Consider the following 144179-nt stretch of genomic DNA (forward strand, 5'->3'; position numbering starts at 1 on the left):
GATAGTTAACCCAAGAAGAATACCATGTTGTAAGAACATATACATATTTTTAAATTATGAAAAGGTCAAATGATGCATAAAGTAAGTTGACTTCTCTGATCAAACATTTATCCTTCATTTAATTATTTTCCTTGATATCCCAATTGTTATAAAATTACCTTATTTCCTAGCTTGTACGAACAACAACTATATCTACAAAATCTATCAATTGGTGTGAGTGAGGTAGTTGTACAGTTAGAGACTAAATTTGCATTATGGTTTCAAATATATGTAAGTTAGAGAATTTATAATTTTTTTTAGTTCATGTTTATTAAGAAGTGTCCTAATTTATATCACAACTATTTTTATAGGTGAAAGACTGTAGAATATTAAATGTACAAGATGATAGGATAATGAATATTACATTAGGACCCTTTCGTAAAATAAAAGAGTACTTTGGTTACTATGTTAATGGTCTCAAATTCCAAGGTGGCACAATGAGATTCACGGAGATTAACTTATAATTCTGGTGTTTACATCAAAGGATATATGGATAGCGATAATACTAAGTTTGATTACTATGGTAGACTTGACAGAATCACAGAGATTGAATATCCTGCATTACCTATAAAAAGGTGTGTGTTGTTTAAATATTCATGGTATGATTCGACCCCAAGAATAGGTACCAGAATACATCCAAAATATAATTTAGTTGAGGTCAATGCAAGCAAAAAGTTTAATAAGTTTGAACCTTTCATTTCCGGGATACAAGCGGGTTAAGTGTTCTATCTTGAATACCCTACGAAGAGAAGAAGATCTAGCGAATGGTTGTTTGTTTGTCGAATCAAACCTTGCTCAACCATAGAGATACTGAACACAATCATTGCTCAAAACCATTATGCATTTCAAAATGACGAAGTGGAGAGACATTCAGTTGATTTACAACTCCAATCCATTTCTCAATTACTTGTAGATGTTAATGTCACTTACGAGGAGATAGATGATGGAGAGATGTCTAGCAGTGAGGATTTTATTGAACTAATAGAGTCTAGCGATGAAGACTTAGAAACTATTAATGTTGATTAGTCCGATGTTAATGATGATTAAATATTAGCATTATTATTCATCAAGTAAGTTATGCTTCCATATTATTTTGTATTTATATTATCATGTAATAAACTTTATTATGATGTGTTGTAATATAATTTTATATACATTATTCTGCTAGAGTAGGAGGTAGTGGCACCCCATGGCTATAAGGTTGTACGAGTTATTGGGGACTCGTAAGTATTTTTTTATTAGAAATTCAAGTTCATATATCACTTTCTTTATAATATTTCTCATATCTTAATATTTTTTCTTATAGATTTACCCTGATGGTTACCGAATTGCCACATATATATAACTAGCAAATTCAAAGAACGAGTCTATGCTTCTGGTACTACATGGAGGTATATAAACTAAGAGGCGAAGTCATTTTATGATAATGATTTTGTCGTAAGTACATTTAATAGATTTTGTATTATATAATATATTTATCCTTTAATATACTAAAGGTTTGATTCAACTTATAATTGCAGAAAAGATATCCATGGGAGGAAGGTCACAAACAACAATTTAAAGATACTTGGAATAGTTATTGTTCTAAACTTTACATAAACCTTCTTTATTATATGAGAAAGAAGAATATCAAAGTTAGTGTATGTGTTAGCCATGATATGGAGTGCATGGACGACCACCTGGGCTGCAGGAAGCTATCAAGCAAATGCTAAAAAAGCTAGAGCAAATAGAAATACAGTGCCAGGTGACCAAAGCACCAAAACAGCTCGGCATACATCAGGATCTAGATCTATTGTTGAGCATACCATGGATCTGGTAAGTTTAATTTTAAGTTAAATAAGCAAATTTTATATTTATTATTAAATTTATATAATTTTGCCCCAAATTATTTGTGTATGCAGGAACGTGAACTGGCCCGCTAACCTAGCTGTATTGAGGTCTTTCTTAAGACCCACAAGAAGAAGGATGTTACATTTATCGATATTAGATCGAAGGTCATGCACGTAAGATTATTTACTTTATTACATTTAATCGTTTTTATTTTGATTAACTTTAGTAATTATGATCAAATTAAATAATATTCATATTATATTTTTCCACACATAATCAAATGACAGATGGAGTGACTCAGACATCTCAGCCATAACAAAGGGGGGAGTCACAACCTTTATCCACCGAGATATTAAATGAGATTTATTATAATGTTATCGGTGGGAAGACAAAAAACTCCACCCTCTACGACCTTGGCTCCGAGGTCAAAGTCACATTTGATCATTTGAGGACTCCTAGGGGTTGTGATGGTTCCTCTTCCTCTTCTTCTCCTAAGGTACAGTATTTAAGGCGAAAAAAAAATCAAGAACTACACACTCAAATCACCTCAATGGATAAGAAGATGGATCAGTGGATAGCTCCTGAGGAGCAGAGGTGAGAGAGGAGGCTCGGAAGTGAGCCACGGATCTTGATGCTCTCATGGCTCATATGCGAGTGTTCATAGCTACTTTGCCTCCGCCACTAGTTGTATTTCATTTTGATTCACAAGTGACTCAAGATCCATCAGATCCTGTTAATTAGTTTTTTCTGAGGTTTGTTCAACTATAACTCAATTTTTTTTTATTATTATACATAATTTAGCTAATTTATAAATATTATATTACTATATGTTTCAGGAGTCCAGACCTATTGACATTGATGATCATCATTTCCTCATGTCTTTTGTCCAGGTATCAAAATTAGTTATACATATATATAACATTTTTATTTATATATAAATATGATATAAATCTATATAAATCTATCATATTTGACTTTTTATAGAATTTTCTATTATTATTTTATATATGAATATACTATTTGGATTATGGATATGGATGGATAGTGTAGTTTTTTTCTATTAGTTTATTTATATAGATGTTTATGTGTATGAATATTTAGATTTTGTTGGTTTTAGATGATTATTTCTATTATGGATATTTAGATATTTTCTATTTGTTTATTTGTATGGATCTTTGGTTGTATAGATGTTAGTTTATTTGTGTCAGTGATATTATAAATTGTATGAATGTATAAAATGTATTTGTTAAGATATATGAAAATGCATTTGTATGTGTGGATTGTGAAATGTGATCATATGGATGAATATGAAATGTGATTGTGGGGATTATGAAACATTTTAAATCATTTGTATGTATGAAATGTCATCGTTTGTGATAGTTTCTTTTATATATGAAAATTATAAATAAGGTAGGGTCTAAATCTGAACTGGTTGTTATATTTTTTAGATACAGATAGAATACCGACTGAATCACCGATTCCGTCGGTAAATATCATAACGATTTACCAACGGAATATATGATTATATCGGTATTTTTTGCTACGAAAATTCTTGTTTTGTCGTAAAATAATAACTAAGGAAATTAATTGTTTTGGAAATCACTGACGGAAAATAAAATTCCGCCAGTAAACTATTTTTTGACGAATTATCTCCCGACAAATTAATTTCTATCATAATTTCGTCAATAAACGCCTATATCGACAGAATTATCACCAAATTTTCCGTCAGTAAAGCTATTTATTTTTGTAGTGACATATTGATCAATTATAGTTTCCTGATTTATCTCTCTACAAGTGATTATTATTATATAAAAATATTTTATGCAAATAATATGGTAATTATGATAACTAGTATAACCTATAAATAATTAGAGCCATATTTGGTAGAAAAAAACTTTTAAAAGTAAATATAATAGAGTGCTCTTTTAATATTTTATTTCAAATTAGAAATAAAGAACACCTTCAAGTTTTATTCAAATATATTGTAATTAAATATGTTATTCTCTTATTAACATGCCTAGTAAAATACATAAAATTAACGTATATGGCTTTGCCAATTACCTAAATCATATATGTGGCTTTGGAAATTACCAAATCATATATGTGATACCTTTTTTACCCTCTGTATTATCCCGCACGGTCGTCATATGCATCCGAATCGAAAGAAAAATTTGAACCACGTTTAACTTTTCTTTACGAGGTGCGTCTAAATCAATATCGATGTCTAGCAACGGTACACCTTCTTCGTCAAAAAGGTTAACAAGAAAACATAAACCTAAACACCACACCATTTCCAAACAGTCAACAACCTATTTTCAATGGTCTGCAGCACGACACAATAACTCAACGAATACAAACGACTCTCCCCTCCTAACCATCAAAGTCTTAATTGAAGAAACACAACCTTCCACCCGACCAACTCCAACTGTAACGGTTGGGCAAAACTGGATTCTATTTTTTTTTGGGTCAACACTCAAATCTTTTGATAGGGTGAAGTTGTTAGGATGTATACTAAAAGTCTAACTTTTTGTAAACATTTATTTTGGAATAAGAATCACATTGGTCAAATGTCTGCATTTATGTTAAATGTAATTGTCCATTTAATTTATATTGTAGATAACATGTTGTGTAGTGTCACACAGAAGATCATGTTATAAGTTCCTTATAAATTATAAATAGTAGCTCACAACCAAAATGGATTGGGACAAACCATTGGAATGGTTGTAGTGTAATTTGGTATTAGTTTATCTTGACTGTAAAATTACACTAGTACACTATGAGTGTATTGAGCAGGACCATTTGAGGTTGTTTGTTTTATACTGACTGCATAAAAGAACAGGACCTCGATTATTATGGATATGCGTACTCTTAATCCCAATATAATAACAAGCACACATACTTAGTATTTATTTCTTTGACTTATCAAAGGGTGAGATTTAGTTCGTTAAATCAATAGGCCCGATAAGTTGGGAAATGATATTATTTATATGGTGTGTTGTTGATTATAAAAGGAAACTGTGTGCTAGTGATCTAGGTTGATGATGTCCCCAAGAGGAACTCATAAGGATTGTCATGTAAACCATGTAGGTGGACTTTATCCGACATGACAATGAAGTTAAGTGGTACTACTCTTGGAGCTAGATATTAATTAAGTGAGTTATCAGTAACTCATTTAATTAATAAATATTCGATATCTTAAACACAGGGAGATTAACTCACTCATAATAAGAAGGAGCCCATATTGTAATATGTGACTGGTGCGGTAGTGCAATAATAACTCTTTAGTGGTATGAGTTATTATTGATGAACTTGAGTTGGGTGTTCGGGGCGAATATAGGAAGCTCAAGCTCATCAGGAGACAAAAACCAATTCCTCCTCTTGATCCCTATTGTAGCCTCTTATTTATAAAACCTTATATCTACCCAAAGCCCAACCTCTTACACAAGCTTAGGGGCCGACCAAGCCAAGCTTGAAGTCCAAACTTAGTGGCCGACCAAGCCAAGCTTGGAGCCCAAGACTAGGGCCAGCCAAGCCATGCTTGATGACCAAGCATGGGGTCGACCATGATAAGAAGAGAAAAGGAGATTTTATTAAAGATAAAATCTTTCCTTTTATAGCCATTCATGAAGGAATTTAAAAGAGAACTTTTATTTTTAAAATTTCCTTTTATAGACATTCACATGGTTTTAAAAGTGAGTTTTAAATTTTTAAAATCTTTCCTTTTATAGCTTTCTACAAAGGATTAAAGAGAGATTTTAATTTTGTTAAGATCTTTCCTTATTTGTAGTTGTCTATTATGTTTAAAAGAGAGATTTTAATTTTGATAAAACTTTCCTTTTTTTCGTAACCATGATTAAAAAGATAAGTTTTAATTTTAATCTTTATTTTTTTGTAAGTGTCTACATGTTTTAAAAGAGAGAGATTAATTTTAAAAATTTCCTTTATTGCCATGTACAATAGGAAATTTAAAAAGAGAGAGATTTTAATTGTTTTAAATCTTTCCTTTTTTGCTTTTGTGTGACCAGCCATGTATTGTTTAAGAGGAAGTTTTAATTTTTTATTTTAAAACTTTCCATTTTAGTCATTGTCAAGGATTAAAAGGAAGTTTTAATTTTGTTTTAAAACTGTCCTTTTTTGGCTTGAGCAAGGATTATAAAAGAGAGAGAGAGGGAGCCTTCATAAGGAGATAACCTTAGTCTCCTCTCTTGATCCTTATGTGGTCGGACCTTGCTTCTTCCCTTGCTCCTTGTTTCTTTCTCTCAAGGCCAGCGACACATCAAGAAGTTCCTTTTCCTTGGTGGTTGGCTACTTGGAAGAGAAGAAGAAGAGAAAGGAAGTTTCCTATTTTGGCATCCCTTGGTGGCTTGAAAGTCTTGGAGGAGAAGAAAGCTTGGGTGGATTTCATCTTGGTAGATCGTCGCCCACATGACGTCTAAGAGAAGGAGAGGAATACAATAGAAAATCAAGAAGTCTATAAGCTACAAAAAAGGTATAACTAGTTATTTGTTTCTGTATCATAACTAGTTCATCTTCTTTGTATAGATCTTGAAAAATCAAACACAAGAGACTATCGATTTTAGGCTATCATTTTAGTTATCGATTTTGTGTTTTGATTTCATGTTTCGATATTGTGCTTCTATTGAGGTCTCTGTAGTTAAACCTAGTTTACTGCAAGAAGTTAAATATCCATTTTCTTTGAAATGCTTTGTCTAGGAAGTGGTGGATGATCTCATACCTAAGAAGGACTAGTGCCTCGCCATGTTTAACCTAGAAGCTGATCTTTGAAATAGATATTTAATTAACTTATGTAATATGGTTTAACTTATGAAGAACACATCGATTAAACTTGGAGTAAAAATGTTAAGTATCGTTTCCAATCCATGTTTAACTTCTGAAGGACAATTTGGATTAATGTAATCCAAATTTAACTTTAGTAGAGCACATGGGTAGCTAGGATAGTTCTATGCTTGTACAAATTTTTGTACATAGGAACTAGAACGGTATTCCGAGTAGCAACCAACAGAAGCATCCTTAAAACTGAAGTGTTACACTTTGGTTTGGTGTAAATCACTATTTTGGCAACTCTAAAACTCTCAACACAAAAAAACTACTCCAAAATTCCAAGCATTCCAGAAAAACTCCAAAGCACCGACAACATCTAAAATCCTACTGAGGATGAAGTTTTTCACTCTGATTAATCAAGACATGTATGCTTTCTTATATTGATTTTTAGTTGTATTTTTCTCTTTTTATAGAATAACATTATCAATTTGTAAGAAGATTAACATTTTTAATTTTTAGATGTCTTTATTTAACTCTTTAAATCAAAATCATAATTTTCAAAATTCTAATTTTATTTTTATCTAAAAGTTAATTATTTCTAAAAGGATAAATCCTAAACGGTTATAGTAAAATTTTAGAAAGATACATATTTTATTTTATGATTGGCGCTGTGTGTAGGAATCTTCACCTGAATCTGAAACTATGAGATGGAAGAAGCTGGAAAACCTAGCAACATAACCATGATGCAAGAAGATCTAGAGTTGCTCATTAACGCCAGAGTGCAGAAGCTATTGTAGCAACAACATCAAGTCAATACTGGTGGTACACTATCTGTGGCTCCAAATCCAGCAATATCGACAACCGCTTATCAAAGGGAGAGAAGAGGTGAGGAGGAGGATCTTGCTTACTTGCTTCCTACTCTGCTCTCCCCGATCCAACGTTCTCGAGTATTTCTTCGCACGTCTTTTGAGCAAGGAGGACAAAGGGAGGCTCCTTAAGAATCTTCTGGAGAAGCGCCTATGCAGGATAAATGTAAAGGGAAGCTCGTAGCTAGCGATAGTTCTCCTGAGAGAATCGTTACTCCATTCTCTCAATGAGTGCTGGATGATCCTCTACCGAAGCATTATCAAAACTTAAATATCGGAGAGTATTCTGAAACAACTGATCCAGAAGATCATTTTCTTAAATTTGAGAATGTCGCTCTCTTGCAATAATTTACTGATGGTGCTAAATATCAGATGTTCCTCACCACCTTTGGAGGAGAAACTCAAAGATGGTTTATATAATGCCCGAAAATTCTCAAATAAATTTTATAAATATTCTACGATTTTTCTGGAATTTATGGATATTTTTACAGAATTTTTAGAGTAGCGGAAGTAGCAAAAATAAATAGAAACGAAAAATAGCCTAAGCAGGAATTGAACCCGAGACCTACAGGACTCTAAGTCTTATAGATAACTCTAGTAACCAACTGAACCCAGCAGAGCCGTGCTGAAAGAAAAGTGAATCAATTATATTTATATTTAAGTTTGGTGAATTAACCACTTAATATAAATAGGGAGGTTAAGTGAGGAATTGTTTTTAACGCAATTTTTCCTCTCCTCAAACCCTCACCCGCCGACCCCTCTCCCTTCCTCACCTCCCGGCGCCCAAGTCCAAGGAACCTAGGGTTCCGTTCCAAGGGCCATAGGAGCACCTTCTGGTGACGACTTCAGCACGAGAACGTTCCTCTCCGCGAGAAGGGCACGTAGACGCGAGGAGATCAACGAAGGGATCTTCTCCACCGGAAACCTAGCGTTTAGATTTGTAAGAAACTTCGAGCAGGAGGTAAGAAACTCCTCACCTACAGTATAAGTAGCTATTCGTGTGTTTTATACATTAGTTTAGTAGTATGCAGATTTTCAGTTCGTAGGGTGTGTTCTAGTGCACACCAAGTGCTTGATAAAATGTTTAGCTCAGTAAAATGCTACAGTAGGCATTTTAATAGATCAGTAAATGCAGTAGAAGCATTTAGAATAGCATATTTAGTCTTTCTACAGCTTATATGGAACTACGGTCCAATGGGTGGGCTCCCACAGTCGCCTCTAGGTTCAGATAACCTAGCTCTAGGTTCAGATAACCTAGAAATAGCAAGATAAAATAATTCAATTATAAAACAGTATTTTACTTTTAGCAGTGGCACTGTACTGGACTAGATGTCCATTGGGTTGGGCTCTCATAGTCGTCCCTATGTTTAGATAACCTAGTAACCCTACTAGATTCGGAATTTGTAACCCCGGGTTTAGTTAGGGATGCGCGCACAACAAGTACAGTTGCCGGGCCCATCAGCAGCATGATTAGTATTTTCATCTATTTACGATATATAGTCTTTCAAAGCTTCACAAAATAGTTTATGTGAATACAGAGCAGCTTAACATTAGTTAGTAGTGGTGTAGCTCAGCTTTTATTTCAGTTTAGTTTTTATGGATCCACATGATAGTTTTATGCTTAGCTATGATTGCCATGTATCGTATGTGATTATGCCATGTTTTAGAATCCATGTTTAGCAATGTTCAGCATATATTTCAAGTAGCACGTTTTAAAAGCATAAATTGCATCGTATGCATGTTTTGTGAGGTAGATGGTTTCTTACTAAGCGTAAGCTTACAGATACTTCTTTCCCTTATACTGCAGATAAAGGTAAAGGAAAGATGGACTAGAGGAGGCTGGTGGTCAATGCAATGAAGATGTGTGTGGATGGAACCTAGAATGAAGATCTTGGAAGAATTAGAACATTTAAGAACTTAGTGTTTCTTATCATATTACTCTTTGCTTACTTAGTTATTTAAATGCCTTGAATTGTGCAAGTATGTCTAGAATACTAGTTATCATACTTAGAATACTAGTAGTTGATATTAGAATATTGTCCAGCCACCTTAGAACCTATGCATGTGAATTTGGCACGAAACAGTGTTGAAATCAGACTCCTGGTACGAAATCAGAAACCCCAATCGATCAGCCGATCGATTGGAGGCTTCTCGATCGATCAGCTGATTGATCGAGGAGTTTGTACCGCGAATAGTAAGCTCCGGGATCGATCCGCCGATCGATCCGGATGCGTTCTATTGCGAACAGAAAGCCCTAGAATTGATCACTGGATTGGTTGGCTCGGCTGGATCGATCCAGAATATTATCCCCGCGCATAGTAGCACGCTGAATCGATCAATGGATCGATTAGTCAGGCCGGATCGATCAGCCGATTGATCCAGAATTTTGTCCGTGCACAGTAGCACACTGAATCAATCAGCGGATCGATCAGATGACTCCAATCGATCAGCTGATCAATTGGAGTGTCTAATTTCAGCTGGAAGGGTCTCATTTCAGTCTTTTGATCAAATCGAAAGTTCGGTTTCCTTCCCTAGTGTATGCCTGCCAATGGAAAGGTCTTTGAACCTAGTCTTACAGACTGTGATAGTCATTAGCAGGGTAAGATTTTAATTAGCATAGTTTTCCGCACCTTTTAGCTTAGCACTACCCCCGGCCTTACAGTCTAGCCAGTATAGAAGGTGGGGCGTTACAGTTTAAGCGGTTACCAGATAGTTCTATTCATCGCTTCAAGGATTTCCACAAGGTATTTCTTCATCATTTTCTAGCAACCGACGATATCACAAGACCCTATGGAGTCTCTTTTCAATTAAACAGGGGCCGAAGGAATCTATTCGAGCCTATATTAAGAGGTTCAATCAGGTAGCCATAAATGTACCTACGGCTACCACCGAGATCTTGGTAAGCACCTTTTCTCAAGGGCTTAACGATAATGATTTCTTTAAGGATTTGGTCAGAAATCCTCCGACCAATTTCGATTTATTGATTGAGTGAGCGACTGAGTTTATTAATGTGGAAGAGGCCCAAGCCACTCGGAGGAAAGAAGTTGTCACTCCCACTCTCGCTCCAAATGTGGATCGTCCGGTGGTGTCTGCTCAACCACCCAGAGGCCCTCGTGTAGTTCCTCCACAGTGACATCTTGAACCGCGACCTCAAGCTGTGCAACACGTGGGAGTTCCTTAAGAGATCCCATAAAGATAGTGCACATATCATCAAATGAATACTTACAGTACATAAAATTGTTATACTCTGAGGAATCAGCAAGCTCATAATCCTCAATATTAGCGGCATTCTCCAACCCCAAATCGTCGACAGTATCTGAGGAAAAATAGTGTGCTCAAGTTGGAGTATTGGACAGTTAAATTATAGACAGGAGTTCTGCCACTCCCGGCCGGGCAAGCTCAAGCACCTGGTTAGGCGCAATAAGAAACAACATCAGTTCGACAATAAGAAAATCGCAGTAACGCTCCCCGGGGTAATATTAACATGATAGTTGAAAGACCGACAAATGGTGATTCTAACCAGGTGAGGAAATCACATGCCAAGCTACTGGAGATTCATAATGTGGGATGTAGCGCAGAAAAGGCGATCGAGCTAGAAAATATAGCTTTTAGTATATTACCAGTCGAGTGAAGGCCGAATGAGCACCAATGTGCTTATATATGTTTGATTGGACAAAGCCCGACCGAGCGTAAAGATGCTCATCCTTATAAAGCTTAAAGTATATTACCAGCCAAGTGAAGGCCGAGCGAGCACCAGTGTACTTATATGCGCTTGACCGGCAAAGCCTGACCGAGCATAAAGGCTCTTAGCCTTATACAACTTTTAGTATATTACCAACTGAGTGAAGGCCGAGTGAGCACAGTGTTCTTATATGTGCTCGGCCGGACAAAGCCCAACCGAGCATAAAGGCACTTATCCTAATATAGATTTTAGTATATTATAGGCCGAGTGAAGGCCGAGTGAGCACCAGTGTGCTTATATGTGCTCGGCCAGGCAGAGCCCGAATGAGCATAAATATACTTAGCCTTATATAACTTTTAGTATATTACCGACCGAGTGAAGGCCAAGCGAGCACCAGTGTGCTTATATGCGCTCGGCTGAGCAAAGCCCGATTGAACGTAAAGGTACTCAGTCTAATAAAGCTTATAGTATATTCTCGGTCGAACCATGCTTAACATAAGGTATTCTCATTATATACACGACCGGCTTGATTGCCCGACCGAAATATGTTCCACAAAAGGTATTCTCAATATATACATGACCGATTTGAATAACCGATCGAAATATATTCCACATAAGGTATTCTCACTATATACACGATCGACTTGAATGACCGACCGAGACATGTTTAACAGAAGATAGCATACAAGCATGACAACTTGGCAAATTTGGCGGGAAACATTCTTTAGAAGCTTCCTCAGTTACAAGGACATGTTTGTATTCATATTTCATCAGGAATATGAGTCATAAATGATAAAAGAGGTACGTCTGAGGTACAAAAAAGATTCTTAAAGGATTATTGCATGAAGCTTAAAGTGTGACTTCATCTCCTAATGATGTGCGTAGATTTTATATACTTTTATGCATGTTTTGACGCACATTTACATACTTTGAGCATGCTTGATCTATACATTTTTGTACTTCCAGTCTTCCTTTTAGCATATTTACTCTTTTTGTTCGGAGATTTACTTTTGTGCATTTTCTGTACACAGGAGTCGAATTCGGTGAAGATTCTACATTCTTGGATAAAACTTATGAGCTAAGCAAGCGAGAAAACACCTGACCGTGTACGCAAGTGTACGGAAATGTCACAAGTAATACAAAAGATTATCGTATCCACAGGGACTGGAATAAGTACTAGAAATATCTCAAAGCGAATTAGCTAAACAACTAATCAATTGGTTTCAAATGCTAAGGATGAAAAACAAATCTAAAATGAAAGACTAACAAACAAGTATTTGGGGGTTTGAGTTATGATAAAGGGAGGTTCTAGGAGTTTTGGTTTCTTTGTAAGATCTCTTGAATGTATATGGTTTACCAATTCTTATTTCTCAATTGTCTAATAATTGTATAAGGTTGTCGGTTCTCTCTTGCAATAGATCACCGGCTTAGGACTGAAAAATGTACCTAAATGTAATCAATTAAATATGAACCTACGTTGTCCTTACACAGGATTGCACCTATTACTATACTTCCCTCGGATATCAACATAGAAGTTCATAGCTTCTTAACTCATAAAGATACAAGGATTGAATCATAAAATCTATCCTACCCCTCTTGAATATTCTCATTTCCCCTTCAAGATTATCCCCCAAACGTCCTTACACGGGCTTGCACCTGTCACGTGGATCCCTCGGAAAATCGAGTGAGGGTTTATCCCTACAAAGTCTATAAGATATCCAAACGATCAATCAAGAATGAGAATTAAGCCCTAATCATAATTAATCATTCAAGATCCAATCGATACAAACTAGGCAACATCATAGAAAACAAGAAATGACAAATCCACAAGAGTTTACATCAATTTATCTCACAAATACTCCATCCTAGAACAATAAGATCTACTCCATAAAACGAAGGAAGAAGACCAAAGATAAGAAGATTATAAGCATTCTTCAATCCCAATCCAAGAAGAGGAAAGAAAGAAAACTTATCTACAATATAGCTCCATTTTCAGATCCAATCCTCGCTTCCGGAGTCGAATTCGCCAAGATCTCCCTTTAGATTGCCCAAAAATCCTCTTAAGAATGAGAGAAATCCACCAAATCTTGCTTTCTCCCAAAGGGGAGAAGATCTTGTTGTTCTAGGATGGAGGGAGTATTTGTGAGATAAATTGATGTAAACTCTTGTGGATTTGCCATTTCTTGTTTTCTATGATGTTGCCTAGTTTGTATCGATTGGATCTTGAATGATTAATTGTGATTAGGGCTTAATTCTCATTCTTGATTGATTGTTTGGATATCTTATAGACTTTGTAGGGATAAACCCTCACTCGATTTTTCGAGGGATCCACGTGACAGGTGCAAGCCCGTGTAAGGACGTTTGGGGGATAATCTTGAAGGGGAAATGAGAATATTCAAGAGGGGTAGGATAGATTTTATGATTCAATCCTTGTATCTTTATGGGTTAAAAAGCTATGAACTTCTATGTTGATATCCGAGGGAAGCATAGTAATAGGTGCAATCTTGTGTAAGGACAACGTAGGTTTATATCTAATTGATTACATTTAGGTATATTTTTCAGTCCTATGCCGGTGATCTATTGCAAGAGAGAATCGGCAACCTTTTACAATTATTAGACAATTGAGAAATAAGAATTGGTAAACTATATACATTCAAGAGATCTTACAAAGAAACCAAAACTCCTAGAACCTCCCTTTATCATAACTCAAACCCCCAAATTCTTGTTTGTTAGTCTTTCATTTTAGATTTGTTTTTCATACTTAGCATTTGAAACCAATTGATTAGTTGTTTAGCTAATTCGCTTTGAGATATTTCTAGTGCTTATTCCAGTCCCTGTGGATACGATAATTTTTTATATTACTTACGACATTTCTGTACACTTACGGAACGTAACAAGTTTTTGGCGTCGTTGCCGGGGACTGCGCTATAACATTGGAAATTATCAATTGAGTTAGACTAGACATAACTTCTCTTTTCATTTGCATAGTTGAATCTAACTTTTAGAATTTTGTTTTCATAATTTGTTCTTGTATAATTGTTAGAATTTTGTTTTCATAAGTTTTTCCTTTCTTGTATAACATTTTTGTCAATTCCTTTTGTTGTAACTCTAATTCTGCATCTTGATTCTAACATTCTTGTCTAACTTTTCTCTGTTTTCTCTTTTGATCTAGTTTCTTTCTTCTTTTCTTTTGTAAACATATCTTGCAATCTTTAGCATATGAATTATTCTAGACATTTTTCTTGTTCCTTTTGTCTTTTCTTTCTTGTTTTCATTATGCACTTTCTTTCTTGCAATTTAATTTCTGCATTTTCTTTCCTTCTTTTCATATTGCATTTCATTTCTTGTTTTTGATTCTTGAATATCCATGAGCACTAACATGTCAAGCAGACCCATGAGAAATTTTTCTACACCTTTTTCTGTAAAATTTTTGTCTCCCATTGTGCAACTTCAAATTGAAGCAGAAAGTTTCCTACTAGACCCAAAGATAATTTTCATGATACAAGGTCACAAATTTGGAGGAGAAGTATCAGAAAGTCCTTATCTGCATCTTGAACCATTTTTAGAGATTTGTGATTTGGTGAAATGTGAAGGAGTATCAGCAGATGCAGTTCGATTGATGGCATTTCCTTTCAGTATCAAGGATAAAGCAAGAACTTGGCTATATTCTCTCTGTCCTCAAAGCATCACAAGTTGGGAACAATTGGAAAAACAATTTTTGAATCATTTTTTCCCTCCAAATAGAACAGTGTATATGAGGAATTGCATAACAAATTTTGCTCAGATATACGGAGAATCATTATTTGAAGCATGGGATAGATTCAAGAGTCTTCAAAGACAGTGCCCTCATCATGGTTTTGAAAAATGATTGATTTTGCACATATTCTATGGGGGAATTTCTTTCTCAGACAAGAGTCTATTGGATTCATCAGCTGGAGGTTCTTTTATGGACAAAAGTGTAGATGAAGCTTTTTCATTAATTGATCAAGTGACATTGAACCTCTATGAATGGTTGAACAAAAGTTGGATGGAATTTCCCTCAGATATTCAAGAAGTGCAAGCCATAAATGTAAGAGAGCCTGTCAAACAAAATGAAGTTCAACCACCTAAAAATGTTGAAATTCACAAGTCACAGAGTGAGGAGTTCAAACATTTGGGGGCAAAGCTTGATAGTATTGTTTCAAAATGGTTTAAAGAAGATCCCCCTCCTACACAGTCAAGATCTAATGAAAAGTGTGATGATGTTGGGTTGAGAAGTGGCAAAAATCATGAAGAACTTCTGAAGAATGACATGTTTAGAATTGAGGAGAAGAATAATAGAAGATCACAAGAACTCGGTTCCATTTCTCTAGGAAGTTCCCAAAGGCCACAAGTATCTTTCCCTCAACGATTAATCACACCAACACTAGATAAGCAAGTTGGACCTCCTCCAAAAGCTCAAAGGGAATTTGGGAAAAAGGAAGTTCAGTCTTTCCCATGACCTTCACTAAGGGTTCCATAAAGGTTAGTGGGGGTCAATGAAAATAAAGACTTCTGTAAATCCTATGACACTAATATGGTTGAGTGCAGATTTTTGAATGTATATGAAGATGAGGATTTTTCAGATGAGGATTTTATTGATAATGCAGTGGTAAATAAGTTTTCAGATCTACTTCAAAATTTTATAGGGTGTTATAGTGACATTGAATTTTCAGATGATGAATGTGATGTGGTAGATCAACTTAAAACTACAAGTGAAGTTATTGATCCTCTTGTTATTGATTCTCCTATTGAGGGCATAGATGTTAGTTTATTTTTTAATGTATGTGTTGATGATGATGATATGGAAGAATGTGTAGGGAGCTGTGTTGTGGAAGCAGCATCTCAAGGATCACCACCTTTGTCAACACAACCTTTAGAGGTTTTAAGAATTGATCATGTTGTGGAGCAATGTGTAGGGACTTATGCAGAGCTAGTAGAGTCTCAAGAATCACCATCATTGATATCATCAACACCTGAGCTAGAGCCAGAACCATCATTTGATTCAGAGGAAGTCACATCTACATGTTTAGAAATTTCAGGTATTTCTCAGCAAAGTGAGGTTAGTATTTCTTATGATCTTTTGAAAAACTTTATGGAGGTACCTATAATTGACTTTGTTGGATGTGATTCAGTTTTTATTACTTATTCATCTTATCTTGATATGGTTCTAGCTCTATACTATATAACATGCTTGTGGGAGATTTGTTTTTCTTTTGGATGTGCAGATTTCACATGGGCCAATAATTGGAAGCTCAATCTGAACCGTCTTCGATCACCTGAAAAAATTTCCAAGAAGATAAAGATGGAGAGAGTTATACTTAACTTTGTAACTCCTTTGATGAAAGCTCTCTCCATAATAAGAGCCCTTGGTAGGAGGGTTCTAAAATATCTTATCCCTCCAAGTGCGAGATTTAGATGAATCTAATGAGGTGGTTGAGCTAATGACCTTAAACAAGCGCTTCTTGGGAGACAACCCAAGTTCATCCTCCTTATTTTCTTTTATGTCTTTAGTTCTCTCTTTATAATAAACATGTATCCTCTACTTAATTTGTCTTGTGTATCTTATTTTTATAGAATTCAAAGTTGTGGAGGAATGTGAGCATTGGATAGAAGAGTATTTTTAAAACATGAATGTCAACCATTTGGAGTTCATCACTTGGTAACTTCTCTAAATTTCATAAATCTTCTCCACATTGTTTTTAGTTTTCATTGGAATAATGAAAAGTTTAAGTCTGGGAGGATGCATTAGAAGCATTTGATTTAGTTTAGTTTTTGCATAATAATTTTTTTTATTTTTTTGCTAGTTGCATCATTCATCATATCATGATTGTTTGTTCCTTAATGCAAAATACTAGCACGTTCATTATCTAGATTCATGATGTTGTAAATGATGCTAGTAGTAAGCTTTATGTACTTCTTTTCTCTATCTTGGGTAGCATGAAATAAGCTAAGAATCATATGGAGATGAGCTTTAGTCTTGGCTTGACCTTAAGAATCTTATTTTCACTACACTTTGACTTGATGCTTGAATGGTTGATATAATTGAAATAGTCATGATTCATCTTGTTTGCTTAGTACTTGATTTCCATGGTGATTTTTCAAACTTCATTTTGGTTACTAGATGAGGCTCAACTCATGCAAACTCATTTGAAAAAATCAAAATATCCCAACATTTGTGCTAAAAGTACACTTGTGAAATAAGATTTGCATAATGCGAATGTTTATAAAAAAATTGAAAAAAAAGTGAATATGGGATATAAAAAACAGTGTCGTGAGTGGAATCTAGCAAGTCACCCCTTTTAGACCAAGTTAGGTTACTGGGGAAATGACTGCTTAGTTTCTCTTGAGATTGAGCACACCTTTGAGACCTTGGGTTGATTGAGAAATATGAACCAAGTGAGTGGCAAGTAAGTGCCTATCACTGGTTACTTGTCTCTCACCGGAAACATTAGGAATTCAAATTTGATGACGACTTCACTAGGACATCGATTGAAACTTGAAGGGGTTTTGAGTTACTTTTACACTATACACAAGATGCTTAAGCTTGAGCCATACTTGATTTTTCTCCATGATTATGCTTGTTATTGGAACTTTTTGATAGAGTTAGGAAAGTACATTAGGGTTTATTAATGCGTTGTAGAACATATGAATTTAGATTGCAGCATTTTACTTGAGGACAAGCAAAGGTTTAAGTCTGAGGATGTGATGTGCGTAGATTTTATATACTTTTATGCATGTTTTGACGCACATTTACATACTTTGAGCATGCTTGATCTATGCATTTTTGTACTTCCAGTCTTCCTTTTAGCATATTTACTCTTTTTTGTTCGGAGATCTGCTTTTGTGCATTTTCTGTACACAGGAGTCGAATTCGGTGAAGATTCTGCATTCTTGGATAAAACTTATGAGCTAAGCAAGCCAGAAAGCACCTGGTCGTGTACCAGGCACGACCTTGCATTGGTAGGGAGCTCTGGCCGTGTGGAGTTCAGAGGTCGTGTGACATCAACAGCAAAGGAAGAAGTCCAGGTCGTGTGAACCTCACACGGCCGTGTCAAGTTTTGAAGCAAATTAGAGTTCAATCCTTACATGGCCGTGTGGATCTACATGGTCGTGTAAGGTTTCTAGAGACTAAGAAGGCCCTGGCCGTATGCACCACACGACCGTGCAGGGTTCCCAGAGCTTAAAAGTGTTCTGGCCGTGTGCACCACACGATCGTGCCAAGTTTCCAGAAGCCAATCTAGGTCGTGTGGATCTACACGACCGTGCTTGGAGGTCTTGAAGAGAGTTGTCCACAGCCGTGTACCATACACGGCCGTGTATAGATGGCAGAAAGGGGAAAGGCTCTGGCCGTGTGAACCTCACACGGCCATGCCTCAGGCCGTGTGGCGCCCAAAAGCTTCCCTCTATTTAAGGCCTCCTTGGAGATTTGAAAGGGGATCTTCTCCCCTTTGGAAGAAAGCAAGATTTGGTGGATTCCTCTCATTCTTGGGAGGATTTTTGGGCAATCTAAAGGGAGATCTTGGTAAATTCGACTCCAGAAGTGAGGATTGGATCCGAAGATGGAGCTATATTGTAGATAAGTTTTCTTTCTTTCCTCTTCTTGGATTGGGATTGAAGAATGCTTATAATCTTCTTATCTTTGGTCTTCTTCCTTCGTTTTATGGAGTAGATCTTGTTGTTCTAGGATGGAGGGAGTATTTGCGAGATAAATTGATGTAAACTCTTGTGGATTTTCCATTTCTTGTTTTCTATGATGTTGCCTAATTTGTATCGATTGGATCTTGTATGATGAATTGTGATTAGGGCTTAATTCTCATTCTTGATTGATCCTTTGGATATCTTATAGACTTTGTAGCGATAAACCCTCACTCGATTTTCCGAGGGATCCACGTGACAGGTGCAAGCCCGTGTAAGGACGTTTGGGGGATAATCTTGAAGGGGAAATGAGAATATTCAAGAGGGGTAGGATAGATTTTATGATTCAATCCTTGTATCTTTATGGGTTAAGAAGCTATGAACTTCTATGTTGATATCCGAGGGAAGCATAGTAATAGGTGCAATCCTGTGTAAGGACAACGTAGGTTCATATCTAATTGATTATATTTAGGTACATTTTTCAGTCCTAAGTCGGTGATCTATTGCAAGAGAGAACCGGTAACCTTCTACAAATATTAGACAATTGAGAAATAAGAATTGGTAAACCATATACATTCAAGAGATCTTACAAAGAAACCAAAACTCCTAGAACCTCCCTTTATCATAACTCAAACCCCCAAATTCTTGTTTGTTAGTCTTTCATTTTAGATTTGTTTTTCATCCTTAGCATTTGAAACCAATTGATTAGTTGTTTAGCTAATTCGCTTTGAGATATTTCTAGTACTTATTCCAGTCCCTGTGGATACGATAATCTTTTATATTACTTGCGACATTTCCGTACACTTGCTGAACGTAACACCTAACAAACTCTAACAAACCGAGGACCACCTCATGACTACGGAGGTTATATGAGATAGTATAAAAAGGGGGATCCTCTCCGTTGGCAAGGTACGTAATTCTAGCATCCAAAATCTACTTCTGAGTACTTTCATTACTATACTTTGGCTTCTTCTTCTTCCACCTTCAAGAGAGGAACTGACTTGAGTGTCGGAGGGCCTAACCAGGGATCCCCACCTCGGTCTTAGGTCACTAACACTTTGTTTGCTCGTCTCACTGTGTGTAGGACCATTGAGAAGCTTTTCCAAATCCCCAGGAGTGCGTCTTCCTCGAAACCACCGTTCATCGGAGCTAGCGCACCACCTCACAGATTTTAGACATGATCAATGATCTATTGACTTCATTGTATTTTTTAAATATTCACAATTTTAATAGAATTTTGTTCATAATATGGTTAATTTATGATTGTATCAATGCAGGAAAGATTAAATTTCTGATAATGTGCCCACAGTTACGATGCAATCTATAGATTCACAAATAGAGAATTGAAACAAATACATTACTCTAAATATAAATATGAGTAGTAGCAATAAGGCACCTTCAACTTCCTCTAGTGTTGTGGTTAATACTGGAGAGACTATTAATTATAGTTTCAATTTGACTGAACAAGCTCCTAATTTTGAGGATGACCTACTACATATGAGTACAAGATTGGAAGAACTTTTTGAGGATACGTAAACTGGACAAGAATATAACGATAATAGAATGGAAGCGGAAATTGAAATGGATGTATCCAATGATGAATTCTTAGAGAATAATATGTATTATTCATTAGAGTAGCTAGTCAACACTAACAAATATAGTGTAAATAGTAGTTTCCATTAGTTGAAGATGCATATAAAATAAACACAAGTCCATTGCAAATGGAAGAATTAGATGACTCTGTTAAGGGATTTTGTATTTGTCAGGTAACGTATTTTTATAATTTTAATAATGTTAACTCAACTCAATTTCGATAGTCCTAACATAAATATATATCAATTCTTATTATAGATTTATGCAATACAAAAACATTTAAAGATGCATTGCTACATATGCTATGAAAAGACATTTCCCATATAAAATAAACGACACCAGGAAGTCTAGAGTTAAAGCAATCTATTATGAAAAAATCACACATGAACAATAATTGCAAGGAAAGATAGTGAGTTCATGGTTACAAAATATTTAGAGCATCACAAGTGCAGTCTTAGTATAACAACAACTAATCATCCTGTATGCACATCTTCATTTATAACTTCTAAGATTGAAAGTCATTTTGTAGCATTAGGAGATTATAGACCCATAAATATGCAAAATGAGACGAATGTTAGTGCAAGGAGCACCAGACGATCGAACTTGTATTTTGATACGGGCAAAGGGGTTCAAAGTTAAGTTATCTTGTGATCTAACAAGTGTAACTAAGAGTGCAGGAAAGTTCTAAATGATCTTAGGCAAAGGAAAGTCCTAGTTGAGGCTAGGTAGGTGGAAAGTCTTAGCTATAGTTAGGCAACAAAGTCCTAATCTGGGGGACTAGGCAAAGTTTTGGCGGGTCGAGGACATTGGATGAAGTCTTAGAGTCGAGAGCACTAGGTGAAAATCTTGGGGGTCACGGACACCAGGTGGAAAACTGGACAGGTCAGGGATTGAACCTCCAACATGAAGTCCTGATGGCTCAAACGTTGAGCAAAAGTCCAGACGGTCTGGAGGACTAGTTTGGCAAAAGATTAACTCTTTTAAGAGGAGTAGGTAAGGATACATTTTTCGAAGAGGGAACAGTAGACGTCGGTCTGACCTACAGTTTCAGCGAAACTCAAAGTTAGGACCGGATAGTCTAGAGGCGGTCAAAGTTACTTTTTATATATTATTTGTTGTTATTCTAACTCTATTTTGCAGGAAGATTAAAATTTTACAGGTTAGGATTTTACCTTGTTCGGTCGACCAAACATCGACATCAGTCGACCAAACTCCCAAGCAAAGAGATCATATTTTAGCTCACGATGAGGTTTTGATTGAGGGATTGATCGATCGAATAGGGAGGTTCAATTGACCAAATAGTGGACAATCAGCGAGTTGATTGGACAAGATAAACTAGCAAGAATAGCGGGATTAGTCATCCAAATGGTGGGATCGATCGATCAAACGAAGATATCATTCGAAATGGTAGCATCTGAATGGAAAGTCGGGCTGATACAAAAGGATCAGTTGACCGATTAAGGTGGATCGGTCGACCGATAAAAGTCAAGTTACGAACAATGATCCCGAGATCAATAGATCAGATCAGGTTCAACTTGACTATAAAAGGTCTCGACCAGCACTTCAGGACAATGAATTCTCACGATCTCTCTATTATATGCTATTAAAAGACAAGTCAACAAAGTCATAATGCTGCTCCGATGATCGAAAGCTCGAAACTCCAACTCTCCAAGTCGTCGGTATAATTTACATTTATAGCATTTAATCTCTGATTCAATTGTACTTGTCTTTGTAATTCTATAGATTGATAGTGAATTACCCAAAGTAAACACTCACTGAGCCTGAGACTTAGAGTAGAAATCGTCAAAGACTCCGAACTAAGTAAAACCAAAAGTGTTAGCATTGCTTTTATGTTCTTTTATTTATTCTGCTATGTTTTACTCTATACGATTGTTTTACATGAAAGTGTGAAAAAGCCACAAGCGTTATTCACCTCCTCTTAGCGCAACAATTGTACAATTGGTATCAGAGCAAGGTCACTTTGAATTGGTGAAACCACTGTTCGCGCAAATTTTATACATGTTTTTGTTAGTGAATATATTCTTACGCCTTTTTTCAGTTTTTGCATCTTGACATTTTTTTGGAGTCAATCAGAATTAGTGCTATCACCCCTTCCGATAATTTTTCTCAATCGAGTATATTATTCCTAGAAGTTGGTGCAATACCACTTAAATTCTTCAGTTTTCTTTATACCACATTACTAATCTAAGACCAAGTCTTGGAACAAATTTTTCCATTTTTGTTGTGCGAGATTTTTTAATAGATCATCAAGAAGGTTATAGTACCGCATGCCCACACCTCTTCTTCGGCAAGTACTTCGATTACTGGAAAGACCAGATGGAGTACCGATTGAAGACTCAGGTGGAGATGTGGATCATGATCCAGACCAAATTCATACTCCCCACCGAAGATGGTGTGCCCATCACCTGTGACAAGTGGGATGCACAAACAAGGAGAAAAATTAAGGCAGATGAAAAAGCAGCATGTACTCTCCTATGCAGACTAACAAATGAAGAGCTTGATCGAGTTGGAAAGTTCAACAAAGATAAAAGGCTTTGGAAAAAATTGATTGAGCTTCATGAGATTCTGTCATATCTAGAAGACCAAGTCGAACCTAAGTTCGAATTTGAGTATGATTTTCCAACGTCTGAACTAGAGTCAGAAGAATCAGATCAAATCGATTTCATATCACTAATGGCTAAGAAGAAAATAACTGAATATGAGTCCAAATTTGAGATGACAACAGTCAAGTGGGAGAATCCCATTATGGATCTAAAAGGTAAAATGGTAAATTTAAATTTTAAATTTCACATAATTTATTTTAAGTGTAGGGAGAGAGGGCACCATAGAAACTAGTGCTCTACTTATAAGATTCGGACGACACAACCAGAGGAGAAGGAGAAATCGATGCCAGAGTTCGGAAAGGGAAGGAGCACATTGAATGCTTCAAGTATAAACTGATGGGTCACTACAAAAGTCAATGCCTAGAAAAAAGACTCAAGAATCCAGGGGGAGAAATCAAGGTTAGTAAATTTATATTATATGAAAATCTAAGTTTTTCAACATATGTCGGTACCCTAGCCAATCACTGTTGCTCTAGTTTAGATTTCTCTCGAAAATTAAATATGCATACTAATAATGCAATCAATAAAGTTGATTTAAATTTGATTAGGAATAACTTAAAATTATTTAATAAAAATAATAAATTAATTTTTAGAAAATTAGAAAAATAAAATAATATTTTAAACAATAAAATTGATAAATTAGGAAAAAATATTAATAATTTAACCAAATCACAAAATCTAGACTTGGGTTACAAGTTTAAGGTAAAACTTAAACTCTACAAACTAAGCTATCATCAAGTGCCTTTTAATTATGAAACTAATCAATAAACCATAAGTTAAAACTTAAAACTCAAATTAAAATACAACTTAAAACTTAAAATTAACTAATAATTATTTGACTTGGTTGATCTATGCATAATTGCCATGAATATGCTTATGCTTAATTAATTGATAAATGTCATGTCATTCATGATTACAAAGTGGTTTCCTTATTCATACTTAGATTAGGGTAGATAAAGACTTAGACTGATCGACACTTGACTAGTTAGACCTAGGATTTTCGAAAGGAAATTAAATATTTATTTTTTTAAAAAAAACTTTGTCTAGAAGTGGTTGTTACTCCAATACCGAAAAAGATCTAGTACCTCGCTATAGCCTGAAAGTCGACTATCAAAATAATATTTAATTGACTAACTATTAAACCTAAGTCTAATTCAGATGTAAATCTATCCTTAGATTTTAATCTAAATTGAAATAAAATTAACAATCTCATGAAACTCATAAGGTTCCTGCTTGAAAATTTAGAAAATGATGAGATAAATTTAGATTAAAAATGAAAATTAGTCAAACTAAACGTAATAAACCTAAATCAAACTCAAACCTAAATAAAACTTAATAAACCTAATGAAACTCCATCAAAACTTAATTAATTTCAAATTTTAAATTAATTTAAAAACTAAAATAATTTCAAAACCCTAAATTAATTTTAAAAACTTAATTAATTTTAAAAACTTAATTGATTTCAAAACTTAATTTTAAAACTTAATTTTAAAAGTTAATTAATTTCAAAACTTAATTTTAAAAATTTAATTAATTTCAAAACTTTAATTAATTTCAAAATCCTAACTTAAATTCAAATCTTAATCCTAATTAAAATTTTAAATTTAATAGTTTTTGAAACTTAATTAATGTTTTTAATTATTTTCTCAACTTAATTTTTATAAATAACTCAACTTCAAAATTAAGATTAACTCAATCTCACACAAACTCATAAACTTATCATGTTTGATAACTTAAAAAGTGTGAGATGGAAATTAAGGAAAATAGATAATTTTTTAACTTTAATTACTTTTGTTACTCATACTTGGACCCTAGAGTTATACTCATGCTGTTAGTCTTGCTTATTTTTTAAAATTTTTGAGTTTTTTAACTAAGAAGAAAAAGAAAGAGGTTTTTCAAAAGTTAGGTGTTTTTTTAACTAAGATAATTTTTAAAAAACTAATTATTTTTAACTAAGTAGAAAACAAAGTTTTTAAAAGCTAAACAAAACTAAGTTCTACTATAAATTGTTTAAGTATTTAAAAGCAAAATTCTACTTTAAAGCCTTTAAGTATCTTTTCAAAGATACTGAGTATTTTCAAAAGCTAAAGTCTACTTTAAAAAGATATCTTTCAAAAATAAAATATTTTCAAAAGATAATTTATTTGAAATCCAATTAGTTTCCTCGAGTAAGCTTTTTAAAACTAAGTACTATAGTTAAACTTTCTACTTATTTTTTTTAACTCTTCTTTTCACAGTTTTTCAAAGTAAAATTCTACTATCTCAAAACTAGAGTTTGTTTCAAAGTATTTTTCAAAGGATAAGTTTTCTTTCCAAGTTTAAACTTTGTCACAAAAACTAAGTATTTGAAAAACTAAAATATTTCATTTTGAAATTAAGTGCTTTTTTTCTTTTCTCCCTAAATTGTTTTTGATAAATGACAAAAGGGGAGAGAATGGCCAAAAGTTAAGGGAGAGAGAAAGTTAAGGAGGAGTAATAAATTAAGGAGCTAAATTGAAAAGATTGTTTTATTAATCTTCCCTTTAAAAGTTACTTTAACATTCAAACTTATTTTTTAAAATAAATTTGTGTTTAAATTGATTTAAAGTTAAATTACTATTTTTTTACTTAAACTGTTATATGATTTTACTTAACTTTTGAATAATATTGTCATAATTAAAAAGAAGGAGATTGTTAGTGTAGGGAGCACCAGATGATTGAATCTGTGTTTTGATAATAATAGCAGGGTTCAAAGTTAAGCTGTCTTGTGATCTAACAAGTATAACTAAGTGTGTAGGAAAGTCCTTAGTGATCTTAGGCAAAGGAAAGCCCTAGTTGAGGCTAGGCAGGTGGAAAGTCCTAGCTGCAGTTAGGCAACGAAGTCCTGGTCTGGGAGACTAGGCAAAGTCTTGGTTGGTTGAAGACATTAGATGAAATCCTAGAGTGGAGGACGCTAGGTAAAAATCCTGGCGGTTACACATACCAGGTGGAAAATTGGGCGGGTCAAGGATCGAATGTCCAGTATAAAGTCCTGATGGCTCGGACGCTGAGCAAAAGTCCAAACAATCTGGAGGACTGGTCTGCCAAAAGGTAAATTCTCTTGAGAGGAGTAGGTAAGGACGTGCTCCCAAAGAGGGAGCAGTAGGTGTCAGTCCGACCTAGAGTTTCAGCGAAACTCAAAGTTAGGACCCTACAATCCAGAGGCTGTCAATGTTACTTTTTATTTGCTATTATTCCAACTCTATTTTATAGAAATATTAATATTTTACAGGTTAGGATTTTACCTTGTTCAATCGACCGAACGTAGGGATCAGTCGACCAAACCCCCATGCAAAAAGATTAGATTTCAGCTCACGATGAGTTTTTGATCGAGGGATCAGTCGATTGAGCAGGGAGGTTTAGTAGATCGAACGGTGGATAATAAGCAAGTTGATCAGACTAGATAAGCTAGCGAGAATAGAGGAATCAATCAACCAATGACGGGATCAATCGATCGAACAAAGATCTTATATGAAACGACAACATCTGGATGGAAAGCCAAGCCAATACAGAAAGATTAGTTGACTGATTAGGGTGAATCAATCAACTGATAAAAGTTAAGTCACGAACAGTGATCCTGAGATCAATGGATCAGATCAGGTTCAACTTGACTATAAAAGGAGGCCTCGACCAACACTTTAGGACAACAAATTCTCACGATCTCTCTATTGTATCCTACTTAAAAGACAAATCAACAAAACCATAACGTTGCTCCGATGACCGAAAGCTCAAAACTCCAACTCTCCAAGTCGTCGGTATAATTTGCATTTATAGCATTTAATCTCTGATTCAATTGTACTTGTACTTATCTTTGTAATTCAATGGATTGATAGTGAATTACCCAAAGTAAACACTCAACGAGTGTGAGTCTTAGAGTAGGAGTTGTCAAATGCTCCAAACCAAGTAAAACCAAAAGTATCAGTATTTCTTTTATTTATTCCGCTGCATTTTACTCTATACGATTGTTTTATGTGAAAAGTGTGAAAAAGCCACAAATACTATTCACCTCCCCTCTAGTGCAATGATTCTACAATGAAATCATGATTCGAAGTGAATATATCATATCAAAAGATACACTATGTATGTGTGAAAGCTATAAATAAGGCGGTAGCTGATTTCGATAAGGATTATGTTGATATCTCTAGACAATTTTGTGAGCTAAAATATAGAGACCTAGATACATATGTTGCATTAAAAAGAAATGGTGATAAATTTTAACATTGTTTTTGGGCTTTTGGTGCATGTGGAAAAGTTTTTCGAACGTATTTTCATAAATTAATTAGAATTGATACAATACATCTGAGTGATAAGTATCTTAGTGTATTATTGATGGTCACAACAGTAGATGGTAATGGAAACTTTCTTCTAATTTTCTTTGCAATTGTTGAGGTTGAGTGTAACTCTATATGCGAGTGATTTCTAAATCATCTAAAGATATTCCTTGTAGTTGATCCATCAAATATGATAATTATATCTGATAGATATCGTGAAATATTATCTGCAATGAGTAAAGTTTACTCTACTATTCACCATGGATTATCTTGTAATATAGTTACAGATACTCATGATAGACTTGTATTAGGATTATTTTAGACTACAGCTAGAGCAAATACAATTCCTCAAAGATCAAATTATATAGACTATATAGAGATACATGTATATGCTTATAAATGGTTGCAAAATATAAAACCTACAAAATGGGAAAATGCACATTTCTCTTGTAGAAGATACTCAATATTGATCATGAATTGTTCTGAATGCATTGTCCAAGAAGACTCGAGAACTCCCAACTATAGTACTAATAAATGACATAAGGAGGAAGGTTGAATAATCGTTTTATAATCATAGCGAGCAAGTGTCTAATCTTGCAGGAGTATTGACGTCATTAATTATGAAGGATATTGAAACTAGGAGACAAGAAATTGGGTATTATACAGTTTATCCATATAACAGAACAAAATAAAGGTACAAACTTTATTATTATCCTATATAGCTAACATAGAGTATTGTAAATGTGATTGCAGTGAATTTCAGATTTCAAGACTTCCTTGCTCACATTCTATTATAGTGTGTTTATACAAAAACATGGACCCGTATAAGTATTGTGAGTATTATTTCTTGTTTAAAACTTAGAAAAATACTCACATGGATTATATTTATCCATGTAGAAGTAAGCAATATTGATCAATAGGTGGGCATAAATGTATTATTTTAACACCTAGTAGCCTTGTGTAACCTAGAACAAGGAAGAAGGTGAGGATTCCATACAAACACACAAGAAAGGTTAAAAATAAGTGTAGTAGGTGCAAATAATTAGGCCATAATAAAAGATAGTGTAGAATGCCTCCAACAAGTTGATGCATGTATTGGTGTTCTTTTGTAATAGCTCTTAATTTTTGTATGTATTTGGCACACAAGTGTTAGAGCAATCGATGTACCCTTAGGTTCTGATATTTGGATAAAGGGTTTAAGTTAGGGTTTGTATATGTATTTGTGCTTTGTTAAGTGTGCAAGTGCAGGCGTAAGGAAAGATCAAGTGTGATCTTGGCAAAGGTGAAATCCAAGCATGAGAGTCTTGGTAGTGTATTATTGGGATGTATACTATAAGCCTAGCTTTTGAATGAACATCTATTTTAAAATATTTTGAAATGAGAATCACTTTGGTCAAATGTCTGTATTTTATATTTATATATATGTCAATGCAGTTATCCATTTAATTTATATTGTAGATAACATGACGTGTGATGCCACACAGAAGATTATAACGACCCAATTTTCCCTATTTCGAGTTTTAAAAGTCCATAAAAATATTTGGAAATACTTTTAAAATATTCTAGAGATTTTTAGGAATTTTTAGAGTATTTTTACATAATTTTTGGAGGTTGTTTAGTATGTTTACAAAAGGAAAGAAATTTTGACAAAAATCGTTGAAGGTAAGGCTCGAACCCGTGACCTCCGGCCGAACCCGACCTAACTAGACGCGGCCAACCAACTGAGCTGCGCTCGTTTTGTTAACCAAGTACGAAGCGAGATGTATATAAGTTGTAGTTAATAACAGAAGTGCCCTAAGTATTATAAGATGGGTTATTTCCTTCTCCCGAACCCTAACCTCTCGATCCCTCTCCTCCTCTCTCGCGAACGGCGGCGGCGACTTCACAGCTCGGGTGGAAAATAGAGACGAGGGTAGGGCATCATCTCCGGTGGCTGGTGAGGGTGTTCTCCGAGGGATTCTTCACGCTGTGGTGATCCTCTTGTCGAGGAGAGATTGTGGGCACGAGGAAGAGCCGAAATCCAAGCTATCCGAACCCTAGAACCTCCTTCTCGGTTGTAAGTGCAAGAACAAGGGGTAAGTACTACTCACCTGTGGTAGGAGTTGCTCCGAGTTTCGATTTTCTTCCTTGCTTCCGGATTTCACAGTGCCGAGTAGAAATACATGTTAGGGCTTTCTTCCTTGCTTCCGGATTTGGTTGTGCCGAATTTCTTGTGTTAGGGATATGGTTCCTCTTGTTTAGGATCATGTTGTGCAGAATTTTCTTTACCAAGGTTGTTTCGGGTCTATTGTACAATTGGGATCAGAAGCTGTGGGTAACAGCTTTCTATAGTTTTTCCTTGCTTTGTACAGAATTTTGGAACCTGGCATAGTAGATTTACTTCTTGTACATGATTAGCTTGGAATTGATAAGCCGTGTAGCCCTAAAATGTGTGCTCGGTTTGTATTTGGCTCTTTGCTGTGGACTGAACAGTATCAACCCTTCAAATTCCCTTTTTGCTGCCGTGAGTCCTTATAGGAAGTTGAGAAGAAGCTTTAAGTAATTTGAGTAGTTTCCATTAGCAATTAGTTGAGCATGTGTAATTTCCCTTACTGCTATGATACTCAAATTAAATTGTTTAGTTTTCCTTGCCAATTAATGAGCATGAACAGATTCGAATCTGGGTTATCAATGATAATTTTCTTTTGTTGGTTAATTTCTTTTTTTGCTGCCCTAGCTTGGTTAATCTACCTTTGCTGCCATGGATTTGTTAAAGAAGAGGAGAAGGAAATTTGAATGGGTTTAGCATGTTGTTTAGATTTTTCCTATGTTGTTTAGATCATTCCCTTGCTGTTTAGTTTTTGTTTGCTAATAGCAAAGCATGAGCAATTATCCATTGCTAATAATTAAGCAAGATCAAATTAGTTTTCTGTTGCTCCATTTTGTAGCATGATTAGTAAGGTTAGATTAGCTTTCTTTTGCTTTTATCACAGCATGTTTAGGAAATCTAAATAAGCTCTCTTTTGGTTTATTTTACAGCATATTTAGAAAGTCCAAGTTAGCTTTCTTTTGCTCTATTTTACAGCATGTTTAGGAAATCCAAATTAGCTTTCTTTTGCTTTATTTTATAACATGCTTAGAGAGTTCAGATCTGCTTCCCTTGTGTTATTTTTATATAGCATGCTTGGTTAGTTGTAATCCTATACTTGTTAGATATACCTATAGGATTCTAATAGGCTCCAATAAAGGATTATAAGAAGCATGAGTAAATAAAAAGACTAAAGTCTAATTAAAAAGAGATAACAAGTAAATTAAAGTAAGAGGCTAGTACCCGACTTCCAAGGTTGTCGTTAAACAAATCCAGGTGACCAATTCCAAGGTCTTGGCCCTGGTAAGACCAAGGTCTTTACCTCATAGGACTAGAGGCTCGCTACCTCAGTCACTATTAGAGAGCGCGCAAAATAAAGATGGTACTAAGCCTGGGCCCAAAGAAGAAAAGAAGCAAAGAAAAGTAAAGTAAGAAGAACAAGAAGAAGAAGAAAGTGAAAGAGAAATTAAAAGATTAATTTCTAGTATAAGAAAAGTAAGAAGAAAAAGAAAAAGAAAGTGAAAGAGAAATTAAAAGATTAATTTCTGGTATAAAGATATAAGAAAATGAAACAAGTTTATGCTTAGAATTAATAAAAGTTTAGTTCTTTAATTCTAAGCTTACAGTAGTTGTTTCATTACTTTCCTGTCAGTTAGTGAGCTTGTTTAGTATTCAGTTTTATTTCTGTATACCATGAGTACATGTAGCTTTGCTTTTAGCATTTCAGTTTTAGTATTGTTGCATTCTTTTTATGCACTTCGATGTTTTTGTGAGATAGATTAGTACTTACTAAGCGTTTTCGCTTATAGATCTTTTGTTTTTTTTTCCTCCTATCGCAGATAAAGGAAAAGCTAAGATATGAAAGGGAGGCGACAGGATGGTGGTGGTGATGAAGGTGTGTGATGTTTGGACTGTGGAGAGATCCAGGATTAGCTGACAAACCTGTTAAGACCTTCTATTTAATTCTTTTAGATTGCCTTAAGTGTTATTTTGAGTTGAGATTGTATTTAAGTTATTCCGCACTTGTATGTAGTTCACTTGTATTATTGGTGGAGTGATGTAGTTGGTTGCTTACTAGAGTAGTTTCTTTCTTTTACTGTTGATTTATTACTGCGTGGTTATGAATAAAATGTGTTCCAGTCGCCTGTGGCTGCGTATATATTGTTTGTATTATGGATTTGGTCACCGGTACAGGGGAGACTCTGTCGAAATTTTTCGGTAGGGTTTTCATGTGATTTTTAATCATACCGGTTAAGTAGAGTTAGTAGTTAAGTAACGGTCATCCTTAGATAATAGTAGTAGTAAGAAGGGTGGTTGTTACAAAGATTATGTTATCGGTTCCTTATAAATTATAAATAGTAGCTCACAACCAAGATAGATTGGGACAAACCATTGGAATGATTGTAGTGTAATTTGATATTAGTCTGTCTTGATTATAAAATTATACTAGTACACTATGTGTATTGAGCAGGACCGTCTGAGGTTGAACGATTTATACTGACTACATAAAAGAATAAAACCTCTGTTATTATGGATGTGCGTCCTCTTAATCCCTATATAATAACAAGCACGTATACTTAATAGCTATTTCTTTAACTTATCAATAGGTGAGATTTATTCATTAAATCAATAGGCCCGATGAGTTGGGAGATTGTATTATTTATATGGTGTGTTGTTGATTATAGAAGAAATCTGTGTCCTAATTATTTTGCTGATGATGTCCCCTTGAGGAGCTCATAAGGATTATTATGTAAACCCTGCAGGTGGACTTAGTCCGGCATGATAATAAAGTTGAATGGTACTACTCTTGAACTCAGATGTTAATTAACTGAGTTGTCAGTAACTCATTTAATTAATGGACATACGATATCTTAAACACGGGGAGATTAACACACTCATAATAAGAAGGAGCCCATATTGTAATATGAAATTAGTGTGGTAGTTCAATAATAACCCTTTAGTGGTATGAGTTATTATTGATGGACTTGAGTTGGGTGTTCGGGGCAAACACGGGAAACTCAAACCCATCAGGAGGCCTAAACCAATTCCTCCTCTAGATCCCTGTTATAGCCTATATATATATAAAGTCTCGCATCCATCCATCCATAACCGGGTTTGGTTTAACTTGGTTTGGTTTAACTTAACTTGGTTTGGTTTAACTTAACTTGGTTTGGTCTAACTTAACTTGGTTTGGTTTAACTTAACTTGGTTTAATTTAACTTAACTTGGTTTGGTTTAACATAGTTTGTTTAGATTTTTTCTAAACAAAATTTTATTAATTTTTCTTTCCTTGTAACCGATGGCAAGTCTATAAAAAGGAGTAGGATGTGACCCCTAAAACTTAATTTTATAATTCTCCACAATCCTCTTCTCTCCTTGTGGCTGGCGCCCCTCTTCCCTTGTTAGGGCCAGCACCCCTCCTCACCTTGCTAGGGACGCCCCCTCCTCACCTTGCTAGGGTCGCCCTGTTGGTTGCTACTCGGAAAATCTATCGGTTCCACTGTACAAAAATTTTGTACAAAGGTCTGCACCTTTTCCTAGCTACCATGTGTTCTTTTAAATTAAACTTGGATCGCCTGCGGAACTTAACACGTTTGATCCTAAGTTTAATTTATTTGTTCTTTTAGGTTTAGACTTGAATCTCCTGCGGAACTTAACACGTTCGATCCAAATCACCTAGGTCACGAAAACAATTAAATATCTATTTCCAAAATCATCTTCCAGTACTGCATGGCGAGGCACATGACCTTCTTGGATATGGGAGCAACCACCACCGACTAGACAAAGCCTTTTAAGGAAATTAAATATTTAACCTTCCCATAGTAACCCTAGGTTAACCTCTAAGAACAATCAAATCATAAGGAAAAGAAATAAAACAAAAGAACACAATTTCAAAAACTAATTCGAAAAAACTAGAATCACATATCTCTTGTATTTGGTATTTTTACATGGAGATAAAACTAACATGATGCGGAAAACAATATTAGTTATACCTTTCTTAGTAGATAATGACCTCTTGATCTTCTACCGTATTCCTCTTCTAATCACGGACGTTGTGTGGGCAACGATATTTCGAGACAAGGACCACCTAGCACCTTCTTCTCCTTCCTTCAAGTTTCGGCCAAACACAAAGCTTCCAAAGGATGAAGATCTTTTTCCACCAACCAAGCTCCAAGGGATGCAAGCTTTCTCTCCTTCTTCTCCAAGCTAAAATCCGGCCACCACTTGATCTCCAAGGAGGATGAGAGGTTCGGCCACACCAAGGAGAGGAGAGAACTTGAAGGGGCCGGCCACACTAAGGAAGAAAAGAGGGAGAAAAATAATAGAGGTTGTTACCACAAAGGCACCCAAAACCCCCTCTTTTATAATCCTTTAGCCTTGGCAAATAAGGAAAATTTAATAAAACCTTCCTTAATTCTATTGCCATTGAAAAGGAAAATTTTAATTAATTAAAATTAAAATTCTTTTCTTAGTGTATATGGCCGGCCACACCAAGGAAACAAACAAAAAAATTTTTCGCTAGAAAAATTAAAGCTTCCTAATTTGCTTTCGGAGAAATTTTAAAATAAAATTTCTCTTTAATAATCCCTTCATGATTGATGCTATAAAAGGAAATTTCTATAATTTTAAAATTTAACTTTTCAACATGTGGATGATAAATAAGTAAAGTTTTTACCAATATTAAAATCAACCTTTTAATCTACAAATAAGGAAAGAGATTTAACTCTTCTCTTAATCTTTTGTAGAATCTTATAAAAGGAAATATTTAAATTTTTAAACTCTCTTTTAAATCATGTATGCCACATAAGAAAAAATTTAAAATTAAAAATCCTTTTGTATTTATAATGGCCGACCACCTAGACTTGGGTTCAAGCTAGGGCCGACCACCCATGGACCAAGGCTTGGCCGGCCCTAGCTTGATCTCCAAGCTAGCTTAGCCGACCCCTATAACATGGGTATGAAGGTGGGTATAGGTGGGTATAGTACTCTATAAATAAGAGGCTACGATAGGGACCGAGAGGAGGAATTGGTTTTGGTCTTCCGATAAAATTAAGCATCCCGTGTTCGCCCCGAACACACAACTTAATTTTATCAATAATAATTCATTCCACTAGAGAACTCTTATTGAACTACCGCACCAATCCCAAATTACATTTTTGGGCTCCTTCTTATTATGAGTATGTTAGTCTCCCTGTGTTTAAGATGTCGAATGTCCACTAATTAAGTGAGTTACTGACAACTCTTTTAATTAATATCTTAATCCAAGAGTAGTACCACTCAACCTTATTGTCATGCCAGACTAAGTCCACCTGCAGGGTTTAACATAACAATCCTTATGAGCTCCTCTTGGGGACATTATCAACCTAGATCATTAGGACACAATTTCCTTCTATAATCAATAACACACACTATAAGTGATATCATTTCCCAACTTATCGGGCTTATTGATTTATCGAACTAAATCTCACTCATTGATAAATTAAAGAAATAAATATCAAATATATGTGCTTGTTATTATATTAGGATTAAGAGCACACACTTCCATAATAACTGAGACATTTGTTCCTTTATAAAGTCAGTATAAAAGAAACGACCTCTAATAGTTCTACTCAATACACTCTTAGTGTACTAGTGTAATTACATAGTTAAGATAAACTAATTCCTAATTACACTACGACCTTTCAATGGTTTGTTCCTTTCCATCTTAGTCGTGAGCTACTGTTTATAATTTATAAGGTACTGATAACATTATCTTCTGTATGTGACACCACATACTATGTTATCTATAATATAAATTAATTGAACAACTACAAATAAATGTAGATAATTTGACCAAATGTGATTCTTTATTCAAAATAAATGTCTACAAAAGCTTAGGCTTTCAGTATACACTCTAACACGCCCCTTCCTCACCTTGCAAAGGTCGCCCCCCTCCTCTCCTTGCTTAGGGTCGGTGCCCCCCTTCCTCTCCTAGTTAGGGCCGACACCCCTTCCTAGCAATCGATTGGTGACCGGCGGCTTGAAGAAGAGGAAGAAGATTAGAAGGTGCCCCATCCTAGAGCCTCCTTTTGTAGCCGACGGTTTGTAAATCGAGAAGAGAAGGAGGGTGGTGTTGTCTTGGTAGATCGTCACCCACACGACGTCCAAGAAGAGGAGAGGAATAAGGAAGAAGATCAAGAGGTCTTTAGCTACAAAGAAAATGTACAACTAGTTCTTTAATTCCGCTGCGTATCTAGTTTTATTTTCTTTGTATCGATTTTGAATACCAACACAAGAGGCCAACGATCTTGTACTTCGATCAAGGTGTGCTTTGATCCGTCAAGAACTTGCTCGATTGATCAAACACATGTCTGATCGAACATGCGGGTTGCTAGGAATAGTTCTGTACTTGTACAATTTTTGTACAGGAAAATTTAAACAGAACGGAATTTCAGCGCCTTCATGTATGTCCAAACTTGAGGCTTGGTTGTGTAAGTCCAAGCGTGACTTGGCAAGGTGAAGACCCGAAGCGAGGGGCTCTTGGCAAGGATAAAGTCCCGGAACGAGAAGCTCTTGGCAAGTGAAGTCCTGGGAGCAAGGAGCTTCTTGGCAAGGATGAAGACCCAAAGGCAAGGAGCCTCTTGGAAAAGAAAGACCCAACAACAAGAATAAGGCCAAAGGAATTGTTGGTGCAAACTGCACCAGAATCAAACCTGAGTTTTGATGTTGTCAAAGGTTCAAGTTAAGTCTTGTTGTGATCTAACAAGTTTACTGAGTGTGCAGAATGTTTACTCAACCGGGAAAGACCTAGTTGGAGGCTAGGCAGAAGAAATCTTAGCAGATCGTGGAACCCAGGTGAAAGTCCAAGAAGGTCGAGGGGAGACAAAACTTGACAGTATGATCGAGAGGTCTGAAGGACCGAAGATTAAAGGAAAAGTCCTGGGGAGCCGATCAAGGCTGAGTGAGAAGTCCAAACTAGATCTGGAGGATCAAAGTTTGGCAGGTAGGTTGAGGTAAACAAACTGGAGGAGCGACAGTGAGGTCGGGTTCCCGGAGAGAACAACCTTAGGCCGCTGATCCAACTGAAGAAACCGGGAAGGTTTCCAAGTTGAGATCAAGAACAGTTATACTGTTCTTTTATTACTCATGCATTATTATACTATTATGCTAACATCTGTGTTGCAGGGTGTTTTTTGTTCTAACACTGTTTTGCAGGTCTAGGCGGATCGGTCGACCGGACCAGAGGACCGATCGACCGAACCAAGTAAGATCAGCACAGAAGTTAGTCCAGATCAGAACTGAGCCAGAGTCCGGTCGAAGCTTGATCGGTCGACCGAAAGGTAAGATCGGTCGACCGAACCTGTTGACTTAGCAAGCCAGTTCATCAGCACCGAATCAGCAAGCAAAGGAAAGAAGGGCTGATCGGTCAACTGAACAAGAGGATCAGTCGACCGATCCAATCAGCATTTAATCAACATTAAAGAGTGATCTCGGCAGATTTCAGCGAACAAGGAAAAACCTTGTTCGGTCGACCGATAAAAGGGTTCGGTCTACCGAACCATTGAAGGCAAATTAAAGCATAATTAAGAGCCAGTGTCAGATTGCCAGCTGGAGGTGATCGAAGCTGGTTCGGTAGACCGAACAGGGGATCGGTCGACCGAACCCTCAGTACTCCTATAAAACCAGGCTCGAAGACAGAGGCGGTAACAACTTTTCTGATCAACCCTTGTGCTCGTTTGCAATCTGTCCATGCTACAAGTCTTCATCAAATTTGCAAGCGACTTCATCCGATTGTCGACCGAGCTGCGACTTAAATTCTGCAATTGTCGGTATAGCTTTATTTTTGTACTGTACTTTAATTCTGTAAGATAGTAGAAGTGTTATTATCTTACATATCTGTACTTATACAATTCACTTCTTTCCGAGGAGTTCGGAAAGAAGGATTATAGTGTTTTGCCCATCAGTGCGGTCAAGGACCGCGGGCCTTCGAGTAGGAGTCGAGCTAAGCTCCAAACGAAGTAAACGATTGTGTCTCATTTCTTATTTTCCGCTGCACGATTCTGACTTAAAAAGAAAAGAATAGTTTTTAAAAAGAAGTGATATTCCCCCCCCCCCCCCCCCCCCTCTATCGCGCTACTCGATCCTATCAGGAATCTCTTGAAGGTAAGACCTAAAGGATGGGGAAGCATCCGAGGGACACAAAACTGATGGAGGAGGATAGAAGGCAAGGTCAAGGTTGTGCAGGTAAGAACAAGTGCATGAGTGATTGTACTCGAGGGTAAAATCTTAAGTTAGGGTTTATCAGTCGACTGGTATATGTCTCAGTCGACTGGTGGTTGAGAACCAACAAACTCAAAATGAAATTTCAGAGTTTGTGGTTCTAGGATTATCGGTCGACTAGTAAAGTTACCAGCCAACTAGGAGCAAACAAAATGCTTATATTTGCTCAACCCATGAAGACTAGTCTACTGATCCATGGTGAGCAGTCGACTAGAATCGAGTCGTTAGGTTGTAACGGTCAAATTCCACAGAGGCTAGTTGACTGGTGGCGGAAATACAACTTGGGTGTTTCCTTCCAAGTTCTATATAATGGAACTCGGATTGGCTTTTTTGGTGACGAAATATGAGGTGGTTAACTGATAAGGTTATTTTTGCCGTAAAACGATATCAAAGGAATTTAAGTACTGAATCCTTCTAATTACACTAATGCAGTATAAAAATAACTCAAGTTGTCTTCCAATGATAGGATGGTAATTTAGGATTGTTTATTATTCATATTTTTGAGTTTCTGATATAGAAATAGGGGTTTGGATTTTGATTATAAACCTAACAAATGAGATAGCAAAATAAGTATGAAATTTACTCTAATAAAATGAACAACATCTATCTACCCATTAATAGTGATCTCACAACACATTGTCATTCTACGCTATGATTTCACCATCAATAGAATTAAACTAAAGAATGAAATTGCTAACACTAAAAGGAATTGTAAACAAGTTGAAATCTGATCTAATGCATGTAAAAGAGTTTAAACTAAACAAACTATGAAGCTGAACTAATTGGCACTTAAGAAATGACTAAACTACTTAACAAAAATTCAAATATAACTAAATAAATAAAATGCTAAGTCTATGGAATTAAACTCAGCAACTAGCAAAAGAAATATGTTCTATTATTGAAATACAGGAAATTAAACAACAAATGCAAGCAATGAAGTGAACCAATCCCTCAATTGTAACCAAACTTTACAAGCAAACTGTTAGGATCGATGGTCGCGGCTAGAGAGGGGGGTGTGAATAGCCGACCCCAAATTTCTCGTTTCTTCCTACGAATTAGGTTGCGCAGCGGAAATAATATAATAGAAACGAGAACGAGAAGATCAAACCTTAGACGCAGCGATGTAACGAGTTTCGGAGATGAAACTCCTACTCCTCGGCGTGTCCGTAAGGTGGACGAAGCCTATCAATCCGTTAGTGGATGAGACCCCGGAAAACCGGCTAATAATCACTCCTTCTGGGTGGAGAAACCTCGCCACAATAGCTTGCAACAGCAATATGGAAATACAAAGAAGAGCAAGAACAAAATACACAATGAATGTACAAATACTCGCTTGCCTTCTCGTCGACTGAAGTCCCGGATGAAGCACCAACTTCACGGATGAATGCCAACAAGCAACTCAGTCAAAGAAGCTCACCCGAAGCTTCGGAGCTCAGCAAAGCTCAAGAGCATAGCTTTCAGAAGAACAGCAGCTCAGTTCAAAGGAGGAAGAAGAAGAGTAAGAGAGAGTCTCCACTGTAGAAGCCCTCAGCCCTTTTATAACCTGCATCCACCTGCGAGAAGAACAGAGGCCAAAGACAGCAGAAGAATCTAGCCGTTGTCTCTCAACGGCTAGGGCCAGACCGATCAGGCATCACCCTGATCTGTCTGGAGCTGATCAGGCTCTATGCTGATCGGTCCCCAGACCGATCAGAATGCTTTCACAGAGAGTTGCCCAACTCTCTGTGCGTACCCTGATCGGTCCCGGGGACCGATCAGTAAGCTCACAGAGGCACACTGATCGCTTTCTGATCGGTCTCCAGACCGATCCAGGTCTTGGTTTTTGCCCAAACCAAGTCCAAACCAATATCCGGTCAACCTTGACCTCTTGGTACATCATGCTTAGCATCCGGTCACTCCCTTGACCTGCTAAGACTCCCCACCAAGTGTCCGGTCAATCCCTTTGACCCACTTGGACTTTTCTCTTCGTGTCAAGTATCCGGTCACTCCCTTGACCTACTTGACCTTCTCAACACCAGATGTCCGATCACCCTTGATCCATCTGGATTTTCCCTTGCCCGGCTTCACTCACCAGGACTTTCACCTAGCTTCACTCACTAGGGTTTTCACCTGGCTTCACTCACCAGGACTTTCACTTTCACCTAGCTTCACTCACTAGGGTTTTCACCTGACTTCACTCACCAGGATTTTCAATCTGCCCGGCTTCACTCACCAGGACTTTTCCGTCTGCCTGGCTTCACTCACTAGGACTTTCTATCTGCCTTCCTGGTCTAGAGAACGAGCTACCGAGCCCTCTCTGACCTAGTCCGGAGAACGAGCTACCGAGCCCTCTCCGACTTCGTCCGGTCCAGAGAACGAGCTACCGAGCCCTCTCTGACCTAGTCCTGAGAACGAGCTACCGAGCCCTCTCCGACTTCCACATCCGGTCCAGAGAACGAGCTACCGAGCCCTCTCTGACCATAGTCCGGAGAACGAGCTACCGAGCCCTCTCCGACTTCCACATGCCAAGTTCCCATACTTGGACTTCTCCATGCCAAGTCTCCATACTTGGACTTTCTCCCCTGCCAAGCTCCCTGCTTGGACTTTTCCGTGCCAAGTCAACTCACCTCGGGTCAACCAGGTCAACTTTGACCAAGGGTTGCACCCACAACCTCCCAAGTTTCTGTTCTTGTCAAACATCAAGATACAACTTGGACTTGTCAACTCGAGTCAGATCAACCAGGTCAACCTTAACCTAAGGTTGCACCAACAATCTCCCATCAAAATACAACTCTTCTGTTCTTGTCAAACATCAAAATACAACTCGAGTCAGGTCAACCAGGTCAACCTTGACCTAAGGTTGCACCAACACAAACCCTCTTGCCATCACACAAGAGGCCGAAGATAAAACCCTCATCTCCGATAGTCAAGGAAGAAACACAAGTAATCTTTGAACTCTAGAAACAATTTGAAGCTTGCAATTTTCCTTGAAGAAACCCCCTCTAATGAAGCTTACAAGAACAAACCAAAATTGAAAATTCAGACCTGGAATTTGAAATTCTGAGCTGACCAGATGAAATGGGATGCTGTGAATGAACGGGGAGCTGCCAGGAATCACCAGAGAACCCCTCTGATGATCACTAACATCTAGGTGATGAAGAATCAGTGATGTGACAAAAATTTAGGGACGATCCAGAATTCAACAAGCTTGTCGTTGAGACTCTCTTCGACCAACTTTTAGCTAATCGAAGGTGATCTAGAAGCTTCCTTTAGCCTCCACTCCGATGTTGTAGCTTGAGAAGAAGGAGGAAAGAAGAGATTGGGGGCTGCGGAGAAGAAAACAACTGATGAACAGTAGCACAAGTCACTGTTCATCCATGAAAATTTGGGTTTTATACCTTCTCTTGAATCGGGGTTTAAATGAGAATTTGGGTTTGGTTCAAGTGAGGTTTTAGCGATTTGGTAGGGGAATTAGACTTGAGTTGAGCTCAAGAGGTTATCTCCTTATGATGAGTTGAATCAATTTGGTTTGAGCTTCTTCATTTGGTTGGATGAACCAAACTTATTTGGGTTGGTATCAATCTTCCAAGTGTGAGTCAACACTTTCCTTGATCATGTACTAATTTAAATCAACTTAAGTGTCCTACAAGACCAAATTCAAATTGTGAGGAATAATATCATGAATTAGGAGAAAAAATATAATTGAGCTCAAATCAATCCTCAACTTATAAACATGATAAAAAGTGTAACATTAATATATGCAAATGGATATAATACACCCAATATCAACTAAAAAAAATGTATCAAATAATGACTTATCATTAACCTTTAATAGAGTTTCCAAAGTTAAAAGCAATCCAAGAGTTATTGATCAAGTTTGTAGTGAGGTTTCTCCATCAACAAGGAGGATTAAGCTAGCCAGAGTTTCGAGGACTAATCTACCGATGGATTGAGGATCATCCATCTTACGGATAACTGTGAAATAGGAGTATCATTTCAGAACTACATAAACAAACATGTTAAGGTTTGTTTTCTTTCTTCTTGTCTCTAAGGTTAGTTTTCATATTTGGTTGTGTGTATCCACTGTGCTAACAAGTATTGGAAAGTGAATGAAGTGGATGACCGTCAATTCACCCCCTCTAGCCGATGATCAAGGCCCCAACAATTGGTATCAGAGCAAGGAGCATTCTTGAAGGACTAACTGACAAAAAGGAGCAAGTTCTAGAGGAAGAAGGTGATGATTTTTAGAAATCATCCAATACCAACAAATGGTATTGTAATGGAATCAGAAGGAGCACTAGGATGAGACATCCAAATTTCACCTCTATACGAGCATGAAGACTTCAAGTATTGAAGGAAACACTTAGAGATATGGTTCCAAATGGATTAGAATCATTGGATAGCATTAGATGAATCTTTTGAAGCCCCGACGGATAAGAAGGGAAAGTGTCTCCGACTACAGTATTGGACTAAGTAGCAAAGAGAACAATTGGAGGCAAACAAGGAGGTAACAAAAATTTTGAAAAAATTATTGCCTCCTAGTGTGTTATCTTGTGTAGGTGAGTACAAGTGTGCTTATGAGCTATGGAGCAAAGTGATTTCTCTTCATGAAAATCCTACACAAATCCAACAAATGAAGGAGCTCAAGGAGAAGGTCTCATTGGTTCAAGAGGAGGAGAAGGACCAATCGGATGTTGAAATGTGCTCAACATCTGAAGAGGAGGAAGAAGTGGAATCATCCACATCTTCGAGAAAAAAAGTGGAATTGTTCATATCTTTAAGGGATGAAGAAGAGTCCAAGATAAGTGAAGAAGAAGTCTTAGAAGCGCAACTCTCAACTGCCTTTACCGAGAAGAGTGGGAAGAACTACATCAAGTGTTTTGAATGTGGTAAAATAGGATACTACAAGAGTAGATGTCCTTCACTCAAAAAGAAAAAAGAGGTAACTCCTCAACTCAATTCAATTTATTTAGAATCTATTTTGAGTTGTAGGAAGAAGAAGGAGAAGGTATACATAGTATGCTTTACGTGTGGTGAGAGAGGACACCATTACACAAAATGTTCAAGGAAAGGAGCGCTCAAGAAGAGGGAGTGGATGAAACAATGGAGGAAGTCGAAGAAGCCATGTTGATGCTTGTGTCAAGGGGGAACTCCAATAGTTAGTATAAATGTAAATCCTAACTTGAATTTTAATTCGAATATTAATTCAAGTTCTAGGAATATGCATGCTGGAAATAACAATGTTGTTTATTTACCCATGTATAATTTTGTATTTAGATACCATGATAAGAATATGGTTAACATGGTTTATAACCCTAGGAAATTAAATCTAAATGCTAAGCCTAGAAATAGTAGACCTAAGGAAAACCTAGGTATTAATCCCAAGAAGGGGAGACATATACCTAGGAAGGTGGGTAGGTCTAGGATTATCTATGGTGGACAAGTTAATTCTTAGGTTAGAAACCTAAAATTGAAAAATCAAGTCTTGAGGGAAAAGCTTGATAGAGTAGAAAAAGTCTTAGATAGATTCACTATTGGATCTAAAAGACTTGATAAGATTTTGGATAGTCAAAAATCCAAAAGTGATAGATTGAGTTTGGGATATCGATCATCATCCCTTAAGGCCAAAGAAAGGACACATGCAATGATTATATGTGCTAATGGCAAGGGAGAAATCTTTAAGGTCAGAGAAAAGATATATGCAAGGGTTGCATATAACTATGGCAAAGAGAAGAAATCCAAGGATAAATCATCCAACGTTAAGGACAAGGAGAAATTAATCAAAGATAAGGTATCTAAGGTTAAGAGAGTAAAATAGTTAGGTCAATTGTCAACCGAGGTACATCATAGTGGTCTAGCCATAATAGATGAGTCACCTAGGAAGGTGGCTAGGGTTAGAGTTCTAGGGAGAGCTCAATGAGTCAATTTGGGACTCATTGTCAATGGATCTCAAGTGGACCTTGCTCGAAATTCTAGATGTGTCACAAAATGTGCCAAAAAGTTTAGAGATGAACTTGAGTCTCTAATCTAGTTGGTTGACACAATTAAGATGAGTTTCATGCATGAAAATATGAAATAAGATTCATATTGCATGAAAATTGATTTTAGATGTATAGATGTCATATAAACTAATGCTAAGGATGAATTATGGTTTAGTATGAGCATATACATCAAGACGAAGTCAAAATTAGGACTTTAGGTCAATATTCAATTGAACTATTTATATAGTTTTATATTTTATGTCTATCTTGGGGTTTATGATGAATTAATTTTTAATTTTATTTTTCCCAAGTAGAAAATGGTAAAACATAATTCTCTACAAAATTTGAGAATTTTTGGAGATATAGAAATTTTTGGTGCATTTATGTAATTGAATTCAGAAATAGATTTAAGCTAAAATTTTGGTGCCAGTCAACTACTATCAGAAACCAATCGATTAGTAACACTGTTCATCGAACACAGAATGACTCTGTGAGGTTGATTCTATAAGGGTAGTCAGTTGAGACAGTCTGGAACTGTTTTCAACAATATAAAATGACTAAAAGGATGATATACATGTATGTAATTATATGAGAGATTAATATATAATGATTATGGTTATTAGAGGTATAAGAGCCCAATAATTGAAATATTGTTGGAGCTCTTTTTGATGTATAACAAATGGGAAAAAGTTTAGATTTAAGTGGGAAACCTAAATATCTTTGTAAGGAATCCTAGCTCAAGGGGGGAGCCAAGGATTAGGTTCCATTGCATATGTATTAGTAGATTGTATATTTATTTACATATGTATTGCATTATTTGTTTCCCTAACTTAAACATTATTAAACATCAAAAATGAGGAGATTATTGAAACAATCGATGTACCCTTAGGTTTTGATATTTAGACAAAGGGTTTAAGTTAGGGTTTGCATCTGTATTTGATATACACTATTAAGTGTGTAGGTGATATGTGTAAGGAAAGACCAAATATGATCTTGGCGAAGGTGAAGTCCAAGCATGGGAGCCTTGCCAATGTAAGTCCAAGCTTGAATCTTGGCCATGTAAGTCCAAGTGTGACTTGGTAAGGTGAAGACCCAGAGCGAGGGGCTCTTGGTAAGGATGAAGTCCCAGAGCGAGAAGCTCTTAACAAGTGAAGTCCCGGGAGCAAGGAGCTTCTTGGCAAGGATGAAGACTCGGAGGTAAGGTGCCTCTTGGCAAAGAAAGATCTGACAACAAGGATAAGACTGATGGACTCTTAAAGGCAAGGCGTGAAGGATAGGAAAATATCTGAGGGACTCAAGGCTGATGGAGGAGGCTAGAAGGCAAGGTTAAGATTGTGCGGGCGAGGATGAGTGCATGAGTGATTGTACTTGGAGGTAAAACTCTAAGTTAGGGTTTATCAGTCGATTGATATATATCTCAGTTGACTGGTGGTTATGAACCAACAAATTTAGAATGAGATTTCAGGGTTTGTGGTTCTAGGATTATCAGTTGACTAGTCCAGTCGACTGAGAGCGAACAAAAGTAGCCCATGAAAATCAATCGACTGATCCATGGCAAGTAGTTAATTGAAATTGAGCTGTTAGGTTGTTACAATTGAATTCTATAGAGGCTAGTTGACTGATAAGTATGACAATCAACTCGTGGCGGAAACATAGCTTAGGTGTTTCCTCCCAAGCTCTATATAATGAAAATCGGATTGACTGACTTTGGTGATAAACTTAGAGGTAGTTAACCCCTAATAGAGTCTCCAAAGATTAGAGCAATCCAAGAGTTCTTGATCGAGTTTATGAAAGGGTTTCTCCATTGACAAGGAGGATTGAGTTAGCTAGAGTTCTGGGGAATAATCCACCGACGGATTAAGAGATCGTCCATCTTATGGGCAGTCGTGGAGTAGGAGAATAATCTCCGAACTATGTAAACAAATATGTTAGGGTTTTTTTCTTTCTTCTTGTCTCTAAAGTTAGCTTTCATATTTGCTTATGTGTATTTCTGCTGTACTCATAAGTATAGGAAAGCAAACGAAGTAAGTGACTGTCTATTCACCCCCTCTAGCTGATGATCAAGGCCCCAACAACGAGCCTATCATTGTGATGAATACATATAAGTGTATTTTTCTAAATATATTCATATGTGTATTTTGATTAACATAGCATTACTTTTAAAAATGTTGATTTACATTTAAATATCTCAATATTATGTTGTCTATGTTTCTATATTCATATATTTTTTATCTAAAAATATAAATTGTGTGTGTTGGTACATGTGCATTAGAATGTTTTGGATGTAACTAGAATGCTTAAAATGGATTATAGGCATTTGCTATTCAGACGATCTAATGGATTGTTATTAGATTGTGTAAAGTTGTTATATTGTATTGTTCTAAATTGTTATGTTGTGTTCTTTAAATTATTTTTATATTGGATTGTTATTATATTGTGTAAAATTTGTGTGTTGTGGTGTGTAAACTTGTTGTATTGTACTGTATTGTTCTAAATTGTTCTTGGATTAAATTGTTATTGGATTTTGTAAAATTATTGTGTTGTGTTATTGAATTGGATTATTTTGACATTTATTTTGGCATGTTCTAAATTGTTCTTCTTATTGTTGATATTGCATATAATTTGTCTCTTGTAAATTAACATTATGTATGTTATAAAATATTTTTATGGCAATTATTTTATCTTAATCTATGTTGATGTTGAATTCCTATTAAGATTTAATCAGATGAGTACTTTGTAAAATGGTCTTCATATTTGAATAAAATGATACATTTATTAAATGATTATAAAAAGTATCCGAATTGTGTTCAAAAAATTACTATTCATAATATGTTGTATCACAATGATGTTTGAGAGCATGATACACTCAAGACATCTGTCCGAGCACATAAGATCTATTTTCATATTAATTCGAGATCATTTAGTCCATCAACCAATTTTAGTCAAAATTGACTTATGCACCTTAGCAATTCTATAAATAAAAAATTTTATATCGTAAGAAAGGGAAAAGCTCATAATCTCAAACATGGTGTGTTTAAGTGATCATTATTGTCGTATCATTTATATTGAGCTTCTGACATTATTTCTTGTACCCAAATCATGTTTTAAAAAAATTAATGCTCTCGATATAATGTATCACAATGAAGTTTGAGGGCATAGATACATTCATGACAACAACCCAAGTACATAGAATCTGGTTCCATGTCAATCTGATATCATTTGGTCTATCAGTCAGTTTTGGTCAAAATCGGCTGATGGACCTTAGCAATTCGAAAAATAAAAAAATTTATATAGTAAGAAAGAGGGCAACTCAAAGATCTCGAATATGGCGCGTTTGAGTGATTATCATTTCCGTATTATTTATATTGAGCTTCTAACAACATTTTTCATGCCCAATTTGTATTTAAAATTCGCTGCTCTTGATATGGTGTATCACAATGATGTTTAAGAGTATGAATACATTCAGGACACTAGGCCAAGTACATAGGACGTGGTCCCATGTCAATCCGATGTTGTTTGGTTTATCAGTCGATTTTTATCAAAAATCGGCTAATAGACCTTAACAATTCTATACATAAAAAATTTTATATTGTAAGAAAGAGGGAAGCTCAAAGATCTAAAATATGATGTGTTTGAGTGATTGTCATCGTCATATCATTTATATTAAACTTCCGACATCATTTCTCATGCTCGAATCGTATTTAAAAAATCATTACTTTCGATAAGTTGTGTCACAATAATGTTTGAGGGCATAGATACATTTAGAACACCTGTTCAAACATATATGCCCTGATCTTATGTCAATCCAAGGTCGTTTGGTCCATTATCCAATTGTGGTCCAAACGACTGATGGATCTTAATAATTCTAAAAAAAATATCATAAGAAAGAGAAAAGATCAAAGATCTCAAATATTATATGTTTGAGTGATAATCATCGTTGTATTATTTCCATTGAGATTCCAACATTATTTCTTGTCCCCGAATCATGTTTAAAAAGTTGTTACTCTCTATATATGTATCATAATGATGTTTGAGGGCATAGATACATTCAAGACACTAATCCGAGCACATAAAATCTGATATCATGTCAATTCGAGATCATTTGATTCATCAATTGATTTTTTACAAAATCGACTGAAATGCATAATATCGCATCGATCCATTGATACGTTGTATCAATCTATTTGAATAAATATTCATGATCATAGAAGGTATTTTAATGGATTGTTATATTATAACAATCAATTAAATTTATTGTTTATGTTCATAGAAAGTATTTTAATCGATTGTTATATTGTAACAATATATTAAGTTTATTATTTTTATCAAATTTTTTTTAATCAATTAATATACTATAACAATTAATTAAATTCATTATTCATCATTACTAGAGGTTTTTTAATAGATCACTATTAGTAGCAATTGATTAAGGATATCAAGAGCACAGAATATAAATTTGAATCAATTTCTATTTGTTTGGTTCGGGATGGCTGGGGAAGCATTCATTTTTTCCCAATCATGTGACGTGAACGAGGAGTAAAAAAAAAGTATCATACCCGATTTGATAATTTTTAAAGTGTACGTCATTTCGAAAATTGACAAAGTCACGTACACGCTTTGGTAATTCAAATCCACATCATAATAGTATTGAGATTTATTTAATTTAGTTTTTTTTTTGTCTCACATGAAAAATAATAGATAATATTTTATCTCGTAGTTAAAAAATAATATAATACTATTTTTTTTTAAAATCAACACAACATGTGAAAATAATAAAAAATGATTAAATTAAACGAGATACAAAGGATATTGATGAGCATTAAAATAAGAAGACATTTTGAAAAGCTAATTTTATTTTATTACTATTTTATATTATTTTTCTATTTTAAGAAATCAATTACCTGCTTGAGCCCCACGCCGGATCCCCACGAACCGCCGGTTGTGTTGCTGCTCCGAGGCTGCCCGACGCTGATTGCTGTCTGCATGGCGATCTCTATGCGAGGCCTTTCTCACGCCTCCATACTTCAGCTCGTCGTTTCTCCAGCCTTCGTCTCCGCGACCTAACTGGAAGCCGTTTTCCGTTCGGTGCTCCACGAGCTGCACGCCACCGCAAGGATCTATCTCTCATTCCTCGTCAGCTATTTCTTCATCGAATAGCAGCATCGCCGTTGGCTGTCTCATAGCTTCCACCTCTGTGCCCCCACCGTCGGAGTCGCCCCAAAGTCCCGCCATGCCAACACTTCGCCGAAATTATCCTTCGTCACTTGAGGTAAACATTGAAAAATATTCATCATTCTTTCTTGGCTCCTTTGTAATCTTATCATAATTACCTGTTAATGCTTTCTTCTCCATATTTCAAGATATTTATGAGGATAAATTCTCTGAAGGGGAAAAAAGTCTTGTTACTTATGATACTTGAGTTCTTTCTTCCTGTGCAGACACACAACAAAGGATTAGCACATAAATCAAAATTGACTACTCACGTATTGGAGGAGGGTACCATGGAAGAGTTGACTTTCTGTGTGCGATTTAGATTTTTATAGGATCAAATTCCAATTGGGGTACGTGAATTTGAAAGACCAAATTTCTTAAAGGAGTTTACGCATGCTTGATTTGTATTCAGTTTAAATTGTCTGAAATTTCATTCTTAGTATGGTTGGATTTGTTTAGGCTCGGATTAGTACTAGCAGCCTTAGGAAAAATGTGAGGAGATACATGTGAGGAGAACCTTTTTTCTATCTTTATGATTGGATTTCATTTTACTTGGACAATTGGAGGTCAATTTGGGATTAGATATATGTGAGGAGAACCTTTTTTCTATCTTTATGATTAATCTCAATACAATTATGCTATCGATTAATCTATTGTTGATTGGGATTATGTTGAGGTGTGTGGTTGATAGATGATGAGTGGCACCAAATTTGTTTAGGTCAATGACAAATACCATATGGTTTTCATGAGGTTAAAAAGATTATGCTCCCATTGTTAAAAGAATGAACTAAGAGGGTTGGCTAACTATACAATTTTCCTAATCAATGTCATTATTATATATGTAACTTTTATTGTGAAAAGAGTTGTTACTCTAAAATTGATACTTGGTGCAAGGCTAAAGAGTGTGAACTATACAAATTCACAATTCATTTGATTAAATGAATGAAGTGGCTTTGGCGCACACAAAGGCCTCACCATTTAAGAAATAGCTATAAAAATAAAGCACTACATTGTTATTTCTAATACCAATGCAAACACTCTCAACATCTATCCAAACATACACCTTATAAATAATTTTTCCCTGGGATATTTGGATTATTTCTCAACTTAGAAAAAGTACAAGTGTGATCATCCTTCATCAAAGAAATTATATATGTTGACGAATGACGGATGTTACTTTCAATGAGCAAACACCTTAACTTCACCACACCTTATCTTCAGGGAGAGAATTTCATGCTAGAAGAGAAGGATGGAGATTTCTTGATTGACTTGTCATTACTTCTAATATCTAAGTGCATGTCAAATCCTATGTCTGACTATGCATGAAAATTTTAACTCTGTCATTGTGAATATGAGACTTGACCATACATACCTGAAGAAGAAGATGGTTGTCAACAAACTACTGCAAGTTCAAGAATCTTACTCAGATCCTAAGAAAGATGTCAAGAATACATTTTTTTGCAACGAGAACTAGAGGAAAAAATTTACGTGGAGGTCCGACAAGGATATAAAAATAATTTGAAAATTCATACTATATGAAAGCCTTATATAGACTTAAACAATCACCATGGGCATGATTTGCGAGAATTTGGAGTGCCATGGGATAAAGACCAAGTCAAGAGGATGACAAATTGTTTATTAAACTTGTTCTTAGGGGGAGTCACAATGCTTTTAGAATATGTTAATGATATGACAGTAATAGAAAATGATGTGGCTCACTCGTACTTTTTTATCTCTCAATAGAAATAACTTACAAATCTCCTTAAAGAAACAGGTAAGACAAGAGACAGCATGCAAGTCAGCAAGCACTCCAATAGACCTAAATATAGACGTGGAATGGTAGAAAAAAATGTTGCAGTGAATAAGGAAATGTATCAATGGTTGATAGGAAAAGTTATTTATCTATCTCACACACGGCCAGACATAACATATGCTATAAGTGTGATTATTCAATTCATGCATAACTTAAAAGAAGTTTGTCTGCAAGCAACTCACAGAGTATTAGGGTATCTCAAAAGAATACTAAAAAAATTATTGAATATTTTGTTTGAAAGAAATGAAGGTGCTAGAGGTATATACGAATGCTGATGATGCTAGCTCAATGGTTAATAGGGTTAATGATAGGATATTACAACCCTTCTTGGTGGTCACCTTGTGATATGGAGGAACAAGAAACAACATGTGGTAGTACAATCTAGTGGAGAGGTAAAATTCCGAGCAATGACTCATGGTATGTGTGAATTACTTTGTTTTGGTTAAAGATTATCTTAGAAGATTTGAAGATTAAGTGGGATGATCCAATGAGACTTTACTGTGATAATAATTCTGTGATTAGCATAGTGTACAATTTTGAACAATATGATCAAACAAAGCACATCAAATTCAATAAACAGTTTATCAAGTAGACTCTCAAGCTATTTACTAGTTTGAGAGTGAGTGTGAAAACAATATTTTGTAACCATATATAGGCTGAAAATATTCCATAAATTATGGGATATGATAGCGTAACTAGTTTTGTAAAACTTTTTAGTTTTTTTTAAAAGAAACAATGTTAGAATTATTTCAGTCATTTTATGAAGAATAAGTTATATTATCAATCTTTTAACCATTTTAGGATCCCAAGTATTAGAAAAGTTGAGTTAATATAATTTTCAATTTACAGCATAGATTATTAATGATGTTGTTTAGGTTTGATATGAAAGTTGATAATCTTTTGATGTTACTATGCATCATCATCAAGTCATGTTTGTCCTCATTAGGTTAGCTACAAGAATCTTATCTCTTAATAAACTAGTACTATTCAATTTAATTAAAGTGTTTAGGTATAAAATAGTTGATATTTAACTCATATTATGGAAAGAATTGATGTATCCAAATTGTATTACATTCAGAATGGGAATACCCATTATATACAAAATTACTATAGAAGAGAAAATAGGAAACTAATAGCGAATAGGAAACTAACTATTTTGTATATAGGAAATTAATATCTTTTTAACTACATTCGTTGATTTCCTACTCTGTGCTCACAACTGTTACTATTCATAGTTGTTCAAATTGTCACAGCTATTCAACACAGCTATTTATTCGGTACAAGCAGTGAAAACTATTCACAGCTGTTCGACACTCCCTCTCAAGCTAATGAATATATCTTTTCCATTCCTAACTTAACTATAAGATCATGAAATCTAGAACAGTCCCTTGTTAGTACTTCATCCAATTGTAGTTCTAAAAGGACATCTGACATACACACTAATCCTTCCTCCAATTTTTCCTTGATAAAATGTCTATTAATTTCAATATGCTTAGTCCGATCATGTTGAATAGCATTATGAACAATATTGATAGCTGACTTATTATCACAATAGAGTTTCATGGGGTATTCCCATTTGATTTTCAAATCATCCAGAATAATCTTCAACCAGAGTAGTTCACATAATCCAATGACCCTAAATTCTGATTCTGCAAATGATCTTGCCACCACATTTTACTTCTTACTCTATGTCACGGGATTACCACCAAGGAAAGTACAATATCGTGTAGTTGATCTTTTATCCACTAGAGAACCTGCATAATTTGTATTTGTGTAAGTTTCTAAAGCTAGCGTCTCATTTTTCTTGAACAAAATTCCCTTTCTCGGATTGCCTTTCAAGTAATGTAATACTCGGTAAGTAGCTTGAAGGTGAGATTCTCTTGGATCATGAATGTATTGGCTGATTACACTTACAACATATGCTATGTCTGGACAAGTGTGAGCAAGATATATGAGCCCACCAACCAATCTCTGATACATTTTTTTGTCCACAGTTGGTTCTTTCTTAGCTTCTCCTATATTGTGATTTGGATCCATTGGACTAAAAATCGGTTTACACCCAATCTTCCTTGTTTCAGCTAACATATTATCACATACTTCTGTTGAGAAATAAAAATTCCTTTGGTAGAGTATGCCACCTCAATAACAAGGAAGTACTTCAATTTTCCTTTTCATCATTTCTAGTTAGAATGATATCATCTACATAGACTAGAAGAGCCGTCACCTTCCCTGTAATTAAGTGCTTAACGAAGAGAGTCTTGTCCCTTTGGCTTTGGTTATACCTAGACTTCTTCATGACTTTTGCAAATCTTCCAAATCATGCTCTAGGAGATTGTTTTAGACCATAAAGAGCCTTCCTCAATTTACATACTCTGTTACCAGTATCCCCTACAAATCCTGGTAGGAGGTTCATATAAATTTCTTCATCTAAATCTCCATGGAGAAATGCATTCTTTACATCATACTGTAGGAGTTGCCAGTTAAAGTGTACAGTCAAAGATAAAAGGGCAGCCCGGTGTGTACAGTCAAAGATAGTAGAACAGTATTCATTTTTGCAACTAGAGCTAGAGTCTTTTGATAATCTGCTCTATAAGTCTGAGTATAACCTTTTGCCACCAACCTAGCTTTATATCTCTCAAGAGATCCATCTGCTTTATATTTTAATATAAAAATCCACTTACAATTAACAATGTTCTTCCCCTTTGGCTTCTCAACAACCTCCCATGTCTTATTCTTTTCTAATGCATCCATTTTCTCCCTCATGGCATCCCTCCATTCTTGTTTTGATAATACCTCAGAAACAGTATTGGGAATAGTCATTATATTTAGACTCGCAATGAATCTTTTGTGGGTTGGTGATAGATGTTTAAGAGAAACATAGTGAGATAGAGGGTAGAGAGGGTGTTTGGTGCATTTTCTAGTCTTTTCTAATAACAATGGGACTGCTAAGGCTATCTGTTAGGTCAGTGGATGATTTAGTAGGTTGTAAAGGTGGGTCAGATCTTACCATGATCCTAATATCAGGGTTGGAGGTTTGTGGTTGAGCTTCTTGGACTTGTATCGCTTCTGGAACGACCTTTCTCCTTAAATACATTTGAGGAATACTTGGAGTATCACAAGAAACACTGGATGGAAAGGAAGATAGAGATGACTTATTAGATGGAATAGGAATAGGAATAGAAGGTGATTCGGTATGGACTTGAGTAGGAGGAAGAACAAGAGCATTAATGAGTTCAAATGATTCTAAAGTGCTATTTTCTGTCACTGAAATCTACCCCTGAGGATAGGACTAGGAGAAGAACGGGGTATGTTCAAAGAAGGTAACATCAGCCGAGATGTAAAACTTTTGAGATGAAGGGTGGTAACACTTGTACCCTTTTTGAGTGGATGAGTATCCAAGGAAGACACATTTGATGGCTCGAGAGTATAGTTTACCTCGTAGTGGACCATGGATATGGACAAAAGTAGTGCACAGAAAAATTCTAGGAGTAAGTCCATTTGTGGTTCAGAAATGAGGATAAAAATCGTTGAGGAGTTGCATGAGACTCTTGTTATCTAAGACACGCGAGGGAAGTCTCTTTATCATGTATGTGGCATTAAGGATAGCCTCTCCCCAATAGGATTTAGGGACATTGTTGTGGAAAAGAATGACACGAGTAGTGTTGAGTAAATGATCATTTTTTTTTTGCTATTCCATTCCGTTGGGGTGTATGAACACAAGACGAATCATATATAATCCCCTGGTATTGGAAGTAGGAGGACAAGGTTCGCTTGAAGTAATCTCCTAAAGCTTTTGATTTTCACTCTAAATTGATTTTGAATCATTGAGTGAAAATTTGGAATAATAACGCTGAGATCATATTTTTGTTTGAGGAGAATCAACCATGTATCCCGAGTGCAATCATCAATTAAGGAGATAAACCATCGAACCCCAAAAACATTGAGAATATTAGAAGCCAGAAGGACCCCATATGCCATTATGAATTAAATCAAAGGAAATAGAACTTCTTTTATTACTAATAGGAAAGGGTACACGAGAATATTTTGCCAATTCACAAACACAATAACAACAACCAAGCCTTATCCCAATAGGTGGGGTCGGCTTGTAAATTCGCAAACATCACATTAAAATGCATAAACATCCAATCCTTTAAAAAGATGAGGAAGCTTGGCCTTTTAAAACTCTAAAAGAGGGATGACCAAGACGTTTGCATACAACTAAATGTTATCTTCATTGGAAGAACCGTAAAAGGACAAAGACAAATTATTCTTCTTATTGGATTCAAGGTAGTAAAGGCCACTATGTTCCTTAGCAAGTCCAATCCTCCTCCCCGAGTGCCGATCTTGGAAAACACGATAAGAAGGTGAAAAATGACATGACAGTGAAGTTTAATAGTTAATTTTAAACGGAAACAAGGTTGACAAACAATTTTGGTACATGGAGGACGGTTTCAAGGATAAGGCTAGGGGTAAGGTGAACATTTCCAAAACGAGCAACAGTAGCTAAAGATCCATTGACCACTACAATTTTTATGTTACTTGGGCTGGGGTTATAAGTGTGGAAATTTTGAGAATTGGGAGTCATGTGGTCTATGACACCGGATTCTATTATCCATGAGTTATAAAAAAAAACTGTTTGAGATATTCATACAAAAAGGAAGTGAGGAGATACCTGAGAGAGTCAAAGAGCGTGCCAGACGGTTTATCAAGAGAAACCAACCATCCTCGAATTTTCTCAATTTCTACATTGTTGAATCCATCTAGGAAATGCAGAAATGTAGAATCAGCCATGATGAAGAAATGCAGAAACAGAGAATTAGTAATGAAGGCTTAATGTTATGATACCATGTGGAAAGAATTGATGTTTCCAAATTGTATTACATTTAGAATGAGAATATCCATTATATATAAACTTACAATAGAAGAGAGAATAGGAAACTAATAGCAAATAGGAAACTAATTATTATGTACATAGGAAATTAATATCTTTTTAACTACATCCCTTTATTTCCTACTCTGGGCTCACAGCTGTTTCTGTGTATAGCTGTTCAAATTGTCACAGCTGTTCAACACAGCTATTTAGGGTTGTACCAGCTGTGAAAGCTATTCACAGCTGTTCCACACATATTTCCAATGCAATGTTCTGATTGTTTGGTGCCACCTATTTGATGGAATACCTTCTAGCTTATCCAATTGTTCAGTAGTTGTATCCTTTGACTAGGTGTTGTTGTGCACTCCAGTTCTTATAACACTATTCTAGGGGTGTGCTGTAGATTTAACAATCTTGAAATCACGGGTAGTGAATGGTATTATTCAAAGTTGATAGATTGATTATGCATTCACACAGGTTGGTTAATATTATCATGTGCATTTTGAGTGTTGGTGGTTACATATTCAATACAAAAAACAGTGTGCATTTTGATTGTTGGTAGAGTTAACAATCTTGCAATCCCGGGAGCATATCGGGAGCTTCGTGCATCGGACTGTCTTTTTTTTTTTTTTTTGTTGGTAATTACATTATGCAGTGCACATTAATAATTGAGTGTTGGTAGTTCCATCATGCAGTGCACATCAATAATCGAGTGTTGGTAGTTACATTATACAGTGCACTTGTGAATTTTGATAGTTTTATTTTGCATTACTTTACTGTGATCTTGATAATAGTTGAACTGTTATATTACTTTGTTGCCGTTATATTTGCAGATATTATATTGTTGCATTTCGGCTAAGGGTTAGGATTCTTTACTCATATGGCTAATTGTATCACCTCTATGTTTAGATCACCTTTATACTTCTGTTCTTATCCTTGTTGGCATCTGCTGATAATTTTATTGGCGCATTTAGGATGATGGTTACAATATATTACTAATATTCATAATGATAAACATCTAAATCGATGTATCTTTTTTATAATTATGCCTTTGTTCTTGTTGTTGTATTGATAATTATAATCAAGCTAAGTTGTGTAAATCCCAACTATTTTTTGAGGATAACTTATTCTTGTTGTGTTCTTGCTTATAATATTTGTGCTTGTTTCCCTCTAGTTATAATTATGCTTTATCTTGCGTTGTTTTTGTAGGATCGTACGTGAGGGGGTGCCGCCGAGGGAGGGGGGGATGAATCACGTGATTTTAAAAACTTATCTTTTTCGAACTTAAAAAAAATAAATGTGAGTGCGCAGTAGAAGAAAACAAAAAATAAGAAAGAAAATAACACATGTTCGATTTTACTTAGTTCGGAGCTTTTGCCGACCCCTACTTTGGACCTAGGTCCTTTGGACCTTTTTGATATGTAATCCACTAACAAGGAATCAAGTACAAAGAACAATAATAAGAAAGTGTAATAACCTAATAACCTACACTTCCTTGTAGTAATGTAAATAATTGAAAATAAGCGTTACCAACGCAAGGATGAGAAAATTGTTAGCTCGGGTGTTGGTGTCGGTCTGCTGGTAGCGGTTGGATGTAGCCGAGACAGCAACAACGCAAGGTTGGAGTAGCCGAACAATCGAGAATAAGCATAGAAGAGTTGTAGAAATTGATATATGAGGTTGCTGTTCGAAGCTCCTTTTATTGGCATTTCCGGGCACCTGGACTACCTTAGGCGCTTGGATTGAGGCCTATTCGATCTTGCTTCGTCGTTGGATTATCCACCTCCGGGCGCGTAATCCACCCCTGGGTGCTTGGACATTGACTTGCGCTGGCCAATCAGAGTGAGTCAACTCATTTGCACGAGTAGCTGGGTTCGGGCCAATATAGGCACTTAGACCCATTTAGGGCACATGGACCTCCGGGCGCCCGGACCCTGTTCAGGTGCATGGAACCCCTTTTTCTAGCTTTCACTTTCTTGCACCATAAAAATTTAGCACAATAAGCATAATATAAAAAATAAATGTTTTGACATTCTCAGGACTGTCCAGTCTTGACTTCGGATTTCGCTGAAACCCTAGGTCAGACTGACGCCTACTGTTCTCTCAACTAGGAACATATCCTTACTGGGTCACTCTCTTCCAGTACTTACCTTATTTTCCATTTGCCGACTTATTTGACTTTTGATCAACCAGGTCTTCTTATCAGATGTCCCATCTAGATTTCCGCCAATTGCCAGGTTTCATAGACCCAACTTTCTGCCAGATATCAACCTATCTGGTCTTCCCGTGCCAGTTATCAATCTAACTGGACTTCAACCTGGTGTCAGGTCCCATCAAATCTTTCAGTCCTGTACACTTAGTAAATATGTTAGAAAATATAACATCTAACTTTAAGCATTTGTCATAAATCAAAATATGAGTTTGATTATTAGTGCTAACTGGACCAATAATCTCTCCTTTTTTTATGGAATGACAATTTGAGTTAAAGTTAGAAAAATATGCAAAAAATAACATAGCATGAAATGAGAAAATAATTGACATTATGTTCATTCTCTTAACAATTTATTTTTTTTGGTGGGCTATCATTTAAAATATTTGGCTATCTATTTTTCTATCGTAAACCCTTTACCCTCCCCCTTTGGTATTTATCAAAACATGTATAACAGACAATAACCACAAACCTAAAAAAAATAAACACAAGTTTGGTTTCAGATCTATTTAAGGGATAATTTTAAAAGATTTCTAAGGCATTGTCAAAATGTTTTCAATAAGTAAAGGGGAAAAAATTTTCAAGTAAATTTTCTTAATACTTTCCAATAAATTCTTCAAGTTGTTTTGTAAAAATTTTCAAAGTAGTTTCCAAAAGATTTTTCAAAGTATTTTTCAAGAAAGTTTCAACAGATTTTCCAAAGAATTTGTCAAAGAAAAATTTTCCAAGTATTTTTCAAGAGAGACATTTTTCAATCGACATTTTTCATAAGATTTTTCAAAGTAATTTTTCAAGAATTTTTTTTAAAAAAATTTTCAAAACAATTTTTAAAAGATTTTTCAAAGTAATTTTTCAAGAGATTTTTCAAATTAATTTTTCAAAATATATCAGAGAAAATTTTCAAAATATATCAGAGAAATTTTTCAAAATAATTTTCAAAACAGATCTTCTCCCTTAACCTGATATTTCTTTAAAAATAATCATCTATGATTCGTCCTTGGTTAAATGTCTAACCTTTAGCTACTAGTTAGCTATCCAAAAGATAATAGTGTTCACTTGGTTATTTAAGATGAGTAATAATATCTAGCTAGTTGTTTACTAAGAAGGATTATTTTAACTTGATCCATGTACTATGGTTTTTTTCACCCAGATTTATATTGATGCATTGATATAAGCATATGAAGTCGATGCATCTCACACCATTTTATGTGTTTTCAATATACAAGCAAGGTAGACCTAATATGCTTGTGAGATGCTGGCTATCTAAAATTATAGGTTCATGCTTTCTAGGGGTAAAACCTAGGCTAATTCTATAAATTTTAAGTTTAAAAACATAATTTAATAAAAAAAATAAGTTTTGTAAAACATAAATTTAAAAAAAATATTTTTTTTTAAAATTGATATTGATAAAAGAGAGAACAAGTCCTAGACTATAGTGCACATTCTTAACTATCTTCATAGATTACTAAATTCGGATTTTGGTAATGGTTTAGCAAAGATGTCAGCCAAATTTGACTTGGACTCAACATAATTAAGTTCAATGTCTCCTCTGGCGATATCTCTTACAAAGTGATGTTTAATTTCAATATGTTTTTTTCTTGAATGATACATTGAATTTTTTGTTAAGTTAATTGAACTTATATTATCAATAAAGGTTTTTATATTTTTATATTCTAAGTTAAAGTTTTTTAATGTGTGTGTCATCCATAATAATTATGTTATATATTCACCCATTGCTATGTATCTTGATTTAGTAGTAGATAAAACAACATAGTATTATTTTCTACTGAAGCAACTGACACGTGTTGTCCAAGTAGTTGACATCGACTATTTGTACTTTTTCTATCTAGTTTACAACTGACATAATCTGAGTCAGAAAATCTATAAGTTTAAAATTTATTGTTCTAGGATACCACATTCCTACATTAGGTATACCTTTTAGATATCTAAAGATCCTTTTGACATTAGTTAGGTGAGATTCTTTAGTACATGTTTGATATCTAACACGCATACTAACTGCAAATAGAATATTAGGTCAGTTTGCAGTTAGGTATAACAAACTACTTATGACACTTTTGTAATATTTTAGATCTACTGATTTTCTATTTAGATCACTCTCTGGAGTTATATTAGTTGCCATTGGTATTTTTATTTCCTTACTATTTTCCATTCTAAATTTTTTAAGCAACTCTTTTGTGTATTTTTGTTGATAAACATAGTTTCTTTCATTTGTTTGCTTAATTTATAAACCTAAGAAGAATGTTAATTTACCTACTAGGTTCTTTTAAAATTCTTGTTCTATTAAGGTTATAAATTTTTGCAAAAATTTTGAGTTTTGTTGATCTAAAAATTATATCATCTACGTACGCTTGGGCTATAAAAATATCTTGTTTAAAGATTTTTACAAAAAGGGGTTGAGTCAACCTGACTTTAGTTGAATCCTTTAGAAATTAGATAAGTAGATAACTTTTTATATTAGACTCTTAAGTGCTTATTTTTGACCTTATAATGCTTTTTTTAGTTTAAACACATGGTCAGAATTATCTAAATTTTCAAATCTAGGTGGTTGACTTACGTAGACTTCTTTGATTAGTTTGTGCAAGAAAGCAGATTTAACACCCATTTGATAAAGTTTGAATCCTTTATGGGTTGTATAACTCAATAACATTTTAATGGATTCAAGTCTAGCTACTAGGACATAAGTTTTATTATGGTTAAGTCCCTCTACTTGACTGAACCTCTTACCTACTAATCTAGCTTTATTTCTAAAATTTCCCCTTTTTCCATTTAGTTTATTTCTAAAATTCCATTTTGTTTCTATGAATTTTTTATTTTAGGGTGAAGGTACTAAATGCTAGACCTCATTTCTTTCAAATTGAGCCCATTCTTTTTACATTGCTATAATCCAATTTGGGTCAAGTAGTGATTCTTTTTTAGATTCAACAACAACAATAACAACCAAGCCTTTTCCCACTAGGTGGGGTCGGCTGTATGAATCCTTTTACGCCATTGAGCTCTATCTCCTATTATATCATCATCTATATTTAAATAAATTTTATCTTATTTTATTGTTGCTAATCAAGTCTTTTTTGATCTTCCTCTTCCTCGTTTGATATGCATGTTTATCATAGTTTCACATCGCCTAACTGGAGCATTTATTGGTCGTCTAAGTACATGTCCGTACCGTCTTAAACGTGTCTCTCGGAGTTTGAACACTGATCTAGTTTGAACCTTTTGATCTGGGTCACCTAGTATTTGGTCAATTGGATGGTCTAAACTAACTCTTGTTGTTCTTAAATTAGTTTGTTCTTGTTGATTTTCTTGTGGTTGTTCTTGCTTGTCTTCTTGTTCTTATATTTGGTTTAGATTTTTACTAACTCCCCCTTGATCAATGCTAGCCTTTTGTTAATTGGTTGATATTGAGTTTGATTGAGGTTAAGTTCTCTAGAGTTAGTGTTTTCATCAAATTTTACATTTGTTTTTTCTTCAATTCTTAGTATGCTTTTATTGTAAACTCTGTAACCTTTACTATTTAGGGTGTATCCTATAAAAATTTCATTTTTCACTTTTGAGGTAAATTTTTTTAAGTATTCTCTTATATTTAATATATAAACCGAACAACCAAGTACTTTACAATATTTAATATTATGTATTTTATTATAGTAGATTTCAAAAGAAGTTTTATTATGTTTTTTATTTATTGTTGTCCTATTTTGTACGTAGGTTCTGCTCAAAAGTATTTGGGTAGTTGGTATTTATTAAACATTGTCCTAGTTGCTTCTTGTAAGGTTTTATTTTTCCTTTCTACTATTCCATTTTGTTGAGGTATTTTAGGACATGAGAACTCGTGATGGTACCCGTTTTCTAAGTAAAATTTGTAAACCTATGATTTTTAAATTCACAACCATTATCACTTTTAATTCTTTTGATTTTTAAGTCTTTTTCATTTTCTGTTTGTTTAGAAAAAAAATTACTAAAGATTTCAAATATTTCATCTTTATTCTTAAAAATTTTACTCACGTGAATTTTGAATAATCATCGATTATTACTAAACAGTATAAACTTCCATTAATTGATTTAATTCTATGCGAGTCAAATAAGTCTATGTGTAATAATTCAAGTATTGAATTGGTTTGAACTTAATTGATTGGTTTATGAGTTAATTTAGTTTGTTTTCTTATTGACGAGCATTACAAATTGTCGAGTCTAAATTAGGTAACTTTGTTAATCCTCTAACTAGGCCATTTAATTTAGTGAGCTTTCTAAAGTGGGTGTGAGACAGTCTTCTATGCGCCAGTTTTCTCTTTGTGTCAAGTGACACTTAAGTGTGGAGTTGGCTATGTTAATGACATAGATGTTATTATGTCTAAATCTTTTAAGTTTTATGTTAGGGTTGTTTGTGTGTTTAATTAAACATTCAGATGATAAAAACTAAATCTTATAATTAGAATCACACAATTGACTAATGCTAAGTAAATTGAACTTAAAATTTTCAACTAGCAATACTTTATGAATAATGAAATCGGATTCAAGTTTAATGTTATCTATCTCAATTACCTTAAGTTTGCTGTTGTTTCTAAAAACAAATATTCTTAGACTCTTGAGTTTTAGTTTTGTGAATTTGGTATGATCCCGGTCATATGTATGAAACAACTACTATTCAATATTCACTTAGATTCTTTAAAAAAAAAGGAGTTATTAATTAACTTTGAAAATACTTATTAAGTTTAAGTTTGTTTATGTTTAAGTTTTAAATTTTAAATTAATTAATTTAAAGTAAGTTTTTATGTTAAATTAATTAAGGTTTAATTAAATTTTAACTTTAATTTAATTTTTTATTTTTAATTTAAGTTTTAATTTGGAGTTTCTTAATTATCTCACCTGATCTAATTTTTCAACCAAGGTATTCCTATAGTTTTTGTGAAATGAGTTAGTTAAAATTTTATTTTGAAAATAATTTAACCTTGTGTTAAATCCAGGTTTAACCGTCAGTCAATTAAATGTATATTTTAAAAATTTGCTTTCAGGCTGTAGTGAGGCACAGGGGTCTTCTTGGGTATCGAAGCAACGATCACTTTTGGACAAAGTCTCTTTAAGAAATTGAACATTTAATCTTCCTATTGATAAATCCGGGTCTAACTAGTGTAGGATGTGGCGAGGTGACTTCGGTTAGTTCCACTTAGCTATGCAGACCAAGTAGGGTATACCTTACCCAGCTTGACTTCCTAGACCAAGTTTTTCTAATGTACTATCATCTCGTCCCACTCTGGTGCTTGGTTGGATAAGAATCAAATTATCTTTTTCAGTATAGTCCTAATTACCCAGATGGGTAGACTATATTTTTGAGGTGCCAACTAATTTGGTGTCTCCCTCTGAATCATATATTTTATGTCTTATTTTTATATAATAAATTTTATTTTTGGGTATATAAAATTATTTTTGCCCTACTTGCTATGTTAGGTAAGCTTTCAGAATCAAGCTTTGATTTGTTTCTTGTTTTGATTAATTAATGAAATAAATGATTTATTTGTTTAATTGGATTTGTATCCGAATCCGCACTTGTTATAAACTGCTCTTTGAGATCCAAGTATTAAGTTTAGATTTTTTATCTTGTTGTGAAGTTTTCTAGTAATCCTTTCAGTTTATCAACTTTACATTTCAAAACAGAGTTCTCTTCCTTAAGTTTTGCAACTTGAGTTGAGTCTTCATTTTGAATTGGTTTAGTTGAGTTTAAGTTAATTTATTCCTTAATGTCTTGGTTTTCCTTAAGGAGCATATTAGTTTGTTTTTTAGATTCAGATAATTTTTTATTTAAACATGAAATTACTCTAAAAAACTTTGCATTTAAAATAGATATTACCTCGTTGGAGCCTTCGGAAACGAGTACGGACTCATGACTTGATTTGTACTTTGACTCGTCTTCTTGATCTGAGTCACTCTCTGACTCGGGTCCGACTGTGACTAGTGCGAGGTGGCTAACTTGCTTTCGATTTTCTGTATCTGACTCTTCTGAGGAGGATTCGTCCCAGGTGGCTTGTAGCGCCTTCTTCCTCCTCATTCTCTTGTACTTGTCTTCTTTTCGATTCTGACACTCATGCTTGAAATGACCTTTTTTTTTGCATTTGAAGCAGATGGTGGTTGCCTTTACGTCGTTCGATGTAGATTTGACCATCTTCTGTCGATCACTTTTTGGTGAAGTTTTTCTTTCTAGTGAACATTTTCCTTACTAGTTTCACTAGTTGTTTTTCATCTGATTCCATGTCAGATTTGTCTTCTTATTCGGGCTTGGTTCAGGTTCTTGTTTTTTGCTTCCTTTAATAGCAATTGATAGCAAAATGAGTTCAAAATTCAACACAAAATTTATACATTCTATTCAATTCTTAAGAAATCATGAAATCATAAAGATTAGAATTGCGGAAGCATACCAGAATCTAGTTTGCCGTCGCCTTTGGAAAATAATTTTTAATTTGCAAATTTTTTAATATCCAGAGAGTTTTGTCGATGGGATATAAAACATAGAGTTATTTCTGCAAACTGGGACTATAACCCTTATTTATAAAAGCATAAGTTTGCCTATTTCTAATTTGACCCCTCAACAAATTAGAAATTACACATGGTATTCATATTAATATATTCATAACCATTAAACCCTTAAGTTATATTCCTTAATTATAGATTTGATCACATTAAATTATGACTTATTTAATTGATGACTTTAAACATTTATAATTACAATTATGACTCCAAAATTCTAATAATCTTCCATTGGGTCATATGTGCCAACTTATAAATGTTAACCTTAATGAGCTTATAACTTTTGTCATCATAGCCGTAGGGTTTCCTTAACAATCTCGTTCATTAATTATATAGACATACGATCAATGTAGCCTTTGTTATATCTATCACAACTAAATCATCAATAGTTACGTACATCAATATAATCAAATGACATAGATCAATTATGAATGTGTGACATGAAAATTACATGCAAGGTGATCTATTCATGTCAATTTTCAACTGGTCCTCCTTATAACCAAGTGAGATCAAAACTTTAACTCAAGTTATACAAAGTGTAATGAAGTAAACATTGAACTTTATATCTGATCAGATAATCTCCAAATACATAAGTTTCAACAACATAATCAAACATATATAGAAAACACATATAGTATAAACTCCCACTAGATCTAGATTTCATCAAATTGAATAACACCTATATGAGTGGTATGCTCATAGAAGACATTGGGTGGTAAACCCTTCGTAAAAGGATTTGCTATGATGGAGTTTGTGCCTATGTCTTCTATTGAAATTTGTCTACTTTGTACTCTTTCTTTAATAACAAGGAACTTGATATCGATATGTTTTGATTTTGTCGAGCTCATATTATTGTTAGAATACAATACAACTAATCTATTGTCACAAAATAATTTCAGTGGTCTCTCAACCCTTACCAAAATACGTAGCCTAGTGACAAAATTTTCAGCCATTTTCCATGATTAGATGCCTCGTAACATGCTATAAACTATGCTGCCATGGTGGAAGAAGCTGTCAGTGCCTGTTTGACACTTCTCCAAGAGATAGCTCAGTCGGACAACAAAAAAACATAGCCTGAAGTGGATCTCATGCTATCTTGGCATCCTGCAAAATTAAAATAAGAATATCCCGTGATCTCAAGAGTATCTGACCTCTTATATGTGAGTATGTAATCACTAGTTCTCTTTAAATATCTCATTACTCTCTTTGCTGCTTTCCAATGATCCATTCCTGGTTGCTCAAATATCCGCTCAACATTCCAACAATGTATGCAATATTTAGACGGTACAAACTTGAGCATACATAAGACTTCCTATTGTCGAAGAATAAGAAATCTTTTGTATTTCTTGAGTCTCAAGACTTCCTTTAGGGCACTGATTGAGACTAAACTTGTCTCCTTTAGTGATCGGGGTGTGACCTGGTTTGCAATCTTGCATGCCAAATCTTTTAAGCACCTTATCGATATAGTTCTTTTGCTATAATCCAAGAATACCTCTAGAACGATATCGGTGTATTTGGATTTCTAGTACAAAAGATGCGTTACCAATATCTTTCATTTCAAAATATCTAGATAGAAATCTCTTGGTATCATTTAACATACCTATATCGTTTGTTTCAAGCAAAATGTTGATAATATATAGAATCAGGAAAATATGCTTATGATACACAATCATCTACCACATTCACCTCAAAACCAAATGAGATTATTATTGGATGAAATTTGTGGTACCATTGACGAGATGCTTGTTTTAACTCATAAATGAACTTCTTAAATTTGCAAACCATACTCTTTGGATCTTCCGATACAAAGTATTCTGGTTGCACCATATAAATTGTTTCCTCAATGTCTTCATTGAGAAAAGATGTATTAACATCCATCTGATGGAGTTCCATATCGAAGTGTGTGACAAGTGCTATGATCATCCTTAAAGAGTCCTTTGTTGAAACTGGAGAAAAGGTCTCCTTAAAGATAATTCCATATTTTTGAGTATAGCCTTGATCAACAAGTTAAGTTAGGTCTTGTTTGTTTCTAACCTAGTGTCTAAGTGTGCAGGAGCTTAGGAGCACAGGTAGTCGAGCGGAAGACGCAGCCAGCGAGAAGGACGACACGCGGTGTGTCCGAGGGACGAGGCGCTGCGGAAGAGTACACCGGCGGACGAGAAGGAAGCGCGCGGTGGTTCCGAGGGACGAAAGCCGGAGTGGAAGATTGCTCGGGGAGCAAGAGACGCAGCTAGCGAGAAGGACGACACGCGGTGCGTCCGAGGGACGAAGACTGCGGATGAATACGCCGGCGGATGAGAGGGGAACACGCGGCGATTCCGAGGGACAAGAAGTCGGAGGGAAGCCCGCTGGAAGACCCGGACCGAGGCGAACTGAACCGGAGCAGTGGTCCACGGATGAAAAAGTTAACATCGGTTGACTTTAGGCTCCGGGGCGCCCGGAGCAGTCCGGGGCGCCCGGAGCAGTCCGGGGCACCCGGAGCAGTCCGGGGCACCCGGAGCAGTCCGAGGCACCCGGAGCAGCCCGGGGCGCCCGGAACCCTTCCGGGCGCCCGAACCTGGTTTGTTGACTAGATCGCGTCAAACGCGATCTGAACGTTGGGGATAAAGTTTTATCCCCCCAGGGCGCCTGAAACCCCTTCCAGGCGCCCCGACCAAGGCTATGAATATAGCCTTGGTCCAGAAGCTTTCATCAACTCAGTGCATTCCATTCCCAACACTTGTACGTTACTGTACTAGATTAGCTTCTCTATTTTACGCTTTCATTGCTGTAAGAGGCTTCTCCGCCTGAAGGAGATACTAGTGCTACATTCCTTGGATTAATAACCTTCTTAGTTGTAACCAAGTAAAAACCTTCTACCTCTTTCTTTCTGTTTTTTATTTACTGCTTTAATTTTATACAAGTGTACTGTTGAGAGTTCGAGAAAGGGTTGTCTTTTTTTTGCAGGTTATCCAACCCCCCCTTCTAGTCGGCCGTAACGGTCCTACAAGTGATATCAGAGCCGAAATGCTTCAGGAGGACTAATCGCCGAACGAAGCAACGAGATGACCGGATCTAACATCCACCTGCCAAAATTCGAGGGGGACTTTGCAAGCGGGAAAAAGCACATGGAGGTATTTTTCGGTACCGATTTCGATTTATTACTAACAATGGAACTCGGTTTTGAAGCTCCCGAGGGCAAAGCGAAAAATCAATGGACAAAGAAAGAGCAGACCGAGTACGTGAATTCCATCTGCTAAGCGTACTTCTGCCACAAGAAGTCAACCGTGTCGGCACCTACAACTTGGCAAAGGAGCTTTGGGAGAAGTTCCTTGAACTACACGAAGGAACATCCGAAGCCAAGCTTGCGAGACGGGACTTACTTCGCAATCAGCTCACCAACCTCCGTCTTGAAGAAGGTGAAACAATTGCACATCTACACTCGAGGATACAGGAGCTCATCACTGGACTTTCGAATCTTGGAGAAGAGGTAACGGAGATTCACTCAGTGCGCTTTAAATTCCTTTCCAGAAACTCCAAATGAGCATCACTAGTAGATGCCTTTTACATTTCGAAGATCTAGAAAAATTTCATTAGGCAATTCTTTAACATTTGAAGTCGTGAGTCAAGATGTGGAATGAAGGAGCCCAAGAATAACGTCGCCCTCAAAGCTTTGAGAGGACGAGTCGAATCTTCTCTCGGCGATGAGGAAATGCTAATGATGGTAAGGCGATTTAAGAAGTTATACAATTAAAACTAACTATCCATGGGTGAAAGAAAAACGATCGCTGCTACTATTGCGATGAAGAAGGGCGCGTCGAGGACAAGCCCCAAGCTAAAGAACGAGGATAAAGATAAAGGTAAAAGCACATTCGCGAGGCCACTTAAAAGCGGCGTGGGACGATACATCGCCTGAATCAAGTCAAGCATTCTCCGGATTCGCGATGGCGGTCGTCATCAAGAGGCGACTACGCGATTCAAGTTCCTCGAGATGAGCATCAAGCATCGATGAAGGGGAGCCGTTGGAAGAAGGCGGCGATTCGGGGGAGGCAGACAACGAAATCAAGGTAAGTTAGGTCGTTCACTTCCTCCGACAAACTTTTTAAATTTATTAAATTACTAACTAAAGAACGTGAGTTAGAAAAATTAAAAATTTAAAAGGAATATTAGCTGAATCTTGCCCGTTAGAAATGTTAGACAAATCAAAACTAGAAAATGAAAATTTGAAGTTAGAAATTCAAAATTTGAAAATTCAAGTAGAAAACTTAAAAAACCATACATGTCCATCTAAAACCAATTTTAGAAGATCTAATAATTTAAATTGGTACTTTAAATATCACCCTGAATAAATTAGGAACATTTCAAGAAAATATGTCCCTAAAAACTTTTTAATTAATCTAGTGGGTTGGAACCTATATTGGGTTCCTAAATCATGCTTAAACTAATTTTAAAATTAGCGCTTTAAGTGAGAAAACTAAACAAAGAATTTCTTTATGAGGCTTTGTCAAGGAAGTGGTTGTTGCTCCAATAACCAGGAAGGCCTAGTGCCTCGCCACGACCTGGAAGCAAAAATATTAAAATAAATGTTTAATTAACTTACTAATGAAGCATTAATACAAGAATTAATTAGTGCTTTAAAAAGGTTATTCAAAATATTTTATTTCAATTTAGAAATTTACTTATTTTGAAATTTTGTTTGCCTAAGCCTTTTTTAAAAATGTGCTTAAAAATTCTCAAAGATTTAAGTTAGAATTTTTTAATTTCAAAAATTTGTTACTTAGGATTTTTTGTACTTAAAAAAAAAATTCTCAAAAATCATTTTTTTCCTAAAAGTTAAAAACTTTTTTCTGAAATTAGAAATCTCAGCTTAAATTATTTAGAAAAATTGTCAAAATTTCTTAAAAACTTAGATTTTTTTTTTGAAATATTTTTTCTAAGTCTTTATCCCTTAAATTGTTTTTCTTGGAACCCTATTTTTTTGTGATTAAAGGGGGAGAAGGGAAAGTATAAGTCTAGGGGGAGGTAGATAGATTTAATTTTTTTTGTCTATCTTTTTGCACTTAAATTGCAAATTAAGTTAATTTACTTAATTTTATTTAATGTCTATTTTAACCCTAGCTTAACTTGGGTTGATCACACCAAAAAGGAGGAGATTGTTGGAACCCCAAGGTTATTTTGGTGTGATCAACAAGTTAAATTAGGTCCTGTTTGTTTCTAACCTAGTGTCTAAGTGTGCAGGAGCTTAGGAGCACAGGTAGTGGCGGAAGAGCCGACCCGGTGAGAAGGGCGACCGCGGTGCGTCCCAAGGGACGAGCTGGCGGAAGAGTGTGGTGGGCGAGAAGAGCGCGGTGGTTCAGGACGGCGAGCGGAAGATTGCTCGGGAGCAAGAGACGCACTAGCGAGAAAGATGCACGCGGTGCGTCCGAGGGACGAAGATTGCGGATGAGTACGGCGGCGGATGAGAAGAGAACACGCGGCGATTTCGAGGGACGAGAAGACCGGAAGTTGGGTTCGGGTGAGCCCTTTTCCGGATGGCAGAGATCACCCAAGCGAACGGATCCGGAGTAGAAGATCCGGACCGAGGCGAACTGAACCGGAGTAGTGGTCCCCCGATGAAAAAGTCAACATCGGTTGACTTTAGGCTCCGGGGCGCTCGGAGCAGCTCGGGGCGCCCGGAGCAGCCCAGGGCGCCCGGAACCCTTCCGGGCGCCCAGACCTGGTTTGTTGACCAGATCGCGTCAAACGCGATCTGAACGTTGGGGATAAAGTTTTATCCCCCCAGGGCGCCTGGTCCAGAAGCTTTTCATCAACTCAGTGCATTCCATTCTCAACACTTGTACGCTACTGTTCTAGATTAGCTTCTCTATTTTACGCTTTCACTGCTGTAAGAGGCTTCTTCGCCTGAAGTAGATATTAATGCTACATTCCTTGGATTAACAACCTCCTTGGTTGTAACCAAGTAAAAACCTTCTGGCTCTTTCTTTCTGCTTTTTACTTACTGCTTTAATTTTATACAAGTGTACTGTTGAGAGTTCGAGAAAGGGTTGTCTTATTTTTACAGGTTATCCAACCCCCCTTCTAACCGGCCGCAACGGTCCTACAGCCTTTAGCTACAAGACGTGTTTTATATCTTTTTATATTACCGTTTGAATCCCGTTTGGTTTTAAAAAACCACTTACAACTAATAGTTTTTACACCTTTTGGTAATAGGACAAGTTCCTAAACTTTATTGTCTTACATTCTTATACTCCTCATTCATTGCCTCGATCCACTTTTGAGAATTTGAATCTTGCATGGCTTGATGAAAGTTGATCGGATCATCCTCTGCCATACCATCATTTTCCTCATATTCTTGGAGTAGTACTATGTAATCATCCGAAATAGCACTTTGCCTTTCTCTAGTGGATCTACGTAAAAGCACTTGTTTTTCAGACATTGGTTCATGAGGTTGTTGAGTTTGTTCTTCTCGGAGGTGATTAATAATGTCTTGTTGTTCTTGTATTGCATCCTGATCACTGATAGGAATAAAATTCCGATTATTATCAGCAGCAATCATAGAAATATAAACCATTTCCTCTTGAAGAGTAGTGAGAATACATTCCTCCTCAAAGACAAGGTATGCTATTTTATTCTTCCCCCCAAACTCAATATCCTTAAAGAACGTTCCAGTTCTCGTCTCAAAGATGATTTTTATTTTGGGATCATAAAACTTATAGCCCTGTGATCGCCAGAATATCTAATAAAGTAGCTACTTATTGTTTTGGAGTCCAGTTTCTTTTCATATGGCCGATACGGTCTAGCCTCAGCTAGACATCCCCAAATATGAAAATGTTTGAGACTTGGCTTTTGTCTTGTACAAAGATCAAATGGTGTTTTAGTAGCTGTTTTAGTGGGCACTCGTAAGTTGCTGTCTTTAATGCTTCTCCCTAGAGTGACTCTAGTAAAATTGAATGACTAACGTACTCCTTACCATATCCTTAATAGTTCGATTTTGTTGTTCAGCTACACCATTCATGCTTGGTGAGCCTAGCATGGTGTATTGTGGGACGATTCCACACTCCTCTAGGTATTGAGCAAAAGGGTTTGGACGTTGCTCACCTGAACCGTCATATCTACCGTAGTATTCTCCACCACGATCAGATTTGACTTTCTTAATTCTTTTGTTGAGTTGATTCTCGACTTTAACTTTAAATGATTTGAAAACATCCCATGTTTGAGCCTTTTCATAAATAAGAAATATGTATACATATCTAGAATAATCATCAATGAATAATACAAAATATTATTGACCATTCCAAAAAGGTGTTGGAAATAGTCCACAAACATCTGTATGTATCAATTCTAATACTTCCGTAGCTCTATGTGCGCCCTCTTTGTTTCTTTTGGTCTGTTTGCCCTTAATGCATTCAACACAAACATTTAGGTCTGTAAAATCAATGGAGTGTAAAATTCCATCCGATACAAGTTGTTCAACTCTATTTCTAGAGATGTGTCCTAAACGTTTGTGCTATAAGGCACTTGGGTTTTCATTATTAAATTTACGCTTAGTACCACATAATTCTACATTTAGGGTTTCAATATAAGAAGCATTTATATCAGACATATATAGATTGTCATAAATTATAAGTGATCCAGTTCCAATACCAGTAGAATTAATAGATAAACTGAACTGACAATTTCTAAACGAACAATAATAACTTAGATTGTCCAAATGAGAAGCATAAATCAAATTCCGTCAAAATGACGGTACAACAAGAGTATCTATTAAGTCTAAATAATAACAAGTGCTTAACAACAATCTAAAATGTCCTATTGCTTCCACTTCAACCGACTTGCCATCACCTACATAAATGAATCTTTCAGCATCACTTGGCTTTCGGCAGTTCATGCAACCCTGCATTGAAACACTTATGTTAGTAGTGACATTTTAGTCTAACCTAGGGGTGTAAATGAGTCAAGCCGCTTGCGAGCAGCTTGGTTAAAGCTCGACTCGAGTTGGTAGTTGACCGAGCTCGAGCCGGCTCGTTTTATATTCGAACCAATCTTGAGCCCATTTAATACTGCCTCGAAGGCTCGTCAAGCCTGTTCGAACTCGACTAATTTAATATTCTAATATTTAAAATAATTACTACTTTAAAATTAAATAATAAGTTAAAAAGGGCAGCCCGGTGCACGAAGCTCCCGCCATGCGGGGTCCCGGGGAAGGATCCATTGTACGCAGCCTTACCCTATTTTTTGCAAGAGACTGTTTCCAGGAAAATTAAATAATAAGTTGAGGAGGTGTTTGTGGCTAGAGTGTTTCATTAGGTTGTTAAAGGTTGAAGGTTCGAATCCTAGCTTGCGCACCTATTTTTACATTTAAATTCACTGTTTTCGAGTCGAGCCGAGCTCGAGCTCAAATTCAGAAACTCGCTCGAGCTCGAGCTCAAATTCAGAAACTCGCTCGAGCTCGAGCCGAGCCTCTTTAATTTTCTCGAGCTCAAGCTGACCCAAGTTCAAGCTCGGCTCGGCTTATTTGCAACCCTAGTCTAACCACCAAGTGTTTCTAGGTACTGAAGCTAAATTTACTTTAGAAGAGACCAAATTTAGAAATGTATCCTTTTTCGTACGCCATGCATGGTATTGAGGACATTCTTTCTTGACATGATCAAGCTTGTTACAGAAGAAACAATCTTTCTTGTCATGATCCTGCTTTTGTTTCTTCACATAAGGACCTTTAGTAGCCTCATTCTTTCTTTTCTTGCCCTTATCTTTAGTGGTGCTTGCCAAATAGGCACTTTCAGCCTTGTTTTGCTTCAACTTCTTTTCCTCAGTAAGAAATAAGCTCATTAATAGTCCATTTCTCCCTTTGACAGTTATAATTGATCTGGAATTGACTGAATTCGTTCGGAAGATATAAGCACTAAATGCAGAAGCATGTCGTTCGACAATTCAAGGTTAAGTGCCTTCAACTTTGATGCAAAGCGGGAAAACTTCATGATATATTCCCGAACATTTCCCTTACCTTTACTTCATGGAAATCAAGCTTTTCAGAATTTTGCTTGTTTCCGCCTCGCTTCTCAATCTCCTCGAGATATTCCTTAGCTTTGGTGACACTATTAGACACCGCACCCCTAAAAGTCTCAAGTATTCCGCGCTTGATGATCATAAGACTCATGCGGTTAGAGCGATCCCACTTCTCATATCTAGCCATCTGTTCAGAAGAACTAGAATCTATAGGAGCAGTGGGTTGTTCTATCCTAATCGCAAGATCTAGATCTATACAACCAAGAACAATAAGAATGTTTTCCTTCCAATCATTAAAATTTGTACTATTAAGGATCGATATTGAACTTAAGTTAGTAGAAATAGTAGCAACATTTGCTAAAAGAAACACAAGAATTATAACATAAATAACATACTCATTTGGAATCAATTGATGATAAATCCCATCTAAAGATACCTAGTGCAACAACAATATCAAGTCTTTAGACAGTAATATGATTTGCAAGTGGTACTCTTGTTATAATAATGAATGACAAATAATAAACCTATCTTTGGATTGATTTATTATATGCATGAAACATAACAAATAAACTTGATAATTGTTACATGTTTATTATCATAAGTAAATGTATAATTTGTTAAATATAAATATTTCTTTAGACCTATTAATACTTACATAAATATACATATTTACACTTTATTTAATACCTCAATAATATCTTAATATTTCAAATAAAATTAAATTTAAATAATAGAGGTCACTTTGGTGGCATATAATTCAAATTTAATTTAATTTAAAATAATAAATATTAATAGAACCCATATAATCTAATTAAATTAATATTATAAAATGATTTAATTAAATTATTTTATTGAAATAATTAAATTTAATGGAGTATCAGTAAAGGGGATAAAATAAGGACAATTATGTCAAATGGGCGGTTACTTTTTGTTTTTTAATAATTTTTTAAAATTCAAAATTATGAAAGTGACATAATACAAAAACTATCATTTCCTCTCAAACCACGTAACAAAACGTGGTTTTGTTTTTTGTTTTTCTTTAAATAAAAAACTTTTATGAAGAAACTGTTTGCCCGTTTTTTCGCCTTCGCCGCACTCCTCCACTCCACGCGAACCGTAAAAACCGCGGTTGTCGACCATGATAGCCAACCGACAACATACTGGGGTAGTCGCCGACCCTTTCCAGTGTTGGACCCCGGTCACCTTTGGCCCGCGTGGCCGCCGACATCCGTAGAAACAACTAGAGGCGGCCACAACCAACTCGCCGACCACGGACACATCTCTGACTAACTGTAATGCTTTCTTCTACCTCAGAAAACTACCTCCAGCATGAAGCTGGTCGCCAGTGGCCCACTGTTGGTCACCGGTACTCGCGATGAGTAGAAAACGTGAGAAGCAGCGTTTAGCGTGTTGCCGGCCATCTTGGACGTCTTCGCCGACCTAGGAACACGATTGCAAGTAGCCTCCCGCGACGCTTTCCCTGCTCCGGTGGAAGTTGTGATGTTGTCATAATTTCTCCGGCCTGTCGCGATATTGTTCATAGTTTTCGGGAGCACAACGACGAAAATCGCGATGATAAAATAAAATTGCAGCATGATATAAGAACTAAAACTGAGATTGCACAAAGACAACTTTGTACTCAAAATTAAAAAAAATGTTTCCCTAAGAATTTGGAATAGAAGACTCTAATACCAATTGATGGAAAAATGAGTTGATTAGTCTCATAAAGTCTTTCAATCTTGCATACTTGATAAATAGGTTAGAAAACACAACATCTAACTTTAACCCTTTATTATATATCAAAATCTGAGTTTGAGTATTAGTGCTAACTGCACAAACAGTTTTGTCTTATACCGACAAAGGGTGTTGGTCACTTCGACAAGGAGGGGAAAGGAGAGTGGAAAGAAAAAGAATATGAGTAACACTCGTTCGAAGGAGGTGTTGCCAATGATGGATAGGGTTTTGTAGGATGCAGGACTCAGATGGGAACTTTCTTGAACTCGGATAGAATGTTGCCAGCTTGGGGGAGGTAGATTGGGCAAGTGGCTTGGTGTTTGCTGAAGGTAATCGCTTGTGAAGGATGTGCTCACAAAAGAAGGAAGAGCTCGCAATGGAGTTATGTGCATCTGAGGATTCACAATGAAGGATGAGCTTGTGGCTCGCTTGTGGGTGAAGGAGCTTGCTCGCATACAAAGAATGAGCTCTCATATTGGGGGTTTAGCAAACGAAGGATGAACTCACTGCTCTCTCACGGATGAAGAACAAGCTTGGACGAAGGACTAGCAAGCACACTTTATGCGGGTTTAGTCGTTTAGGTGCCTCTCTCGCATTGTTTGGCAAATAAGAATGAAAAAGTTCATGCATGCCGACTGTCATGGGATGAGATTTTAAATTCTGCCTACCATAAGCTATATCCTTGTCACTGACGGTCATTCTCTTTTTAGGTTTCACCTTCCTATTAAATTTCTTATGTTTTGATCACTTCGGCTACATGATTTTGTAAGACACATATGTTGTTTGAATAGTCCATTAGCTTGGCACATCTTCTAGCCAATATAGTGGTAGGTTTGTTGGTAGATCTAATTTGAATTTTGCAGCTGAGTTCTAGCATTTTTAACAATTCACAGTTTGGAAGACCATGTGGAAATATAGTGCTGTATTTTCTAATAGACAATGAAATGGACATAGTGTTTGTTCTTTTTGTCCTTGTTTGGTACAGTTGGAGACATGGTATCACTAATAACAAACTACAGAAAAAATTAAATGAATCAAGTGCTTATTGCTCATACACAACTATTTATTGCTCCATGTTATCTGATGAAAGTACAAAAAAACAATCCGCATCCATTCTCCGCTTCATGTATATTATGTGCCTGAAGATTCTGAAATCTTTTAAACAATTAACTGTGACTGCATGAAGAACCTTGTATGACCTGCCTTGGTGTTTGGGGGAAAGATTTCAAGTTGTTAGCTGATCTTCTATGTAGCTGATCCTTTTAATTCTTAAATGTCAGAATCTCTTTCTGGATATAGATGTACCAATACTCTAAATTCTACAAAACATGGGAGTTAAGGAGGATAGTAGCTATCATATTGTGTTTTAGGAAGTGTTGTTATCACTGGAACATGAATATTTAATCAAAACTGTAGAAACTCTATTTGCTATGTTTCTCTAAGCTAAAATTACAATACACAGTCTTAAATATGCATCTTCTAGTATTTCATCGCAGAATCATTCTGTTCTCAAACTAGGCTATGTTTAGTTGGGATGGTGGAAAGGATAGGGAAAGGAATTCAAACAACAACAACAACAACCAAGCCTTATCCCACTAGGTGGGATCGGCTATATGGATCCTTTTACGCTATTGAGCTCTATCTTCTACTATATCATCATCTATACTTAAATAATTTTTATCTTATTTTATTGTTACTAATCAAGTTTTTTTTGATATTCCTCTTTCTCGTTTGATATGCGTGTTTGTTATAGTTTCACATCGTCTAATTAGACCATTTATTGGTTGTTTAAGTTCATGCCTGTACCATCTTAAACATATCTCTCGGAGTTTTTCCTCAATAGATGCAACTCCGACTTTCTTTCTAATGCTTTCATTTCTTATTTTGTCCATTCTCGTATGTCCACACATCCATTTTAACATCCTCATCTCTGCAACTCTCATCTTTTTCTCATGTGCTCGAGTCATAGCCCAATATTTAGCTCCATATAACATAACAGATCTAACTGTGATTTTGTAGAATTTACTTTTAACTTTTAGAGGTACTTTACGATCACATAAAATACCTGACGTTTTCTTTCATTTCAACCATCATGCTTGTATTTTATGTAAGACATTTCTCTCAATCCCTTCATCATTTTGCAAAAATGATCCTAAATATCTAAAGTTCTCAGTTTCGGGCAACTCATCATCTCCTATTTTAATAATATCTCATTATATTTAATATTGCTAAACTTAAATTTCATATTTTCTGTCTTTATTCTACTAAGCCTAAAACTTTTTCTTTCTAGTGTTTCCCATCAAGATTCTAGTTTAGCATTTACTCCTTCATGTGTTTCATCTACTAAAATAATATAATTTGCAAACAACATGCAACACGATGCTATGTCTTAAATGTGTGCAGAAAAAAGATAGGGACTTAGAGTTGATCCTTGATGTAACTCTATCTTTATTAGAAATATTTCAGTTACTCCGCTTGAAGTCTTTACTCTAGTCGTTATATTCTCGTACATATCCTTAATTAGTTTAATATATGTTATGCTAACACCTCTCTTTTCTAGAATTCTCCATATAATTTCTCTTGGGACCTATCATGAACTTTTTCTAAGTCAATGAATATTATGCGTAGATCTTGTTTTTGCACTTATATTTTTCAATTAATTGTCTAATAAGATGTATAGCTTCTGTTGTCGACCTTCCATGCATGAACCCAAATTGATTTTTGATCACCGTGGTCTCTTTCTGTAATCTTTTTTCTATTACTTTCCCTAAAGTTTCATGATATGATTCATTAGTTTAATACCTGTATAGTTTACACAATTTTGTATGTCTCCCTTGTTCTTATATAAAAGAACTAGAGTACTTATCCTATCAAACATTTTTTTATTTTTAATATCATGTTAAATAATTTTGTAAATCATTCAATACCTTGTTTCCCTAGACACTTTTATACCTCTATCGGAATATCATCTGGTCTAACAACTTTTCTATTGTACATCCCACTTAAAGTTTTTTTACTTTTGAAGTTTGAATTTTACGATAAAAATTTAAATTTCTATGCTTATTTGACCTGCTTACATTACCTAAGTTAAGTTGATCACCTAAACCTTTATTAAAAAGTTGATAAAAATACCTCTTCCACTGTTCTTTTATTTCTCTTTACTAGTTCCCAAATACATTCATCTTTAATACATTTTATTTGGATAAGATCTCTTGTCTTCCTTTCTCTCACTCTAACTATTCTATAAATGTTTCTTTCCCCTTTTTTTGTATCCAATTTTTGATATAATCGTTCAAAAGTTTCATTCTTTGCTTCATTCACTACTCTCTTAGCTTCTTTATTAGCTATTGTATATTTTTTAAAGTTTTTTTCGTTTTTACAAATATATAATTTCTTATAATTTATTCTTTTTTCCTTCACTTTCTCATGTACTTTCTCATTCCACCACCAAGATTCCTACTTAGTAGTGCATGCCCCTTTGACTCACCAAGTACTTTCTTAGCTACTATTTTCAACTTTGATACCATCTTTTTCCATGTTATATTAGAATCACCGTATATTTCACCTAATACTTGTACTGCTACTTTCTCCTTAAATATATTTTACTTCCCATCCTTTAACTTTCACCACTTAATTTTAAGTGTCGTATATATTTTCTTTCTATTGATACTATATTTAAAGCATATATCCAACACTACTAACCTACGTTGAGTAGTTAAACTTTCTCCAGAGATGACCTTGCGATCTTTACAGATCTTTCTATCCTTCTTCCTAAGCATAAGAAAGTAAATTTGCGATTAATTATTCCCACTTTTGAACGTGACCAAGTGTTCTTCTCTTTTCTTAAAAAACGTATTAGCTAATACAAGGTCATATGTTATCGCGAAATCTAATACAGTTTTCCATTCCTCATTTCTCGTTCCAAATCTATAACCCCATGTACACTCTCATATTCTTCATTTTTCACTCTGACATGCTCATTTAGATCATTTCCTATTAAAATTATTTCATCTGGTAGAATGTTTTGTAATATTTTATCCAAGTCGTCCCAAAACCTTGGTTTGATAGCTTCATCTATTCCTACTTGCGGTGTATATATGCTAATTATGTACATAGTTTCTTTTACTGCTATTATCTTAAAGGATATAATTCTATCATTTTTCTAAATACTTTTATAATTTTATCCTTTAACGAACTATCTACAACAATACCCACTCCATTTATTGCTTTACTCTTTCCTGTGTATCATAACTTAAAACCCGAGTTCTCTATCAGTTTTGCCTTCTCGCCTATCCATTTTGTCTCTTGTACACACAAAATATTAATTGTTCTCCGAATCATCGTATCTACTACCTCCAATGATTTACCAGCGCGAGTTTCTATGTTCTATGTTCCAAATCTTAGATTATTAGTTTTTCTATTATATTTGTTCTTATCCAACCCATGATGTGAGAACTCTTGCCTATTTAACACTACACCCAAGTTCTCATGGAGATGTAGTGGTCATTGCCAATACGTTACAGTCCAACCGTGCAACGTGAACTCTTACATATTTAGCACTACACCCGAGTTCTGGAGATGTAGCGGTTCTTGCCGAGACATTACAGTCGGATCCTGCAACGCATTCCTTTCGGGGAACAACCTAGCATTAGCAAAATAGTTTAATGGATTCATTCATTAAATGTTTGTCATAATTTTAATACTGTCTGACAACCTAATGCAACCCTCCTTTATCTGGGATTGGGACTGGCTATGACTGCGTCACAGGCAGAATTGGAAAGGAATTCAAAAGGAAAAAAAAATCCTTAGGGAAAGACAACAAAAGGGGAAGAGAAAAGAAAAAGATCTGTAGTGCAGGGAGGAAAAGGAAAAAAAAAAAAGAAGAGAAAACAAGGTCATGGCCTTGTGAGGTTGCCTCATGGGGCCGCCATGATTGGCCACGTGTACGACCTCGCGGGGCCGTTGTGCGCAGCTACGTCAGTGACCTCAAGGGAGCTACTTCATGGGGCTACCGATTGCGGTCACTTGAGGCCAGTTGTGAATAGGAGAAATTTGGCTTGAATGGTGGGAATTACTTTTTGCCCGATTTGGATGGAAGAAAAAATGATATGCTAATGGATTTATAAATCCGTTGGTCCATTAAGTAATCAAAAGAAAGAAAAATAATCCATTCTTTTTTACAAAGTAAATAAGGGAAAAAAAAGTTCGCCCTGGAAATCTTTCCACTTGTTTGTTTCCGTCCTCCCAAGTTAAAAGGGCATAAATGTTTCCCTTTGGTTGATTTAAACTTGAGTACAAGCTTCTAAGAACCAACAATCATTGATATGTTCAGTCTCCCATAGTCCCATGTGCTTGTGTTCCTTTCCCTTCCTTTTCTACTTTTATCCAACCCAAGTAGACAAGTCAGAAATGCTAATTTATGGTCTCATAGAAAATGATGTGTTCTGTTTTCAACGTCAGTGGTCTCAGAAATGTCCATCAAGCTTGCATAAAAAATATGGTAATAAACTGAGTTGCATGTTTATAGGTTGAAAACCATCCATTGAGGTGCACAGCTCCTATTGAGCATGCTGTAGTTCAGCCATACCATGCATAGGAACATCTTCTAAGTATGTAGGAACATCTTCTAAGTCATACTTAAAGCTAATCTGAAATTCCTTTTTTTTTAGATTGGTTTCTCTTTCTATATCCATTTTTTTTCTTACATTTCTAGCAGATCTGTACTTCTCTTCAAGCAAGGGAAACTGAATCTTCTACTGTATTTAAGACTTCCTTTTTGTCTGGATATAAAAATTTCTCTCTTATCATGAACATTTTTTTTCCTGATTCAAGACTAAAATTCAAAATTCTTGCCTTTGAACCAACCAGCTCCTTTTGTTGGTCATCATGATAACTCTGTAGGTAACTACAAAATCTGCAGTTATCTATAGAAAAGCAAATTGTCCTTCATCCATCTCCTCCCTAACCACAACAACAAATGAAACTTGCCCTTTTCGAGATGCTCATGTTTTTTGAGCTTCTCAGAAGTCAAGCTTAGTAGAAGGAAATTGCGCTTCTGTTTTGTGGTTCTGATCCTTAAGCTTCCCTAATGAAGTTTGGAATACTTTTCCTCTTATTGTAGGTGCAACTCTCTCAGGATTTTTTAATATCTAAGGTAAACCTTGTAAGTGAGAAAATTTTCCAGTGGCAAGGCATCGTTCATTAGTAAACCTTTTAAGTGGGTACTTTAATTTGTCAGCTTTGTTATAATGTAATATTGATTGTCTATATTTGTCAACATATACTTGTGTTTGCATTCGACCACTTTTTATCAGCTGTTTTTCTTCGACCTTCTAGGGCAATAACAGCTAATTTTGGGCCAACGTTACTTCATGTCAGGTTGGTTTAACAAAATTTCAAGAATCTTATAGTGGGAGGCTGGGAACTTTTATCTGATGAGGAGCATAACTAATATGGACAATGTAAGTCCACAGGAGGAAGTTTCAGTTTTAAACCCCAAATTGTTATATTTATATTCCTAGGCGTTTTAAATGAGGATGTTAAGAATCAAATGAAGAGAAAGTAGCATGGCAAAGGGATTTATCGGTGCCATGCAAAAGTTAAGATATTTGGTCAATAAAATTTGAGAACTCAAGTTTTACTGTAGTGTGCTAGAACGGTTAACAGAAATAGCATAGGTGTTTGTTTAACTCAGGTTTTTGTATCAGCTAAGTTACTTCCACCTGCGTTTAAAGTTGCATTTGGTAAACTGGTCTTAAAATTGAATGTAAATACCTTGTTTGTTAAAAAAAAGTTAATCCTGAAATAAATAAATTGACTAATATTATGGATCGTTTAAGCTATTAATTCAATATTTTCTCTGTAACACTCAAGTTGTGTCATGGAAAATTATGGTTTTATTCTTTACAGGGGTTTTCTCAGTAACCTATGATCCCTGCAAGCTTCATGAAGCATGATGCTGCCCCGTAGCACAGACGGTGGGCGCATGACGTCTCTGATGTAATGGCCAAGGGTCGATTCTCAGGAACTGACGATCTGGGGTTTATTCCACCATGCGCCTGACACTTGTGTACCGTCTATATCCGTGTGGTCGGCACTAGGGGGCCGTTAATGTAGCGGATCTACATTTCATAAAGCATGATGCTAATCAATGAATTTTATTATTTCTCATAAATCTCATGTGGCTGAAAAATAAAACTCCAGACCAAGTATTGACAAACTCCAGGACTATGTTTTAATGCTTGCCTGCTCTAGCATTTCATTTGGTGCATTTACTCGTTTGCTGTGGCCTCGTCATTCACTGGAATCATGTGAACCTTCTGAAATAAATGTGCATGATTACTCCATTATGGAATTACCGCTACTAGAGTAAAATGTCCAATACTAAACCCTTCAATGCTGTGTCTTATAAAGCTTCATTAGCACAAATTCTATTGCTTCTATTTTAATGTTTTTTAAAATCATCGTTTGTAGTATGTAGTTTCATATACTGATGTACTCAGTTAGAGACATGAAATTTTGATATATATGTATATAATAATCTAATATATATATAAAATTGTAGTATTTTTAATATACTATGATATAATACGTTTACATATTGTAATCTTTTAAGCATTTATGCTGGTGAAATTTTAGAACTGAAGATTGTATGATGTAACTATCCTTTATAATTCTGTTAAGGGATTCAATTTATGTCCTTCGTAAGTCTATTGTGGTCACACCAATCCTACTGATCATCAACCATTACTTGTGCACTTCTATACACTGTCATGTGGTATCATTTATGATCATATCTGTAACCATTTCTGTACATGATTTCTCAGTCATATTTATTATTGTTGTGTTAACATGCAGTTCACATCCAAGGCAGGATGCTTATATTGGCGACCAACTCATCTTCAATGCAGAGATTTTGTTTGGTGGATGCACTTCACTGGCTGCTCAGAGCTCCACCAGAAAATACATGAGAGGCAAGTTGATTTATAAGATTGATAAAATTATTGTTGAATCATACATGGAGATGAAGAAACAAACACTACAGCAACTCAACAAACTGTTGCAGGAAAAGAAAAAAACGGTGATCATTTTGAACAAACCAATAAATACAGTCCAAACAAGAAAGACTGGCAATGTTTTTGCAAAGCCTAGACAAAGCCCATCTTCACTTAAACATGGCTGGACACTTGAGTCCACATGGTTGCGTCTTTCTTCTTGTCTCTTCGGCTCCAACTCATGGTTCTATTGGTGTAATCTTCCATAGGTCAAGGTTGACCAAGTTGACTAAGCACGAATGAACTCGAGCTTGTGTTTCAATGTTTGACAATATGTGAGATAGAAGTTAAGTATGCCATGGAGGACTAGATACTTGATTAGGAAAAGTCCTAACTAGAGGTTAGATAAGGTAAATTCCTAAACTTAAGGGTTAGGAAAGGGGAAGTCCAACAGAAAGGTTGACAAGAGAAAAATCCATTTAGGTTAAGGAGAATTGGATACTTGATTAAGAAAAGTCCTAACTAGAGGCTAGATAAGATTAATTCCTAAGCTTGAGGGTTAGGAAAGGGGAAGTCCAACAGAAAGGTTGACAAGAGAAAAATTCATTTAGGTTAAGGAGAATTGGATACTTGGTGTGAAAGTCCTAGCGGGGTTAGGCAATTCCTAGTTGAGGTTAGACGGGTGGAAGTCTATGAGTGACTAGTTCTAACTACGGTTAGGCAAAAGAAAGTCTAAGTGGGTCAAGGAGGACCACATGTTGGCAAAGGAAAATCCTAACTGAGGTTAGGCAGGACGGAAGTCTATCGAGTGACCAGTCCTAACTGCGGTTAGGCAAAAGAAAATCCAAATGCGTTAAGGAGGACCGCACGTTGGCAAAAGAAAGTCTGAAACTGAGGTTCGGTAGGGTGGAAGTCTATCGAGTGTGTTAGGACCAAAAGAAATTTAGATATCTTTACAATGATATGATATTGTTCACTTTGGGCCTAAGTCCTTATGATTTTGTTTTTGGGTTCTATCAAAAAGACCTCATACTAATGGAGATAAACCTATTATCTTTCCCATATATTTTCAATGTGGGACTTTGCTTGCAACTTTGCAACCCAACAATCCCCCCTCAAACGAAGGACCACAGACTTTCCACGTCATATTCTCGACCCACCAGGTCTTCCTGCTCCTCAGTCCATCCGACCTACTAGGACTTCCTTGCCTAGCTGCAATTAGGACTTCCTGCCTAGTGTCTGATCCTCTTGATTTGGACACGGGAGCCCTCACTTCCTTTGTTCGAGTCAATATTTTACTCACATGACTCAATTAGACCATAGCTCTTGTGCACAGTCGGCGGTTATACCTTTTGGGAGTCCGAGCTTTGATACCAATTGTTAGGATTAAAAGAAATTTAGATATCTCCACAATGACATGATATTGTCCACTTTAGGCTTAAACCCTCATGATTTTATTTTTGAGTTCTACCTAGAATACAACATACTAATGGAGATATCTTTCTCTTATAAATCCATGATCTTTCCCATGTATTTTCAATGTGGGACTTTATTTTCAACCTTGCAACCCAACAGAGTGACTAGTTGTGGTTAGGAAAGGGAAATCCAAGTGGGTCAAGGAGGACCACACGTTATTAAAAGAAAACTCTAACTGAGATTAGGAAGGGTGGAAATCTACCTAGTAACTAGTCCTAACTGGAGGCTTGACAAGAGGAAAATCCAAGTGGGTCAAGGAGGATTGCACTTGGTAATTGCAAGTCCAACAGGAAGTTGACAAAGAGAAAGTCCGAGTGGGTCACGGAGGACCCAATACTTAGTGAAGAAGTTCTGACAGGTTAAGGTTGACTAGATGCTAGGTAATGGGAAGTCCCAACAGGTCACGGTTGACCGGATATTGGGAAAGTGAACCCTAGATTCGATCAAGTGGTTAGGGTTGGACAATCAATTAGGGTAATCAGTTGGATTTAAGCTTAATCAATTATAGGAGTTGCCTAATCGATTAAGAGGCATTCTCGCGTGAGAATAAGGCTGGGAATTGATTAGCCTAATCAATTAAGCCTTCACGAATCGATTGGGCTAATCAATTTGGGGCATTTGTCGCGAGAAACACAGAAGGTTGGGGAATCGATTGGCTAATCGATTAAGATCCTGTTAATCGACTGGGTTAATTGATTAAGGCTTTTAACGAGAGAATAGAAAAGTTGGGAATCGATTGGGTAATCAATTGAGGCCTTGCTAATCGATTGATATGGCTCACCAATCGATTAAGAGTTAAAAAAAGAGCTCTTCTGTAGTTGAACGGTCGAATTCTATGTGACAATCGATTGCAAAGAAAAGCGAATCGATTGGGAGCTGAAAAATGGTTCGAACAATTTCGATATAAAGGGGAGTTCGTCTGGGGTTTTCGCCGTCGATGCTTGGGATGTTAGGAAGAAGTGTTGCTGCATTTCTAACCGATCAAGAGACATTTCCACGCAACAAGAGAGTAAGCTAAGCAATATTTCATTATTGTAAATCGTTTTCGATTTCCTTTGTATTTGCTTGTGCGTTTCTTCTTGTATTTCTCGTGTTGAGATTGTATGAGGTTTCATCTCCGGAAAGGAGTTTTTCATAGTGCATCTGGCAGTGAGGAGAGTGAACCTTTGGATTAGTCACCTCAAGAAGGTGAATACCAAATAAAATGAAAGTGTTAACGTTGTGGAGTCTTCGCTTCGACTTCGAGTATCATAAATCATCATCAAAGAAACAAATGAAGCTACTCACCCTCTGATTCTCTACGTGTCCTAATAGATTGGTCTTGTTGACCTGTTCGGAAGAAGACTGTTTGTTGGATATCAAGTTTCTCGAGTCAGATATAAGGAATTGAGTGAGAGGAATTGATATATTGTGTCCGCAACTAAAGTTCTCGTGGTATGGGTTTATTGGGCTTATATGCTTACTAACAAGTAATCCTTTCTGAATATCAGTAGCAAATTATAAAAGGACAGAATCTATTTGGAGGGGCTCACGCATTTTATATTAGGTTAGCAAGATTATAAACTCGATCTTTTGAAGTACAAACATGTCTACTCTATAGGTTGGTTAGTCATTCACATAGTGTTGTAATTGTGCACGACAGTATAGGAATGCACATGTGATATGGAACATTGGGTGTTTTGCCCTTTCTCTTCTTCAATGAACCGAGGCCATCCCTAGTGATGCTATGTAAACCAACACTTCTCTAAAGACTAGGTTGGAGATTTTTGGAATCAACCATTACTCGCAGGCATATTTTCTCATGGTGTTATGTTGGATGAGGAAGACAAAGAAGTTTTCTCGTATAGATGTTCGAAGGCACACTTCAACATGTTTAGGCACATTCAGTTTCTCTAATTTGTATATAATATGGTCAGGGGCTGATATGGCCTTTCCTTCAATTTCTCTAAAATACTCTCTGTAAAAGATGAAATCTTTCATCTTGACGGCCCCCTCATGACTGCTCCATACTATTGAGAGGGAGTAAATTAGGAAATCAAAGTTAGCTATCACATGAGAGGATAATTATGTAAATAACACCTTAAATAACACCTTGAATAAGTTGTCATGGAATTTTTAGACTTAGCAATACACTTTATAACAATCATATCCATGAGTCTTGTTGAGAATAGTATGTTCTCTATTTTATATTGACCTTTGTACTATATAAGTTGAAATTACAGAATTACCATACAAATTAGCATTTTTACTGCAATATGTACATTATATATTTATTATATCTGATATTATTGTCTAAACTAGTATAAAGATGCTAATTTCTTTTAGTTTATACCATGTTGTAGTGTATTCTCAAAATAAAACAATAAAATTTAATATATTTTTAAGGGTAAATTGTCCTAAATTCTCTATATGTAAACTCAACTTCCTCATAGACCCTGCTCCAGAAAAAATTTATTCTCACTCCTTCATGCAAATTTTTCTTTACTTTAACTCCCTAATGCACACTGATTTACCTAATTGTCATATTTTTTTTATAAAAGTTTAAAATAAAGTATAATTTCTCCTAAATTCAATATATTTAAACTAGAATCTAGTATATTTTCTATCAAATTGAGCATGACTCTTTTTTCGCCTGACCAATCAATTGATATACTCAATTCTAGTTAAATGATGCTGAATTTAGGAAGAATTATACCATTATTTTTTATAGAATAGAATCCCTCATTATTTTTATAGGTAAAAAAATTTAAAATGAAGTATAATTCCTCTTAAATTCAGCACCATTTAACTAGAATCAAGTATATCAATTAATTGAGCTTTTTGTACCTAAAAAAATGAGGATAATTAGGTAAATCAGTATGCATTAGGGAGTAGAAAGAGAGTTGAAGCAAAGAAAAATTTACATGCAAGAAGTGAGAATAAATTTTTCCTGATGCAAGGAGTGAGGAGGAAGTTGAGTTTACTATTAGAGATTTTAGGACAATTGATAATATTTTTAATTGACATCTAGCTACAAGGATTCCATTTATCCTAATTAATTATAGGAACATGTTATTCATGAGAATGCTATTCCAAGATATTGCCAAATTCTCTAGAATTTTAAATGAAGGCATTGAATAAAAAATACAACATCATGTTGGACCAGGCTCTTCCATATCATTTAATATGTTGAGTTAAGCTTTGGTTTTACCAATTTACCTTTCACAACAAGTTTGGTACACCAACCATTTTTTATACTTTGGCTAGATCGATGTTGATGGAACAATGTGAAGAACCTCGATGATTGCATGAGTTGGTAATCCATCTTTTCCCAATAATTTGGTTGGTAGACCTACTATTATGATAGGCATATGATACATACAAAAAGAACAATATGAAAAACCTTAACACTAACTTGCCTTGCCTACATATATAATTCAGATATAAAAGATTAAGATTATACTTCAATCTCTTTTTGACATATTAACTTGCTAATGATACACATTGAAATTGTAATTATAATCAAGTTTCTTCCTTTATTCTACTTTAGCTTTTATTGTCTTACTTATCATTTAAAGAGGGGGAAAAATTAGCTTATAAATTGTTTATTTTAGAATAGTAAAGTAGTTTTCGAGTAGAACATTTAATTAGTTTCAAATTCAAATAGTAAAATAAACACGAGCATTTGATCCATCCATTGTCGTATCAACTGTACCAAAATTTCAATAGACACGAGTGTCTTCTTTTTATAGTTTTTCTCTAATCACGTTTAGTTGGCATTTATTAGAACATGAAGAGCTAAACCTTTAAAATGCCTAGTAACCACCACTTTCAATGCCAACCTCACTATCTCCATTCTCCACCACTCAAGTTAAAAGTCATTAATTTAAAGCGCACAGAATAATCCCACTAGAATAAGGTATTTACTTTGAAGTAACATGGAGTTTGCTAGATTCCAAAAACAACGGTAATAGTGCGTACCTTAAAAAAATATATTATGCATTGATTTTGTCTACCATTTGATTTGAGTCATGTGTATTTGTCTGTTGCTCTTATATCTTCAAATTTTAAAAGTAGCTACATTTTAGTTCAAGCATTAGGTAACTAACATGGTTTGCGGAATCACGATTCAAATCATTTGGAATTGTCTTTTACGGTGGAATCCGAGCAGAATCATTGAGATCACTTACGATCGGTAAAATTGGTATGATCCTAGTTACAAACGATCATACTCATTTTTTGACAAAAAAAAAAAAATTCCTGAAGCTAATGATGGATGAATATGTGATTGCGGCGGGGATTGTAGTCGGTATGGCACTTTGCGTCAGCTCACATGATCTGTGACTTCTTGTGGCTGCTACGTTGAAGTGACGCCGAGTATGTACAGCTAACACTCTTCTTCGGCGACCAGTGACTGTTGAACTACTGGTGGTTTGTGAAGGGGACGGGGGTCGTGATGTTGATCCTCATGGCGATCGTCTGCGTGTTGGCGCATCACCGGTTCCGTCGGAACCGGCTCAGCCTGACTAACCCCCTTTGGCGGTTCACTAGATTCAATGCATTTTGGTATTCGCACCACCTCTTTGTTGTCGTCTATGTGCTCTACATCGTCCATGGCTCATGCCTCTACCTCATCAAGAAATGGTACAAGAAGATGGTGCGTGATGAAGAGTCAACAAACTCTACTAGATTTTATCATCTTCCAAAATACTCTTAGTAGTATTATCATTTTACTCCGTTTTTGATATGATTGAATGATTTCACGATATGATCCTACTGATCCGATCCATCGATCCAATCCTATCGATCCGATCTTGTGACCCCAAATTGATCATACATAGGATCGCGATCCCCTCATAGGATCGCGATCCAACATAAGATCGCGGTCCCGCATAGGATCACGATCCCGCATAGGATCACGATCCTACTTAACTATGGTAACAAGACAATAGAAGTAACTTCTTGAGAAGATAAATTTCAACAAGACAATAGAAGTAACTTCTTGAGAAGATAAATTTGCAAATGGAAAATAACAACTTAACTAATAAAAAAAAAACTAATTTAAACGATATAGATAACATAAAGCGCATGACTATTACATACTAAAAAACACACAAAAGTACTGTAGTTTAGTATATTCTTCCCTAAACGATCTTTTGTTGCACATGCTATATATCCCAAACTTAATTAATAGCTATCAACATTACTAAAGTACGAGAAGACACTTGATAGTTTGTTATCTAGATGTTTCTAATGTATTCCTACACAAAATATAGGAAACAACCCCTTGAATGATCATGCTCCCATATATATATATATGTGACCTCGGACCTCAAGAATTTTATACATATGGTCTCAAATAAGCTCTTGCATGATTTTGTCGATCGACTAGGTGATTGGATTCAAATTACATTTGACTTTTGTGAATCTAATATATACTTTTTTTTTCTGTGTGTGCCACTCTTCAAACTACACATGCATCCCTAAGAATGGGATCAGTTAAATAAACAGAAGTCGGAGTTTTTAAGGAAATACTTTATAGGGAAAGCATGAGTCTTAATGCCCTTAAGGCATTGCTCAAAGGTAATTGAATGAAGATAACTAAAAAGTATACTGTGAAGACATCAAAGAAAACTACCAGCTAAGTGGATAAAAAGAAAAACATGCAATGGTCCAATTTGAAAGCCAACTACTGAAGAAGTAATGGTCCAAAAAGACAGTAAAGGAATACGTATAAACACAATGCATGGTAACACATGAGATATACAGTAGCTTATCAGTACTGTAACTCGAGAGGAGAAGTAACAATTATCCCAGCCTAATTTATGTAGATAGGCAAGTATACTTGTTATGTCAGAAACCACATCTAAGCAAGTCACAGGCACTGAAATAAATGCCAGATAAAACATCTCACTTGTTATACAATATCGAATAGGTTTAATTTTCTCTTCTTATATTCAGTGCAATTGGCTATGCATTTTTTTTTCTCTCTTGCTCATATGCTAAAAGCTAAGCTGTTCATGAGCAGCCTCTTCCATATTATGGAGCCTCTTGTTTAAGTGATCTAGAGTTAATTGCAAACAGTCTATTCACTATAATCATTAATTCACTCCACCTCAGTAAGAAAAAAAAACCATCATTCACATTTCTAAACCCTTTTAGCAAGCCATTTAATGCCTTCACACACACACACATACACATATATATTGGCAATATATACCAGCATTTATTGTGTAACTTAGAGGGGAAGTCTATATATATATATATATTTTGACAATAACAGCATTTATTGTGTAACTTGAGAGGGGAAGTCTCAATAATAATTATCAGTGATGGGATAAGGCTACCTAATTCACATAGAGCCGCAAGTATACGGATCCATGGATGTCAGAATCTCTTTCACTCACATGCATGGATCATTTATATATATATTTTTCATGGAAATTGTAATGGCAATTAATTTACAGGGTACCAAAAACAGATTAAGTAAATCAGATCAGACATGTGCCGGGGATCATGTCTACTACAGGTGATGCTGATGGTGCTGCGCTAAGTATTATAAATAATACATGTTATACTTCACTATATTCTTGTTCCTTCACCTATATATATATATATATGCATAGTTATAACTATATGTACGTGCAATATCTACTTCTCTTCTCTGGGTTACACTTACACATTAGCCGATCGACAAAGATGGGGAGGGCACCCTGCTGTGACAAGGACAGCGTGAAGAAGGGCCACTGGTCTCCTGAGGAAGACAAGCAGCTGAAGGAGTACATCGAGAAGCATGGCACTGGTGGTAACTGGATTGCTCTCCCTCATAAAGCTGGTAATTAATGAGATTATCAGATCATGCAGATTAATTACAGTCGATCGTGTGGTTCTTCTTGTCGATGATTGATTGAATGAATGAATGAATGATTGATTGGTTGAAGTGCAGGTCTGAATAGGTGCGGGAAGAGTTGCAGACTGAGGTGGCTCAACTATTTGAGGCCCAACATCAAGCATGGATGCTTCTCTGACGACGAAGACAGGATCATCACCAACCTCTACGCCAGCATCGGCAGCAGGTTGGTTAGCTAGCTCGGTGCATGCATGGCGCCAACTGAACTCTTTTGGCTGCATTCTCAGATTGATTCTTAATTAAGGTACTGGTGCAGGTGGTCCATCATAGCCAGTCACCTCCCTGGCAGGACTGACAACGACATCAAGAACTACTGGAACACCAAACTTAAGAAGAAGTTCTCGGGGATCCTTACGCCGCCGAGGAGGATTAAGCATCACCGTCACGATCGAATTCAGCTGCAGCTTCATCAACAACAGTTTACTGACTATGCCGGTGCCTGCAGCTTTCCGTACGCCGGTGGTGCATTGGATGCTGCTGCTGCTGCTCCTAACAACTCGTTGATTATGACGTTGCAAGGCCTTGATGCAGCATTGCCCTTCTCTGCGTTGCTCGGTGGTGGTGATGGGTTGCATCTGCTGCAGGCAGCTGAGCAGCAGCAGCAGTCTTGCGACTTCATCAAGTTCGGAGGGAACGCCGGCATGGACTGCATTGGTAACGCTGCGTACGACGATGCCTACCTGAACGAGGTGGAGCACGGCGCACTGGGCTTAGAGAACTACCTACACGGCGGTGTCGGCGGTGGCTTGGAGGCCGTCGACCTCTCCGGCAGCCACGACAGCGCCGACGAGCTGGGGTTCAACTTGGAGGAATACGAAATGGCTCCGATGATCGCGGCGGCAGCAGCAGCCGGCTCCGGCAACCTCTACCTCGACGAGACGATGCTGAGCGGATCCTCCATGTGCTTCTACTGATCAAGAAAGATCTCCGTGCGAATTCACGAGGCCGGCGTGCATGGGACGATCAAGCGAAGGAAGAATATTGTTTACGTGAGCTCGACATCGCGCAGAGTGGGCCCTCCTCCTGTTTCCTTTTCCGTCGCGTTCATATCGATTCTGACGAAGTGTTAGGTGGGTGAGCCGTTTTGTGGGTGATTCGGGTGATTTGCCCGAAACGATCAATCAGTGACATCACTTCTCGCCATGAATATCGTGAATGCGACCTCCAATTTATTCACCACTTTTCTTTTTTTTTGCGCTGTAATAAATGCCCATTAAAATTCGCACGTCAGCTTCATGTACTATTTATTATCTATCAAGTTTTTTTAAATTATTTTTTTTAAAAAAATTTAATTATGTTTTGAATACATAAAATGATAAAAACGACAAGGGTATAAGGTCCAGATGTTGTCCTTTCAGAGTTGCCACGAAGGTAGGGCACAGCACGTGCGCACAGGAAATCGTCTGGAATCCGACATGATATAAAACAAGAATTTAGCCATGAAAGATATGAGTTGGTGGAATGATTGATCAGATAAATCTTGGCTCTATCTGACAGTTAGTTTAATAGGAATTCCGTGACCCAGAAACCGGTAGATTCCACCGAAAATCTAAATAATTAAGTTGACAGATTGGTTAAGCGAATGATTAAATATTGGCACGTGGAAACCCATGATAAACAAATTAAAATAAGGGAAAGATCAAAAATCAAAAGATTTATCACATGGTCAATCGAGTGTATTTTTTTTAAAGAAAATTTGATTATTTCAAGAGATTAAAACTCTCATCGAACAACTTGCCTCCAAACATGGGAAGATTAGCCAGGCGCACCTGGTTCAACATTGCGGCGAACCACTTTGAAATACAAACCAAAAATGACCGGGATTTCTTAGCTCCATTGACCAACAGTTCCGACTTGGACCAAGTCCACCTCGAAGCAAACAACTTGGGCGGGGAAGTGCCACATTCTCCTGGACGAGGGGACCACTTGCGTCCTTCTCTGCTGTTTACACCTGAGCATCAGAAAAAGTCTATCTTTGTTTGAATCATAAATCTTTATTCTTTAATGGGTTCAGTTTACCTATTCTTTAGTTTCAGTAGTGATGTGGTTGAATCCTACCGCCCCTATGTGTTCCACGTAATTAATAATCATGTTGAACTGTCATTTAAATTCAAGATGTACATGTCAAACCTGATTCAAAGGGAATAAAATCCATCCCATATGAACCTCGGGGTTTGATTGAACCGGCTAAATATATTCATCCAAAGATTCAAATTTGATTAAGGACAAGTTAACTATTGTGCCGGCCTCAATTATCGATATTATTGTCTCTATCACATTGCCCATCCGGACATCTTTCTTGATTTTGCCTCATTCGTCGACATCCTCTTTGGCTTAGCCTCAAATTCTAATATCATCCATGTCTCAGTCTCAGTAGCCGATATCTCCCTTGACTCGACTTGAGTTACCAATATCCTCCCTGACCCAGTCTCAAATCACGGTGTTGCGCAAAGAGAGGGCGACACCTCTCCACCTCTAAAACGCGGAAGAAGAGGAAGAGAGAAAAGAGATCGCTCGGAGCAACAAGACAAAGATGCACAAAAGGAGAACAAACACGAGGAAGGAGAAGACGAAGAGAAAGAAGAAGAGTTATCGTGGTTCGGCGATATGCCTACTTCACAAAAACGGTTGAAGCTTTATTAAAATTCTCTACACAAGAGAATCATATTACATAAAAAAAAAATGTGGAATCGCCACATCAGCGGCCCCCCTAGAGCCGGTCCCACGGATATGGAGGGAGGTAAATGCAGGTACACATGTGGAAAGTGCATAGCGGAGATGTTAACTCCAGGCAGTGACACCCCGGGGATCGACCCCTGGACCTTTCAGCCACAGAACCATGCACTCCCCATCTGTGCTACGCCCTGGGGACCAAGAGAATCATATTACATGATTCTTGTGATTGTTGTTGTACAATAGCTTTACAATGACCCCTATAAATAATGCACAAACCTTAGACTCGATAAAATCATAACAGAATTTCGTTATGAAAAATCGCAACAGAATTTTGTTATAAAAAATCGTAACAAAATTCTATTATATAAAATCGTAACAAAATTTTATTACGAAAAATCTTAACAAATTTTTCTTTCATAACATCCATCGCATTGACCTCATTCAAATATGATCCACCCGTCAACAATCTCTACCTTAGCGAATATTCACTCTTTCGAAGAACACGAGTATCTGAATAAAACTCCACCTGGATCCTTGGGTCTGAGCTTCCTTCCTCTAGCATCTAGAGATATGGATCAAGTTCAAGCAATGCTTAAACTTCTCTGTGGTCACTGGATTTGTCACCATATCTGCAGCATTGTCTGCAGTGTGAATCTTCTCAAGTTGAATTCCTCCGAAAGTAATCAACTCTCTGATCTTGTGAAATCTCACATCAATGTACTTGGTTCTCACATGATACACTTGATCCTTCGCCAAATAGATAACACTTTGACTATCACATAACAATTTGACTCTACCTTACTGAACACCCAGTTCTCTGACCAACCTTGTAAGCCATAAAGCTTCCTTCACTGCTTCAGCTGTTGCCATGTACTCGGACTCCGTAGTAGACAATGCAACAATAGATTGTATCATAGATTTCCAACAAATATGTTCTCCTGTCACAGTGAACACGTATCCTGTAATAGAACTTCTGTTATCTAAATCTCCTACATAGTCTACATCTACGTACCTAGCAACTGAAGGATCTTCCAGTTGTCTATTGAACATGATGTTATAATCAGTTATATTTCTCAAGTATCTGAAAATTCATTTCACTGCATCCCAATGTGGTCGACCAAGATTTGAGAGAAACTTGCTTACCATACTAACTGTTTGCGCCAAATCTGGTCTCATGCAAACCATGACATATATCAGATAACCAATTGCACTGGCATAAGGAACCTTTGACATCTCTTGGATCTCGTCTTCTGTCTTTGGACACTGAGTACTGGATAACTTGAAGTGATACGCCAGGGGTATGCTCACAGACTTTGCATTCTTCATGTTGAACCTATCCAACACCTTCTCCACATAGCTACGTTGAGACAACCATAATCTCCCTGCAACTCTATTCCTGTGAATCTCCATCACAAGAATGTTCTTAGTCTCTCCCAAATCTTTCATGTCAAATTTCTTGCTCAGTAGCCTCTTCAATTTGTCAACGTCTTTCATCTTCTTCGCAACAATGAGTATGTCATCTACGTATAGTAGTAAGAAAACCAATGATTCATCTTCAAGGCTCTTCACATATATGTAGCAGTCATACTCACATCTCCTATATCCATTTTGAATCATGTATGAATCAAAACGTTTGTACCATTACCTAGGAGTTTGTTTCAATCCATAGAGTGATTTCTTCAACTTACAAGCCAACCACTCTTGTCCGGGCTGACTAAATCCCTCGGGTTGTAACATAAAAACCCGTTCCTCTAAATTTCTATGAAGAAATGCCATCTTCACATCTATTTGCTCAGACTGCAAATTGTGATGTGCCACTAAAGCCAACACCGCTCTAATTGACATATGTCTTACCACCGGAGAGAAAATTTCTTCATACTCAAATCCCCTTTCACTGTGAATACCCCTTTGCTACTGATTCTGTCTGAGAAGCTGGACAAAACGGAAAGCTGGGAGAAAAAACCTACTTCCTTGATGAAGAATAATACCTATTGAACGCCGATCCGAGAAACCCAAAGCGGATCCAAGAAGAATGAAACTCGGGAATGTCCTTCTGATGCGAAGTTCCGATGGCGATATAGAAATCCGACCGAAGAGAAACCAGATCCGGAGCTTCCAAGGCTTCCTGCGCACAAGAGACCAACCAACACTATCGTTAGTGACCTAAGACCGGGGTGGGAATCCCTGGCTAGGCCCTCCGACGCTCAAGTCAGTGATCTCTCTTCGTGTGGAAGGAAGAAGGAAGAAAAAAGAAGAAGAAGATGAACAGTAGTTGAAAACTAGGGTTGTGAATGTGAGCAGTGATGTGAACTTACCTCGCCAACGGAGAGGATTCCCCTCTTTATACCACTTCATATAACCTCCGTAGTCATGAAGTGGACTCCGGTTTGTTAAAGTTTGTTATGAGATGACGTAAGCCACGTACTTGCACAAAATAGCTTTTAAGGAATCTTCTTTGTACCCCAAATGTACCATGTTTATCGCCTAGTGCCTGTAGAAAAGTCTAGAAACATTCTTCCCACCAAATTAGCAAATCTGTTATACAATCACATACTACAAATATCTTCATTAAGCTATTTATGAATATTCTTAAGATATTTGTTCTCGCCCTGTCTTATAAGCTATATAGAGATATATTTATCGTCCATATTTGCCTACTTTGTTCTTATTATGTTACAGACAATCCGATATTATGTTACGATTTGTATTGAACAGGATTGAACCTAAGTTATGTCCGGGCTTGTTATTGCCATTGTTCAATATAGATCATAATCACCCAGTAATATACTATAAATTCTGTAAAATCCTGCATCTTTTCATACCCAGGCGATCATATACACTCAACTAATACTAGTCTATGTCCAGATGTGCTAACTCAAACAATCCTGGTTTATCTATCTTAAGGTATTATCCCGACCAATATTGACCTATCTTTCTTAAGGTATTATCTCGACCAATATTAGCCTATTTTCTTAAGGTATTAGCTCGACCAATATTAGCCTATCTTTCTTAAGGTATTATCTCGACCAATATTGGTCTATCTTTCTTAATGTATTATCCCGACCGATATTGGCCTATCTTTCTTAATGTATTATCCCGACCGATATTGGTCTATCTTTCTTAAGGTATTATCTCGACCAATATTGACATATCTTTCTTAAGGTATTAGCTCGACCAATATTGGTCTATTTTTCTTAAGGTATTATCCCGACCAATATTCGCCTATCTTCCTTAAGGTATTATCCCGACCAATATTGGCCTATCTTCCTTAAGGAATTATCCCAACCAATATTGACCTATCTTCCTTAAGATATTATCCCGACCAATATTGGCCTATCTTTCTTAAGGTATTATCTCGACCAATATTGACCTATCTTTCTTAAGGTATTATCTCGACCAATATTAGCATATCTTTCTTAAGGTATTATCTCGACCAATATTGGCCTATCTTTCTTAAGGTATTATCTCGACCAATATTGACCTATCTTTCTTAAGGTATTAGTTCGACCAATATTGGCCTATCTTTCTTAAGGTATTATCCCGACCAATATTGACCTATCTTCCTTAATGTATTATCTCGACCAATATTGGCCTATCTTTCTTAAGGTATTATCCCGACCAATATTGGCCTATCTTTCTTAATGGTATTATCTCGACCAATATTGGCCTATCTTTCTTAAGGTATTATCCCGACCAATATTGGCCTATCTTTCTTAAGGTATTATCCCGACCAATATTGGCCTATCTTTCTTAATGTATTATCCCGACCGATATTGACCTATCTTTCTTAAGGTATTATCTCGACCAATATTGGCCTATCTTTCTTAAGGTATTAGCGCGACCAATATTGGCCTATATTTCTTAAGGTATTATCCCGACCAATATTGGCATATCTTCCTTAATGTATTATCCTGACCGATATTGGCCTATCTTCCTTAAGGTATTATCCCGATCAATATTGGCCTATCTTTCTTAAGGTATTATCTCGACCAATATTGGCCTATCTTTCTTAAGGTATTAGCTCGACCAATATTAACCTATCTTTCTTAAGGTATTTTCTCGACCAATATTGGCCTATCTTCCTTAGGCTGTGTTTGGTTTGGATGATAGTGATTGATTAAGGTAAAATTCATGGGTTTGTCCCATGTTTGGTTCGATTTTAGATAAACTGATTCACTCCTTCCAAGAAAGGATAAAGTTGTATTAAAGCGGTATAATTAAACCCACAAAAAAAACAATGACTAATAATCCACACTTTATATCACCTCTTTTATTCCCAAAATAACCTTTGCCCTACCCAAAATAAAAAATAAACCCATCACTTTCCTCTCCATCGTACAAAACATGCGCCGAACAAGCTTTCTCTCCTGCACGCGAAATCTGTAAAATTGAAAAGAAGTCGTCGGCCTAGTAGAAGATTCATACGTCCTCCCTTCTCGACGGTAAATCTTCATCTAAATCTGCGACTATGATATTTATTTTAATATGGTGTTGCAAAAACTGTATTGTTTCCGCACGACATTGATTTTGTTTCCGCACCTTTCTTCATTGTTATTAAACGTGTCATAATGTTTGGATGTTCGATCCTGCTCGTGCATTGTTCTTTCTTGTTCAAATCGAAAGCTTTCCTGAGGTTTATCATGGATTTTTAGGGAAAAAACGAAAGTTTTACCCCCTAAAATGTATCAAATCTCAAAATTTTGTGCGTAATCGTGACTGCTTTTTTATGTCTTCTATTTTAATAGCCTACTTTTCGGGTTGTTCTAAACACGTTCGTTTGTCATAAACGAGATGAGTTAGGCTCTCAAAAATTTTATCGATCATTTTGCTGCAGTTGGTGGGAACACTGGAACAGATGTGTTTCGAGTTTCCTTGTGTGGATACTCTTTTATGGATATCGAACCTGTTGTGGTTGAAATGTTCTGATTTTTTTCTAATCTTGCATGATATTTTATGGTTTTGGTAGTCACCGTTCTCTGTATATTATGTTTTTCTTGGATTTTGGCTCAAAATCTGAATAAGTTTTATGATTAAAAAAAAATATCACATGTATTTTAGGCACAATATGGTGTTGCAAAAACTACGATATTTACTCACAAATCTAAATATTTTTTTCTTTAAGTCCAACCTTATATAAGAATTTTTTCGAACTTTATTGTTAATAACCTTTGAAAATATAATTTCATGTGAAGTATCTTTGCAAGATGGCCATTAACCATAGGTACATTCTACTGTTTGTGATGCTGCACCAAATTATGTGTCGATCATTTTTGATTTTGTCACTTTTATCACGACATCGGCGAAAAATACGTTCCAAACGACTTCATGAGCCACGTCGAACACCAGTCTCGTACAGCATGACGCAAAGAATAAATGCGCAAATGAACCATTTGCATAGGATTATTGAAATAGGAGATGTTCAGTGTGTGTTGAACTTGAGGATGAATCAGAACACATTTGCACGATTGTGTTACTTGTTAACTCATGTTGGAGGGCTCGTAGAGTCTAGATATGTCTGCATTGAAGAGAAGGTCGCAATGTTTCTATCTATATTGGCTCATCACAAGAAAAATAGAGTTGCTGGTCATGACTATATACGTAGTGGACACACAATTAGCACTCATTTCCATGAAGTTCTGCGATCAATTCTGTTGCTACATCCTATATTGCTGGTTAAACCCTCCCCTGTCGATCACAGTTGCACCAACGAACCTTGGAAATGGTTCAAGGTAATTTCAATGTATTTTTAGTATATTTAGTACAAATTTTATGTGTAAATTAAAATGTAACATATTTGCATTACAAAATTGTAAACTGTATAAATGTTAAATTCTATAGGGATGTCTCGGTGCATTGGATGGAACGTATGTCAATGTTCATGTACCCAGCTTAGAGAAGGGGAAATACATAACAAGAAAAGGTACTATTGCAGTCAATGTTCTTGGGGTTTGCGACAAGGACATGAATTTCGTTTACGCACTTATTGGGTGGGAGGGATCTGCAGCAGATGCTAGAGTTCTACGTGATGCATTGACCCGTGATGATACACTCAAAGTTCCAAGAGGTTAATACAATCTGAAATTTTCTATTAAATATAACGTACGAGAAGTTGTATTTCAGTTTTAATTGTTATACTGATTTAATTGTTGTATGTAAAAATAAATTTTTGTGTTAATATATCCAAGAGGTTAATATAATCTGAAACTTTCAATTAAATATAACGTATGAGAAGTTGTATTTCAGTTTTAATTGTTATACTGATTTAATTATTGTATGCAGGCCATTATTATTTGTGTGACAATGGATATGCCAATGTCGAGGGATTCTTGACTCCTTATAGGCGAGTACGATATCATAGAGATGCTTGGGGAAACCGTGCAGTCGGTCCACAAAATTATAAGGAGCTATTCAATTGGAGACACTCTCAAGCTCGTAATGTGATTGAAAGAGCCTTTGGTTTATTGAAAAAGAGATGGGCCATACTTCGAAGTCCATCATTCTATCCACTGAAAACACAAAACAGAATCATATTGGCTTGTATGTTGTTACACAACTTCATCCGGTCTGAAATGCCCGATGATCCCATTGAGGAAGTTAATGATGAGGTAGTCAGTCCGACCCATGAGATAGAAGAAGATTTCATCAACAATTTCGACGCATCTGATGACTGGGATATATGGAGAGAAAATCTGGCATTGTCGATGTGGAACACTCATTCATAAATCATTCCGATTGTTGTACTTTGGTCATATTATTTTTGCAAGAGATGTACTCTGACTTTTGATGTTTTTTGGCGACATAGCTGCACTCCATGTTTTTTGTTTTAATGAATGAATGTGACTTAAAGATAGTTGTTATATTTGTTTTCTTTTACCTTTTTATTTTATTGTTGTAAGTATTATAGAATTTTGATATAATTAAGTCTTTTGCTTTGTTTTCACTTGGACCAGGATATCGACAACTTCATAAGCATGGAAAATGGAGCAACATCGCAGAATTGTGCAGGCAAAGGTAAGAAAACAGATAAAACGAGACGTGGTTGGAGTGAACGTGAGGAAGAGGTTTTAATACAAGCATTAAAAGAGGCTATCACCGAAGGTTGGAAAAGTTGTAATGGATTTCGAGCAGGGTACTTGGGTTTCTTGGAACGTCGGATGAAGGCAGCATTTCCGGAGACAAACTTACGTGGTAACCCACATATTAACTCTAAAGTGCATGTGTGGAAGAAAATGTATGGCAATTTGGTGACAATATTAAGTAAAAGTGGAGTAGGATGGAATGACACCGAGAAAACCATTGAAGCTTCGAATGAGACATGGGATGCACTTATTATGGTAGTTTATTTTAGTAAAATTTATGCACTTTTTTTCCATTCTAGTAAACTTTACTTCTTCATCTTTATAGGTGGACAACAATGCACGTGCCATGAAACACAAGAGGTGGACATATTACAATGACTGGTGTGAAATTTTTGGAAATGACCGAGCAACAGGCGAGAATTCTGAGCACTTCACTTCTGCAGTTCAGGATGTCCTTAATAAAATGAATGTTGAAGTACCTAACAGCATAGGTATGAACCTTGAAGACCTATTTCCTTTGGACGAGGGAGCTGCTGAGTCGATGTTCGTATCTGTCACACCATCATCCAAACCAACAGCAAGTGTGCAATCGAAGGGTAAAAAACGGAAGCAAGTGGATGACGGTGATGATGCAATAGTGGAAGCCATAAACAATTTCGCAGACATAACCAAAAATACAATGATGGAACTCATCAAACAATTAGCAACAGAAGCATCTGACGAGAAGATGTCTATCGCACAAGACAAAGTTTTAGATGCCATGGAAAAAATTTCAGAACTGACGGAGGACGAGAAAGTGAGTGTTACTGAGTTATTGGTGGACAACCATAATAAATTATCACTTTTCTTACATTTGGGTCATGGCGGAAGATTGAGCTTAGCGAGGAAGCTGCTTAGAGGAGGCTAACACAATGGCTTCTCGCATGACAGTGCACTTTTGGGGTAATAGTATTTTGAACTTAAACAATGTTGTAATTATTTTGATCAACTATTTTCTACGTATAAGGTATGCAGTTTTTGGTTCAGATTTGGATGTACTAGATCAAATTTTGTGCAATTACGATTTGGATGTAATAGATCAAATTTTGTGCAATTACTTTATATGTAGCTAAACATATTTTTTTGGCATGGATTGTGTTTTGAATGTTAACTTTTATGTCTCTACAATTATCTTGGGTTGTGTTCTAGTATATTTGTATGGTTAGTTGAATTATGATAATTTCTCAGCTGGATGAACTTACACTATCGGCATCATCACTATCCAGCATTGCAGCATTCTTTTTATGAGAATTTCATGGGGAAGAATCCAGGAAATCACATTACAAAATTAATTTTGGCATTCTGATTTGGCAATCCTGAAGATCACCGTACACATGGCCGCTTTGCATTCCTGAAGATCTCCTCTTTCGAGATTCTGTATAAAAAAATAAGTTGAGGGTATTTTGGTCATATTAAGAAATCTCATTCACTTAATCCTAGACATAAAAATCAAACCAAACATAACAAAATTTTATCACACATATTACACATCCTCATCTATCATTATTTTAGTCACACATTTACTTATCATTCAATAATCTCATCATTCGTACCAAACGTAGCCTTAAGGTATTATCCCGACCAATATTGGCTTATCTTTCTTAAGGTATTATCTCGACCAATATTGACCTATCTTTCTTAAGGTATTAGCTCGACCAATATTAGCCTATCTTTTTTAAGGTATTATCTCGATCAATATTGGCCTATCTTTCTTAATGTATTATCCCGACCGATATTGACCTATCTTTCTTAAGGTATTATCTCGACCGATATTGGCCTACATCCTTTGAGGTATATCTCGGTCGATATTGGCCTACCTCCTTAGAGGTATATCTCGATCGATATTGGGCTACCTCCTTTGAGGTATGTCTCGGCCGATATTGGCCTACCTCATTTGAGGTATATCTCGGCTGATATTAGCCTATCTCTCTGGAGGTATATCCCGCTCGATATTAGCCTATCTTCTCAACTCGGCTATCCCCTTTCCCTTCCTCATCGGGGATCCATGAAATCTAACCCATATCAGCTACCAATCGAGCCTTGAACTTCACTTCTTCTCCCTCTGATATTGCTTCTTTCTTCTTGAATATCCACTTGCACCCTATAGCTTTCTCTCCTTTAGGAAGTTCCACTAGATCCTACGTTTGATTCTTATGCAACGACTTCATCTCCTCTGCCATAGCACCCGTCCACCTGTCCTTCTCAGAACTATGTATCACCTCCTGAAAAGATGTAGGGTCTTCGCTACTAGTGATAAACACATAAGATACCAAGTCTTCGAATCCGTATCTAGTGGGTGGTTTTACGACTCGTCTCGTTCTGCCACTAGCTATAGTGCGATGCTCCGTGTGCTCTGAGCTAAAATCATTTCTAGCTCCACCTGCACAATATCTTTCTTCATGTTGCTCTTTGGTGTTTCCTTCCTTCTTCTTGAGTATGCTGTAACATAGATTTCTCGTCAAACACCACATTTCTGCTGATCACCACCTTGTTTTCCTTAGGATCCCAAAGCTTGAAGCCTTTAACTCTTTTCTGATACTCCAAAAATATGCACTGCTTTGACTTCTCATCCAGCTTTGATCTTTCCTCACTAGATATGTGTATATAGGTTGGACATCTAAAAACTCGAAGATGAGAGTAATCTACTTAATTTCTTATCTATACTTCCTCTGATACTTTGCCTTCTAGTGTTTCCCTTGGTGATCTATTAATGAGATAACATGCCATGTTAACCGCTTCCACCCAGAAATTCTTTACAAGCCCTATATTCAGCCTGAGACATCTTGCCTTCTCAATGATTGTCCTGTTCAACCTTTCCGCTACCCCATTCTACTAGGTGTCCTGCGAATTGAGAAATGTCTCATTATCCCATGCTGCTCACAAAATTTCTAAAAATTGTCTAACCTAAAACATTTGTTTTTTCTTCGGGCCTAGTTCTCCACTTCAGTTTTTCATAGTTTAAACTTCGCAGAAGTTTCCGACTTGTGATGCATAAAGTATACCTAGACCTTTCATGAGAAATCATCAGTAAAACTCACAAAATACAAGTGCCCTCCACGTGATGCTACACTAGCTGGTCCCCAGAGATCCATATGTACGTAGTCCAGAATCCCCTCAATTTTATTTGTTGCCATCTTAAATTGCACTTTGCTATGTTTCCCAAGAACACAGAATTTATAGAATTCAAACTTGCACGTCTTGACACCCTTCAACAAATATCTCTTGTGAAGTTCTAGCATCCCACTCTCACCCATATGCCCTAGCCACATATGCCACATGATAGTACTATCTGATTCAGACTCCACTGAGGCGGCTCCACTTACAACTGTAGTCCCTATCAACTTGTAGATGTTTCTGCAACCTTTTGTCCTTTTATTACCGTTAGAGCTTCCTTGCTGACCTTCATTGCCCCTATTACTGATTTGTAATTGCAACAAATACCATCCAGTGTGGCTAGTGAGATCAAGTTCTTCCTTAGCTTTGGTATATATCTATCACATAAAGTTCTGATCACACCATCAAATATCTTGATTTTGATGTCCTCTATGTCGATAACTTTGCATGACACATCGTTTTCCATCAACACTGAACTAGAATCTACTGCCCTATAAGTGTCAAACCAATCCTTGTTTGGAGTCATGTGATATGAATATGCAGAGTCTAAAATCTATCCATCTGTCAGCTTCTCCGAACTTGACATAACTGATAGCATATCTCCATCACCGCTCTTTGAATTTTCTTCTTCAATTATGTTTGCAGACTTTGCGAAACTACCTTTGTTCTCTGCAATATATTTCTTTATCTTTGGTCAATCTCTCTTGATATGACTTTTACCTTCATATTTGTAACACGTGATCACCTTCTTCTCTCTCGATTTAGAATGAGCCTTGTTGTTGTTACCCGATCCATGTCGAGATTTTCTCCTACCACACTCTTGGTTGCTATTTACCACAAGTCTTTCTCCTTGAGAAACTTCATCACTTGTTTTCTGCCTTTGGTGAAAAGCTAGCAATGCACTTGTGATCTCCTCCAATTTAAGATTTTCCTTACCCCACATCAAAGTAGTAACCAAATTCTTGTATGTAGGAGATGAAGGTAGAGAATTCAACAACATCAGCACCTTGTCCTCGTTTTCGATCTTCACATCAACCCGCTTCAGATCGCTCACAATCTGGTTGAATATGTTGATGTGCTGGCTCAGATCGATTTCTTATATCATCTTTAGCTCGAATAAATTCTGCTCGAGATACAGCTTGTTTGTCAATGACTTTGATATGTACTGGCTTTCTAGCTTTTGCCAAACTGCCACGGGTGACTCATCATCCATGACATGGTACATCATGTCATCCGTGAGAAAAAGCTTGATTGTTGCTACTGCCTTCGCCTAAAGTTCTTCCCAATCTGATCTCTCTATGCTTTCCGATTTTCTTTCTCCTAGCGCTTTCACCATGCCTTATTGCACCAACAAGTCCTTGATTATTCTCTGCCATAATCCAAAATTTCCGACTCCGTCAAATTTCACCATATCAAACTTCGCAGAAGTCATCCCCGACATGTTGAAGAAATCCGCCAAAAACTTGTAGCTCTGATACCAATTGTTGCGCAAAGAGAGGACAACACCTCTCAACGTCTAAAACGTGGAAGAAGAGGAAGAGAGAAAAGATATCGCGCAGAACAACAAGACAAAGATGTACAAAAGGAGAGCAAACACGAGGAAGGAGAAGATTAAAAGAAAGAAGAAGAGTTACCGTGGTTCGACGACGTGCCTACTCCCCACAAAAATGACAGAAGTTTTATTAGAATTCTCTCTACACAAGAGAATCATATTACATGATTTTCGTGATTATTGTTGTACAATAGGTTTACAATGACCCCTATAAATAATGTACAAACCCCATACCCGGTAAAATCATAACAAAATTTTATTATGAAAAATCGCAACAGAATTCTGTTATGAAAAACTGTAACAAAATTTTGTTATATAAAATCGTAACAGAATTTTATTATGAAAAATCTTAACAGATTTTTTTTCATAACATCCATCACATTGACCTCATTCAAATATGAGCCACCCGTCAACACACGGCATCATCCATGTCTCGATCTCGGTCACCGACATCTCACCTGACTCAGGCTTAGTCGTCGACATCCTCCCTACTTTGATCTCAACTTCCTATATTCTCAAGACCATTATGCACTAGCCTCATTCCCTCATATATCCTCGGATCAGGCCTATACTCTACCTGGTTTGCTAAAAGCATGTGAGGGACATGTGGATAAGGAGGCAGCGTAACCAATTCCACAATGAGATCGTTTCTTCGTAAATATTTCAGAACATGTGACACTGAATGAATGAAGAAGCGATTAAGAGGTTGTCAGATCTGATCTCTTAAATGTCATCCTTCAAACATGTGACATTTGGTGAATGGAGAGGTAACTAACATTTTTCGGATCTGGTTCTCTCATTAGCTCAAACGAGGATGATGAAAGAGAACGCAGCGCAACGTCTGACATGGATTCTCTTCTGACAACTATATAAATCCTAGAGAAGGTAAGTGCAAGGGATTATGAACTCTTTTAGTCTTCACTAAGCTCTCCTTTTCTGTTCCTTCCTCTTCTAGCTAATTTCATACTTCAAGAAAACCTTAACTTGAGCATTGGAGTGACCTGTCGGGATCGATTTTCAAATCCTCTCACCCTCCTCATCGACGATCTTCGGAAAATGCGCACATCAACCCATTCGTTGATTAGTAGCTTGACCATTCACGATATTTGACATCAACAAGTATATATTTTTTTTTGGAAAACAACCAAATAAATGATCGAGGCTTTTGGTCACATCTCAGGACAAAACAATATGGTTTTTGATTATTTTTTTCACGAGATATTCATATCCTACAACCCAACTAATCTTATGATAGACAGTTCTATCTCAAATTCTATCCATCAGGTAAATTAATAGAATAGATGGTCTTATAGCCCGACATTCCAGCATCACAAGTTGTGTAGGGTTTTTCGGGCCGCGAAAACCGCTTTTTCGCGTCGCGGAAACCCCGAATCACCCTAGCCAACGGATCTCGTGCGAAGAAAAGATTTCAAAACAAAATTACGAGTACGAGTTCCTACTTAGATCTACTCCTAGATTTACATGAAATGAGTTATACCTTTGAAGCGAAGCCCTTCGCGTTCCCGCTCCTCCAAACGGTGCCGGGTCTCAAGAGTATCAAGATAGATACTCCTCTAGAAGTATCCACACGGACTCGTAGGTAGAGAAAAACACACAAAGAGGTGTGCTAGCACCTATGTGTGGTTCGGCCAAGTTGAGGAGGAGAGGGAGAGGAAGAGAGCTCCAAGAGGAAGAAGAAGGAATAATGCACTTGAATGAGGAAAATCAATTTTTGATTCCCATTCAAAAGTGGCTGGCCACTTTCAAGTTGTGTAACTCCCAAAAATTGCATTAAGTGCAATTAATGTGAAGCTATTAAAGAAAATGGCTTTGTAACTTCCATGAGATGACACCCATGATGATGCGGAGTAACATCATTGGTCCACATCAATGCCAACTCACCAATGAGGTGGCATAAAGTCAAGTCAAACTTGACTTTTATCTTCCTCTCAAGTCAAGTCAAACTTGACCAAATCTCTTCCATGGTTGATCGAATCCAACCATTTGATTCAAACCAACTTAATATAATGAATCTAATTCATTTAATTAAATTGATTCAATGAGTCATAATCTAAATTAGACTCATTGAACACATGAATCAACTTGAGTCGAACTCAAGTTAGCCCAATTAGGATTACTCTTAATCCAATTTGATTTATCAAATGAATCTAATCCTCTTGGTTCATCATATGAACCTAATCTCCATCTAATTGTCCTTAGTGTGTGACCCTATAGGTTCTTGTAACGTTGGCAATGCTCTAAACCCATTTAGGAGCATAAGTAATGAGCGGTATCTAGCAACACATCATTACTACCCAAGTTACAAGAATGTTGAGATCCAACATCACCTTGTGACTACTAATTGTGACTCCTCACAATATATGACAAGTGTCCTTCTATCCTAGACATCTAGATTGGTCAATGTGAGGCATAGACCGTGTCATCCTCTGACCAATCTAAATCTTGAACTCCAAGTAGACTCACAAAATCAAATGAGCTCAATATCCTATATTGACTCATTTGGGCATGGCCATGCACTTCGTGGTCTCACTCTATCAAGAATACCGATGTCTCTCCCGTCATATAGGAGGGATAGATCCCATCTACATCACTCACATCCCTCTGCATAATTTGTTATATACCCAGTAATTGCCTTTATAGTCCACCCAGTTACGGGTGACGTTTGACGAAACCAAAGTACATAACTCCTTATGTAGGGATCTATGGTGACTTCAGGTCTAAGGACTAGTAGTCATACTAATAGCCACATGAGAAAGTATATGACACTCATATAATGATCCATGATACTTTCTCATAGCGGGTCATTCAGTATACATTCTCTAATGTATACCCATGTGCCAACTTGATATCTCTATATCCATGACTTGTGAGATCAAGTCATCGAGTTGACTTACATGCTAGTCTTATTGCATTAACATTGTCCCTGAATGTTAATACTCGACTAGGAATGATTAAGAGTAGTGTTCCATTTATCATCTCACTATCGATTCAACCAATCGATTGATATAGGTAAGAACCTTCTACTCAAGGACGTTATTATACTTAGTTTATTTGGCACCAATACAAGTAAGTATAATAACCAAACAAATGCCTTTATTAATATAAAAATATGATACAATAAGTCCATAATACAATATCAAATGATTGACTCTAGGGCTCTAGCTAACAATCTCCCACTAGCACTAGTGCCAATCAATGTAGGCTCTAAGCCCAAATGACCTAGTGTGACCATCATGCTTCCTCTGTGCCAAAGCCTTGGTCAAGGGATCTGCGATGTTAGCCTCTGTAAATCTTCACATCTCCTCTCTCGATGATCTCTCGAATGAGATGGAAGCGCCGTAGTATGTGTTTGGTCCACTGGTGTGAGCGAGGTTCCTTCGTCTATAGCTCCATTGTTGTCACAATAGAGCTCAATGGGGTCAAGAATGTTAGAACCACCCCAAGTTCGATGATGAACTTGCGGATCCAAGCGCCTCCTTTGCCTCGATGCGAATGTACTCACTCATAGAATCACCATCGTATCCCGCTCAACTCTTCCATAACAAAGACCACCATTAATGCAAAATACTAACCCCGATTGCGATCTATAGTCATCCCGGTCGGTCTGGAAGCTAGCATCACTGTAACCCTTTACGGCTAGCTCATCATCGCCTCCATATATCAAGAAATATTCTTTAGTCCTTCTTAAGTACTTAAGAATATTCTTGACCGCTATCCAATGACTTTCACCGGTATTATCTCGTCATGCTCAAAGCATATGAGACATCGGTCGAGTACATAGCATGGCGTACATGATCGATCCTATGGTGAGGCATAAGGATCTGATCCATGCGGTCTCCTCTCTAGAAGAGGGACCTTGAGTCTTCGAAAGACTCACGCCATGTGACATCGGCAGAAATCCCTTCTTGGAGTTCTGCATGACAAACCGAAGGAGTACCTTGTCAATGTATGTACTCTGACTTAGGGCAAGCAATCTCTTAGATCTATCTCTATAGATCTGTATCCCTAGAATGCGGGATGTCTCACCTAAGTCCTTCATTGAGAAGCAACTCCCTAGCCAAATCTTGACAGATTGAAGCATAGGGATGTCCTTCCCAATGAGTAGTATGTCATCCACATACAATATGAGGAAGACAACTATGTCCCCTACAACCTTCTTGTAGACACAAGGCTCATCTTCGTTCTTGATGAAACCAAACTATTTGATTGCAACATCGAATCGAAGATTCCAGCTCCGAGAAGCTTGCTTTAGTCCATAAATGGACCTATGCAGCTTGCATACTCTGCTAGTATGCTGTTGATCTACAAAACCCTCAGGTTGTGTCATGTACACATCCTCGAGCAGGTTTCCATTTGGAAACACGGTTTTGACATCCATCTGCCATATCTCATAGTCATGGTAGGCTGCAATAGTAAGCATGATCCGAATGGATTTAAACATCGCTACTGGAGAAAAGGTTTCATCATAGTCAATACCATGAATCTGCTTGAAACCTTTAGCTACCAAGCGACCCTTATAGATAAGTCCATCCATGTCAGTCTTTCTCTTAAAGACCCACTTACACCCAATGGGTTTTACCCCTTCAGGTGGATCAACCAAAGTCCATACTTGGTTGGTGTACATGGATTCCATCTCGGATCTCATGGCTTCTAGCCATTTCTCGAAATCTGGTCTCATCACAGCTTCCTGATAGGTGGTAGGCTCATCCTCTATGAGCACAATGTCATCATGGTCAGACAAGAGAAATGAGTATCTCTCAGGCTGACGACGTACCCTATCAGACCTGCGAAGAGGTATGTCTACTTGAACTGGTTGTTGTTCCTCAACTCCTTGTGGAACAACATCATCCACAACACTTTGTGGTTCCAGTTCAATTTCCATCGAGGCATCAGTGCTATTGTTCGCATCTTGAATTTCTTCAAGATCCCAGACTTTCTAGAAACAAAGTCCCTTTCTAGAAAGACCCCAGTCTTTGCCACAACTACCTTGTGCTGACTGGGAATGTAGAAGTAATATCCCTTAGTTTCCTTGGGATATCCAATAAAGTAGCACTTGTCGGATTTGGGTCCTAACTTGTCTGAGACTTGACGTCGAACATAAGCCTCACAACCCCAAATCCTCATGAAAGACACCTGGGCATCTCTCCCAGTCTATATCCTATATGGTGTCTTTATCACGGCCTTGGATGGAACTCGGTTGAGTATAAAAGCTGCCGTGTCTAGAGCATAGCCCCATAGGTATGTCGGAAGATCTGTGTGACTCATCATCGATCGTACCATATCTAATAGGGTACGATTCCTCCTTTCGGATACACTATTCCACTGTGGTGTTCCAGGAGGAGTGAGTTGGGATAGAATCCCACACTCAGCTAGATAGTCACGAAACTCATGGCTAAGGTATTCTCCACCTCGATCGGATCGAAGTATCTTAATACTCTTGCCAAGCTGGTTCTGTACTTCATTCTTGAATTCTTTGAACTTTTCAAAGGATTCAGACTTATGTGTCATCAAGTACACATAACCATATCTACTGAAATCATCAGTAAATGTGATGAAGTACCTATAACCGCCTCTAGCAGCAACATTGAAAGGGCCACATACATCACTATGTATGAGTCCTAACAAATCAGTTGCTCTCTCGCTGTGCCCACTAAAGGGAGTCTTGGTCATCTTGCCTCGTAGGCATGACTCGCATACCTCATATGATTCAAAATCAAATGAGTCCAGCATACCATCCTTATGGAGCTGGGATAAGTGCTTGTCATTTATATGACCTAAGCGACAGTGCTAGAGGTAGGTTTGGTTCATGTCATTTGACTTGAACCTCTTGGTATTTATGTTATAGATAGGGCTCTCAAGGTCTAGAATATAGAGTCCGTTTATCAGAGGTGCACTACAATAGAACATTTCATTTAAAAAGACGGAACAACATTTATTCTTTATTGTAAACGAGAAACCTTTCTTGTCCAAACAAGAAACTGATATAATGTTCTTAGTTAATGCAGGCACATAACAACAATCGACTAACTCTAGTACAAGCCCAGAGGGCAGAGATAGAAAGTAAGTCCCTACAGCAACAGCAGCAACCCGTGCTCCATTGTCGACTCGTAGGTCCACCTCGCCCTTTGTCAATGCCCTGCTATTTCTCAGCGCCTGCACATCAGTACAAATGTGAGAAGCACATCCAGTATCTAATACCCATGATGTAGAAATAGATAGATTGACTTCTATAACATATATACCTGAAGTGGAAGTTTCACTTCGCTTCTTCTTAAGATCCTCCAAGTATACCTTGCAGTTCCTCTTCTAGTGCCCGGTCTGACCGCAGTGGAAGCAGGTAGCATCCTTGGCGACCCCTCCTTTAGGCTTCAGTGCCTTGCCTTTGCCCTTGGCTTGGGACTTTCCCTTGCCTTTGGGCTTGCCCTTGCCCTTATGTTTCTGAACCATCAGAACAGTGTTGGGCTTAGCCTTCTTAGCAGTTCTTAATATGCTAAGCAGCTCGGGCAGTGGCTTGTCAATCTCGTTCATATTGTAGTTTAGAACGAATTGACTGTAGCTATCCGGCAAGGATTGCAAGATCAGGTCAGTAGCCAGCTCTTGGCCAAGAGGGAACCCCAACCTTTGTAGGTTCTCTATGTACCCAATCATTTTGAGTACATATGGGCCTACGGGAGCCCCGTCTGACATCTTGCACTGAAACAGTGCCCTTGAGATCTCAAATCTCTCATGCCTCGCTTGTCCTTGATACAGCTGACGAAGATGTTCAACCATATCATAAGCGCCCATTAACTCATGTTGCTTCTGAAGCTCAGAGTTCATGGTCGCGAGCATTAGACAGGACACATCTAATGCGTCATCTTGATGCTTCTTGTAAGCATCTTTGTCAGCTCGCGGGGCATTGGCAGGAGGAGCCTCCGGAATGGGCTGCTCCAGAACGTACAGTTTACGTTCTTGGGTGAGAACTATTCTCGGGTTCTGTCCAGGAAGTTTGCTCCGTTGAGCTTGTCCTTCTCGAGGACAGATCGCAGGGAGAAGGTGTTCGTGTTCGACGTCATGGCAATTCTACAACAGAAATAAATGCAGAAATAAGTATCATATTCTTAATCATTTAATTAGGCCTTTAACTAAATGATGCTCCCACTGAATTCTATAATTCATGTGGGACAAGATCCACATCATACTAACCCTTGAGTTAGCTTTGGCTAATACGCCCAAGACTTAGTATGATCGGTAGGTAACGATTACCAATTACATCTCTATGCAACTCTTGTTTATAGAATCAAAATCCGCATTTATATTAAAACTCGAGTTAGCTTTGGCTAATACGCCCGAGAGTTAATATATATGTGATTTTGACCTAACTTTTCAACCGTTGGAAGAATGCCTATAGTTATACTCGATCCAACCGAGTTAACTAGGAATACTCAATCTAATTGAGTTGTACTCACCCATGCGTTGATAGGCGGGACCAAGATTGTCCCTCCGTACCCTACCAAGATAGTATGTGTTGCTCTGCTTTGGCAGATTCAACAACAACATGCGATCGAGGTAGTGGTAGGTATCACGGCATGGTAGGCATTACGAGTTGACGTATTTTAGATCTAATCTAAACGATGATGCGTATCATATACTCGATAGATCTAATCTAATCGAAGGGTGCATCATGTGCACGATTTAGATAAAATCTAATCGCTAGGCACTAATTAATTACTTAATTAACTAGCATGCATCACATACATATAAGCAATTAATTAAACTATTTTGTGATTGTGTCATGGCCCTACTACGATCTTCTCAAGCCAATGAGAAGATCGGATGGTCAACCTAAGGTCAACATCTTCTCAAGCTTCTTTCTTTGACCACCTTGTGTTGCTCGCGCCCTCCTCGTAACTCCGTCTCGTGTGGACCTTCCACCGCTTCAAAATTACGTTACAATTTTGAAACTCGAGTTACATTCGAGTCTAAATCTAATTTACAACCAGAATATAAGAGAAAGGCACGACGCGCAGGTCGCGAAAATAAAATAAAAATAAAATACAAGCACGCACATCACATAACGGCACGCAGGCCGTATTATGAATTACAACACAATTGTCCAATCGAATTGGGTCTTTGGGCCATGACTATCACAAAAATAATATATAATTCAAAATTATATATTTTTCATAATTTTTCTGTAATTTTTCATAATTTTACAGATTTTATGAGTAAATTTTCCCGGCAGTCCCGATTAGCGATTTCGGGCGCAATCGCGGAGCAAATCCCCTTGCGGGGTTAGGGGCAGTACCCCTACCCGCGATCTAACCATCGCGAGTTGCTCCTAAGCGATCCAAGAGCGCCTTAGCCCGCTGTCCCAAAAATTTTGGGGTGAAACTTTGCCGTTTTTGAAAATTCTTCTCGGTAGTCAAAGCCTACAAGTGCCGAAACACTTGTGCTTCGCTTCTACGAGAAAAATATCCATTAAAACTATAAAAACATGAATTTACAGAAAGTTTACAGATTTATATTTTTCATAAAAATACGAATCTAAACTCGTACTCGCTTCGCACGTGGCTTTGATACCACTGTAGGGTTTTTCGGGTTGCGAAAATCGCTTTTTCGCGTCGCGGAAACCCCGAATCACCCTAGCCAACGGATCTCGTGCGAAGAAAAGATTTCAAAACAAAATTACGAGTATGAGTTCCTACTTAGATCTACTCCTAGATTTACATGAAATGAGTTATACCTTTGAAGCGAAGCCCTTCGCGTTCCCGCTCGTCCAAACGGTGCCGGATCTCAAGAGTATCAAGATAGATACTCCTCTAGAAGTATCCACACGAACTCGTAGGTGGAGAAAAACACACAAAGAGGTGTGCTAGCACCTATGTGTGGTTCGGACAAGTTGAGGAGGAGAGGGAGAGGAAGAGAGCTCCAAGAGGAAGAAGAAGGAATAATGCACTTGAATGAGGAAAATCAATTTTTGATTCCCATTCAAAAGTGGGCGGCCACTTTCAAGTTGTGTAACTCCCAAAAATTGCATTAAGTGTAATTAATGTGAAGCTATTAAAGAAAATGGCTTTGTAACTTCCATGAGGTGGCACCCATGATGATGTGGAGTAACATCATTGGTCCACATCAATGCCAACTCACCAATGAGGTGGCATAAAGTCAAGTCAAACTTGACTTTTATCTTCCTCTCAAGTCAAGTCAAACTTGACCAAATCTGTTCCATGGTTGATCGAATCCAACCATTTGATTCAAGCCAACTTAATATAATGAATCTAATTCATTTAATTAAATTGATTCAATGAGTCATAATCTAAATTAGACTCATTGAACACATGAATCAACTTGAGTCGAACTCAAGTTAGCCCAATTAGGATTACTCTTAATCCAATTTGATTTATCAAATGAATCTAATCCTCTTGGTTCATCATATGAACTTAATCTCCATCTAATTGTCCTTAGTGTGTGACCCTATAGGTTCTTGTAACGTTGGCAATGCCCTAAACCCATTTAGGAGCATAAGTAATGAGCGGTATCTAGCAACACATCATTACTACCCAAGTTACAAGAATGTTGAGATCCAACATCACCTTGTGACTACTAATTGTGACTCCTCACAATATATGACAAGTGTCCTTCTATCCTAGACATCTAGATTGGTCAATGTGAGGCATAGACCGTGTCATCCTCTGACCAATCTAAATCTTGAACTCAAGTAGACTCACAAAATCAAATGAGCTCAATATCCTATATTGACTCATTTTGGGCATGACCATGCACTTCGTGGTCTCACTCTATCAAGAATACCGATGTCTCTCCCGTCATATTGGAGGGATAGATCCCATCTACATCACTCACATCCCTCTGCATAATTTGTTATATACCCAGTAATCGCCTTTATAGTCCACCCAGTTACGGGTGACGTTTGATGAAACCAAAGTACATAACTCCTTATGTAGGGATCTATGGTGACTTCAGGTCTAAGGACTAGTAGTCATACTAATAGCCACATGAGAAAGTATATGACACTCATATAACGATCCATGATACTTTCTCATAGCGGATCATTCAGTATACATTCTCTAATGTATACCCATGTGTCAACTTGATATCTCTATATCCATGACTTGTGAGATCAAGTCATCGAGTTGACCTACATGCTAGTGTTATTGCATTAACATTGTCTCTGAATGTTAATACTCGACTAGGAATGATTAAGAGTAGTGTTCCCTTTATCATCTCACTATTGATTCAACCAATCGATTGATATAGGTAAGAACCTTCTACTCAAGGACGTTATTATACTTAGTTTATTTGACACAAATACAAGTAAGTATAATAACCAAACAAATGCCTTTATTAATATAAAAATATGATACAGTAAGTCCATAATACAATCATCAAATGATTGGCTCTAGGGCTCTAGCTAACAAGTTGTTCGAGCACCATAGGCATCCGATAATGCCAAACTGCTAATTTCCCCTCTCTTCTTCCCTTCATATGCTGCAACTCGAACTCCACCAACTCCTACCAAATGGCCATGGTCACTAGCCCTATCGTATCCTTCTCTTCCCTTCTCCTCCTTCTGCTCTATATGTTCTGCTTCAGGCCCACTGACACGAGTCACTCGAAGGCGGCTGATGCATCACCGGCGGGGAACCCGTTCACCGCTCGAGAGGCGCCTCCTACCAGAACTCCAACTTCTTTGACTACCACTCCGGGGCCAAAGGTGGCGCGACAAATTTAGAATTACTCTGACGCGTTTAAGAATTCTTCTCCCCACCGCCTGCGTCCCATCCGTATTTTTCCTTCTTCCCTACGTGCATGCTCCCCATCGCAAGCCGCTGACAGCGTTCCCTTACTCTTTCCCCACATGACGCACCTGTGATACAGCAGGAAACACGTGTTGAAACATAAAGACAAAGAGCATAGAGAAAAGTAAAGATTAATTATCGTAAGTTAACCAACTTATTTATACATATTATTGAGATAATATATAAAAAATATTATGATAAATATGATGATAATAATAAATATGGTATGTGACCTCAGTCATTATAGAAATAATCGATAAATATAGTGGTGATTGATAAATCTTCAGTAATTGAAATTAATTTATGATTTATATTTAGAACATGATAAACTTTTTGATTATTATGTTGGATTACTATCTTTATCGAATTTAATGGATGTGTAACACGTTGAATTTGGTTGTCAATCTATAAAATCAATGTTTGGTGAAGCTGTAGGAGATTGATAGTTGTTTAGCCTCTACACGCGTTCTCATACAAAATGAAAATATATTTTCACATGTTTTGTGCGATCATAAAAAATTAGATTTGTAGTAAGATATATTGCTCCAATGTTATCACACATTATATTAAGTATAACATCAGTAAAAAGATGTAATTATGAAAGAATGGATTAGAGTCAAATAATTTTAGACGTGACATTGACAATAACTTTATATTTAGCTTCAGTACTTAATCGAGATATATTAGGTTGCTTTTTAGAATGTCATGAGATAAGATTTAGTCCAAGAAATATTACATATCCACTATTAGAACATCTATCTTCAAGAGAGCCTACTCAATCTATATCACTAAATGCATTTAACTCTTGTAAGAAATGTCGATACAAAAAGAGACCATGAAAAATAGTGCATTTGAGATAACGAAGGATCCTCTTAACACCTTTCGCATGCTATTCAGTGGGAGAATGCATAAATTGACAAGCCCGATTGAAAGCAAAAGTGATATCAGGATGTTATAATGACATATTTTAGGTCTCCAACAATGCTCTGATATATTTGAGGATCGACTAAAGCAAGAGACGATGGAGGTACAGAAAAGTTACCTACAACAATCGGTATAGAAATATGATGTGCAACATCCATTTTATCTCATTGGAGGAATCAATAATGTATTTACTCTATGAAAGGAGACAATCATCAAAATTTGTGAAGAGCTCAATAACGAGCAATGCCGAGATCTCTAATGGGGAATTCCTAATTAAAAGACGAAGTAGAGTAGTGATGCCTTCTTGATCATTTCCGGTTAGAAGAATATCATCCACATAAATAAGGAGAAAAAGCATAGAGTTATCTTTATTACTCTTTCTTTTTCTGCTGCTTTACTTTGATTTACTTATTTTCGACCCATCAATTGTATAAGAGTGGGTCGCTCTAAAATTACTTAACAGTTTGTTAAGTAAATTTCAAATACTTTTTCTTTTTCTTTAAATATTTTTTTCTAATACATTTATTTCTTTTATCTTATACTACTAAGCCCAATATGAGAGTCTTAGAAATTTCTGTTGTTAATTCTTTAATTGCAAGGCACCCCTTTCTTAACACCTTTCCCATGCTATTAAGTGGGAGAATGCATAAATTGACAAGCTTGATCGACAGCAAAAGCGATATGAGGACGTGTGATAATAACATATTTTAGGTCTCCAACAATACTCTGATATATTTGAGAATTGACTAAAGCAAGAGACGATGAAGGTATAAAAAAGTTACCTACAACAATCGGTGTAGAACTATGATGTACAACATCCATTTTATCCTATTGGAGGATTCCGTAATGTATTTGCTCTGTGAAAGGAGACAATCAATCATCAGAATTTGTGAAGAGCTCAATAACCATCAGTGCCAAGATCTCTAATAGGGAATTCCTGATTAAAAGATGAAGTAGAGTAGTGATACCTTCTTGATCATTTCTGATTAGAAGAATATCATCCACATAACTAAGGAGAAAAAGCATAGAGTTATCTTTATTACCCTTTCTTTTTCCGCTGCTTTACTTTGATCTGCTTATTTTTGATCCATCAATTGGTATAAGAGCGGGTCGCTCTGAAATTACTTAACAGTTTGTCGAGTAAATTTAGATTTTTTTTTCTTTTTCTTTAAAGAATTTTTTTTCTAATACATTTATGAAGTGCTACCTCAAGTCAGACATCGAGTTTTAGTTCACCATACTTAGAGGATACACATCTCCGATGGTAGATGGAAAGCCAATAGAACTAAAAAACTGGACTCCCCCAATGATCAAGAAGGTACAACTGAACTACTGTTGGATCGTGATGTTTCGCTAGAGGGGGGGGGGGTGAATAGCGATTATGAAATTCGTTCGAAAAGAGTTACGCACAGCAGAAATAGAAAAACAATGCTAACACAAACCAGTTTTACTTGGTTCGGAGCCTGTGTTGACTCCTACTCCAAGGCCCGCACACAAGGGTGCTTTCGGTGGGCAATCACTAGCAGTTCGAAAAATTATTACAAACTAAGTGCTGAAATACTAATAAAAATTAAAGCGATACCGACAAGAAAATTAACCAAAGAAGAAAGAGCACGTTGTCGGAGCTTTGTTAGCGTCGCAGGAGCGCAGAGCAAGCAGTATAAGATCTCTCTTTTTCAGTTGTTCTGAAGCTCCCCTCTGACCCTCCTTTTATATAAGGCTCGGGGCGCACCGGATCCCTTCCGGGCACCCTGGTGAGACGTGGCAGGTTCAACCAGCGAGATCTACGTGGCGACGCGCGATCTGGATAAAAATCACCTCCCGGGCACCCAGATCCCTTCCGGGCGCCCGGACCACCTTTTTCCAGGGAGCACTTTTCCTGCAAAACAAGATTAGTCCGAGGCAAATATATAAATTATAACCTGCAAAACAGAGTGTTAGTTCAGTTTATAGTTTAGCAAAAAGAGTATGACTTAGATTCTGTATTTCTGAGATCAAAATCTAGTCACGATCTCGACTTAGATATCCGAAATGGATCTAAGCCGAATCGACGCCTAATGTTCTCTTCCCGGAAATGCGTCCTCACAGTCACTCCCTTCCAGTGACTTACCTTTATTTACTTGCCAGACGTCCGGTCATCCCTTCGACCCGTTTGAACTTCTTTCCAAGCGTCCGGTCAGCCCGTCGACCCGCTTGGACTTCTCGCCAGCTATCCGGTCAGCCCGTCGACCTAGCTAGACTTCTTGCCAAGCGTTCGGTTAGTCCGTCGACCAGCTTGGACTTCTCGCTAACTATCCGGTCAGCCCGTCGACCTAGCTAGACTTCTCGCCAAGCGTCTGGTCAACCTGTCGACCCGCTTGGACTTCGTGCCAGACATCCGGTCAGCCCGTCGACCTGTCTGGACTTATCCTGCACACTCGGTCAGAGTGTTAGATCACGATAAACCTAACTTAACCTGATTTGTCATTCATCAAAACCTGAGTTAGACTGTTAGTGCTAACCGCACCAACAACTATAAGGCGATTAACACCATCCACTGCATGCTTACTATGGAAGAACTAAACCAAGTCAGGCCCTACGACAATGCAAAAGAACTTTGGGATCACTTGGTAAAACTACACGAGGGAACCGACGAATCAAAGGTAAATAAGAGATCTGTTGTTAAATAATTTATTTAATATTAAAATACTTCTAGAAGAAATGACCACTCAATTGCACACGTGACTCAAAGATATCCTCAACGACCTCCATTTGATTGGACACCACCTAGAGAACCGCAACACAATAAGGTACACACTAAATGCCTTACCGCGGAATGCTTTGTGTGCATCAATAGTAGATGCCTACAAAGTTTCCAAGGATCTTTCAATTCTTAAGTTAGATGAATTGTTTTGTGAATTAGAATTATATGAGTAGTCTAACTTGAGTCAAGCCAAGAAAAGAATTACTCTGTATGTAGGACCAAGCAAGGAGACCAAATCAAGAACAAAGAATGAATCAAAAAGTGAGTTAGACACGAACTCAACAAATGAAGAAAATGTGGTCAATATGGTCCGAAGACTGCTAACAAGGAAGAAGTTCAAGAGGGGCACGAAGAAGATACCGGTCAACTACACTCAAAACAAATCAGAAATGATTTGTTACGGATGCAACAAGAAGAGACATTTCAAACACAAATGCCAAAATCGGAAGGAGGAAAAGCCTAAGTCGACAAGGAGGAAAGCTCTCTAAGCAACATGGGATAAGTCATCTTCTGAGGAGTCCGACATGGAAGAACCGAAGCACTCGAGCCATCTTGCCTTTATGACAAGTGTTGACCTTCGCAAGTGTACGAAAATATCATAAGTAATAATAAAAGATATCGTATCCACAGGGACTGGAATAAGCACTAAAGACGTCTCAATGCGAATTAGCTAAACAACTAATCAATTGGTTTTCAAAAGCGAAGTATGACTATGAAATGTAAACAAAGAAATGAAAGAATAAGAAACAAGAATAAGGGTGATGATAAAGGGTATGTTCTAGGAGTTTTGGTTTCTTTGTAAGGATTGTTCCATGTAAATGATCTACCAAATCATATTCCTCAATTGCCCATCATTTGTAGAAGGTTGCCGGTTCTCTCTTGCAATAGACAACCGACCTAGGATTGAAATCTATATCTAAATGTAATCAATTATGAATGAACCTATGTTGTCCTTACACGGGCTTGCCTGTCACGTGCGCCCCTCAGATAATCAACATAGAATCCATCACTTCTCAATCACATTGAGATATAATATATAAACACATACAATCTATCCTACCCTCTTCAAATACCTAATTTCTCCTTCAAGATTACCCCTTAAATGTCCTTACACAGACATGTTCCTGTCACAAACGTCCCTCGAAAAATCGAATGAGGAATTAACTCTACAAGATCCACAAGATATCCAAACATTCAATCAAGCATGGTAATTAGGTCCAAACACAACAATCCACACAAGATCAAATAGATACAAAACAGGGCAAAATCATAGAAATAGGAAATTGGCAAATCCACAAGAGTTTTACATCAAATCATCCTTACAATTACTCCCTCCATCCTAGAACAAGAAATCTACTCCATAAAACAAGGAAAGAAACCCGAAGAAAATAAGATTACAAGCATTCTTAATCCCCTCAAATCCAAGAAAAGAGAGAAAGAAAACTTATCTACAAAGAAGAATGTCTTCGGATCCAATCCTTTCCTTCCCGGAGTCGATTCGGTGAAGATCCTCCCTTAGATCGTCGGAAATCCCTCCAAGAATGGTAAGGAACACCCTAAATCTTATTTCCCCCCTAAAAGGGGGAAAGATCCACTTTGAAATGAAGAAGAAACCTTTATATAGAGGGGGAAATTCGGGCGCCACACGACCCCAGGACCCGGCCATGTGTGGGACACGGTCTAGTTCACTCCCCTCTCTGCCTGTCTCACATGACCGTGTGTGAGACATAGCCGTGGCTTGCTTTTGCCAATGCTCCCCTTGCACGGCTGTGTAGATCTACACGGCTTGCACTGCCTCCGCCTCTGGAAACCTGGCACGACCATGTGATGTACACGGCCAGAGCCTTCTTGCTCACTGGAAACGCTGCACGACCGTGTGGTGTACACGGCCAGGGCCTCCCTGGTCTATGGAAATCTTACATGGATGTGTGGTGTACACGACCTGGCTCCATTTGGCTTCAAATCTTGGCACGACCGTGTGAGGTTCACACGGACAGGCCATCTTCCTTTCCTGCTGCAACTACATGACCAAGAATCTCCACACAACCTGGGCAACCCCCCATGGCAGGGGCGTGTGAGGTACAAGAATGGTGCCTTTCTCCTTTGCTTTGCTTGCAGATTTGGCCTTGAACATGAAACCTTCACCAAATTCGACCCCTGTGTACAAAAAATGCACAAAAGCATATCTCTAAACATAAAGAGTAAATATGCTAAAAGGAAAGCTGGAAGTATGAAAATATGTAGACAAAGCATGTATAAAGTATGCGAATGTGCGTCAAAACATGCTAAACAAGTATATACAATCTACGCACATCACACCCCTAGACTTAAACCTTTGCTTGTCCTCAAGCAAAATGCTGCAATCTAAATTCATATGTCTACAATGCTCTCATATCCCTAATGCATTCTCCTAACTCTATCAAAAAGTTTCATTAACAAGCATGATCATGGAAACAAGTTAAGTATGACTCAAGCATAAGTACCCTGTGCATAGTGCAAATAAAATAACTCAAAACTCTTCAAGTTTCAATCTATGTCCTAGTCAAGTCATCATCAAGTTTGAATTCCTAATGTTCCCAATGATAGACAAGTAACCAGTGATAGACACTTACTTTCCACACACTTGGTTCATATTTCTCAATCAACCCAAGGTTTTAAAGGCGTGTTCAATCTCAAGAGAAACTAAGCAGTCATTTCCCCAGTAACCTAACTCGATCTCAAAGGGGTGACTTACTAGATTCCACTCACGACAACTGTTTTTATATCCTTTATTCATTTTTTTTCTATTTTTTTCATAAGTATTTGCATTGTGCAAATCTTATTCACAAATGTACTTTTAGCACAAATGTTGGGATATTTTGATTTTTCCAAATGAGCTTACATGAGTTGAGCCTCATCCAGTAACCAAAATGAAGTTTAAGAAATCACCATGGAAACCAAGTACTAAACAAACAAGATGAATCATGACTATTTCAATGAAATCAACCATCCAAGCATCAAGTATAGTGAAGTAAAGATAAGATCCTTAAGGTTAAGCCAAAACTAAAACTCATCTCCATAAGATACTTAGCTTTTGTCATGCTACCCAAGATAGAGAAAAGAGGTACATTAAGCAAACTACTAGCATCACTTAAAATATCATGAATCTAGATAATAAACGTGCTAACATTTAATCTTGAAGACAAGAAAGCATATAAGTGAAGTTTTGATGTTCTCAAGATGTATGCCATAAGATTTTCAAAAGATAGTCAAGTGACTATCAAAAATCAAGCAATCAAAGCAAGACAAATGCAAAATAAAATGCAAAAAAAACTAAACATGCAGAAAACAAGCAAAAACTAAAAACTAGAATGCATAAAGAAAAATCAAGAAAATCAGGTTTGACACCCCCCCCTCCCAGACTTAAATTTTTCATCGTCCTAATGAAATCAATATAGTGGAGGAGGTGTAGGTGGTGGTGGGCGAGGAAAAGGATGGCTACGACATGGTTGGCCAATGGAAAAACTAGGAAAACCTGGAGTTTCACTCAGGATTATCTGATACTCAAACAAAGCATCTACTTGTTGGCTAGTGACACTCATGCTTTGCATAAAATCTCTCATTCTAGCTTGATCTGTATCATAATCCTGGACAAATTCAACCACTTGACCTTGAAAATTCCTCGTAAACTGAAAGTGATTTTGTACCTCTCTAAAATATCATTTGATAAAGAGAAGCAACCTTCCAACATTTCTCGTTGGGCATTTTGCTTCTCATGAAGTGATTCTAGAGATGCATGAAAATCTGAGAAGTCAAATCTGAAGGGACCCGTACCATAGGCAAAAGAATGCCTAGATAGATCCGGATAACCGGAAGGCTGCGGGTGTCCAGATGACGAGGGCTCAAATTGTGACTATGTATCTCCGGATATGGAAGGGACATATTAGGGGTCTAAATCAACGATTACCCAATTAGTTGGGTTGTGAACTGAAGTTCGAGAAGGACAAGGAAGAGGTAAAGGAAAACCATTCCTCTTAGGAAATGCAAAACCATTCTCATCCTGAACAATCATTTTCATAGCAAGACATGCATCTATGTCGATCATATCGTTGCCATGTATAACTTCCAACCCATCTAAATCAAGTTCCAAGTTAATGGCTACTTGAGTAATCAAACCACCAAGAACTATTGATCCCGAAGATGCCCTCACAGCTGTCACTAAGGTTTGCAAAAAATGGAAGCCGGAATCAAAATCAACCTTATGTAACATAGCCCATAGAGAATAAAGTTCTACTTTCTTAACGACTCCATCACTTTCCCCTCTACCAAAAATAGTTTTGCTCATAACTCGATGTAAATATCTAAAAACAGGGTTTTGCACGTGAGAAGCCTTGGCTCTAGAGGGCTCATAGGGATGATCTAATCCGGTGATAGAATTCCAAAAATTGTTCCAATTAAACCTAGAGTCAAACCTCCGAGAGCTACCGGAAGACAATCCGGTATGCAAGAGTTGAAGTCACTAAATGCCCACTAAAATTCTTGATTCATTAATCTAAAGGTTATCTTGCCAACATAATCATCCTCATTGGCAAAATGGACATCAAGTGAACTTAGAAACTCCAAAACAAGGCGAGGATAAGTAGGTAGATGTGTGTACAACATATCACTCCAATCCAAGAACCCAACCATCCAATCTATATCATCCCTAATTCTCATCATATCTAAAATGGTTGGGTCTATATACCTAGTACACACAATCTTTCTATTGACAAGAATTGTAAATCTAGTTATTTGATCATCATTTCTAAACATGATATTGAATTCATTGTCATTACCTTCATCGCGTGAGGTCCTCTTTCCTTTTCCCTTCACCGGTTGTTTCCCCTTATCCTTGGTTGGCTCCTTCCCTTTATCTCCACCACTAGATCCACCACCCCCCTTGCGAAGTCTCTTCAGAAGGTTGGACATATTGTCAAGTTAGAGTAGGGAAGGGTACTGTTTGTGGTTGGGGAAGCTAGATCTTGAAGAAATAGATCATAGGGTTATGAAAGTGGAGATCTTTGAGTCTAGGAGAAGAGAAAAATCTAGATCTAGATGAAGTTCATTGAAAAGAAAGAGTTTTAGACCTAGATCTGAGAAGATTTGGAGAGAAGGTTGAAGAAGAAGGGAGTTTTGGAGAGAAGAGGGTGTTGAGATGAGGAGGGTGTGTGGGGGACACGACTTGAATCTGGCCGTGTATAGGAGACACGACCTGATTGTTGGGATCAAAATGTAGCTAGAGGGGGGGGGGGGGGGGAATAGCTCGTCGCGTGCTCGTGGTCGGCGTTGCTTGTTTCTTCAACGATGTGCAGCGGAAATGAACAAGAAACAACTCACACAACGCTAACAAGTAGATTTACTTGGTATCCACCTCCAAAGGAGGTGACTAGTCCAAGGATCCACACACTCACACACCCTCCACTATGAACAACACTCCTTTATGGTAACTACCAAAGGCGGAGAAGCCCTACAATCTCTCAATACAAGAAGAAAGCAAAGGGAACAACAACTACGAGAAATCTTACAGGTTTTACAGCTAAAAACCCTAACCCTAGCTTTTCTTTCTTCTTGTGTTCTCGCCTCTTGACTTGGATGTCTCTCCAAGATCCTTCAAGAATTGGCGATCTAAACCTCAAGAGATGCTGTGGAGTTGCTGGTGAAGATTGGAGATGAATCGTGTGAGCTCTTCTAAAGTTCTCCCGATGGAATCGAACGCCTGCAACTATAAACAACGCCAACGGTCGAATCCTGATCGATTGGATTGCACCCAATCGATCGGGGAGGCTTTGGATCGATCAGCTGGTCGATCCAGAGTGCCTCTGTGCTCTGCGGGAAATGCTTGGATCGATCAGCTGATCGATCCAGCCTATATCACGCAAAAACGCGCCACCCCAATCGATCCACTAATCGATTGGGGTCTTTGGATCTATCGGCTGATCGATCCAGAGACATTCTGTGCGCTCTGTGACTTGCCCGCTCAAGGCTTGTCGCGGGGACCTTCCCAATCGATCGGCCGATCGATTGGGCATCAGCAATCGATCGGCTAATCGATCTAGACATTGGTTTTTGCCCAAAACCAAGTCCCAAGCCCCCTAAACCAATATCCGGTCAATCCATGACTTGTTGGTACATCATGCCTAGCATCCGGTCAACCTTGACCTGCCAGGACTCCCTCACCAAGTGTCCGGTCGATCCCTTTGACCCACTTGGATTTTTTCTCTTCGTGCCAAGTATCTGGTCACTCCCTTGACCTACTTGGGCTTCCTCCAGATGTCTGGTCAACCTTGACTCATCTGGATCTCCTCGTGCCAAGTATCTAGTCAATTCTTTGACCTACTTGGACTTCCCAACACCAGATGTCCGATCAGCCTTGATCTATCTGGATTTTCCCTTGTCTGGCTTCACTCACCAGGACTTTCACCTAACTTCACTCACTAGGATTTCCAACTGTCTGGCTTCACTCACCAGGACTTTCACACTGCCTGGCTTCACTCACCAAGACTTTCACCTAGCTTCACTCACTAGGATTTTCACTTGGCTTCACTCACCAGGATTTCCAACTGCCTGGTTTCACTCACCAAGACTTTCACCTAGCTTCACTCATTAGAATTTCCTTCTGCCTGGCTTCACTCACCAGGACTTTCCAGTCAAGTATCTGGTCAACCTTGACCTACTTGACTTTCCTTCATGTCTCAACTGGTCAACCTTGACCAAGCGGGAATTGTATCAACAATCTCCCCAAATGAACAACTGCACCTGCATTGCCCATATCATCTAAACCCAATATATTGTCAAACATCGAAACCCAAACCAAGACTCAGGCTTGGTCAACCAGGTCAACCTTGATCTAAAGGATATTGCACCAACAATCTCCCCCTTTTTGATGTTTGACAATACCACATGTTAAGTTAGGAAATTAGGCTAATCCCATAGCCTCAACTCCCTTCATGCCAATATATGAATGATGGTTCCCTTCATTCTTCTCCTTTTCTAGAGAGCAAACTCCCCCTTTAGGTACTGAAGGTCTAACTTAACCATGCATTCTCCCCCTATTTGACACACATCAAAAACAAACTCTCTCCCTAAAGAGTTACCCAACATTGTTTACAACTTCACTCGATGCTCACAACATAATAATGAAGGTCCCATACCCTTCATTATCATCAATTTGCTCATCTGTGAGCAAACACCACTTGAACAATGAGGATATCCACTCCCCATTAATTTCAATGCCCAACCTTGAGCATTTTCTCTAAAAGAAGGTTAACCACCTTCCAAGGTGTATGAAAAATAAATTTTCATGTCCTTAAAGAGTAACCCCCCTAAAGACATGGTCGTACCTTCTGTCATTGCACCAACAATGACTTGGAATCCCTAAACCTTTAGGAAACCCAAATTTTGAAGTTTAGAGGTTCAAATGTTCAAAATTTGAAGCACACCTCAACCTAAACTTCAATTTAGTCTCCCTCAACCAATCCATCCTTGTTTTCAACATGAAAAATACCCTCTTTATGTATACAAATGTATTTTGATGGGTTTGGAATAGTTACCTACACTAAACCTGGTTTGGAACGCTGAAATCAGGCTTTCCCAACTAAAATCAGCTTCCTCAATCGATTGGAGTTGGGTCCCAATCGATTGAACTGCCTTGAATCGATCCACTGATCGATTCAGCCAGTCTAGATCGATCGACTGATCGATCCAGCGAGCTTCTGCTCGCGAGATTTGCCTTCTCAATTGATCGCCCGAGCGATTGAGGCACTCTAATCGATTGGAGTTCTGATAGTTGCTGAAATTCCATTTCAGTCAACTTCAGAAACCCCTAGAAAATTCTACAAAAATTAAAAATCATGAAAATCATTGTAGACATTATTTAGGCCATATATTATCATGGAAAAAATAATTTTATAAGAAAATACTTCATATTTTCCAAGATTGATATAAACTAGATAACTTGCAAAAACTTTAGTGTTTTCTTCTAGTTTGTGCTCAACTATTCAATGATGATCACTATCAAAAGATAGTCTTCATCAATGTTTTCCAAAAGTATTTTAAAATGATTTTCAAAATCAGTATCCCACCATGTTCCTTGGGCTTAATTCACATTACTTGTACATTAACTTTCCCAATGATGGGAAAAACACATAACTATGTGTTTTGATGAACTTAAAACTCAAACGAATGCACTAAATCAACATCTTGAGTTTTGTTCATCATCCTAACATCTCACTTGCATCTAATGCACACTAACACACATACAAGTCACCTTATGAGTCTTTGTGAGATGGAAAGTTTAGTTTTGCCCTAATCTAGGGATCATGCATATTTATTTAGACATTTTTTGAATACTAGACATCCACCGAGGATGTTACTTGTTAATTAATGCCATTTGTCCTTAATTGCAAGGAATTAAAAATTAATGCATGAAATGATATGGCATACATCAAAAGAAATATTTTCAAAAGAATATTTTCTTATAACTACATGATGTATGGATGACATGACATGGTATTTTTGTGTTTTTCATAATAAGGCATGAGTGCAAACACAAATAAATAAATATGATGTCATGGCATTTGATGGGCAAGCAAAGCATGGTAAGTTAGCATAGATAAAATATCTAGATTACCTAAGTATCCTTAACCCTTAGCTAACTTAAAAATTTAAACCCTAGATTGCCCAATTTTCTCAAGAAAATGTCAAAAACCAAATTTGACATTTCTTTTGCTTTTCCTAATTTGTGCTAATTTAAATTAAGCATATTCCTCAAATTTTGGCACAATTTACTCTTTCAAAAAGTAATCAATTTTGAGTTAACGCTTAAATTTACCTTTAACTTCTTAAGAACATACTAAAATCCCAACTTGGTAGTTCTTATGATTTTCTCAAATTGTGTCATTTAAGCTTTCATCCAATTTCTCAAAATATGACACATTTTACTATTTCCAAAAGTAAATCCTTTATCCTCTTCATTTTCAAAGGTTAATAATAACCTTGAAAATGCTCCTTGAGTGTCAACTTCATCATGATTGGGTTAGCTGCCCTTTCACTTAGAGTTGACACTCTCTAACCCATCTATGGGGTAGAGAAGATGCTCCTAGGAACCCAAAATCTATTGGTGCTCCTTGGATGCTCTAGGTACTCACTAGGGATAACCTCCCTAGATACCTTCCTAGTGACCTTGTTTGGCTTCTTAGAAGCCTTGGTCACTTTTTCTATGTCAACCCTAGGGATTGCTTCCCTTGTGACCTTCTTAGTGACTTTCTTAGACTTCTTAGAAGTCTTAGTCACATTTGTTGCAAAAATACTCTTAGGGATGACCTCTCTAGTATTTTTGACTTGCCTACTAGGCCTAGGGTAGGTTCCATAGCTATATAGAACCCTATGGTAAGTAGGTACATCCTTCTTGGTTTTAGGTTTGTATCCCAAACCCTTATGACCATTGGATGACTTTGATACTTCTCGACCTAGGTTTTGACTCTTGGACCCTTGTGTCATATTTGTTAGTTTTCGAAGAGTCCTCTCTAATTTGTCAAGTCTTGACCTCAAGACTTGATTTTCCTTCCATAATTCTTCAACCTTAGGTTTTTCACTAAAACCTTAATTTTTCTTCTTCTTAGACAAATACCTAGAATCCTTAGGGTTCTTGCCTAAATTCCTATCTACCTTTCTAGGCCTAGGTTGAGAGGTTTTAGCATGATAAGCTACATGATTTTTCTTAACCTTATCATGCCTCCTATTTTCATGGTAAATAACATTAAAATGATATAGATTAGAACTATCATGCTTTTTACCATTATTTAAGGGGGTAGGTTCAATGAATGATACCTTCCTTTTTATCTTGGAGGCTCCCCCTTGAGTTGAGCTTTCTCCTTGAGCCTTGATCGCTTTCTTCCCCTTGGGACATTGACTCTGATAATGTCCCTTTTGATTGCAAGAGAAGCATGCAATGTGCTCCTTGCTCCTTTTTGTTCCGGGAGAGGTCTCCTTGGGCTTCTCCTTGTCCTTTTTTGCCACTTGGGCCTTCTTCTTGGCCAATTTAGGGCATTTACTTTTGTAATGCCCTTTTTCCCTACACTCAAAACATATAATATGATTTTTATTTTTAAATGAACTATTTATACCTTCTTGTGTAGGGGTGGCTTCTTCTCCTTTGGATCCGGATGTGGAGGCTTCCTCTTGATCCGATGATGATTCTCCTCCAATAGATATGACTTGATTTGTGAAGGTGGAAGCTTCTTCCTCCACTTCTTCTCTTGACCCGGATGTGGAGACTTCTCCTTCTTCTTGATCCGGTGTCACCAAAAGTTGCTCCCCCTCAATCCTAGAGGTGGAGACTTCTTCATCTTCATCTTGTACATGGAACAAGGAGTATGCTCCCTCCTTGCCCTCTTCATTGCATCCCTTTGAAGATGAAGCTTCTTCTTGGACTTCTTCTTCGGAAGTTGAGCATCTCTCAACTTCGAAGTCCTCCTCTTGGTCTTGCTCCAATGAGTCACCCTCTTTGGATTCCTCTTGATTCGGTACAGTGGAGGGGATCTCATGGATTGATGCCAATTTGCTCAAAAGCTCCTTGGCATCCTTGAACTCTCCAATTTTTCCAAGAATATGGCTAGGCAATAGATTGACCAAAATCTTGGTCACTTTATCATTGGCCTCACATCTTTGGATTTGCTCTTGGCTTCATTTGTTTTTCTTGAGGACTTTGCCCTTTGAATTTCTTGGAGCCTCGAAGCCTTCCATAAGAGCAAACCATTGCTCTATCTCCACCATTAAGAAGTTTTCGATCCTTGATTTCCAAAGATCGAAGCTTGTAGATGTGTACGGTGGAGCCACCCTTGTGTCAAATCCAAGTCCATCTTGGAATTGCATCTTGAAGTTGAGCTTCTTGAATTCTTTGACTTTGATACTTTTGCTCCAACTTCTTCACCCTCTAGCTTTGCTTGTTTTGTTTGCCCCTTCCGGTGATGATTCCGGTGAAGAGCGACCTCACTCTGATACCACTTGTTGGGACCAAAATGTAGCTAGAGGGGGGGGGGGGGGGGGAATAGCTCGTCGCGTGCTCGTGGTCGGCGTTGCTTGTTTCTTCAACGATGTGCAAAGGAAATGAACAAGAAACAACTCACACAATGCTAACAAGTAGATTTACTTGGTATCCATCTCCAAAGGAGGTGACTAGTCCAAGGATCCACACACTCACACACCCTCCACTATGAATAACACTCCTTTATGGTAACTACCAAAGGCGGAGAAGCCCTACAATCTCTCAATACAAGAAGAAAGCAAAGGGAACAACAACTACGAGAAATCTTACAGGTTTTACAGCTAAAAACCCTAACCCTAGCTTTTCTTTCTTCTTGTGTTCTCGCCTCTTGACTTGGATGTCTCTCCAAGATCCTTCAAGAACTGGCGATCTGAACCTCAAGAGATGCTGTGGAGTTGCCGGTGAAGATTGGAGATGAATCGTGTGAGCTCTTCTAAAGTTCTCCCGATGGAATCGAACGCCTACAACTATAAACGACGCCAACGGTCGGATCCCGATCGATTGGATTGAACCCAATCGATCGGGGAGACTTTGGATCGATCAGTTGGTCGATCCAGAGTGCCTCTGTGCTCTACGGGAAATGCCTGGATCGATCGACTGATCGATCCAGCCTTTATCGCGCAAAAACGCGCCACCCCAATTAATCCACTAATCGATTGGGGTCTTTGGATCGATCGGCTGATCGATCCAGAGACGTTCTGTGCGCTCTGTGACTTGCCCGCTCAAGGCTTGTCGCGGGGACCTTCCCAATCGATCGGGCGATCGATTGGGCATCAACCAATCGATCGGCCGATCGATCCAGACATTGGTTTTTGCCTAAAACCAAGTCCAAAGCCCCCTAAACTAACATCCAGTCAATCCATGACCTGTTGGTACATCATGCCTAGCATCAGGTCAACCTTGACCTGCCAGGACTCCCTCACCAAGTGTCTGGTCGATCCCTTTGACCCACTTGGACTTTTTCTCTTTGTGCCAAGTATCCGTTCACTCCCTTGACTTAGTTGGACTTCCTCTAGATGTCTGGTCAACCTTGACCCATCTGGATCTCCTCGTGCCAAGTATCCAGTCAATCCTTTGACCTACTTGGACTTCCCAACACCAGATGTCCGATTAGCCTTGATCCATCTGAATTTTCCCTTGCCTGGATTCTCTCACCAGGACTTTCACCTAACTTCACTCACTAGGATTTCCAACTGTCTGGCTTCACTCACCAGAACTTTCACACTGCCTGGCTTCACTCACCAGGACTTTCACCTAGCTTCACTCACTAGGATTTTCACCTGCCTTCACTCACCAGGATTTCTAACTGCCTGGCTTCACTCACCAGGACTTTCACCTGACTTCACTCATTAGGATTTCCTTCTGCTTGGCTTCACTCACCAGGACTTTCCAGTCAAGTATCCAGTCAACCTTGACCTACTTGACTTTCCTTCACGTCTCAACTGGTCAACCTTGACCAAGCGGGAATTGTATCAACAATCTCCCCAAATGAACAACTGCACCTGCATTGTCCATATCATCTAAACCCAATATATTGTCAAACATCGAAACCCAAACCAAGACTCAGGCTTGGTCAACCAGGTCAACCTTGACCTAAAGGATATTGCACCAACAATGATCAGATTTCTCCACACGGGCTATATAGATCTACACGACCCCTGCCTTCTCCCTCTTGGGTTGAGTCACACGGCCGTACCAATTGGCATGGCCATATCCTTCTCCTCCTTGGCTATCCTTGCACAGTCGTGTCTGGGACACAACCTCACCAGCTTCCTTCTCTGGAATAAGCACACGGCCATGTCGGATGACACAGCTAATGCATGCTTCTACACTGGTTTCTTCACATGACCGTGTGTGAGACATGGCCAAGAAGCTCTCCTCCTCTGGATTCTTTACACGACAGTGTCTGGGACATGACCATGCACCTTTTCTTCTCTGGAGACTCCACACGGCCGTGTCATGTAGACACGGCCCAAGCATCTCCCTTTTCTGCAGCATATGCCTGACCATGTATAGCACACGACCATGCTCTGTTTTGCTCCAATTGATGATTCTTCTCCTTTCTTGCTTCTCCAATACTTCCATGCCCATGAAGCAATCATGGTCAGCTCATGGAAGTGAAATTTATCCTGAAATCCAAAGTGAAAACAAAGTAAAACATTACGAATGAAAAATAGAAACATGGAATGAAACTAACTAAAAAGAACCCTTGGGTTGCCTCCCAATAAGCGCTTGTTTAGGGTCTTTAGCTTGACCAATCTTGATCACTCTTCACTTTTCCTTGCCCTTAGAGGGCAGACATATTTGTCATTTTTGTTGGGAGATCTTCTCCCAACATCTTCCACCATAATATTTTCTTCATTTGGTGGCCTCCCATGAGGATGGAAGTTCCATTCCTCAAGTTTATAAATGCTTGCCCTGCTACAAGCATTCAAAAGAGAAGAGACATGGTTAAAGGCATTAGATAAATCATATTCCAACCGTTCCTTACCAATTACCAAAGAAAGTTTATGATTTTTAACATCAATAATAGCTCCCCACTGTAGCAAGGAATGATCTTCCCAATATGATAGGAATTTTTGGGTCCTCCTCCATGTCTAGCAAAACAAAATCGGTGGGAATTATACTCCCACCTACCTCTACCGGCACATCTTCTACGATACCCATAAGGTACCTGTAGGAGTGATCAGCAAGTTGTAGTGCCATAGTAGTAAGTTTAAAGTTTTTTAGACCTAATTTATTACAAATAGAATAAGAAATGAGGCTAACACTTGCCCCCCAAATCACAAAAAGCTTTCTCAATAAATTCAGTTCCTATGTTGCAAGGAATATAGAAGCTTCCAGGATCTTTCAACTTTGGGGAAGTGTTCTTTCCCAAAAGAGCATTGCATTCCTCTGTAAGTGCAATGGTCTCTATGTCTCCTTTCCTTCTTTTGTTCGACATGATGTCCTTCAAGAATTTGGCAAACTTGGGCATTTGAAGAATTGCATCAATAAGAGGTACTTCAACACACATTTCTTTCACCTTCTCCAAAAATTTGCCAAACTCTTCATCCTTCTTTAACATAATAAGTCTTTGAGGAAAAGGGACTGCTATACTTTGATGGTTGAGTGGAAGAGTCTCTTCAACCTTAGTGGTACTCTCCTCATTATCAATCTGATTTGGTGTTGGAGGAGAGAGCTCTTCTTCAGTGTGCATCCCTTTTGGAGTAGTCACTTGGGGATCTCCCAAGGTCCGTCTGCTCCTAAGCTCAATTCTATTGCAGTGCTCCATAGAATTGACATCAAGGTTGCCAGGTAGTTGTCCTGGTGCTCTAGAAGATGAGGAAGCTAGTTGGGCAATCTGACTATCCAGAATCTTTTGATGTTTATCAGAATTATCCATTCTCTGTGTAAGTTTCAAAATGTCATGCTTCATTTCATTCTAATTGGAGATAATTTCTTCAAACATCTTTTCAATTTTAGACATAGGAAAGCCTTGAGAAGATTGTTGCTGAAAATTCTGTTGCCCAGGCTGAAAATTAGGTCTTGCCCGCATGGATGATCCTTGATCTTGGTTATTTCTGTCAGAGAAATTAGGATGACTCTTCCATCCAGGGTTGTAGGTATTTGAGTATGAGTTGTTCTGCCTTTGATTAAAACCCATGATTACATCACATTGTTCCAATTGTTTAATTTGTGCAGTGATAGCTCCCAATAGACATGAGTCATTTGAATGTTCAGAACTTCCACATACTTCACAAGAAGAAACATTGGCATTGACCGCACTTGAGCTAGCTCCCATATTCTCAAACCTTTTTGTGAGAGCCTCCAGTTTTGCAGCCAATAAAGTAACTGCATCGGCATCAAACTTCCCTAATGCTTTTGTTGTTGGGTTCACACAAGAATAGCCACCACTTCTTTCATTAGCCCATTGATGGTGATTTTGTGCTACGCTTTCAATTATTTCTTCGGTTTCATCCAAACTCTTATTCATAAGTGCCACTCCAGCAGCTGAATCAAGGGACACCTTTGTATGATAATTGATGCTGTTATAAAATGTATGTAGCACTAATCACCTTTCCAAACCATGGTGTGGGTATTGTCTGAGCATACTATTGTATCTATCCCAAGCTTCAAATAAAGATTCAGAGTCCGCTTGCTTGAATCTTGCAATGAGATTCCTCATATGAACCATTTTACTTGGAGGATAGAATTTGTCAAGGAATTGTTGCTCACATTGCTCCCATGTGGTGATGCTATTCGGAGCCAAAGAGTTTAACCATTGCTTGACTCTATCTCTCAAAGAAAACCCAAATAGTAATAAGCGCACTGCCTCAGAAGGAACACCATTCATCTTCATTGTGCCGCATATCTCATAGAAGACCTCTAAATGTTGGTTGGGGTCTTCATGCGGTCCTCCACCAAACTGATTTTGCTGCACCATAGATATAATTGCAGGTTTGATCTCAAAGTTGTTTGCTTCAACTGAAGGCCTTGAAATACTAGATCGAAAACCTCTAGCGTAAGGTGCTGCATAATCTTTTAGTGGTCTATTAGCCATGATAGAATGTTCTTGTTCTTTTTGTTGTCTTTGCAGAATATTTCTTCTATGAAATGTTCTGTCTATCTCAGGGTTTAGAGGAAGAAGTTCTCCTGCAAAGTTAGATTTTTGCATACACAAGAACAAGATAGCAAGATATGTTTACAAAAGAAAAAGAAGAGAGATACTAAATCCAAAGAAAAACAGAGAAAAGTTAGACAAAAAAATGTTAGAATAAAAAATACAGAATTAGAATTACAACAAAAAGAATTGACAAGAATGTTATACAAGAAAGGAAAAACTTATGAAAACAGAATTCTAACAATTAGATTCAGCTATGCAAATGAAAATAAAAGAAAAGTTATGTTTAGTCTAACTCAATTGATAATCTCTAATATTATAGCGCAGTCTCCGGCAACGACGCCAAAAACTTGTTGACCTCCGCAAGTGTATGGAAATGTCGTAAGTAATAATAAAAGATATCGTATCCATAGGGACTGGAATAAGCACTAAAGATGTCTCAATGCGAAATAGCTAAACAACTAATCAATTGGTTTTCAAAAGCTAAGTATGACCATGAAATGTAAACAAAGAAATGAAAGAATAAGAAACAAGAATAAGGGTGACAATAAAGGATATGTTTTAGGAGTTTTGGTTTCTTTGTAAGGATTGTTCCATGTAAATGATCTACCAAATCATATTCCTCAATTGCCCATCATTTGTAGAAGGCTGCCGGTTCTCTCTTGCAATAGACAACCGACCTAGGATTGAAATCTATACCTAAATGTGATCAATTAGGAATGAACCAATGTTGTCCTTACATGGGCTTGCCTGTCACGTGTGCCCCTCGGATAATCAACATAGAATCCATCACTCCTCAATCGCATTGAAATATAATATATAAACACATACAATCTATCCTACCCTCTTGAAATACCTAATTTTCCCTTTAAGATTACCCCTTAAATGTCCTTACACGGGCATGTTCCTGTCACGAACGTCCCTCAGAAAATCGAATGAGGAATTACCTCTACAAGATCCATAAGATATCCAAACATTCAATCAAGCATGGTAATTAGATCCAAACACAACAATCCACACAAGATCAAATAGATACAAAACAGGGCAAAATCATAGAAATAGGAAATTGGCAAATCCACAAGAGTTTTACATCAAATCATCCTTACAATTACTCCCTCCATCCTAGAACAAGAAATTTACTCCATAAAACAAGGAAAGAAACCCGAAGAAAAGAAGATTACAAGCATTCTTAATCCCCTCAAATCCAAGAAAAGAGAGAAAGAAAACTTATCTACAAATTCTTCGGATCCAATCCTTGCCTTCTCGGAATTGATTCGGTGAAGATCCACCCTTAGATCGCCGGAAATTCCTCCAAGAATGGTAAGGAATGGCCCAAATCTTGTTTCCCCCCCAAAATGGGAAAAATCCACTTTGAAATGAAAAAGAAACCTTTATATAGAGGGGGAAATTCGGGTGCCACACGACCCCAGGACCCAGCCGTGTGTGGGACACGACCTGGTTCACTCCCCTCTCTGCCTATCTCACACGATCGTGTGTGAGACACGGTCGTGGCTTGCTTCTGCCAATGCTCCCCTTGCACGGCCGTGTAGATCTACACAGCCTGCACTGCCTCCACCTCTGGAAACCTTGCACGACCATGTGGTGTACACGGCCAGAGCCTTCTTGCTCACTGGAAACCCTGCACGACCGTGTGGTGTACACGGCCAGGGCCTACCTAGTCTATGGAAATCTTACATGGCCGTGTGGTGTACACGACCTGACTCCATTTGGCTTCAAATCTTGGCACGATCGTGTGAGATTCACATGGCCAGGCCATCTTCCTTTCCTACTGTAGCTACACGGCCAAGAATCTCCACACGGCCTGGGCAACCCCCCATGGCAGGGCCGTGTGAGGTACAAGAATGGTGCCTTCCTCCTTTGCTTTGCTTGCAGATTTGACCTTGAACATGAAACCTTCACCAAATTCGACTCCTGTGTACAGAAAATGCACAAAAGAAGATATCCGAACAGAAAGAGTAAATATGCTAAAAGGAAAGCTGGAAGTATGAAAATACGTAGACAAAGCATGTACAAAGTATGCGAATGTGCGTCAAAACATGCTAAACAAGTGTATACAATCTACGCACATCAATAAAAAATGAAGATTCTGAGTCTGAGGAAGAGTATAAGTCTGAGACTGACACCAAAACTTAGTATTAAGTCTTTTGGGTAAGACTATTTTGAAAAGTATTCAAAAAGTGGTCCACCATTGATCATATGTTTTGCCACTGACTGAAAACTTATCCTTAGAAGCTTGCTTGATTAACTCAAAGATAAGTTTGAATCTAACATGGGTTGAACAACTGTTTTCAAAATTCTTAATAATTTAAATAAAATATTTAATTAAAACTTAATTCAAAATTAATTAAAATTTAAATTCAAAATTAATTAAAACCCAATTCAAAATTAATTAAAATTTAATTCAAATTGAATTAAACTTAATAAAAATTAATTTAAACCAAAATTCTTAATAATTTCAATCAAAATTAAAAGCTTAAATAGAAAAATTAAAATTTTAAATTAAAAACTTAATTAAAATTTAAATTCAAAATTAATTAAACTTAATCAAAATTAATTTAAACCAAAATTCTTAATAATTTCAATCAAAATTTAAAACTTAATTAAAAAAATTAAAATGTTAAATTTAAAATTTAATTATAAATTAATTAAAAACTTAATAGAAAATTAATTAAAAACTTAATTCAAAACATAAATAAAAAACTTAATTGAAAATTAATTAAAAACATAATTCAAAACTTTATCAAAATTACTTAAAAGTTAATTAAAATTAATCAAAATTAATTTAAACCAAAATTATTAATAATTTTAATTAAAAATATATTAAATCTTAAATTAATTAAAACTTAATTTTAAAATTAAAGGTTAAACAAATTTTTAAACCTAATTTAAAAATTAAAATTAATTTAAACATTAACTTAAATTAAAAGTTAAACAAATTTTTAAACCTAATTTAAACATTAAAATTAATTAAAACATTAACTTAACTTAATAACTCAATTAAAACATAAATTAATTATTAATCAATTAATCCAATTGAAATTGAAATCAATAATTAATTCCTAAATAAATTTAACTTAATTAATAATTAACTTTAAATTTTATCTTAATATATTTAATTAATCCTTAATGAATCTCAAATATTAACTTTTATAGTACTTTAATCTTAAACAAAATTAAATTAATAATAATAATCATTAATCTAAAAATCATCTTATATAAGTTTAACATAACAATTAAAATTAATTTACAATTAATTCTTAACTCAATTAATAATCATATATTTAAAAATAACTTAATTAACTTTAAATTAATCCTTAATTAATTAGTTAATTATCTTTAACAATTAAATATAAAATGTCTAAACAAGACATAAATTAATAAATTAATAAATTAATAAACAATATTAATTCAATTAATTCACAAAATAATAATAATGTTATCATGAACTTACTTAATCTTAATAATCCAATTTAACCCAAAATTAACTTAAAATAATCTAAGTTCAACTAAAATTCAAACTCAATTTTAATTCAATTCAAATTACAACAAACTCAAAATCAATAAAGTCATCTTACACAAATATAGGATTACCATATGTAAAAATTTAGAATAGGTGGGATGTTAAGAAAATTAAAATTTAAAATATTTTTAAAAATATGTTTAAAAACTTATAAATCTATTTTCTTAAAAATATTTTTTAAATTTTGATAGATGATTGATTGAGTGTATAAAAACTTATTATTGACCAACACCTACGCTCATAGATCCTAAGGTTAACCATGATATCTCAAAACCCTTAGATACATATGTGGGTATCAAGGATATTTTAAGGAGTGTCTTAAGGAGAGATTCTATTGGAAGATATATTTTGAAAAGAGGTTTAAAATAAAATACTTTTTAAAAATTATATATCTTTAAAAAGGGTTTGAAAAGTTTAGACTTCAAATATTCTCTTTTTCAAAATATTCTTCAAAATCATACTTCTAAACATATTTTGAAATATTTTAAAAATTCCTTTGAAAAATTCTGTTACTTACTTTGAAAAACTCCTTGAAAAGGATGTTTGATAAATAGCCTTTGCAAATCTTTGCAATTTTTTTTAAGAAACTCTAATTTCTTGACAAATATTTTTGAAAATAACTTTTTGAAAATTACTTGAAAATTTTTAAAAGCATTAATTCTTCTATATCTTGATTTTGTAAAAATATTTTAAGTCTTGAAAATTTTTAAAATATTTTAATTATATTTTTACAAGAGAGCCTAAAAATATTTTTGAAATGAGTCTTTCAAAATGATTTTTTTTTTCAAAATATGAAAACTCAAAATTGTCTTTCAAGAGGGAGATATTATATCATTGTTGGTGCAAAACATAGGGAATACCTTAGAAATCAAATATATTTATAAAGAGTTCTTTTTGATGAGTGACAAAAGGGGGAGAAAAAGGGTTTAAGTTAGAAATATAAATTAGTAATTACCCCTAACTTAAATATGTTTGTCAAACATCAAAAGGAGGAGATTGTTGGTGCAATCGACCTCCAAGGTTTTAATATCCGATAAATATGTTTAATAGAGCTTGATCAAGGGAAGTCCTAGTCACGACTAGGCAAGAGTGAGAAGTCAACCGAGTGACTAGTCCTAACTGCGGTTAGGTAAGGAAAATCTTGGTAGATTGTGAAAGCAGGGAGAAGGATTTGATAGGTCTGGAGGATCCGATATTGAATCCCTAGTGGACTAATCCAATGTTGAGTCCTGGTGAGTGAAGCTAGGTGGAGAAAACCCTAGGGGAGGTAACCATAGGTCATGATGAGTGAAGCTATGTGGAGAAAACCCTAGAGGGAGGTAACTCTAGGTTCTGGCGAGTGAAGCCAGATGGAGAAAATCCTAGGGGGAGGTAACCTTAGGTAACAAGAAGTCTTGGAGGAGTGAACTCCATGAAAAATTGATCGGATGGTTTCTAGTTGACCACACGCGGTTGATCGGACTAGCGGATCTTAGTAAATCTAAATTTAGTTTTACCATAGTGTTCTATATTACTGTTATTGCTATTGGATAATGTAGTATTGTAGGAAAAGTCTTGGTAGATCAGGGATCAACACTGAGTAGAGAAAGTCTAAACAAGTCTATAGGACTAATGTTTGGTAGGTAGGTTAGGGTAAGCAATTGGAGTGGAGCAACGGTAAGGTTGTATTCCGGAAGGGAACAACCTTAGATCGTTGATCCAACTGAAGAAATTGGGAAGATTTCCAAATTGAGATCAAGATAGTTCTATTGTCAATTACTACTCATACATCATATATTACTATCCTAATTTTGTTTTGCAGGAATATTTTGTTTAACTTTGTTTTACAGGAACTAACTTGATTGGTCGACCAAATCCATGGATCGATCAATTGAACCAAGTTGATACAGAATAGAGATAAGATCACACCAAAGTAAAAATGGAAGCCAGGCCGATCGGTTGACCAAACTCAATGATCGGTCGATCGAATAATTGAAGCTTTAATGGAGAATTAATGGAGAATCTCGGTGAACAGGGAAACTGTACTGTGTAGGATCGATGTGTGCTAGAGGGGGGATGAATAACACTTGTGGTTTTTTTCACTCGTTTCGCAAAACACAGAATAACATAGCAGAAGCTAGAAAGGAACAAAATAACAAACGCTAACACTTTTGGTTACTTGGTTTGGAGCCTATGACGACTCCTACTCCAAGGCCCGCGATCATTGATCGCTTTCGTTGGGAAATTCACTATTAATTCAGAAATTACAAATGAGGTACAATAATAATACACTTGAAGTACACTTAATTAAACTTATGCCGACGACTTCTGAGGATCTTGGAAGGTTGAGCTTTTTGTCGTCGGAGTAGAGTTCGAGCATCGTAGAGTTTATCGGAGCAGCGCATAGAAGCTAAGGATTGTCTGAAAAGTGTTGTTTTGAAGTTGCTGATCGAGGCCCCTTTTATAGCCAAGGTAGACTTGATCCAGATCCATTTATCTTAGGATTAGTCTTTGACTCGACGCTGATCGGTCGACCGATCCAGGTGTGAGCTTCTGAACTTACCTAGCTTCCCGTCTAGATTCTGTCGCTTCGGATAGAGCCTTCATTCGGTCGATCGATCCCACCGTTCGGTTGACCGACCCCACTTTCCTTGTTGGCTTATCTGGTCCGATCAACCTGGCCTAACGACGTCGACACTTATCCATTGTTCGATCGACTAAACCCATAGTTCGGTCGACCGATCCCTTGGTCGAACCTGATCAACTTATTATAAATCGAATCTGTTTGCTTGGAGGTATGGTCGACCGATCCGGAGGTTTGGTTGACCGATCGAGGCTGAAACTTTAACCTGTAAAATGTTAGTTTTCTGTAAAATAGAGTTTAGAAAATAGACAGATAACATGTGAAGTAAAATCAATTTTGATAGTCTTCGGACTGCTCGGTTTTGACTTTCAGATTTCCCCTGAAACCCTAGGTTGAATCAATGCCTACTGTTCCTTCAACGATGAACATGTTCTCACCTACTCCTCTCAGGAGAAGTTACCTTTTGCCAAACCGGTCCTCCAGACCGTTTGGACTTTAGCTCAGCGTCCGAGACTTCAGGTCTTCATGCTGAATGTCAGCTCCACGACCCATCCAAACTTTCACCTGGTCCGCGACCACCAAGATTTTCACATAGAGTCCTTGACTCTAGGATTTCTCCCAAAGTGCTCAACCCATCAAGACTTTATCCAATCCCTCAGATCAGGACTTTGTGCATAACTGTAGCTAGGACTTTCCTTTACCTAGGGTTACCTCCCTCTAGGGATTTTCATCTGCCTAGAATCCACTAGGACTTTTATCTAAGAACACTTAGGACTTTCCTGTAAGCTTATTCACACTTGCTAGATAACAAGTAACCTTAACTTTGGGCCTTTTACCATAATCAAAACTTAGGTTCTATCGTTTGGTGCTCCCTGGACCAACATATTGTTCGGTCAACATAGCAAGATGATCGTGTTGGGTCACTTAGGAGCTAGAGGGGGGGGGGGGGAGGTGAATAGCTTCTCATGCTTTGATGATGATGATTTGCAGCAGAATAGATTCAAAGAAGGCTCCCAATGCTAATACAAGGATTTACTTGATATCTGCCTCAAGAAGAGGTGACTAATCCAAGGATCCACACACCGAGCACACTCTCCACTATGTAAACTCTCCTTCTCTGAACAACCGGAGGTGGAGAAATCTCATACAAGACTCAACAACAAGATATAACTCAAACAAGAACTAAATACACAATATAGATAAAACATTCTTCTTGATCTTGTTGATGAAGATTGACTCTTGATGCTTGAAAATGCAACAACACCTTGCTCCAAGCAACTTTAAGAACTGGCAGAAGAAATGGGAGCAGTGTCATGTAAGCACTGTGGCATTTGAATCTCACCATTGCCTTTATACTCTATGATCTAGGGCTCCCAATCGATTTTCACATCAGCTCTGCACGATCCCAGCCGTCCAAACCTCATAACTTGCACAACGATCATATCCCAATAAATTGACCAATTGATTGGGGAGGCTTTGATTGATCAACCGATCGATTCAAAGTGCCTCTGTGCTCTCATAGATAAACCTTGAATCGATTAACTGATCGATTCAGGCTGCTTCGCAATCTCGTGAGAAGACAAGCCCCAATCGATCAACCGATAGATCGGAGTATCCTAATCGATTGGCTGATCGATTGGGGAGCACACTGTGTTCTTCGCGCCAGTGGCCTCCAATCGATCAGCTGATCGATTGACATAGCTCCAATTGATCAACTAATCGATTGGGCTGCCCTTTCTCGCGAAGTTTTCCCAATCGATCAACTGATCGATTGGACTCTAGTTCAATCGATCGGTTGATCGATTGACCAACCCTAACTTGACTAACTCAAGTCTAAGGTCCCAAACCCAACATCCGGTCTACCGTGACCTGTTGGGACTCACTTATGTCTAACATTTGGTCAACCTTGACCTACTGAGATTTCGTTACTGATTGTTCGGTCAATCCTTTGACCCACTTGGACTTTTCTAGCCGTGCCAAGTGTCCGGTCAACCTTGACCCATTTGGACTTACCGTCTCATGCAAAGTGTCTGGTTCTCCATGACCCACTTGGACATCCAAACACCAGGTGTATGGTCACCCCAGATCCACCTAGATTTC

General features: G+C 37.0%; 2 protein-coding genes and 1 non-coding gene across 9 annotated transcripts; 2 read left to right on the top strand and 1 right to left on the bottom strand.

Moving 5' to 3' along the window:
- Nucleotides 1–14951: 14951 nt before the first annotated feature.
- LOC121973903 lies at nt 14952–15057 on the bottom strand. The gene has a single exon (XR_006109809.1). It is a non-coding gene; the product is annotated as a small nucleolar RNA R71 (small nucleolar RNA).
- Nucleotides 15058–48541: 33484 nt separating this feature from the next.
- On the top strand, nt 48542–92590 carry LOC121970327. Of its 7 annotated transcripts, none has more exons than XM_042520952.1 (8): nt 48542–48917; nt 49087–49209; nt 81383–81465; nt 81914–82116; nt 82862–82977; nt 90921–91288; nt 91400–91529; nt 91620–92590. In XM_042520952.1, exons 6-8 carry the CDS (start codon nt 90970–90972, stop codon nt 92275–92277), a joined length of 1107 nt encoding a protein of 368 aa, XP_042376886.1. In that variant the 5' UTR covers nt 48542–48917; nt 49087–49209; nt 81383–81465; nt 81914–82116; nt 82862–82977; nt 90921–90969; the 3' UTR covers nt 92278–92590. The 7 variants fall into 7 exon arrangements, with proteins under 7 accessions (XP_042376886.1, XP_042376888.1, XP_042376887.1 ...); XM_042520954.1 differs by having other exon boundaries at nt 81914–82073; XM_042520953.1 differs by lacking the exon at nt 81383–81465.
- A 6830-nt stretch (nt 92591–99420) lies between these two features.
- LOC121972546 lies at nt 99421–102025 on the top strand. The gene is made up of 5 exons (XM_042524202.1): nt 99421–99768; nt 99878–100103; nt 100319–100731; nt 100990–101373; nt 101444–102025. Exons 1-5 carry the CDS (start codon nt 99421–99423, stop codon nt 102023–102025), a joined length of 1953 nt encoding a protein of 650 aa, XP_042380136.1.
- Nucleotides 102026–144179: the final 42154 nt, after the last annotated feature.

Source organism: Zingiber officinale, chromosome 4A, assembly GCF_018446385.1.
Source record: "Zingiber officinale cultivar Zhangliang chromosome 4A, Zo_v1.1, whole genome shotgun sequence".
Classification (NCBI taxonomy): Eukaryota; Viridiplantae; Streptophyta; class Magnoliopsida; order Zingiberales; family Zingiberaceae; genus Zingiber; species Zingiber officinale.

What these genes read in the sequence shown, in the direction of transcription:
- LOC121970327 (XM_042520952.1), top strand. Translation starts at nt 90,970, where the DNA reads ATGTCTACTACAGGTGATGCTGATGGTGCTGCGCTAAGTATTATAAAT. An exon ending in TGCTCTCCCTCATAAAGCTG is followed by an intron (nt 91,289 to 91,399) that starts GTAATTAATGAG and finishes GTTGAAGTGCAG; the next exon opens with GTCTGAATAGGTGCGGGAAG. An exon ending in TACGCCAGCATCGGCAGCAG is followed by an intron (nt 91,530 to 91,619) that starts GTTGGTTAGCTA and finishes GTACTGGTGCAG; the next exon opens with GTGGTCCATCATAGCCAGTC.
- LOC121972546 (XM_042524202.1), top strand. Translation starts at nt 99,421, where the DNA reads ATGAACCATTTGCATAGGATTATTGAAATAGGAGATGTTCAGTGTGTG. An exon ending in AACCTTGGAAATGGTTCAAG is followed by an intron (nt 99,769 to 99,877) that starts GTAATTTCAATG and finishes TAAATTCTATAG; the next exon opens with GGATGTCTCGGTGCATTGGA. An exon ending in CATGGGATGCACTTATTATG is followed by an intron (nt 101,374 to 101,443) that starts GTAGTTTATTTT and finishes TCATCTTTATAG; the next exon opens with GTGGACAACAATGCACGTGC.